This window comes from Pelophylax lessonae (genome assembly GCF_965119305.1).
Source record: "Pelophylax lessonae genome assembly, chromosome: 4".
Taxonomy (NCBI): Eukaryota; Metazoa; Chordata; class Amphibia; order Anura; family Ranidae; genus Pelophylax; species Pelophylax lessonae.
Window position 1 is genome coordinate 136,994,239 of NC_138771.1, and position 134,058 is coordinate 137,128,296.

General features: G+C 44.0%; 1 protein-coding gene across 1 annotated transcript; it reads right to left on the reverse strand.

Annotated features, from left to right (window-relative positions):
• Nucleotides 1-26,058: 26,058 nt before the first annotated feature.
• CA12 (carbonic anhydrase 12) lies at nt 26,059-90,618 on the reverse strand. The gene is made up of 10 exons (XM_082255978.1): nt 90,538-90,618; nt 90,191-90,208; nt 38,023-38,202; nt 37,788-37,930; nt 36,227-36,319; nt 34,210-34,273; nt 33,584-33,741; nt 33,223-33,349; nt 33,051-33,138; nt 26,059-26,231 (listed from the first exon to the last, which is right to left on the reverse strand). The coding sequence occupies exons 1-10, from the start codon at nt 90,593-90,595 to the stop codon at nt 26,162-26,164; spliced, it is 999 nt and encodes a 332-aa protein (XP_082112104.1). The 5' UTR covers nt 90,596-90,618; the 3' UTR covers nt 26,059-26,161.
• Between the last annotated feature and the right edge of the window lie 43,440 nt (nt 90,619-134,058).

The following is a 134,058-nucleotide window of genomic DNA, read 5'->3' on the forward strand; positions in this document are numbered from 1 at the left end:
GAGGTGAGGGGGAAGGGAGCGCGCCCAGTGACAGGTTTACGGGAGGGGGAGAGAGTGTGTGTCTGCGGGGAGCCGGACCGGTGTTGTGCAGTAGGATGGAGAGTGTGCGGGCAGCGGACCGGTATGTGTGACCGTGGGCGGTGTATCGGGCTCTGTAACCCCCTTCTCACTCCCTGTCACTGTCTCCCTCTCACCCCCTTCTCACTCTGTTAGCCCCTTCTCACTCCCTGTCACTGTCTCCCTGTGGTATGTGTAAGGAAGGGAGAAGTGATTGGCGTTGCCAGTGGAAGGTGTATGTAAGATATGTGTACAATGGGGTACTATAAATAGGTCTCAATGTCTGATAAAAATATGAAGACTAAACTCACCGTGATGTGAGTCAAAGTGACTAGTGCAATATATGAATAAATAAATATCGTGTCACTACTGATTGGACCTAATCAATAATAAAACCTTATAAATTAAATTTGTCTCCCTGTCACCCCCTTCTCACTCCCTGTCACCCCCTTCTCACCCCGTCACCCCCTTCTCACTCCCTGTCACCCCTTCTCACCCCGTCACCCCCTTCTCACCCCATCACCCCCTTCTCACCCCGTCACCCCCTTCTCACTCCCTGTCACTGTCTCCCTGTCACCCCCTTCTCACTCCCTGTCACCCCCTTCTCACCCCGTCACCCCCTTCTCACTCCCTGTCACCCCCTTCTCACCCCGTCACCCCCTTCTCACCCCGTCACCCCCTTCTCACTCCCTGTCACTGTCTCCCTGTCACCCCCTTCTCACTCCCTGTCACACCTTCTCACTCCCTGTCACTGTCTCCCTGTCACCCCCTTCTCACTCCCTGTCACCCCCTTCTCACTCCCTGTCACCCCTTCTCACTCCCTGTCACTGTCTCCCTGTCACCCCCTTGTCACCCCCTTCTCACTCCCTGTCACCCCCTTCTCACCCCGTCACCCCCTTCTCACTCCCTGTCACCCCCTTCTCACCCCATCACCCCCTTCTCACCCCGTCACCCCCTTCTCACTCCCTGTCCCTGTCTCCCTGTCACCCCCTTCTCACTCCCTGTCACACCTTCTCACTCCCTGTCACTGTCTCCCTGTCACCCCCTTCTCACTCCCTGTCACCCCCTTCTCACTCCCTGTCACCCCTTCTCACTCCCTGTCACTGTCTCCCTGTCACCCCCTTGTCACCCCCTTCTCACTCCCTGTCACCCCCTTCTCACTCCCTCTCACTGTCTCCCTGTCACCCCCTTCTCACTCCCTGTCACCCCCTTCTCACTCCCTGTCACCCCTTCTCACTCCCTGTCACTGTCTCCCTGTCACCCCCTTCTCACCCCCTTCTCACTCCCTGTCACCCCCTTCTCACTCCCTGTCACTGTCTCCCTGTCACCCCCTTCTCACCCCCTTCTCACTCCCTGTCACCCCTTCTCACTCCCTGTCACTGTCTCCCTGTCAACCCCTTCTCACTCCCTGTCACTGTCTCCCTTCTCACTCCCTGTCACCTCTTCTCACTCCCTGTCACTGTCTCCCTGTCACCCCCTTCTCACTCCCTGTCACCCCTTCTCACTCCCTGTCACTGTCTCCCTGTCACCCCCTTCTCACTCCCTGTCACCCCTTCTCACTCCCTGTCTCCCTGTCACCCCCTTCTCACCCCCTTCTCACTCCCTGTCACCCCTTCTCACTCCCTGTCACTGTCTCCCTGTCACCCCCTTCTCACTCCCTGTCACCCCCTTCTCACCCCCTTCTCACTCCCTGTCACTGTCTCCCTGTCACCCCCTTCTCACTCCCTGCCATCCCCTTCTCATTCCCTGCCATCCCCTTCTCACTCCCTGTCACCCCTTCTCACTCCCTGTCACCCCCTTCTCACTCCCTGTCACCTGCCCTTTCTCTCCTTGTCACCCCCTCTCTATCTCTCTCCCTGTCTCCTGCCCTCTCTCTCTCCCCCTGTCACCCCCCCTCTCTCTCTCTCTTCCCGTCACCCCCCTCTCTCTTTCTCTGTCATCCCCCCTCTCTCTGTCACCCCCCCCTCTCTCTCTGTCACCCCCCCTCTCTCTCTCTGTCACCCCCCCTCTCTCTCTCTCTCTGTCACCCCCCCTCTCTCTCTCTCTCTGTCATGCCTTCTCTCTGTCACCTCTGTTACCCCCTCTCTCTGTACCCCCCCATCTCTCTCTGTCAAACTCTCTCCACGGGGAGGGGGTTGCCGATACAGTCCCTCGCCAAGGGCGCTGGAGACCCTAGCTTCCCCCTTTGACGTCACGTTCTGAGAGCAGAGCAGACCCATGATGCACAGCTCCTCGTCGGCTTGTCCTCCTCTACGCACCTAGAAGACTGGCTCCGCCTCCATCCAACGTCTCCCTTCATGTGCAGCCGTTGTGAAAGGTAAGGCAGCCAGCCCAGCTATCAGGCTGCTTGATTTTCTTTTTTTTTTTTTTTTCACTCTCTCTCTCCATCCACACAAGAGACAACTAGTACCTGGAGGATATACCTTACCATATATTGGTCCCTGTAATATGTATATAGTAAGGTATATATCCTTCAGGTAGTAGTTGTACTCTCTTGTAGTATATATAGTGTTCCCTGTAATGTGTATATAGACTATATACATATTACAGGGACCGATATATACTACAAGAGAGTACAACTACTACCTGGAGTATATACCTTACTATATACATATTACAGGGACCAATATATACTACAAGAGTCTCTTGTAGTATATCCTCCAGGTAGTTAGTTGTACTCTCTTGTAGTATATAGTGTTCCCTGTAATATGTATATAGTAAGGTATATACTCCAGGTAGTTGTGCTCTCTTGCCATGATGAATGCATGTCCTCGCTCACCTCCTCCGGACTCCTCTCCGCCTCGCCATTTTTATTCTCGTGGGTGATTGTGTAGGCAGGGGGCCCCAGTGCACTGCATTGCCCAGGGGCCTATAAGGCTCTTAAGATGGCACTGGACTCTCCCATCATCAATACAAGATCTTGGTGAAAAATCACGGACAAAAATAAATCTTGTGACATTACAGAAGCTTATCGAAACAATGCCACAGCAAATGTGTGCCGTAATCAAAGCAAAAGGCGATCCAACTAATTATTAGAGTGTGTGACCTTTTTTTTGGCCAGGCCGTGTATATATATATATATATATATATATATATATATAATCTCACAAAAGTGAGTACACCCCTCACATTTTTGTAAATATTTTATATCCTTTATGTGACAACACTGAAGAAATGACACTTTCCTACAATGTAAAGTAGTGAGTGTACAGCTTGTATAACAGTGTAAATTTGCTGTCCCCTCAAAATAACTCAACAAACAGCCAATAATGTCTAAACTGCTGGCAACAAAAGTGAGTACACCCCTAAATGAAAATGTCCAAATTGGGCCCAATTAGCCATTTTCCCTCCCCGATGTCATGTGACTCATTAGTGTTACAAGGTCTCAGGTGTGAATAGGGAGTAGGTGTGGTAAATTTGGTGTTTTGTCGCTCTCACTCTCTCATACTGGTCACTGGAAGTTCAACATGGCACCTCATGGCAAAGAACTCTCTGAGGATCTGCAAAAAGAATTGTTGCTCTACATAAAGAAAGATGGCCTAGGCTATAAGAAGATTGCCAAGACCCTGAAACTTAGCTGCAGCATGGCGGCAAAGACCATAAAGCGGTTTCCACTCAGAACAGTCCATGCCATGGTCAACCAAAGAAGTTGAGTGCACGTGCTCAGCGTCATATCCAGAGGTTGTCTTTGAGTAATAGACATATAAGTGCTGCCAGCATTGCTGCAGAGGTTGAAGGGGTGGGGGGTCAGCCTGTCGGTGCTCAGACCATCCGCCACACACTGCATCAAATTGGTCTGCATGGCTGTCGTAACAGAAGGAAGCCTCTTCTAAAGATGATGGACAAGAAAGCCCGCAAACAGTTTGCTGAAGACAAGCAGACTAAGGACATGGATTACTGGAACCATGTCCTGTGATTTGATGAGACCAAGATAAACCTATTTGGTTCAGATGGTGTCAAGCGAGTGTGATAGCAACCAGGTGAGGAGTACAAAGACAAATGTGTCTTGCCTACAGTCAAGCATGGTGGTGGGAGTGTCATGGTCTGCTGCTGGTATTGGGGAGCTACAGTTCATGGAGGGAACCACGAATGCCAACATGTACTGTGACATACAGAAGCAGAGTATGATCCACTCCATTCGGAGACTGGGCTGCAGGGCAGTATTCCAACATGATAACGACCCCAAACACACCTCCAAGACAACCACTGCCTTGCTAAAGAAGCTAAGGATAGAAGTTATGGACTGGCCAATCATGTCTCCAGACCTAAATCCTATTGAGCATCTGTGGGGCATCCTTAAACAGAAGGTGGAGGAGCGCAAGGTCTCTCACATCCACCAGCTCCGTGATGTCGTCATGGAGGAGTGGAAGAGGACTCCAGTGTCAACCTGTGAAGCTTTAGTGAATGCCATGCTCAAGGGGGTTAAGACAGTGCTGGAAAATATTGACACTTTGGGCCCAATTTTAATTTTTTTTGCTAGGGGTGTACTCACTTTTGTTGCCAGCGATTTAGACATTAATGGCTGTATGTTGAGTTATTTTAAGGGGACAGCAAATTTACACTGTTATACAAGCTGTACACTCACTACCTTACATTGTAGCAAAGTGTCATTTCTTCAGTGTTGTCACATGAAAACGTATAATAAAATATTTACAAAAATGTGAAGGCGTACTCACTTTTGTGAGATACTGTATATATATTTAATTGGATTTGAAAAGTAGTTCAGCCATGTTGAAGTCATCTATACGTCTTCCATTTTATGTAGAATTGTCTGTGTTTACCTATGCTGATGTTGCACTGTCCCCGTAGGTCTTGCTGTGTGATGACTTCTTGGGCCTCCTCTGATTACCTGCACACACTTAGGGACAGTTCACTCATCCATCTTTACTCCCAGTTGTACGTTATTCAATAAACAGTCCAGGGGTTTTGGTTTTATATTTATTGTGGAACTTGGATGGGAGAAGGTGGTATGACAGCTTCTACAGAGGAGGGGCAGCTGCCCCCTCTCTCTGGGACCCCGCTCTCCAGCTGAGGGACCCCGAGCACATGTGCCCTTGGCATTTATACAGTATCCCAGCATGCACTCAGGCACTTTCCTCTGCCAACCACCAGAGCTGGTGACCAGTGTGAAACACTTCAGACAAACTGAGCTGCACCTGAGCACCACGAAGCAGACCTCACTAGCAGATCCTGCTCTCTGGTAGGCAGAGAACAATATAAATTAGGGATGCACCGAAATGAAAATTTTGGGCCGAAACCGAAAATGCAGGATGCCATTGGCCGAAAACCGAAGCCGAAAATGACTTTTTCCTCCCGAAAAATTTAAAATAGATGGAACAGGGGCATACACCAAAAAACAGGCAGCAACGTACACCTGTCGCTGCCACCCTGTCACAGTATATGTACTGTGATTGGTTGGCAATAGGTTAATTTAATTACCAATGGTATTTGTATTATGCAGCATGAGGGGGTTAATGTATTGTCACTGCTGGTCACTGATGCATTAGTGACCGACCAGTGGCAGTTAATTAACCCCTTTGTGCTGCATTAGTGCAACCAGTATCAGTGTTAATTAACACTGGTTGCACTAATGCAGCACAAAGGGGTTAATTAACTACCACTGGTCGGTCACTAATGCAGCAGTGACAATACATTTTTTTTTTGAAAATTTGTTTTTATTGAAATTTTGCACACATAAACAGACAATACACTGCCACGCAGGGCAACATTTACAACCAAGGACAACAGGTCAACCCCCCCCATCCCACCCCCCCCCCCCTCCAGGCTCCACCCAGCGCGTCCATCACAAAAACAAAGCTTCTAGCAGCAATAAAGATACCCCCCAAGTCTGCACCATCTACCAAGGAGCAAGGTCATCAAACACAGACATTAGCACAGTACAGTACCCGCATTCAGTAACCCCATGCCGTATTCAAAAACCTGAGAGACTTCAACACATGCAGCTAGCACCCAGCGAGTTGGAGAACATCATCAACTGGCACGACCCCCCCCCCCCCTAGATAACCCCGAACAGGATCCCATAAAACCTCAAAGCTGAGCCACGGAGGTCGAGGCTGGGGAGTCTATCCATATTTTCCACACTTTACCAAACTTGCGAGGACATCCCCTACTGAGATACGTAGCCTTGTAGAGCGGAGTCACTTTATTAACTAAGCCCTTCCAAAAGAGGATCGTGGGAGCCAAGGGACTTTTCCAGTGTAAGAGCAGAGCCTTGCGAGCATAGAAAAGAAGTAGACTGATCAGAGTACGAACTGCCCTCGCGGGGGCCACGCCATCCACCAACCCCAAAAGACAGACCTCCACGGAGCAGGGGACCGGAATCTTAACCACCTCCACGATGCAATCCAAGACGGCTGCCCAATAGTCCTTGACCACCGGGCACCCCCAGAAGATGTGGCTGAAGTCCGCCGGAGAATGCGAACAACGCCAGCACTCCGCCGAGGCCGTCTGATAAATACGTGCCAACCTCGCCGGCGTGTAATAGATCCGATGTAGAAATTTAAAGTGAATAAGGCGGTCCCTTGCAGAGACCAGGTAAGCGAAGGGCGAACTCCACATATCATCCCAGTCATCACCATCCAGGTCAGGCACCTCCCCCACCCAGCGTTCCCGACACCTACGCACCGCCGGCGGAGTGGTGGCGAACAATTCCCTGTACAACTCCGAGAGGGGCTTCCGCATATCCGTCGCCTGTAACGCCACTTCAAGAGCTGAAGTTTTAAGCACAACCCGGGGGGACCCAAACTGTGCCACAAATGCATGGCGGAGTTGAAGATAACGAAAAAAATATTTATTGGGTAGATCGTAACGCACCTTCAAGGCATCGAAGGTGCACAACTCCCCACCAGAGACAATGTCCCCCAACAACTTAACCCCCTTGACGGCCCAGATGGCGGGATCAGGGATTGAAGCAAAATGAGGAAACTTGGGGTTCCACCACAATGGGGAGGCCGGGGATACACTAGTAACCCCCGGCTCCACCAGCATCAGCATATGGTCCCAGGCCTTGATGGTAGAGCGCATAGTCCCTGTCAGCTGAAATTTAGCCCTGGACCCCTGATGCAGCAAAAGCCGAAGACTCTCGTAGGAGCCCAAAACAGCCGCCTCCAGCACCGTGGCGGAATCCCCATCGCCCCCCATAAGCCAGCGCCGCGCCACCACTCCCTGCCCGGCCAGGAAATATTTATAAAGATCAGGCAAAGCCAATCCCCCCTGACCCCAGGGCTCCTGTAACACTTGCATGCCAATTCTAGGAGGGGAGTTACCCCAAATAAAAGAACCTATCAGGCCATGAACGCGACGGAAGAACGACCGTGGAACCCACACCGGCGAGTTCCTAAGGAAATACAGAAAGACAGGGAGGAGTTTCATCTTTACCAAATTAATGCGCCCCAGAACCGACAAAGGTAAGTCGCGCCACACCTCCGCCCTGCGTTTAAAGACCTCCAGCAATGGGAGAAGATTCAGACTGAGATAGTCAGCCACTCTCGCCGACACCCTGACTCCCAGGTATGTGAACTCAGTCACCCATTTCAAAGGCAACGCCCCATCCGCTGCAGCAATAGCACCAGGATCACTGGGGAGCATGGTGGATTTATCCCAATTAACCCGTAGGCCAGAAAACTTAGCAAAAGTGTCAAGGATATGGAAGACCGCCCGCAGGGAAACAGGATCTTTCAAAAACAAAAGCATATCATCCGCATAGAGCGCCAGGCACTCCTTAATGGAGCCCACTTCCAGCGCCCCCACCTCTGGAGATGCTCGCAACGCAATAGCCAGGGGTTCGATCATCAGGGAGAACAGAAAGGGCGAAAGAGGGCAGCCCTGTCTAGTCCCCCTACCCACCCCAAAAAAGGGAGATAGGGTGGAACCGATCTTCAACGCCATACGCGGGGAAGAATACAGGAGGGAAATCCACTTACAAAATTTAGGACCAAATCCCATCCTCCGCAGCACCACCCCCATGTAGACCCAATCCACCGTGTCGAAGGCCTTGGCAATGTCCAGCGACACCACCACTCTAGTGCCAACAGAGGCATGCGACACCTGCAAATGTGTAAACAGGCGTCTAAGGTTGGTGTCCGTGGACTTGCCCGGCATGAATCCGGTCTGATCAATGTCCACCAGGGAGGGCAGGACCACAGCCAGCCTAGTAGCCAAGACCTTCGTGAGTATCTTGAGATCCACATTGAGCAGGGCAATGGGGCGATAGGAGGAACACAGGGTGTGGTCCTTACCCGGCTTGGGCAGAAGAACAACATATGCCTCGAGCATAGAGTCCGGCAGGGCCCCCTGATCGAAACACGCAGCATACAGAGCCTGGAGCCTGGGAGCCAAGGAGTCCGAATACTGCCGATACCACTCCGCCGGGAATCCATCAGGGCCCGGCGACTTATTGGGGGGGAAGGACGAGATGGCTTTTTCAATTTCCTTCAACGTTATGTCATTATCCAACCATGCACTGTCCTCGCCCTCCAAGACCGGAATCGGCAACCCAGATAAAAGGCGCTCCAACTCCCCCAGGTCGTATGCAGGCAGAGGCAAATAGGTGTCAGAGTAGTAATCCATAAAGACCCGGGAGATCTCCCCCGGGTCCCTAACCATTTCCCCCGAACCAGACCTGATACATGGAACACTTACCGAAGCCCTCTGGTCTGCCACCAAAAAAGCCAACAGCTTACCATTTTTGTCCCCCTTCTCAAAAAGTGACTCCGCTCTATGTTTAAGATTGGCATGCGCAAAATCAGTATCCAATAAAGCCAAACGCCTTCTGGCCTCCTCCAGGGCCGCATAGGCCGCCGGTCCCGGAGAAGCCGAGTATTCCTCCTCCAACCTACGGACCTCCAGCAGAACAGCCTCTCTATCAGCGTTAGCCTCCCTACGGGACGTCTTAATCGCAGAGATGTAATGACCCCGCATGACCGCCTTGAAAGCATCCCACAGGACCACCCCAGCCGTGGACGAGGCATGATCCTCCCAATATGCAGGCATTTGGGGCTCCACCTGCTGCATCACCTTTTCAGTCTGCAGCCACCCCGGAGATAGGCGCCAAGCACCCCTGGTCCCACCTGCCCCCACCCGCAGAGTCAGTAGCAGTGGGTTGTGATCTGAGAGACCCCCCGCCAAATAGGTGGCATCCTGGACCAAGGGAAGACAAGACTCATTAGCAAAAGCCAGATCTATTCTGGACGCCGTTCTGTGCACCCCAGACCAGCAGGAGTAGCCACGCACCCCAGGATTTTTCCAGCGCCACAGCTCCGTAAGCTGAGCTGCGGAAGACCATGACACAAGTTCAGGGGATGACAGTCTACCCGGGTTAGAGGAGTCCAGTCCGCCGTCCAGAACAGCATTGAAATCCCCGGCCATGATAAGAGGAAGGTGCATATAAGGGGCCAGGGTCACCAGGAGATCCACCAGAACTTGGGAGTGGAACGGGGGAGGTAAGTATACACTCACCAGAACCACCTGCCGGTGAAATAACTCGAGGAGAACAATAACATATCGTCCGCCAGGATCCGTAATCACCTTTTGAATCGAGCAGGGTGCATTCCTACCAAGCAAAATGGATACCCCACGGGCATACGTGGAGTACGTGGCGTTGAAGATCCTCTGAATCCAAGGCCTCTTCAAGGCAAGCACCCTGCTGCCATCCAAATGTGTCTCCTGGAGGAGGATAACATGGGGTTGTACAATTTTAATATACCGAAATATAGCCGTGCGTTTCACCTTGTCATTGAGACCTCGCACATTCCATGACATAATCTTAAGCAGCTCAGCCATAGAACAGCAGAGGGGCATATAGCAGGAGGAAGCCAGAGGACCAAGCACAGCCCGAGGACCAACCCGATCCTCCAGCTCCATCCAGACATGCAGCAATACATATACATAAGAAAAATAGACAATGACCACCGGATGGAGCCTGGAGCCTAAAACAACAACATCCCTGCTGTGATACCCAAACCTGAAACAAAAAAAAGTGCAACAGGGTATCCAGCCTATTCCCAAAACCCAGCAAAAAATTTAAAGGCATGGCTGCAACATAGAACCGCAGCCGGCGTTACTCGAGTCCGCCAGAGGTAGCCCCAAAAAAGGGAGCTGGCAGATCGTCAGTCCCAAAAAAGGGAAAAGAAAAAAGCAAAAACAAAAATTGTAAAAAGCAAGAAAATAAGCTGAAAAAAGAAAAGTCAAGTTCAACGACGTGTAGTACACAGAGCTCCAATAAACTGTAGCCCACTCCACAACCCCAGGGACAGAAGCAAGGATCCAACCCAGGGCAATCCAGGAAGCTTCATTACAGGATCATCAATGCAGGTACTGTAGATGCCCCCCCATTAGCCATGGAGGAGCCAGAGTGTGTGAAGACAGGATCCTCAAAAAAGGGGGGCACAGAGAAGCAGGGCCCCAAAAATCTCATACCATCCTGGAGAGCGGGTGCACAATAGGAGAGTAAATAGATTCCAACCAGTCTGCAGCCTCTCCAGCCGAATTGAAGAACAGGACAGTTCCCTTGTAATCCACACGCAGGCGGCTCGGGTACATCATGCCATACTTCAGGCCCTTGTTCCTCAGGATTTTGCGCACTTCAGTAAACGATCTGCGCTTTTTCTGCGTTTCCACAGAGAAATCAGGAAATAGCATTATCTTACTGTTCTCAAACAGCAACTCCTCCTGTCTCCTGGCTTCAGAGAGAATGCGGTCCCTGTCACGGAAGTTCAAAAAACGGACCAAAAAGGGGCGCGGGGGGGCCCCAGGCGGCCTGGGCCCTGTGGGAACCCTATGGGCCCTTTCCACCACGTAGGTCGGGGGAGGGGGAGGCAACTTGAGTAGATCACAAAAGAATTTCTCAGCAAACAGTGTAGAATTAGATCCCTCAGCCTTCTCCGGCAAGCCAACCACCCTGATATTGTTGCGACGCTGCCGATTCTCAGCATCCTCCATTTTGTCTGCCATAGCATTCACCTGGGCCTGCAAAGCAATGAGTTGTGCCGAATGGGAAGCGGTGACATCCTCCACCTCAGATACACGGCCTTCAGCCTCTGTCAGGCGCCCCCTGAATTTATCCAAATCATGGCGGATCAGGGTGCATTCAGAGGCCAGGTGATCAATCCGGAGCATTAGAGCAGTTTTAGAAGCGTCTATAGCCGCCAGGATGGGAGCGGTGATATCCCCCCCTCCAGGTGACCCCCCAGCCTGTCCAGCGGTCCCCCGCGATGACCCCTCAGTACCTGCGTCCAGCGGATGTTCCAGAAGAGGGTTCCCAGCCCCCGCAGACATCGTCCCCGACTGTGAGGAGGCTCGGGTGCCTGTGGCTGCAGATGGAGAAGAAGAGGCCTGCACTTTCAAGATGGCGGCGGCCGCTTTCACGCCTCGCGGCGGGACCGATCGTTGAGGCCGCGGGGTCGGTGTAGAAACCCCGGATTTTCTCCCCGGCATTCGTGCCCCACCTGTGCCCGATGTGGAGTAGGGCAAAACCGCCGTGATCCGAGGCACAGGGGCCGTGGATGGAGCCGGATAAGGTCAGGATGGTGAGGAGCTCTGAGAAGACACGTCCGGCGCCGTCTACATCCCGGCCACGCCCCCGCAGTGACAATACATTAACCCCCTCATGCTGCATAATTAATACAAATACCAATGGTAAGCTGCCTCAGCTATCACCCCCCCTCCCCCCCTTAGCTTAGACTCAGCGTCCCTCTCCTACTCACTCCTCCAGTCACTGTGTCCATTATTCAAAAGTCCCGCCTCTGGCCGGCCGCCCGCCTCCCGGTGATGTCACTTCTACTACGATCTGTCCATGAATGAACTGACACACCGGGCGGGCGAGCGGCTGCTAATAGCTGTCAGTATGTGAGCTTCACTTCTCTTCAATTCCCTGACAGTCCGGGCAGGAGGGCGGGGTGAGCATACATAGTACTATGTGATCCTTCCTGTCAGCTCAGCGGGACTGTGACTGTGTTGAATGAGATCTGATCTGACCTGACACCGGGCGGGGGGAGCGGCCGCTATTAGCTGTAACTATGTGAGCCTTTCACTTCCTTGACAGGCATGTATCTCCGCTGACAAGGAAGTGAAAGGCTCACATAGTTACAACTATTAGCGGCCGCTCCAACCCGCCCCCCCGCCCGGTGTCAGCTCAGATCAGATCTCATTCACACACAGTCACAGTCCCGCTGAGCTGACAGGAGGGATCACATAGTTCTATGTATTAGCGGCCGCTCGCCCCGCCCTCCCGCCTGGTATGTCCATTCATAGTGCACAGATCGTAGTAGGGACGTCATTGAGAGGCGGGCGGCCGGCCAGAGGCGGGACTTTTAAAACCTGCCCTGCGCTGCGCCCTCCTCCTTCCTCACGGCGGCCATATTCATTTCGGCACTGTTAACCCATTATCGGCCGAAATTAATTAATAATTTCGGTGGCTGAAATTTTGGTGCATCCCTAATATAAATGTACCTGGAAATCTCTCTGGTAAGCAGAAAGATCCAAAAACGATATTCTCTCTTCTAGCAACTACCTAGGAAGGTGCTATATCGATAAGTCAGCATGTCCACAATTAAGTTAGAAGGCCTTTCTGGCCACAGAAGTGTGCAGGCAAGTACTCTGTAAATATTTTTTTATCAATCATTTTTTACAATGAAAAGTCATTTTGTAATGAAAAAGCTGCTCTCAGCTATTATATTCTCCGGAATGGAGTTTGCCTCTTTGGCTGGGACTTCCTCCACCTAAGCGTGTGGAGGTTCCAGGTTAAAGGTGATAGCAGGTATAGTTAGTGATCAAAATATCAAAAGAGTGGGAATTGTAAAGGAAATTTGTACATCCTGTCAGGGCCGGTGCAAGACTATTTTACGCCCTAGGCAAGATCAGCTACTTGCGCCCCCCCCCCCAAAAAAAAGGAAAGGGGTTAAAAACTCCTCTATGTCATACCCAGTGACCCTGATCTGATGGTTCCTCCATGTTATGCTTTTATACCCAGTGACCCCCAATATTCCTCCATGTCACACCCGGGGACCCTAATGTCCCTCCTTGTCACACCCAGGGACTTTGATGTTTTTCCATGTCACACCCTTGGACCCCCATATTCCTCCATGTCATGCTGACATACCCACTGACCCTGATGTTCCTCCATGTCACACCCAGGGACCCCCGTGTTCCTCCATGTCATGCTGTCATACTCAGTGACCCCAATGTTCCTCTACGTCAGACCCTGATGTTTTTCCATATCACAGTTGGGGACCCTGATGTTCCTCCGTGTCACACCTGGGGACCCTGATGTTCCTCCGTGTCACACCTGGGGACCCTGATGTTCCTCCGTGTCACACTTGGGGACCCCAATCCCCCATGGCACACCCAGGGACCCCAATTCCTCATGGCACACCCGGTGACCCCTATTCTCCATGTCACACCTAGTGACTCTGATTCCCTTTCATACCAGGGATGCTCCATGTAACACCCAGGGCCCCCGATCCCCTGTTCTGGGGACACTAACTGGGCGGTATGAAGAGAGTGGCCCCCACTCTGCCCTCCTTCACAGTGATCCTGCTGATTCCTTCTCCCAGGACACTTCTCTGCTGGACCACAGTGCTCACCACAGCTCCAACCGGCTCCTGGTGGAGGGAGAAGCAGCAGTCGGAGAGCTCCACACCTCCTTCATCACCAACATCCTCAGACTATTCTGGTGCCTCGTCGCTTCTGCCCCAGTAAAGGTTCCGCCCTCCAGTGCCGAGCTCCGGCTCATGTTCAGCTCTCCTCCGCTCCCTGCTTAATACCAACCCAGGGAAATGAACAGCTGTCTACCAGCTCAGTGCAGAGAGTCACTTCCTGCTTGGGGTTTAGGCCGTTCAGCTCCAGCTGAAGAGAATCATCATGCAGGCAGCACTCCGGTGGGCTCCATTCCTGCCTCTTGGGGCCCCTCCAACAGTGGTGGAAAGCCAGGGCCTGATAGTTCCACCATTGCCCAAGACACCTGGCATCTTTCTCTGTCCCTTCTTCCTCCCCTACTGCCACCTCTCCCCTCAGCTCACAATAATCATTCATAATGGAGAGAGAGTGCCGACTCCTGGCTGCGCCCCTAGGTGGCAATGCGCCCTAGGCGGCTGCCTAGTTTGCCTAGTGGAAGCACCAGCCCTGCATCCTGTATATTATTGTATTCTATTTGGTATGTATTGCACACGGCACTAATACGTTTTTCCTTACATTAGCCTGCCTATGTTACGCCCCTTGTTACCATAAAAGTACAATTGTAGTATTAATGTGATACCTACATAATCATATGTATAAAAGCCTTTTATTAAACCAAAACAGTTATTTTGGAAAGTTCTGGAGTGTATCTTTTGTGTCTGTTCCCTACTGCAGTAGTTATTAATTTGGAACCACTAATCAATATGAGGATAGGAATTGCCTATCTAAAAAATGTCAAGAATAGTTTCCCATGGTCTCACTATATGTAGGAACATAACCACCTTCTCTCGCTCCTGAAATGGACTAGGACCTATGAACTATGGGATTTGTAGTATGCATAGAGCAATCCATGTGACCACAACTAATGTGATTTGCTCATTCCCAACAAATAAAAGGGAGGGGGAAAAAGACATTCGGGAGCTCATGGAGGGCATTTCAAGATGACAGAAAAACACAGTAAGATATAATTTCAATAAAAATAGATTACAGGGCCATTACATTGTGGATGTGTATGGGTTATTTTAAACAATAAGGATATTGTTAAGTATCACTTTAATCTCCTGTGCTTTATACAGATGGTAAAACTGGCATACAGTATAGCAACTGAAGTAAAGCAAGTGGCTGTAAACCCTCACATATACCCACTGATGTGACTATCCTCAGGTGATACACAGAGATGAAACAAATCATCCTACATATGTTGTACCTGTTTATCTGTAGACATATTTCCTTGACATTCTTCTAAAACAGGTACCAGTGAGGAACGACCACATAGAACTCATAAAAAACTATTTTTATTACAAAATATATAAAAAAAAGCATCAAATCAGAACTTAACTATTTTCATCTGGCGCCTGTTAAACTGCTTTATGCATTCCCTGTTATACTATATATATTGTCCCCATCTCCAGGCTATATTGCTTAAACACAAACACTGAGAAACACTGACTGTATATTATTATGTATATGTATTATTATGTATTATGTATATATATTCCATGTTATTTACTGTGCCTTCTTTTTTGGCTAGACCCCTTTGCTATCTTTGAAACCAAGATTATGAGGCCCTGAGGAAGCTGTGTGATCAAGATCATGAATCCCTGAGGAAAGTAATAGGCAAAACGCGTTGGCCTCTTACAACGCCTCCGGAAAGTTCAATGGTTTGATTAGTATGACCTCTTTGGTGTACTTCCAATATGATGGTGGCTTAGTAATAGGCCAATTGCACAAGACATGGGAGCTTATGTTTTTATCTAAGTAAAGTCCAAATTCTTTCGGGTTCTTTATAGTATATTGAAATAGGTGCAAAGAGGTTGCAACGGCGCTACCTATAAAGTGATTAAGTGCTATGTAAGTAATGTGCCAACATAAATGGTGGTGTCAAAGCACTATAAAAAAGATTATATTTGGGTCCAAAGTAAAGTGCACTAGTGACTTGTGATGTGACAAGAATAACCAATTGTTTATCCTGGACCCAAAGGAAAGGTGCAAAAATAAATAAAGTGCTAGTTGCTCTGCAAAATATGCTAAAATAATGGAGAAGCAGTGAATTTTATTTTGAAGAATAAATGTGTTTAAACAGTGTAACTTATTAGTGGTAAAATATGCTTGCTAAGAACCATATAAATAAAAATGAATGAATAAATAAATAAATTCCTTCTTGTAATAAAAGTGCTGTGTGTAATCAGGTAGTAATGCCACTTAGTGAAGGGTTAAGTGGAAACGATATTATAAACGAAAAAAAGAGAGAAAAATGGGGTTGAAGTCACCAGTGTGACCACTAGGTCTCACCCCTTGTATACGACCTGTTACCCAAGCGATGAGATTATTCGGGCGTTCTCCGGTGGAATAAGCGTTTTGACCAGCTTTAAATTCCTCAAATGGAAAGAGAGAACCCCATGATGCCGTATACAATGTATTTAGGAGTGGAAACAAAGTAGTGACTCACGGGTTAGGCTGTCCGAGATCAGTTGGTGCGGCCGGGAAGCTTCCGCATTCCACAGCCCAGGCTCCGAAAACCGGAATTGACGTAATGACGTTTTGACTCCACCCTACACGTTTCGTCAGAGGACGTCTGCTGGAGCGGCGTCAACGTAGGGAGCCTCTGGCCATTAAATAGCTTGTCCATCTCCTAGCAACCATACGGCCTCCCCCGCCGCCATATTGGTGCTCACAAACTGAAGCCGGTCAGAGGACATGTTTTGCCTCTTTGCAGTGCCTGTTCAGTTGCGAGGAACGGAGGGACAGCTATCATTTCAGGACAGCCTTTTTCGATCCCAAATAAAAATAAAACACAAAAACTTTATTGAAAATGTTAAAAAATAACGATATTAAAAAGATTCCTTCTTAGGGGTTTATCAAATTGTTCATTCAATCCAAAAAAATGGAATCTTCACTCACGAAAAAAGGATGATATAAAAACATTATTGTATGAAATAAAATAATGAAAAATATATGTATAAAATAATTTTTTGTATATATAAAAATTCTGTGGAGGTTAGGGACATAAGTTAGGGACATGCTGCAGTAACAATTTCAGAAGAATGTATATAAAATGTATATATGAAGGAGAGATAAAACATAAAAAGGTTATACAAAGGTTGTGGAGAATAAAAAATATAAAATTTTTTTTAAAAAATTAAAATATAAAAAAGTTTAAAAAAGGGAAAAAATAATAAGATAAAATAAGAATAAAAATAAAAAGTAACCCCTTTTTATTGTTAGATTTTTCATCATGTACTATATATCCGCATGATGATGTTGGACAAGAAGGTTCACAAAGGGACTTGCTCTATCTATATTTTTTGAAAAATATTTTGTGAAAAATACTCTTTGAAAAATATTTTAAACATTATATTAATTTATTGCCTTTAGGGAAGTGCGGAAAATTACTTAGAGATGTTATTTCCAAAAAATTCCTGGGAACGTTAGAAAAAGGGTAATGGTAGTTTTAAACTTTGAATCAAAAAGAATAAAAAAAACAATAAAAAACAACCAAAAAGTCCTTTTAGAAGGATTATTCAAATTACTTCAAGGGAGGATCTTCCTTATTGCATAGGTTAAAAATTATAGTATATTGTCATAATGGATGTAGTACCATCACAAACAGCCTAATAATCTTTCTGGTTGTTACGTCCTTCTAAAACATACAGATCAAAGGCTATTTCTCAGCTCTAGAAGGCAGGAATGTGATGTCACATAATGCACATCATAGAGCACAGAGCTAAGTGTAATCCGAGATGAGAAGGAGGGAGGGACACCCACCAGAGGGACACCCACCCTATACACAGTCTCAGAGAAACCTGCATAGCTCAGGCAGTCACAGATGTCGGGTTCATCTGTCAGAAGTGACCAATGCAGATAAAAGGAAGAGAGATTAGACAGAAATCACACTTGATACTTTCGACTGAGGCAAGCTCACACTATAGAAGACTATGCTCTGTTCAGTTTTCATTTCAGAGATTTTCAACCACTTTAACAACAAAGTCTCAGTTTTCATATCCTAACCTACTAGGGAAAAGTGTTGGGTGGTAGCAAATGGTAACCTCCATTTATTATTATTATTATACAGTATTTATATATATATATATATATCCATTGTTCCTATCTGTCAATACTTTTTTCTTCCCTTTTAAAAATTATGCCCAATGTATTTTTGTATGGAGAGGAAAAAGACAAAGTAGAATATCAAGGTGAGGTAAACATCACAGCGTACCCATTATGACTAACCAGTAAAACATGTTGGGTCATGCTCCAACTCCCAGGACACGGCTTAGGCCAGTTGATTTTGCCACTAGCTCACCGCTTTCCTTTTAATGCCTATTGTTTTCAAGCTTGTGTTCCTTTTATGCAAGATTCTTTATATTTCCTCTTTTACTATCTTATAAATGCTGTGTAACTATATCACTAACCCCTAACCGCGTTTTAAAAACCTGAATTTGTCCAGACTTCCTAAATACAAGGTAGGGTAAAAAGTCTTCAGAAGTGCAGAGAAAGGACTAGGAAGGGTCTGAGGTTTTCTCCAGGAGGTTGGGTGGGTCAGTCACGTCTCACCTGCTGTCAGTCTGTCTGCGGGACTATTCTTAGTTGACTCAGCTGAGCTCCTGGTGATTTCAGTTCTGTATTTATCCATAATTCTAGCTGTCCATTTTCTATAATAAGCATTAGTGATGAAGTGTGGTAGTTTGCCCAGGACTGGAAATTTATGATCCGGTCTGTTCCACAGACAAACATTGGATTGGCCTCAGGAAATAATAGTTTTCTTCTGTAGAGATGTGGGAATTAGGACACAGAAATAAAATCAGGGTGGTAACAGGATGAACAAAATTAATACATTGGTGATACTTTTACCATTGGCCTGTCTCTGCTAGCAATCACTTGTTGATATAAAAGTTTTGTTCTTTGTTTTTAAAGCGGAGTTCCGGCCTCAGGGGTCAATTTGAGCTAAAAATACCCCCGGGACAGTCAAGGCTAGTACATTCCATAATGGATAGCCTCTGAACTGTCCTGGGTCGCACTTACCTGTAAGAAGAAATACTTACCTTGAAAATTTCTTCTCCAGCGCTGCCATCTCAGGTGTGGGCAGCTGAAGCCGCAGCGTCCCTCTTCGTGTCCTCTTCCTGACGTCGGAGTCCCACAATGCACTGCACCGGCCCCGCTCGTCACTTCCGGTGCAGGCACGGCATCCCCGCACAGCTTCTGGGCATGGCCAGAAGCTGTTTAGCAGTGAATGCCATGCCTGCACCGGAAGTGACGAGCAGGGCCGGTGCAGGCGCATTGATGCCTGGGAGTGATGACGTTCAGCTCCCAGGAATCATCGCAAACCGGAAGTGACGGCAAGGGCCGCGGCCGCAGAGGGGGGAAGTGGAAGGAAGGTGAGTATATTTTCTTCTATAATAAGGTAAGTGACCAAAAAAAAAACGCCAGTATCCATTTCTTTTTCAGATTCCCCTTAGCAAGCGGATGGCCCAAAATCAATTTTATTGATTTTGAGGCCGGAACTCCGCTTTAAGAATAAAAAAAATGGGCTACCTCCATCTTTGTGTAGTGTCTTAGCAGTCAGCCATAAACACAAGCAGGGTGACCTATTGTTATGCAGTATTTGATCCAAGAAGTTGAATAAAAGAACCCCCCCAAAAATAAAATAAAAATAATGTCAGAAGCACAAGCGATTTACCCCACTGTGTGTGTGTGTGTGTGTGTGTGGGCAGTTTATTAAAAATGTTAGAACTCACAGTATACATCTTGCCAAATTCAAAGTCTTCATATGTGTCCTGGTCCTGCCAATGATAGCAAATCATGGCCTCTGGAAGTGCTCACAGGGCCGGAGAAGATGTAGAGGCAGTCCACCTCCAAGCTGACATCACTTCCGTTCCCATACCCACAGGGTCCTGGAAATTCTCCTCCAGCCCTCTGAGCACCACCAGAGACCATGATTTGCTATCATTGGCGGGACCAGGACAATTATGAAGATTTTGCATTTGGCCAGATATGTACTGTGAGTTTAAACATTTTTAATAAACTGCCCACTATATGGCGCTTTCCCCTTTGATACAATAATTTTTATTGTAAAAAGTATAACATCTTGACAAACGTTCACCCACCTAGGGGTATAGTTCAGTAAGCATAACAATTAAGTGACTTTTATAGGTACTAGCTGTCTACTGGGCGACCTAATGGGATAACCCAAAGGTTCATATAAATATCCAAGGCTCAAGGGCAAACTAACAAGGGACCAAGATTCAGGTGCACTGGTTTACAGTGGAAGGTATTAAGTGTACTGGTCTATTGAATACCCCCGCCACAGGTCGGGGTGAACAATCGGTAGAGAGATACAGAAAAATGTGGGAACAAGCCACAGTGGCTGCTTGTTGACAAGAGGTAGTCCTCCCAGATCTCACCTGTCCTGCAGTGGCTTCTCCAGATATTGCCAGTGTGTATCTGGTGCCAGGAGGGGAAGCTTTGCTTTGTGTCTATGGGCAAAGCAACCATACACCTGACACTTCAGGACTCAGTTAGTGGTGGCCAATGATGCATATAAACTGCCCCCTCCAACAGGAGACTACATCCCCATGAGTAAGCTCCAGTGGGCGCAGTGAAACACGTTAGGGGCATGGCCTGGTGGGGGTCCAGGCTGAGACTGCCACTTATCTACACACAGCAGGTCTTGTTCTGATGTGCGGCTCCCAGGATCTTCTGCTCTTATCTGTCATTGTCTAGAGAGTGGGTGGGCTCCTTCCCAGCCAGCGCTCACAGCAGCAGGCACAGGACTACATGTCCCATCAGCCTGAGCAGCTCACATACATACATACCATGACTACACAGTAAATTACCGGGTGTCAGGGCACTTTCAGGGCAGCCTCGTACACTTGATTAGGTCACATTCGGTGGGCTCTACAGCCGCCAAAAGAGACAGGGTATAAAGCCTGCCAGACAGGAAGCATAGCATTGCGACATATGCACACTCCTGGCCACTGCCTCTGCCGCAAAAGTAGGCACTGAGCTTTAATTCAGGGTCCCCTGGTTCTCCCCCCCCCCCCACTCTTGATTTTAACAAATCAATCCCCCGAATCTGCTTAGTTTGTCTTCAGTCAGTCTTGTTTTCACCTCTTTTGCTGACATCATCTCTTACAATGCAGGTTCAGCACCCACATTTCTGTAGTGAATAGAACAGATTTGGACTGCATGGGTCAAGGGAAGTATTACTCCACATCTTTTCCCCTAAACAAAATGAGCAATTGATCCTTTTTCAGCTAGGTTGTGGAAAATACAACCTTCATTTTGGAACTGCATGGAGTTTAGCTTTAAAGCCACATAATTAGCATGGCAGCCAGGAGAGTAGCATTCTTTAAAAGGATTCACAGATGGCAGATTCCATTAATGCTATTTTAGCCTCTCTATGATCTGCAGTTTCTATATAGTGCTGCACATGTGATCAGTTAGGATACCAGCCATTTGATAATATGACAGTTAAATTGAGCGCACACGCAACTGTGACAGTTATCATTCATGGAAAGCCTTATATGTAACAGTTTTCAGAACAAGGTAAAAATCTATGGAATTAGTTCTGCTTTAGGAATGTATAAAAGACAGTGGCACAGTAACAAGTATATTAGTACAGCCAGGTGTTTGGCTAGGAGTGGAGAGTGAGAGAAGCGCTGGCTGCAGCTGCCCTCTGTGCCTGCTACCCTTCAGTGCTGACTGTATCAGTTAGAGGAGGGAGCTGCTGAGCAGGAAGAGTTCCGAGTCAGGCAGCACTGCACTGTGGAAACTGTAGTCCAGAGAAGAGCGAGTCTGCTGTAATCAAGAGATTTTGAACTGCATTTCCCAGAGAGATTTCCAGGAAGGAAAAGAGACTGCATTGTACAGGACAAAGGGCCCTCTGGCTGTGAGGGAGACCAGAGCATGCACATCACTGTCCAGTGTGCACCACCACTGCTTCAGATTAGTGGCCCAAGCAAGATGCAGAAAGGGGAGTTTGATCATGCCAACAGCCAGAGTCACCTAGGTGCAGAGCAGAGTGGATTAAAAGCTGTGTTTGGCCAGATGGTGAGCTGTAATATCACTGGAACTGGTGAGCTGCTGCTGTGGGAATTTACTGTCTGCTACTAGAAACACAGAGCCCTTTAAGAACCAACCATGCAGCCATCTGGTAGCCTTATTGCTGGCTGCAGGCTAGACTAAGACTATTCTCATGAGTACCAATGGTACAATTGGGCCCCAACACTAGCCAGTTAAAGAGTTAGGACTAAAGACTGTCCCCTTACCGCTGCTACACAGAGACCATTACCCTATTGTTTATGTTAAGAGGTACCTCTTAGGGGGCATTGCACCATATCCTAGCTTCACTATAGACTAGTTATAGTCTTAATATTCACATTGCAGGTAAAGCTTACATGCATGATTTATTGCTGACTTATGTGTTGATTCCAGTTTAGTGATACAGAACTCTGTTGTAAGTTACCTTGGTATAGTAATTCTACTGTCTAAGGGACTGTGTCTGAACCTACTTTCTGTATGCTCATCATAGGTGTGCATAGCCTATTGCATTAGGGTGTGCACCTTCAAAGCTCAAAACGTGTGTGTGTGTGTGTGTGTGTGTGTGTATTTTATACTGGCTGAGTCAGAGTAGTGGACGGTGTAGGTCAGTGGATGGGGTCAATATTTTTTACAATTTTATTTTTTTATTCGTTTTTTTACAAACGTTTTAGGAGCCCCATTATGGGCTTTGGTGAAATATCAGGGGTTTAAACAGGGGGAATCTGCACCACATAGGATAAGGGTGTGCCCAGACACATTCTGTGCCCACGCCTATGATGCTCATTTATGCTCAAACCACCATTTACCCTAATCCAGAGTCTAAAGCTGGATACACACTATACAACTTTTGTGGTCTGATTTCCTTTAGATTTACCTTCATTGATGTAGTGCAAGTGCCTGCCTAATTGTATACAAATTAAAAGTGTTTAGATTTGACCTCATATTATATGGTTTTGGTAAATCTGAAGGAAAAGATGTAAAGACAATTGTATAGTGTGTACGGCCCATTAGTCTCCATGCAAACTGAGCTTAAAACGACCGTTCCCTTGGCAGAAACAAAATGCTCGTATAGAATGTTTTTTGTACAAGGTTTAGACGAGTTTAGTAGATTTTTGTGTTTTTTTCTGGCAGAAAGCTCTAATCAGAAACACAAACCAGAAGGGCTTTTTTTTTTTCCCTGCCCGTAAACGTGGAGCCTAAAATATGCCTCTAATCGTCCTAATGTGCATGGACACATGGGATAACATTGAGTTGCTTCTACAGGAAAAACAAAAAAAATCCTGTAGTAGCAATGATTTTATGCCAGTGTGCATGGAACCTTACCCATACCAATAAATTTGAGTTACCATACCGTTTACTGGTAAATTATCTTCTTCCCAATACTAATTCGCAGTCAGGCTAAAAGGTATTCACACTTGTGTTGCTATAACTGTGTGTGCAAACTTTCACTCAACGAGGTGTGCCAGGAGGGGCTGAGGTTTTTATTCGAGTTGGGGCGCAGAACAGAAAACCTATATTACCAAGCGGTTCCTTTGGGGGTAGCACTACAGTAGATAATCACAATCATTCATAATGTAAGTGACCAAAGTCCTTAGGTTTTATAAGAACATGTTTTATTTTAGTCATTAAAATACAAATCAATAAAATATGTATAATCTCATTTGATTTTATTGAAAACACTGATAGGCAAACCATAATATACATTAAAAAAAAAATCAAGATTACTGAAACTGAGGTTTTACCATGCAAAGCTGCTCTGTATGGCAAGTTATTGTTCTATAGAGAACTGGAAAAATCCAGGACTCTTGTGTGGCTCAATAATATGCAAATATTAGGACACTTGTGGTTCACAAATAGAAGGCGTATTGAGAAATGTAACAGTGTGAAGCAGTGTGCCACATAAAACGTTCCCTTTTTCACGTAGGCTGAGCCTTCCTTACAGCTGAAAAGTGGAAAATACTTGAAGGCTATGTGCTTTGCAGTTTGTAGTGTGACAAGTAACGTGCCATCACACCGCAGCGTAATATAAAATTATTTATCTAAAACAGAAGAAAGAAATGTTTTGCCACGTCTAAAAATAGTATGGGACACGTAGTGCAGTTAAGTGGAAATCTCATTGGACCTGAAGGCAGTATACAGGGCATAATCCAATATAATTCTGGGTTCTGCATACACTATTTTCTAAAACTGGGAAGCTGTTGGAAAAGGTCTACTTAGTGCTGCATTTGCTACATTTGTGGCTGAGATCTAGCTAACAAATGTAACTAGAGGCTGGAGGTAGTGTGTAAATAAATATTTAAAGTTGAGGTCTAGACTAAAACCTATCTTCGCCTAAACCTTCTCCCACCTCCATCCTAAGCCCTATATAAACTAGCCTGTAAAGGAAAGAAGTGGACACTAACCTATTCTCAGGGAGCTCAAATACCTGGTCATGTGATTGTCTCCGAGTGCCATCTTCAGGGACGAGGAGGGACAGCCAGCAACGTATGCCCCATAGTAAGCCTATGGGTGATTTCACGGCCCAGGCACAGCAGTTGCTGCTCTCTCCCTGAAGCAGGCACTGGAGGGGATCACATGACCACACCGGAGCGCCCTTTGATTAGATAAATATAGACATCTTTCATTACAAGATAGTTAGTATAGAGCTTAGAATGGGGTAGAGAGCAGGTTTAAGCTTAGGTAGGTTAAGACCGGACTTCTACTTTAGGATGTACTATTTAATAGCACTAATAGGGGTATGTTTAAAACAGAAGGCATTGTTAGTATTTAAACCCCAATAATAAAAAGGAAGATTTTAAGATCACTATCTAATACGAATACTGATTACTTGAGCAAATAATCTTTCATAAAAATCGGCACCTCATTCTGGAAGGGGGAAGATCTGTTATACATAATAAACAGCATCTATATTTTAAGAGGAAGAAGTAATTATATTGCTATTTTAGTTAACTAGTAAACATGGTCAGTTATATCTAGGTATGCATTTACGCAGTGCCTAATAATGGGTCTCGTTTATGGAAAAAGTCTGGATGTAAAGTGGGTGTTACATATAGCAAGCTGTACAACTCTTTCAATTTCTGAACCTGCACTGGGTAATGCCAGCTAGAAAGTGACTGGTTGTTCTGGGTAACATCCATACTTTGCATGATGATATCTTGGATCCAGCTTTTGTTAAAAGTTTTAACTTTAAAGGAAACCTGATTTCGGCTGAACAAAATAAATCTTTAGGTATGACCACCTTAAGTCAATGACTCAAGGTACTGAAGCCAGAGAATCAGCATAGCAGCCAGGTAAAGTATTTACAAAGAATAAATGCAAAAACTGGACTCCCTCTGCTCATTGCTCAATTAAAGGTTTATTGTTCAAAAAGATGCACAGTGCAGACAGATATCCGGATCACATACTGGGTACTTAAGCCTAGTACACGCGGGCCCGAATGTCGGGTGGCATCAGCGATTCAAGAAACCAGCCAACATTCAGCCCGTGTATACTGCAGTCGGTCCGACAGAACCTGACCATTTGACCGGCTTCTGTTAAAGGGGCATTACAGAAAAATGGCTCCCAATAATCGCTCTCAGCCAAGGGCTGAGAGTGCTGACCAGAGTGTTCTGGTGGGGAGGGGGGGTCCCCCTGTCAGAACATAGTAAAACCTACTAGTGTGCACAGGGCTTTAAAGCAGTAGTAAACTCAGCCACCCAATTTGTAAAAAGCATTATAGCCAACACAAAATTGTTTTTGGCATCATTCTGCCTTATTAATTAGTATTAGCTGAGCCTATTTAGTTTCTTCTCTGCTTGTCCCGTGATTGGATGAAGTCTCGCAACACCGTTGAGATTGGATGACGCGGGCACGGCACACTATGGAAAGGACAAACGGCACACAGAGCATGCCATGAATCGTGGTAACAAAGCGCACGCGCCGGAGACGTCATTGGATTAAAGATTGCTTTTTCAACAGAATAGCACAGGTTGGAAATGTATTTTTAAAAACACTGTACATTGATTTTTAATGATTTTAAAAGTGGAATGTACTACCACTTTAATGGTAAGGTCAACCTTTGTGCGCAACGTGTCAAAGCTCCTTATCCCAATTGTCTGTTTGCACTGTGCATCTCTCTGAGCAAAAAAACTTTCATTTCATTCATATTGAACTTCATTTGCATTTTGCTTTACAAAGGAAGTGTTGCGAGAGAAATCATTCCCCGAATTACAACACGAGATGCAGTATATGAGTATTTAAACAGTCTTCTTCCGTGACTAGGGGCTTCCAGGATTCACAAGTGTTCAGTAGACAAGTGGAGTTAGACTTCTAATGGGCTTCCTCTTTCTTTGGACAGTCTCATAAAAAAGGAAATGTGATAAGATTACATATGTCATACTTTAGATGTGTTTTCCTCCAAAGGAACAGCAGCCGTGTACACAACATTCTTGGTTTTCTTGCTCCTGCAAAAAAGTAGAAATTTCAACACCATTGTAAAGAACTTTACAAACAACCACCCAATGCCCATGTGTATACTTTAGAAGCTCAGGTGCAGCACCTCTTTAAAAGAAAAAAAAAAATTGTCAGTATTTTTTAAGTATACAGTACATGCAAGTGATCAGTAAATCTAACTTGTTATAATATTTGCTTATATACAGTAAGGATGGGTGGTCTTAGACACCCTTTAGAATTTTGTCGGCTGCTGCACCAGGACCATCAGTGCTTGCGGCTGATTATTGTGTAAATAAAATGGTCAGTCCTTGGCACTGAGGTTGGGAGTGTTCATACTGGACACTTCTTCAGTGCGCCCCTCCCTTCCTGGCCACTGCACCTTTCTTACGGACTAAAAGTAAAACTACATTTAGATTGTCAAAAGTATTGGGACACACGTGAACTTTAATGGCATCCCAGTCTTAGTCCATAGGGTTCAATACTGAGTTGGCCCACCCTTTGCAGCTATAAACAGCTTCATCTATTCTGGGAAGGCTGCCCACAAGGTTTAGGAGTGTGTCTATGGGAAGGTTTGACCATTCTTCCAGAAACGCATTTGTAAGGTCAGGCATGTTGGACAAGAAGTTCTATCAGGTTGAGGTCAAGGCAGTCAAGTTCCTCCACCCCAAACTTGCTCACCCATGTCTTAAAGGATCTTCGCTTTGTGCACTGGTCCAAATAATTTTCGGGAGGATTATGGTGTGGGGTTGTTTTTCAGGGGTTGGGCTTGGCCTCTTATTCCAGTGAAGGGAACTCTTAATGCATCAGCATATCAAGACATTTTGGACAAAACATGCTCCCAACTTTGTGGGAATAGTTTGGGAATGGCCCCTTCCTGTTCCAACATGACTGCACACCAGTGCACAAAGCAAGGTCCATATGGATAAGAGAGTTTGGGGTGGAGGAACTTGACTGGCCTGCACGGAGTCCTAACCTCAAACCAACAGAACACATTTGGGATGAATTTGAGGAGAGACTGTGAGCTAGGCCTTCTTGTCCAACATCATAGCCTAACCTCACAATTGGGCTTCTGGAAGAATGGTCAAATATTTCTATAGACCAGTGGTTCTCAACTCCGGACCTCAGGACCCACTAACAGGCCGGGTTTGCAAGATAACTGAAATACATCACAGGTGATATATTTTGTTGCTCAGTCATTGCAGTATTCTAGTCTGCATCCCCCCAAGGTGATACTTAAAATCTGGCCTGTTAGTGGGTCCTGAGGATCAGAGTTAAAAAACCTCTGCTATAGCCACACTCCTAAACCTTGTAGACAGCCTTCCCAGAAGAGTTGAAGCTGTTAAAGCTGCAAAGGGTGGGCCAACTCAATATTGAACTCTAAGGACTAATACTGGGATGCCATAAACATTCATGTGCATGTAAAGGCAGGCATCACAATACTTTTTGACAATATAGTGTATATAGAAATAAAAGGCAATTTTTTTTTAGATTTGCATAATGTGGAGGGGTTAGAACCACTGTGTGGCCCCATTAGGGACAATCTTTCTCTTGAACTGTCCTATCACTAATGTCATAGGGATTAAATGGGAGCATAAATCCTGAATTTTGAGCTGCCATAGCACAGGAATAGAGGGGAAATCTTCCAATGGGGACTGTTGATAACTGTATTAGCGAGCCCAAACATTGCCCATTTGTGTGTTAGGCAAACAACAAATTTATGGGGCACTCGGCAGGATGTTCGCCGCTGAGCACCCCACAATGCACGGTAGCCTGCACAGTGCATTCTCGGACTCTTAATTGGATGAAGCAATGCACCTGACCACTGGTCAGGTGCAAGGCTTTGCCCATTTAGAGGAGAAAACACTGTCAGAGCCCCAATTGGACAAACTCATGATGACTCTGCCAAATCATGGTTCAGTGCTCATAGTCTCACCCCACACTATAAAAGGTTCCTTCCCACAGGAACCTTTTGTAGTGCATTGCTGGAGTGGAGATAGATAGAGCAGGGCTCAGTTAGCTACTAGCTAGTGTGTTTTTGTGACTCAGTGTAGAGTGAGAGTGTAGTGTCAGTGTAGCGAGAGTATAGTGTGAGTGTTCATTGTAGTGCGAGTATAGTGTAGTGTCAGTGCAGTGTGTCAGTATAGTGTCAGTGTAGGGAAAGTATAGTGTCAGTGTAGTGTGAATATAGTATAGGGTGAGTATAGTGTGTCAGTGTAGTGTTAATGTAGCATGAGTATAGTGTGTCAGTGTAGTGCGAGTATAGTTTGAGTATAGTGTAGTGTGTCAGTGTAGTGTGTGAGTATAGTGTGCCAGCGTAGTGTGTCAATGTAGTGTAGGGTCAGTGTAGTGTGAGTATAGCTTAAGGTCAGTATATTGGGAATATAGCGTGGTGTGAGTGTAGTGCAGTGTTTTAACAGCATTACATTACATTTTGTGCTTTATACACTTTTTTTTGGTCCCCTGCCTGCACCTCATTTTAAAATTGTCAGCCGCAGTTTCTTACTGCGACACTGGTGTTTCCCCTTTTTATTTTTTTATAGTTTTCCAATTTCTGTCAGCAGCAGTCCTCAATTTAAAGTGCACCAGACACAACTTTTCCATCAATAAAGTACATCCAATTAAAGTAATAAGCCCCCCCATCATGTCTGGGAGGACAACAAGGAGAGGCAGACGTTCCCATGCCACTATGAGGGGGCCAGCAGCATCTGTGTCCACAGGCAAAGGTGGACGTGGTCCGTCCTCAGTCAGGGAACGTTTGTCTCAGTTTAGTTATTTTGCTTGTGCTACCCAGCCACAGCATGCAGAGGAGGTGGTGGACTGGCTTACTAAACCATCCTCATCCTCTATCAGCCAAGCTGAACACTAGTTCTACGGAGTCAACCACAGCTGCCAGAGCAGCCTAATCTGCCTCCTTGTTCACAGCTACTCCTGCTATAGCCACAGCTGAATTATTTGACCACAGTATCAGCCACTTGCTTCTTGAGAATGTGCAGGCATTACTTGATTCTGAAAAATTTGTAAGTCACGTTCCCCCAGCTGCAGTGTATTGCTTAGTTGGCTCCAGTAATGAGGATGGAGGGGGTGATGTTTAGCTCACGGACTCATCTTGGGTGGCAGATAGAGCAGAAGAGGAAAGTGGGGGGAAAGGCACAACCTCAATGAGGAAGGATGTCCTCCAGAGGCCGCCATCATGGTACAGTAGGGAGCAGATCAGATCCATCAGATTTTAGAGCTCTGATCTCCCAGCCCACTTCCCACAGCTCAGCTGTGTGGGCCATTTTTAGCACATTTGCAGCCGATCGCACTGTTGCAATTTGCAATATCTGCCGAAAGCAGATTAAGCATGACAAAATCACCAGCCATTTGGGTACCACATGCTTGCAACAGTATTTAACCTCCCACCACCCAGCCTGTTGGCAAAGGCATCTGAAAGCTACAGAAAAGGGACACACTTCTTCTCCTTACTATCCCCGCTATATCTCATGATGCCCACTCAGCAGCCTCCACTGACCGGCATGATGGTGTAACAAAGGGTGTCACAGGTCCTTGCACACCACCAGCTGTATAACAGGCATATTTCCTTGCCCCAGATGCTGCAGCGAAAAAAAAAAATATTATTATACATACACCCACATGCTCAGCATCTGAATTTCAGCTTGACCAAATTGCTGGTTTTACAACTCCTTCCTTTCTGTTTGGTGGATTCTGCCCCCTTCCGTGAATTTGCAGAATGTGCTGTACCACAATGGCAGGTTCTCAGTCGCCATTTCCATGTACATAAGGCGATTCCAGCTCCATCATGTGGAAGGCAATGTTTTGGCATCGTTGGGCAAGGCAGTCAGCAGCAAGGTCCACCTTACTGCTGACACCTGATCCAGCAAGCATGGTCAGGGATGATATATTTAGTTCACAGTACACTGGGCATCTCTGCTTGCAACTTGGAAGAATGTAGGACAGGGCTTAGTGCTGGAGCTTGTTTTGCCACCAGGTCTCAATACAGCTGGTGGTGATGATGCGAGATCTGTCAGCTCCACCACCTCTTCAATGCCCTCTTCAGCTGAACTGTCCTATGAACCACCAGTGCCCCCTAAGCGTTCAAGAGGCTATTCAATGAGTCAGGCTAAAAGATGCCATGCAGTGTTTCAGCTGGTCTGTCTAGGGGGCAGGAGACACAATGGAGCAGAGATTCTTTCAGCGTTGCATTGGCAGGCCCAGAAGTGGTTAACGCTAGGACAGCTTGAGCCATTGGTGGGGCCTTGCGATAATGGCACTTACCTTCTGTCCACCCTTCGACAGGGAAAGTTGACACATGTACCATGCCTGATCCTCAACTTGGTGGTGCGGCATTTCTTAAACAGGTACCCAGGGTGTCAAGATCTTCTAAGGCTGGCCAGAAGTCTGTAGCCATTTCAGGCGGTCATACACAGCCAGTGTTCTGCTGACTGAAATTCAGCGGGAATTCCACCTGCCCATAAACTGCCTGATTTGTGACATGCCCATCAGGTGGAACTCAAATTTGGCAATGCTGCATCAGCTGCACCTGCAGCAGAGGGCCATCAACGAGCACCTGTGCGAGTATGGCACAAGGACAGGCTCAGGGGAGCTCATCATTTTTCTTTCCCCCACGCCAATGACTGCTGATAAAGGATGCATGCACTGTACTGTCACCATTTGAGGAAGCAACAAGGATGGTGAGCCGTGACAAGGCATACATCAGTGACACTATCCCTCTTGCGTTTCTGCTGGAGCATACTCTGAATGACATTTTGGATAGGGCACTCGAAGCAGAGCAGTAGGAGGAAAAGGCCCGCTTTATGCTGACACCATTCTTACGATGCCACAGAACACACAAGAGGAGAGGGAGAAGGATTCTGGCAGTTTTGGAGGCATTGAAGCGGAGGATGACATATGTCAATCTTTAAGAGATGGTTTTCAGTCCTCAGAAACCTTGGGAGTAGTATGTAGCGGAGAGGAGGCAATTCCAGATACTGTCATCCTTAGTGACCTCGGGGACTCGGCTTCTTATGCTTCCGCAAACTTGCGGTGCATGGGCTCCCTTATTCTTCAAAGCCTGTTTTAAGGACCCGAGAATTCGTGGCATCAAGGAGAAGGATCATTATTGGTTGGCAACCCTCCATGACCACTGTTACAAGGGGAAAGTCTTGCAACTCATCCTGCCCTCGCAGAGGGAGCACAGCATGAAATATCTTGAGGACACCTTAAAGAGGAGTTTATGGAACACCTTTCCAGACTTTGGTCGGTTACAGTTTAATGGAAAAAGGTATTTTTGAGGCTTCTGTTGATTCAAAGAGTAGTGGTGGAGAAGGGGGTCACCAAAGTGATGCATTGAAAACTTTTTTTAGTCCTTTGCGCTTAGAGCTGTCAGCTTCAACATCACATCAGCAGCATCTGCATCATATTGTGGAAGATTATCTAGGGGTAAAAACAGACTTGGAGAGCTTTCTAGTAGACGATCCACTGGGTCATGAGAATAGACGACTGGCCAGAACGTACCCAGTATGCAAATGAGCTGCTGGGCTGCTCTGCGTCAAGCATGCTTTCTGAAGAGGCATTCAGTGCTGCCAGAGGTTTTGTGACAGATAAAAGAGTGCGTCTGTCCACGGACTCCGTTTACCGACTCACACTTATCAAAATGAATCAGTCCTAGAATAGCAGTAGCCATCAAGCCCCTGATGCTGATGTTGCTGATTACATTTTTTGGGATCTGGAATCTCTGCAAGACTGTCAAGGCTGCCTAGCTTTGTGGGTGTCGGGAGGTAATTTTTTTGGTATAGGTTTCATGGGCACAATTAACACCCAAGGGCCAATTTTTCCGCACCTGTTTGACAGGTGGGTAGAATTTTAAAATTTGAAATTTTTTTTCAGCAAGGCTAAATCTTGCTTTCATCAAGAGTACCTCTATAGGGTTACGGTGTGAAGGCACCACCAACACCCAAAGCACAATTTTTCTGCACCTGTTACTTCTATCCAAAGTCTGCCAAAGACACCAGAATTTATCCAAAAAATCTCTAATCTTGTTCCGCGTTTACTAAAAGGTGGCCTCATCATACAGACTGGCTCCCCAAACGGTTTACAAAATAAAGAAAGCTAGCACTGAACAAAAAATGTAAATGTCTTTTTTTTTTCTTTATACATGTCAGTTTTGCTGTAGCAGGTTCTATACATGGTACAAATGTGGCACTTTACAGGCAGACCAAGGGGACCCCCCCCAGGCACTATATTTAAATTAATTTTTCATTTTTATGGTTTCACTTTAAGCATCATTTAAACCACTGCGCCTCTTAAGACTATCTTTTTTGAAAAACATTTTTGCACGAATACATGTCCCCCTGGGCAGTACCCGGGCCCCCCATACCCTTTTTATTGGTAAATAACTTGCATATAAGCCTTCAAAGTGGGGACTTGATTTTTTAAGCTCGGGTCCCATAGACTTTAACAGGGTCTGCGGTTCGGGTCCGAACTTTTTCCCATGTTCGGGAGTTCTGGTGCGCACCGAACCAGGGGGTGTTCGGCTCAATACTAAACTGTATAAGAGGGGATTTCTGTCACACTGGAAAAATATCACTCTACTTCTTGTTAAGTCTACAGAACTAGACTTTACATCTAGTTCTATAGACTTAACAAGAATGTGAAACAGATTGATATAGATAGAATTTTTTTTTTCCTCTTTCTATCAGCAGTTGTAACCCCTCTACTCTATCCAGAAAAATACTATACTCTATATTCTAGCTAATTGCTTGTGAAATCTATAGATTTTAGGCCATGCACCAACAACATTCTATGTGAATAGACCAAAAAGAGCTTCCTACCGTTTTTTCCTGTGAAACAACCAGCAGGTGATTGAGATGATGACTAAAACACCAAGCATACAGGCTAAAACAACGGAAAGGACAACACCTGTGTACAGAGAGAGAAAGAACATCAAGTTTCTCAGATTACAATTCCAGCAGAGTGACCAACTTCATCCAGTGGTGGACTTACCTTCCCTAAAAGAGACAGAAACCAGCCTTTCACCTTCTCGCTGCAGCCGCCTATAATTATTGGTCATCTCTATGGGTGCTGAAGTGTTCCTCTCTGTGCAGTATAGTGCCGTCTCCAAAATGGACAGCTGCAACATTAGAATGACATTTACCAAAAATTGCACCCGTTTATTATTTTTAACTAACAATATTAATGAGGTTTTAGATAAAACAAAGCCCCATACTGGGTGTTCATTTCACCTGCCCGTCCCTCCCTGAACTTTTCTTCCTCCCTTACCAAACCAGTCATTGTCTGGAATGTGCATTATATGTATATCAATGAAAGAATGAGATACTAGAGGACATTGAAGACACCACATTACCTGCTCTTCCGAAATGAACACAGGATGGTGAAAAACAGACCATAAGACACTGGGGTTGCAGGGTGGAGTAGTAAGGGAACCCTCATACCGATAATATTCATCCAGGCTCTTGGGCACAAGATCTTGTACATTAAACCCTGGAATTTGGACTGTTTGCCCTGTACGACAGTGAAAAGTTTAAAAACATCTGTTCAAGAAACATGCAAAGCCTTGCAAACAAATCCAAAAAAGGTTTCAAAATGAGAAGAACAAAATATCATAGATCAAGTTAGAACTACAGAAAAAAAAACAAGATATTACAGGGATGCTGTAAATAGGTAGTTGCAAGTACTGGTTTGTATTCTGTGCTGTTTTACTGAATTGGTGATGCTCAGCTTGGACTATTGTAAAGTCTCTTAGAGACTTTACCCACATTGAGTCACAGAAGCATTGCTCCATGTTTGTTTCCATGTTTGAGTCCATGTTTGTGCAGCATTCATAGTCTGTTTGTATTGTTCTGCAGTGTATGCATGTTCTTTTTTATTCTAAACCTGTTTTTTTATTATGGATTTTAAGTAAACTTAGTTACTCAGTTTGCTCCGATAGATTTACTAGCAATGTAACAAAATCGCCAATCAAACACTCACCTTTGTATTTGACATTTGTCAGCTGACTAAAGATTTTATCATATGCAGAGTTAAAAGAACCAATCTAAAAAAAAAAAATAAAATATATAAATAAATATTTAACCAATTTCAAAGATTTCTGAATGGAAAATAGGTGTACATATACACTACTGCAATACAGTGAGCAAATAATAATAGTTTCTGCAACATGCTGGATCCACAAAGTAATTTATGTTCTTTTCAGCATTTGCAACATGAATATGACCTTACCCCACAATCATTTCTTGCAATATAAATAAAAACATTTCCTAAAGGACACATATGGCCTCAAGACAGCGAACTTGAATAGCTAAACCACAAGCTCCTATTTTAGGCAAACCCACCAACAGGCAATCATTTGGTACCAATGCTTTAGAGCGCCAAAATACAAGCCTATAACTTCCCCGCTGACCATAAAAATGGTCCTCTTTAAGCCAACAATCTCTTACAGAGTCTCTAAATCATATTGGTGTTAACTGGAGGTGTCTTTGGAAAGCTATAGTTGGAGAAACTTGGAGGAAAATCCAGCTAACATTATACACCAAGCATACCGGGCATTGTATATCACACTCATATCACCTCTTCATAATGGGTTACTTTCTTGCCCAAAACGTAAGCTACTATACAATATCCCAATCTCACTCACCTTGTTTGAGCTTTCCCCTTACATAGAAACTTCTTGGAAATGTTGTCTTTATGCATAAAATGAGTATTGAGATGCCCCTTCATCCCATGGCCTATTTTATAACCCAGATGCAGCAAGTCTACAAAAACCAGCACCAATCTTAAATTGACTCATTTAAGATAGATAATGCTGTTGGACAAAAAATTGGACACAGCTCATCATAAGCCAATTCAGACGAAGAAACTTTTTGGTCCTTGGTCCAGCTTTCTTACCCAAGCACACCAGGCTAACCAACTGAGAGCTCATGCAAATCGTTTAACATATAATCTGGTATCACACCACAAATTACAGAGAACACTAGGCAAACTCACTAGGCAAACTATTCTGTAATAAGTATCAGCATAAAAGTTTCAGAATCACCAAGTTGTTCTTATATCCTTTCACACCATCTTGCTATATTACCAGTACCCTACCACTTGCTATATTACAGTACCCTACCACTTCTTGCAAAGCATTGTTAAAGGATTCTGCAAAGGCTACTATATCTCGAAGGGTGGGGATGTTAAGTCTTTTAAAGTTGAACCAGTCTAATATTGTTGGTCCAGAAGAAGGCAAAAACAAACCCTGGTTAGACAGACAACCATGATGATGAATGAAAAAATCCAATTCCTTAGGGATGGCAGCTTTGAAAATGCTCCCTGGGAGATCCCCTTGGACACTTCATTTGGGGAGGTGTCTACCTGAACTAGTTGCAGTGAGTTTATTAAAACTGGAGAAGCTATGCATTGCAACCAATCAGCTTCTATCTTCAACTTGTTCAGTTAAAGCAGAACTATACTCTACTCCAGTCCAGCAATGCAATATCCACAAGCACTCTTGGTGTCCACTGACATCTCGGTCTCTCTTTGGCACTTAAGATCCTGCCTGTACACAAAAATTCAGTTAAGTTCCACTTTAGGCTTTTAAAATAAAAGTAGTGAATTGGCTGCCATGCACAGCTGCTCCAGTTCTGATTAAATCGCTCTCTCAGTGTGCCTGGAATTCTATGCTTGCCAGCTCACCCTGCTTCCCCTGTGAGCCCCCTTTAGGATAAGCAGTGGAAATTAATAAGAACAGTTATATTTGCAAGACCGCCACACCTCGTCTGAGAAAAAAAAAAAACACACACACAACTGAGAGGTCTGAATCAGGATGTCAGGCCAACATCATATCACACATTTGCTCCAATTCTTTATATTTAGAGAATAACAAGGACCTAATATAGGCGATACAAAGTGCCTTAGAAGCTCCATGTTAGAATACATCAAAATATCTGGAGAGAACATTAACAAAATTTAATTCACACACATACAACAAATATGCTCTGTGTCTCACCTCAATGAGAATTCCCAGCACGGCCAGACCGTCTCCCGCCTCCATTGCGGTGGCCATGTCTGCATACTTGGTGTTATAATGCACAATATGCAGCTGCATAAAAAAAGATTAAATGTACTTATTCAAGGTTAAGATGGAAATTGCATTGCTATCTTGCAATTTGGGCAATTAAATTGAGAGAAAGAATTATGTTGTAATAAAAATCAGAAGTATGTAGGGAGAAATAGCAGAACGGAAAATAAAGTATTTAAAGTGTAAAGCATGAGAGGGGTTGTTTTACAAAACCTAATTGCAGTGCACAACATGCAAGTTTAATGTGCCGATCTAACCTACCCTCCCTCCCCTCTACTGTATACTCTCACAGTTCTAGCACCAAGTCTACCAATGTTCTTCTACCACATTTTCCTGTGGCTGGTGATTTTCAACTTCCCACTGCCTGCGCATCTGCCAGTTCTATAGACTTCTATGGGGCTAGGAGACTAATCAGTTTCCCAGGTTTACTGGTTCTATTGAGCATGCATAGGAAGCTGGATGAGGACCCAGCATTTAGTGGCAGTGCTCCTGATCTCTTCTAACCTCCAAAGATCCCCACACATACCAGCAATCAGCTCCCAGCACAGAAGTCTCCCATCACCAATAACTCTACTGCAGTGCTCTACTGTAGATCTTGTGACATGTAGGGACCACAAATAATGGGAGGTGTTTCATGTTGCACCAATACCTAATGCCTACAGAGTTGTGGAAGAAAGGTAATATTGTGTCGCTACTACACATACACAGTAGCATCCACGATTAAAGCACAATTCCAGGAATTAGGAAGAATCTATGCTTGCAGTGGGCCCACTGCAAGGGTTTTTTATGGTGTGCCTATGTTGAGCACCCAACAAGAAGCACATCCAGAGTGATCCCTGCAGCAGATAAATCTGTGTTTTAATGAGAATTTTTTTTCTAAATTTATGGCTTCCCCTATCCCTCGACTTCCCCTGTGGCACAGTGATCTCCATCCTAACACCCTGCCCAAATTCTGCTGCCTGCTGGTCAGGAGAACTGTATCTGAAGTTACAGCTGATAGCTCCTCACAGAGGCTCTATTCACCATAGCCCCCGCAACCCCCGTCCCCCTCACTCACTCCGCCACCATTGTGCAAGCACCAAATCAATCCTCCACCCCTGCAGGCTCCTCTGCACTGCTAGACTGGTCCTGGCAGCTTCTTCTCCACTGCCCTTCAACAGTCTACAGCCCACTGATGCCATCAAGACCCACGGAGGGCCAATAGCCCTGAAGGAGTCTGGGGGACTGGAGGATAGGGTAGGTACAAGTGCTTTTCTCATCACCTAGACAGAAACAAACACATAATCCTTGCAGTTCCGGCGCAAAACCACTGCAAAGGGGGGTTTTTTTTTTTACATTTTCCCAGAGTTGGGCTTAAAAATGTAATCACCTTATCCTATTAAGCCCAGTCCTTTCAAATGCATTCTTTTCAAGTTGGAGGTACCAAAAAGGTTGTTTTGTTGGTCCCACTATGCCCTCAGCTGCTTTATGCTTTATCTAGGCATATTACCTCGGCTGAAAACCGTTTGCCTTCAATACAGTGCTCTGAACCTTTAGGACTGTCTAGGGTGCCCCAATGAAAGTGAAGCTGTGCTGCAATATATCGAAAGGGGGGGATTTCCATATACATATTTGAAAGCAGATTCATAAACACTGTTTGGAAAAAAAAATAAAAATTGTATTTAGTTTCTCATATTCAACGACTCGAACTGGAAACAAAGAATTACATAAATATTGCACTATACCTGTATGTCCGTTGTTTGATATAGTGAAGGATTCTGTACTGGAAACATTATATCCATACAGACGTATAGGTTCTAGTCTAGAATCATACTGTAAGATGCTACGATGGAAATCAAGAGGTGACTGATAGACACCACCACAAAAACTGTAATGCACTGGCCAGTTGTCCTCTCCGTCATTACCTAGATGAATTAAAAAAGCAAGAATTAAATTTTTAGAAAAATTACACACAGCGGGAAAAAATAAATATTTGATCCCCTGCAGATTTTGTAACTTTGCCCACTTACAAACAAAATGAAGAGTCTATAATTGTCATCATAGGTGTATTTGAAATGATAGAGACAGAATATCAACCAAAAATCAAATAGAAAAGATAAAAATATTATATTTTGAATCACAGTTCAGTGAGTAATAGAAGTGTTTGATCCCCTACCAAACAACAATAATTCTGTCTCCCACAGACTGGCTACAGTATATGCTCATATGGTACACAGATTAGTCCTGTCATATTAAGAAGGTGCTCCGAATGACAACTTAGGTGTATAAGACACACCAAAGTATCTCTTCCATCCAAACCTCACCATCATGGGCAAGACCAAAGAGCTGTCAAAGGATGTCAGGGACATGATTGTACACTTGTACAAGACTGAAATGGGTTACAAGACTATCAGCAGGGAGCTTTGTGAAAAAAAGACAACTGTTGGAGCGAATATTCACAAATGGAAGAAATACAAAATAACCATGAATCATCCACGGTTTGGAACTCCATGCAAGATTTCGCCTCATGGGATAAGGATGGTCATTAGAAAAGTGAGGTATCATCGCAGAACTACACAGGAAGAGCTTGTGAGTCATCTCAAGGCAGTTGGGACCACAGTCACCACACAAACCATTGGTAACCCAATACCCCACCATTGATTGAAATCCTGCAGCACCCACGAGGTCCAGCCCCTTAAGAAGGCACATGTACAGCCCCGTCTGAAGTTTGCCAATGAGCATCAAAATGATTTTGAGAAGGATCGGGAGAAAGTGCTGTGGTCAGTTGGGACCAAAATTGAGCTCTTTGGCATTAAACTCAACTCGCCGTGTTTGGAGGCAGAAAATTGCTGACTATGACCCTAAAAACACCATCCCTACAGTCAAGCACAGAGGTGAAATCATTATGCTTTGGGGCTGTTTCTCTGCTAAAAGTAAAGGCTAACTTTGTTGCATTGAGGGGCCAATGGATGGGGCCCATGTATTGTAAAATCTTGGATGAGAACCTTCTTTCCTCAGCCAGAGCACTGAAGATGAGATATGGATGGGTCTTCCAGCATGACAATGACCCAAAACATACTGCCAAGACAACAAAAGATTGGCTAAGGAAGCAGCACATTAAGGTCATGGAGTGGCCTAGCCAGTCTTCAGACCTTAAAGTGGAGTTCCAGCCTCGGAAAAGTTTTTTAGAAAAAAAATACCCCCAGGACAGTAAGGGCTAGTGCATTCCACAATGGATAGCCTCTGAACTGTCCCAGGTCGCACTTACCTTTTAGAAGAAATACTTACCTTGAAAATTTCTTGTCCAGCGCTGCCATCTCAGGTGTGGGCAGCTGAAGCCAGGGCGTCCTCTTCGGTGTCCTCTTCCTTCCAGAATGCCCTGCACGTCACTTCTGGGGTAGGCGCGTCATCCCCGCACAGCTTCTGGGCATGCCCAGAAGCTGTTTAGCAGGGAATGATGTGCCTGCGGCGGAACTGACGAGCGGGGGCCGGTGCAGGCGCATTGACTCCTGGGAGCGATGACGTTCAGCTCCCAGGAGTCATCGCAAGCAGGAAGTGATGGCGCGGGCCTCGGCCACAGAGGGAGGAAGTAGAAGGAAGGCAAGTATACTTTCTTCAAAAACAAGGTAAGTAAACAAAAAAAAAAAAAAAAAAAATCAGGACTATCCATTTATTTTTCAGGTTAATGTCAGCAAGCGGATGGCCCAAAGTCATTTTTGGAGGCCGGAACTCCGCTTAAATCCTATTGATAATTTATGGAGGGAGCTAAAACTTTGAGTTGCCAAGCGACAGCCAAGAAACCTTAAGGATTTAGAGAAGATCTGTGAAGAGTGGACCAAAATCCCTCCTAAAATGTCTATAAACTTGGTAACCAACTACAAGAAACGCCTTGCCTCTGTGCTTGCCAATAAGGGTTTTTCCACCAAGTACTAAGTCAGGTTTTGCTTGGGGCATCTAATACATTTTACTCACTGAACTGCAACTCCATTTTTTAAATTTGTACGATATGATTTTTCTGGATTTTTGGTAGATATTTTGTCTCTATCATTTAAAATACAACCATGCTAAAAAAAATTATAGACCCTTCATTTCTTTGTAAGTGAGCAAACTTACAAAATCTGCAGGGGATCAAAATTATTTTCCCACTGTATGGCAATTGTAATGTCAATTCTTCAAATACAAAGCCTTTCTGATCATATAGTTTCTTCTCCCCTCCCTGTAATAACTAAAAAACAAAAAAAAAAACAAAAAAAACAAACAATGTATCCGTTAGATGTAAGGTTTCTTCAATATGCAGTACAACCACCTGTGTGAAGAAAAAGGCAGTTTTCTTAGGAGGCAATTTACAGGTGCATTTATTATAAACCGATACAAGTGAAGAGCTTTGTGCTGCCAGTGACAAAGGCTCCAGTGTCTTGTTAACAAGGATTGTCAGATTGTCAGTAACCACAAAAACTCCATAAGGACTTCCGCTTTGTAAATGTAACTTCAGACCTGAGCTGAATGGGAAGATCGAATGCTTGTTTATCACATTCTGAGGATACTTTTCCATTTTCATTACCAAACCTGGCCCAGTAATTTTTAATACCACCAATACCAAAATGGATCCCATATGCAGTATGGTTTTCATGCACAGACTGTTTCTGCAATCTCATTTAAAAATGATCTAACCACCAAATATCAGTCATAGATTAGTCTCACACATGTAAAGGTCTTCAGCAGATATTGCAGCTTGTGCATTCGTTGTATCCCTGAAGAGGATTTACTCTATTTTTTTATATTTGTATTTAACTCCCAAGAAGACCAAGAGCTTATAGTACTTGGTCTTTTTCCAATTGGTGGCCCTGTTGTCCCCTAAACAGTGCTATATGTTCGGCCTGGGCAATCTTGGTTTTGTGTTTTTCTCTGGCCTGCGACGGGCAGGGTACTAGGTCCTTTTGTTTTTGGGTCAGGGTGGGTACAAAAAATATGTAATTTGTAAATAAAAAAAAAAAAATATGATGAATGCATACACTGTAATCGAGAAGTAAAAAAAAAAAAATTTTTTTTTAAAGAATAAAAACATATTGAAATAAAAAAGGTCTGTGTCGGGACTGTCCAAGGTACGGCTCCCTGTTGTGTGGAAAGTGTATCTGTGTGTTGTCTCCGAGCCGGTGTTTTACAGTTGGAGGCTGGGCTAGAGTGAGCAGCAGCTATTTCTGGAAACCCGTCTGAGGTATGGCTCCCTGGTGATAGGACGTGTATCTGAGTGTCGTCTCCGAGTCGTTGGACTTGCGGCTGGAGGCCTAATCAGGTGATACGCAGTTAATTTCTTTCTCGTTATGTTTAACAGAAACTTGTGGTTGTTTGTTATTTTACACTGTGTGTTAAGTGTGGCGGGGGCACAAGGTCCTTTTAGGTTATGGTGGGTAAAAAGGTATGTTGTAGGGACCCGTCCGAGGTACGGCTCCCTGTTGTTGGGATGTGTATGTCGTGTTTGTCTCCGAGTCGGTGGTCTTGCGGCTGGAGGCCTGATTAAGTGATACGCAGCTACTTTCTTTTCTTGTGAGGCCTAACAGGACCTTGGGGCTCCATGGTATAAAATGCTAATTTATATTTTGGTTAATAAAAGGCTGCTACAGGCCATTTACCTCCAAATTGTGGTGGTGTCATTATTATTATTGTTATTATTAACATAAGTAAAGAATGTGATGGGGTTATGGTCTGAGCAGAATAGACAAGCAGGGGAGGGCTGGCAGCCTTAGGCCTAGGGGGCAAGTCCAGTCAAGTGGCCCATTGAACCATCGAATCAGCTCACCATTCATGCCCACCTGGTTTTATAATGGATATTGATGTTATGAAGCAAGACAAACATACAATGTTGCAATGTGGTAACATAATTAAATGTTAATAGCAACAAAGGAGGTTTACCAAAAAATATATGACATTACGCCAGGGCCTAGGAAGCTCCTGTCAGGCAGAGATCACTATGCCTGACAGGGAAGTGACTGTGTTAGTATTGTGCCGACTGGGTGCAGTAGCGTACTCTGCACACTCATACCGCTCTGCTGCAGCTCTGCAAATATAACATTGTGTAGCGGTGACCAGCAGCTGTACTCAGTGTTTGGCAAGGGGAGAGAGAGACCCAAAGTGCCAATCTAAGTGTAGCAGTTTAAAACCTTTAATGTAGGATAAAAGCAATATAACCCACAAGAGTGAATTGGTAACAGGCATCAAGTTATATGTGGAGGTCCTGGGCATTTCACATCCAGGGGGTCCCTTGGAGTCCTTAGCGGAGCCGGTCCTGGTGCATGGGAGCGGCGGTCTCATGTGGGGGACAGTAGACAGTCCTGGTCCGTAGCTGCAGTGGGCTGCTGTTCCGCGTGTAGATGGGCCTGAAAATGGAGCACATGCTCCGCAATGCGGCGCCGATTGTCCTAGGCTTTGCACACCAGGAAGTGATGTCACGGCCCCTCCACACGCGGAACAGCAGCCCACTGCAGCTACGGACCAGGACTGTCTACTGTCCCTCACAGGAGACAGCCGCTCCCCTGCACCAGGACCGGCTCCGCTAAGGACTCCAAGGGACCCCCTGGATGTGAAATGCCCAGGACCTCCACATATAACTTGATGCCTGTTACCCCTTCACTCTTGTGAGTTATATTGCTTTTATCCTACATTAAAGGTTTTAAACTGCTACACTTAGATCAGCGCTTTGGGTCTCTCTCTCTCTCCCCTTGTATTTCATACAGAGTTGCTTCTCTCTTCAACCGCCAGCCGCCATCCAAGTGGACCAGAACCTTTTGGACTCTCACTGGAATTATAAAAACCCCCCTTCCCCTCCTCCTCCCAGCCCAGCATAGACTGCCCTAGGATCACTGGCATTCTGCTTGTGCCAAATATCCCCCTTTTTTGCTATTTCTTACTCAGTGTCTGGCCCCTACATTAATCCAGCCCTTAGTGCGGCCCTTTTACCCTGAATCAGAGCGGCCCGGGGGGCAATTGCCACCCTGCCCCCCTTCCCAGTCCTCCCCTGTAGACAAGCCATATTTAATACCCTAGTCAAGTACTAAAAGTATGTTAACTGTGGTAAATAGTGGACAATTTCAGGTTCTGAAGTTATCCCTAATACAGGTCTGTAGCATTTAGTCAAAGTTTGAAACAAACACAATTCAACGTGAAATGGTTTGAGGAATAGTATTATTGAAAAAAAAAGATCAGAGTCAAAGCCTACTAAACTGCAATATATTACATTATATTTCTTAGGTTTAGATATCCCTAAACTATAACAACATTTTTTTGGCGTACACGGATATACGCTTAAGGGTGTGCATAAATACACCTATCTTTTCAGTGGACGCATATGCAACCCCTTTGTTCCTTTCCCCCCCACCTTTTTTCCTTTTTCTCTTTTATTTTCCCTTTTTGTATCCCATTTTTTCATCATCACTCCCATTTTCACTCTTTTTCTTATGTCTGTTACTATTTTTATTCTTATTTATATATTTCTCTCCTCCTCTTATTTTTTTATTTCTATTTTTTTTCTTATTTACACATTTTTTTTTTGTTCCTGTTTATACACACGAATATGGCCCTTCAATAGTATTATCCTGGATTTCTGCCGATTTCTGTGATGTGGTTGATGCTGATTCAGCACGTTATAGATATTCCATCTAATGCAATCTCATATGGAACCATCATTGCGATCATTACTATTATCTTCTAGAATTCTTTACCACTTATTTTATCTTTATTATACACTTTCTAATTCATAATTCTAGATCTAGATCTGCACACATAATATGGAGCATCTTCCTTCTGCTCCTTTTCACTTTTTAGCCTGCTGGTTTCTTTAAGGGTTAATCGTCAGCAGCTCTTCAGCTCTGGAAGGTTTACCCCCCTTCATGACCAGGCCATTTTTTGCAATACGGCACTGCGTTGCTTTAATTGACAATTGTGCGGTTGCGTGACACTGTTCTCAAATAAAATTGATGTCCCTTTGTCCCCCATAAATGGAGCTTTTTCTTTTGTTGGTATTTGTTCACCTCTGCAGTTTTTAATTTTTTACACTATAAACAAAAATAATACTGGCAATTTTGAAAAAAACAAAAAAAATAAAAAACAATATTTTTTACTTTCTGCTATAAAACATATCCAATTAAAAAAAAAAAAAATGTAAAAAAACAAAAAGAAACTAACTTCATCAAATTTAGGCCAATTTGTATTCTGCTATATATATTTTGGGAAAAAAAAAAAACACACACACACCAAAAAAAAAAAAAAGTGTATATTGATTGGTTTACACAAAAGTTATAGCGTCTACAAACTACGGGATAGATTTATGGACTTTTTATCTTATTTTTTTTTTTACTTGTAATGGCGGCGATCACCGATTTTTAGCGGGACTGTGACATTGCAGTGGACCAGTGACAATAATACAGTGGTAAAAAAAAAAAAATGCACAGTCACTGTATAAATGACACTGGCAGGGAAGGGGTTATCAGGGGCAATCAAAAGGTTAACTGTGTTCCCTGGGTGTGCTCTCTTACTGCGTGGGGGATGGACTGACTGGAGGAAGGAAAAGACATCGGTGTTCCCGATTAGCAGGAACACAAGATCTCTCTCTCCCTTTGTGACAGAGCAGCCGCCTGCCTTGTTTACATAGGCCTCCAAAACCCGTTCTGATTGGCTTTTCCATACCGTGGGTTGACAGGTGTTCATCGGCCTGTGACAGCTCATTTTCCAGCATCCTTTCTCATCCATCCACCAGAGCCGCCCCTGCCAGGAGGACTGACTTGCCGTGTGGGATCACCTCTGGAACTCACCCGGGCCCAGATCTACACACTTGATACCCTGGAAATGGAACTTGTCATTGATATTTAAATTGTCCTTAATAAACTGTGCTACACCATTGGTGGCCTGGAACCTCTCTCTCCTTCCCCTTTTCTGTTTCAGTGAAGGTTCCAAGACCCTAGGACAGGTAGGCTCCCCTCCATTGGAGACCACAGCCAGTTTCATCCTTATTGATTTGATTTGGACAGATATACAATACAGTACATCTCTTTTGGACATTTATTACGCTGGGAATATTTTCTTTATTTATCCTTAATAAAGGCTTTGACTTGAACGTTAACCACTTTCTGAGTGACGTACTGTATATATATATATATATAAATAAAAAAAGACTTGGCCAACAAATAATTTTTTTTCAGCCAGCGATTGATCACTTTGATCCTGATCACTTTTACAGCAGTGTGAAGGGCCACCTCTCCTGACCCTTCCTGTGATTTCCTATTCCTCCAGAAAGCCCAGAAGGAGATGGAGGAAAATCCAGACCCCATCTCCTCTGTGACAATTTAACCCAGAAGCAATGGTTTCAGCACTCCAATTTCAGAGTTGTCATTCGCTGGCTGTTACAAACAAGGAAGCAGCCAACAATGTGTGATCTGTACTTGGTAAGCTTCTATGGAGGGAAAAGAAGATGGACTAATAGTCCCCTGGTGTTTTCATAAAGTGTCGTTTGGGCTGCCCAAAGCCATCACAAAAAGGCTGATTAACCCCTTGTGTAAACAGTGATTGTACCACCCATGTGAGGTATTGCTGCGAACATTAGAGTGGGAGCAATATATTTTATCATAAATCGCAATTAACTCTAAACTGATAACCTGTAGAGATTTTAAAAAGTCACCTACGGACAATTTCAGGCAGTTTATCATCATGCCACAGGCGTGCGCAATTTTAAATCTTGACGTGTTTGGGATCTATTTGCGATGTTCTTGATGCAACATCATTGCTAATATTTTACCAAACAATTGGGTATTATATTGGATTTGTGTGCACTAAAATGTATTTTTGTGTATGGTACCGGTGGATTGATTTTTCGAATTTAACTAAACATCAGCTGTATTTGTGAGGTCTTTCAATATAAAAATTTTGCTATATCGTCTTCTATAGTCCTCAGGCAGACACCCTCTCTCCCTGCCCTGTTGCTCCCAGCTCCTTCTCTCCCCCCCCCCCCCCCAAGTGGATTACTCAATCCTTTGACCTTTTCTGAGTCTTCTTCCGAGCTCTACCACATCTTGGCACCCCCAATTCTCTTTCTTATGAGCTCTACCATATCTTGGCATCCCCCAATTCTCTTTCTTATGAGCTCTACCACATCTTGGCACCCCCAATTCTCTTTCTTATGAGCTCTACCATATCTTGGCATCCCCCAATTCTCTTCACAATTTTTTTTTTTTTTTATCCATTGGAAGCACAAAAGACTCCATACAAGTAACTTGGTGTCAAATTAAGTACATGTATGCATTGAAGAAATACAACCATGTCAGTATTAATGAAATGCAGATAAAATTCACAGTTTCATTTCCTAAGTAATCTCAACAGCGCAAAACACAGATCTACCAATGTACTGTGCCATGAAAATTTTACAATGTCCTGTTGTATCTTTTTTGGTGTCTTTTGTATAGGATAATTCGATGTACGCTCTGAAACTTGTCAAACCCCCCAAAAAAAAAAAAATGTATATTTTCTTGAAAATTTTCATTTGATAAATGGCTGCACAAGCCAGGTAACATAAGTTGCAAGAGCCACTATATTATTCTCCAGGGTCTCTGCTTTTATTAATTGCGGTTGGGGGTTCCAAATAATTTTCTAGCAAAAAAAAAAATTGCCTCAGGCAGCAAGTGAGTAACATGAAAGTGTACCAATTCATTTAGGTTACCTGCATTGCACAGGTTTATGTGGCTATTTGCTTCAACCAGCATGCACCCCTTTAGTTTTTAAAAAAAAAAAAAAAAGGAAAAGCTATGTTTTGGGTCAAAAAGTATTGTATACTCTCATGTTATAGGGCAGTGATGGCGAACCTATGGCATGCGTGCCACGGCTGGCACATAGAGCCCTCTCTGTGGGCACACAAGCTAAGTTGTCAGATCACTACCGCCCCCCCAGCTGAACCTCTGTATCTCTGCACATCAATGTGTGTTCCTCCTTATGTATCAGTGTGTAATATCACACGATTTTCTCCTACACAGGGCTGTGGTTATTTTGCCTTTGCTTGGCTGGTTACCTGGGGATCAGGGAGTGTCTCTGCTGTGGAGCCATGTATCCACCTTGCGCACGGGGGGGGGGGCATGATTGGCTTGTGTGGGGCCCATCGGATGGCATCATTGGTGCCGGATAGAGCCTCCCTTCTGGGGAGTTCTGCTCGTGGACTGGTGGAGCCACGCGCGTGTGCCAGTGGACTTTGAGCGCATGGAGAGGCGCCATGCACTCTAGGCTCGGTTGGTTCCAGAGCTGCCTCCCCGCATGCGTGGTATTACCCTGAGCCGGACACGTGCATGGGCATTCAGCACCATATTTAGGTCCCCAGGCCGGCTGTATCCACAGTGCTTTGCCCTGGAGGACACCATTGGGACATCAGTAGAATTTTACCAACAGGTAATTACCATCTCCATCTTGGATGTAGGGTCCCATGATGGGACACATACATGGTACAATGATTGCGTGATTCATGAAACGCACCAGCACTCCTGATGAAGAACCCCATTACTGTCAATGGCCCCACCCACATTTGAGTGTTCCGTCGTTTTAAAAAGCACAAAAAGATTTTTTTTTTTTTTTTTTTTAGGCAGAATCATACGTTTTTGGTTCCTTGGGGCTCATTCAGAGGGGTGAACAGTCCCATCCTCTGTACAGAGCTGCTGGCAGATTTAATTCAGTGTTGACACTTTAAAAAAAATACGTTGGTTTTGTGTTGCAGTTTGGGCACTCAGGCTCAAAAAGGTTCGCCATCACTGTTATAGGGGTTTACACTGGTGGTTGAGATCAGGTTTTCTTCAATTTGTATGCAATCAATGTTTTACAAAATAATCCCGCTGATATTTTATACGGAGTCCTTTAAAAAAAAATATCAGTCCCTGCTCAGACTCCTCAAGTTCTGTGAATAAGATACACCACAGTCTGTCCATCACTTTTCAACAGGTTTTTCAGTGGTGAAAGAAGCCTAGACCATCACTTGCTGGCTGAATAACGTACTACATAATATTCACATGCAATTGGTCATATTTGGGCGTACCCTGTTCAGTGGCATATTTAATTGGCAGTCTGCCACATTAAAATAGTTGTGGGTTACATAGTTCAAACTGTGATGTGTGTGTGTGTGTGTGTGATTTGTGTGTGTGTGTATATGTGCTGTTAACCGTACATTGCATACCCCTGAATGTTGCAGTCAGGTGCCCTTCTAAAAGTATTTTGAAACGGTCGATGCTCCCTGCTGATAACACTGCTTGTGGAAGAGAATTCCACATCCTTACCACTCTGACAGTAAAGAACCCCTAACGCAATTTAAGGTTAAACTGTTTTTCTTTTTCTAGTTTGTTCCCTATGCTAAGGTCACCAGTACGGTATTTGTACATTGATATCATATCCCCTCTCAAGTGTCTCTTCTCCAGAGAGTTCAATGCTTGTAGTCTTTCCTCATAGCCGATGTCCTCCATTCCCCTAATTATTTTTGTTGCCCTTCTCTGGACTTTCTCCAGTTCTAGCACATCCTTCCTGAGGACCGGTGCCCAGAACTGGACAGCATACTCCAGATGTGGCCGGACCAGAGTCTTGTAAAGTGGGAGAAGAATCGCCAGCCACTGGTGTTTATTTGGTGTTTTATTTTTGTAACTTAAGAATCATGTTTTGCCTCATGAGTAAATCCCTTTCCCTTTGGATAGTAAGCTCTCAAGAACAGCCCCCCTAACTTTGTTTTGAATTGTATTCCAACTGTACGGTTGATCTCCCTTTATTTTGTAAAGCACTGCACAAACTATGGGCCCTCTATAAATCCTGTATAAAAAATAATTTTCTGACTTTGGTTGGTAATTTATTTTATCATTACCTGCAAAACATTCATAAAAATACGGTAACTTTTATTTTACTGTGTGAATAGGGTTGGTTTGGCAGTCAGGCAATTTAAGTATTTGTCTGAAAGTCCAGTGATCATAGTGTGCTTCATGACCTATTAGTTGAGTATTGTTATATGGTACTTCTGCAATTCTCTAGACTTGGGTCTGTATTAGATATATCTTATGTAGCACTGCCCTCTAGAGAGCCGCTGAGAATTACACTTCTTGGGTTACCCCTAGCAACTGAAAGCAGATGAACATCAAATACAGTCCTTAATTCAGTTAATGATCAGTCAGGGGATGTGGTTTTTGTGTTTTATTTAGAACCGGGATGGGAGAAGGGATGAGTGGGATACTCCCAACGTTCACTATGCATAAATCCTGGGAACAACTGGCTGTAGAATGCGGCAAGGCCGCTGCTTCACCTTGCCACTGAAGTGAAGATTGATTAACTGTTTCCGCATTAACATACTCTTCAGGGTTAATAACTTGGTACACCCTTTACTCTCACTGCCTGTGTGCTGACTCCCGTCCGCTGACTCTAGCCACTGGAGTGGTCCCCTTACTCGGCAGACCCTTCGGCAACCTCCCCTGTACTCACGGACACTGTTTTTCCCAGAGTTGCTCTGCCTTCACCTCCTCAGTCAGCTTCACTGGACCTCTGAGTTCAGCCACACTTTGTTGGTCCACTAGCCCGACTCCCTGTGACCACCTTCAGAAGAGGAGACAGCTGTCACCCTCCTTCTGGGACTTGGCTTCCCACACAAAGACCCCCTGCCTCATGTGCCCCTGGCTTTTATATCCTATCCCAGGATGCACCTCTCTCTGTGCAAACCCACTGAGACAGTACAAAAGCCTGTGCATCATTGGCCAGGTTTCCTCCACTGTCCAACGAGCCTCCTCATTGGATACAGTGGGGACACTCCCTCAGCCCACATGAATCACACAGCGATCACACCAAGCAGGCCTAACTACTGATCAGGCTCTCCTGATAAGCAGATAGAGCAATTATGTTTTACCTGCCTAGCACCTACCTAGGAGGGTGCTACACTTCTAGCCAGTTCTTCTTACACCCCTGGCCATAGTTATCAGTTTGCTCTTATGAAAAGTAACAAAAAACAGCCAATTTTTTTGCACTGTACTTTTTGTAGCAATGCAAGTGTTACAGGATACACGTTAAAAAGAAAAGAAAAAGTCAATTTGAAACATTAAATACCCGTAGGGTGTAAAGAGTTCAAAAATAACGGGCTGCCTTGCATAGAATAAGGACAGATTTCAAGATAAAGCCAGATGGAACAGGCTCTACCTATACAGTAAACCAAGGAATGCAGACTGGGCCACTATGCTTTATAGAATCGACAGTTCTTGTGATCTTCTTAAACCTTTGCACGAGTTTCGAAAAATAGTTCTGTGACCTTCAGGCTTTGGTGTACAAACCTTGCAGTCACAAATGATCCAACCTCTGCCCTTTTTTATAGAGTCGGCTGGCTGCTTTATTACATATCATGTTTTCCTGGGGAAGATGTGGGTTTTTTTTATTGGGATGTAATACATTTTATATTTCCCACTCTACAGGAAACTATGCAACTCGACTTTGTAACTCACTCATTAACCTTGGTTGCAAGTAATTTTTTTTTTTTTTTTTTTTTTTAGTTATACACTTTTCAAAAGTATACATAGGCAAGCCAATTCACACAAAAAAGCCATTCTTCTGCCCCTGCTGGGGACGACCTGGCTGGGCGATTTCACCACAGCGAGTAACATTTTTATGTCTGTACAAAGCTATTGGAAGACTTTTTGTGCATATATATTTGTTGAGTGCCAACGTTTAATGGGGATGTAAAAACACTCATGGATAATATTGCGTAGTACATGAATTTTACCTTAAAAAAAAAAAATTAACCTGGGTATCAGGGCCGTCTTTAACACAGGGAAAAATGGGCAGCTGCCCTGGGCCCGGTCATTGTTATGGGGCCCTAGGCAGCTTCCCCTTGAGCCCGCACTGCTCGCAAATAGTTGATAAGTGGATTCGGGAGGGCCCAAGAAAATGTTTGCCCAGGGTGCAATCATTATTAAAGACGGCCCTGCTGGGTATACATTAGAACAATTTTTTTTCAAAACTTTTCACTTTGAAAAGTGAAAGAAAGTTTGTTCAATTTTCTCATGGGGATAATGGCATCAAATCTTCATTTGTTTTCTACTGCAGGGATGAGAAAATTTGAAGGATCAGGATGGAAAATTGTTCTCAAATGAACAAATGTCTAACAGTGTACATGGTTTTTATTTGGTAAAATCAATTACTTCCAAAATCAAATGTTAGAATGCAAATTAAACAACTTTCGTCATCCAATGGATGGTGTTTGTGTTTGTGTGTGTGTGTGTGTGTGTGTGTGTGTGTGTGAAGGGGGGGGGGGGGGGTGGAGTGTTCAAGGCTTAAAGTGTAACTCCACTTTTGTTGAGAAAAAAAAAAAAAAAAAAAACACAACATTCCTCTCTGGGTGATCTATGTACATGACAAGAATTTTAACAAACTTTGTTGCAGATTCCTACCTTTTGTTATTCTGAAGATCCAGGTTTGTTCCTCTGTGCTGAGTGGGTGAAATGGGAGTGGTTTCATAATTATCTATCAGCTGTGGCAGCTGCAGGGCTCTAATGAGGAAATCTGCTGGGCCTGCATCCCTGTAGACATGTTTATTGGGAGTATCTCACCAAAAATTAAATTTTTGTTGCAGGGGATGCCAGAAATCTGACTTGTATCTTAGGCAGACTTCTAGGAAAATTGGTGAGCCAAATCACACAAGCAGGAAATGTTTCTGGGGTGTGGTCAATACACATTCTGTGTACAGAACAGCTCCAGGTAGCCATATTGCATTGCATTTTCAGAAAATTACAACAACTGCAGATTGAAAAGGAAAGGTCATTTTTAACAACATTCAAATACAATATGATTTGTGTCCCAACTGTATACGTTATATTGTTTTTTATTTGCGATTTGTTCCCCCCACAAAAGTAGAGTTACCCTTTAAGTCTGGGAGCACCTGCACCTATTCTCTGAGAAAAAGAACCTTGACTGTCACCACATACTAGCGGATCTACTCCAAGTGGCACTAGAATTCAAATTGTCATTCAAATGTCCTCTTGTGGAATGAGACTTTTGTGGACCGATGTTGCAAGGCTTGGTGTCAGCCCTGCCCAGTTGTTAGTGCAATTGAAATATATCAGAAGCAATCTCTAATATGTGGGATAGTTCGGAGATGGGAAAGGAGTATTGAGCCCAAAAGCAAACCTTTTATTATCTTTCAACTTACCAGTTCTTAGGATGTGATGGCTGAATGGCTGCATTTGTTTTCTTTTTTAGGCTTTCTTCTATTCTCACCTGGTGATCGAGCCAGTACATCTGTTTTTATGAAGAACAAGCTCTCCAGCAGAATGTATCAGTTCCAGAGATGAAATAAACCATTTACCACTGGGGTGCTTACAACAATCAGCTTTTATTTTTGTAAAATCTTTATCCCAAAAGGAAAAAAAACTATTTGCTGTAACTGCTTATAAGGCCTCATGCACACTTCACATTTCTGCTAGACACCTTTGCTTATGCAGCAGCGGTTTGGTTGAAAAAAATGCTTGACAATTGTAAGCCCTCATGCACACGGGCCGTCAGAAAAAACGAGCTGCAGAGCCACTTACAGCCGCTGTAAAAACGTGCTTTTAGTAGCTTTTTTTCCATTTGCGTTAATGCACATTTGGCTATGTTGCTTTTAGCAGCGTTTTTTCTGCCTCCATTCAAAATCAATGGTTCCCTATGGGAGCCTATTGATTTGAATGAAAGGCGCACCGCAAGTCGGATCAGGATGAACTCCACGCCAAAATGGGAAAAAAAAACGGCGTGGGTTCCCCCCAGGTTCCAAGCCAAGCCCTTCGGGTCTGGTATGGAATTTGAGGGTAGCCCCACTCCTAAAAAACAGCTCTGTACTTTTTGTAGCAATGCAAGCATTACAGGATACACGTAGAAAGAAAAGAAAAGTCAATTTGAAACATTACAGTAAATACCCGTAGGGTGTAAAGAGTTCAAAATCATAAGGGGCTGCCTTGCATAGAATTAGGACAGATTTGAAAGTAAAGCCAGATGGAACAGGCTCTACCTATACAGTAAACCAAGGAATGCAGACTGGGCCACTATGCTTTAAAGAATTGTTTTGGAGAGACAGTTCTTGTGATCTTCTTAAACCTTTGCACAAGTTTAGAAAAATAGTTCTGTGACCTTCAGGCTTTGGTGTACAATCCTTGCAGTCACAAATTATCCAACCTCTGCCCGACGACGACGGTGACATAAAAGGGCGTGGCCTCCCGGTGACATCACCGGGAGGCCACGCCCCTAATGGCTATATAATAAGCTGCAGAGACCGGAGACCGGCATAATCACCGGGGACAGCGTCGGAGGAGGACCGGAGGAAGAAGAAGAAGGACGACCAGAGGAGGCAAAAGAGCAGAGGGCAGAAGAGCGGAGAGGAGAAGACCAGAAGAGCGGAGGGGAGAAGACCAGAAGAGCGGAGAGGAGAAGACCAGAAGAGCGGAGAGGAGAAGACCAGAGCGGAGAAGACCGGATGAAGATTTTTAATAAACTTTTCAAAACGTCTCCTGTCATTATTTACATACACTGCCTTTTATGGGGTGAATGGGTAGGGGTACATTCACATAGGGAGGGGGTCCGGGATCTCGGGGGGGCCCCTTGTTAAAGGGAGCTTCCAGATTCTGATGAGCCCCCTGCCCGCAGACCCCCACAACCACCGGCCAGGGTTGTCGGGAAGAGGCCCTTGTCCTCATCAACATAGGGGCAAGGTGCTTTGGGGTGGGGGCGGGTGCAGAGCCCCCCCTGCCCCAAAGCACCCACACCCCCATGTTGAGGGCGTGTGGCCTGGTATGGTCCAGAGGGGGTGGGGCCGCTCGCTCGTCCCCTCCCCTTTCCTGGGCTGCATGCTCAGATAAGGGTTTGGTATGGATTTTGGGGGGGGGGGGGCCCGCGCCATTTTTTCGGCATGGGGCTACCCTCAAATTCCATACCAGACCTGAAGGGCCTGGTTTGGAACCTGGGGGGGGGGGAACCCCACGTCATTTATTTCCCCATTTTGGCGTGGAGTTCCCCCTCAAGATTCTCACAGCTCAAGTCGCACCGCAAGTCGGATCATCCTGATCCGACTTGCGGTGCGTCTTCCATTCAAATCAATAGGCTCCCATAGGGAACCATTGATTTTGAATGGAAGAAAAAAAAAAACGTATAAAACGTGGCTTAACGCACGTCAAGCAACGTTATTCAGCCTTTAGCAGCGTCAGACGTTTTTACAGCTTGACGCTGCAGCTCCAGAGCGCATTGGTCCTGGGGGTTTTTTTGCAGCTATTAAACGCCTATGCCACTTGGAGCTCCTAAAAGCTCCATGTGTGCATGAGGCCATAGAATAACATGGATGGGCGTTCTGCAGCTGCAAAAAAAAAAAGTCTGATGCTGCTAACAGCAGCTGCAAAAACGTCCTGCGTGCATGGGGCCTAATAGCGTGTAAAGCAATCAGCAATATTAAGCACTTGAGCCTTAACTTGTTTAATTGACTACACTAATATTTTTTTCTGGCCACAGAAATGAATGCTCAAGCGCTAAATGTGCCTAGAATTAACATGCATTTACACGCATTTAGGTGCGTCAAGAGGTTAATTATGCGGAAAAACACTGCTGTTCCTGGACGAGCTGGCAGTAGCGTTTTTTTTCTTCCTCTAAACGTAAATGTCTGCATGGACATATTGGCTCACAGGCAGGGGTGTGTTAAGAGGCAGAAAACATTTTAAAAAATGGCAAACAGCAGCACTAAAACGTCCAGTGTGCATCTTCTACATCTAATAATCCCCTTTCCCCAGACTGACAAATGCTGCTGTCTGCTGTGCCCCCTGTATTTCTTCATCCAGAGTAGGGGCACTCTAAATACAGAAGGTGTGGACTGGATGAAAAAAGGCAGTGGACCCTTGTTAAGAGGTCTAGGCTGCTACCTTAAGATACCGCCTATTGGTAGTTTCCGGTGGTAGTCGGTTAAAGGATGCTGAACTTTGGGCGCTCCTTTAACCGACTACCCCTGCTTACTTTCATTGGCTTTCTTGGGGTCCGGCCTCCTGTCCTGTGAAATATAAAGAGGAGAGGTTCGGGTCCCAAGAGAGTGCGGGGTAGGGGGCTAAAGAACATGAACCTTGCAGGACTTGTTGAGACTTGCAGTTCATCTATGGAGTACCGATCTCTCGGAATACACCCAAGCAATGGACATCTCCAGTTGAGTCGTGCCAGTCATGGACTTCTCCCATAAGGCCTTTACCTATGCAGGTACGCTGGGGCAGCCGCTGCTAAAGTTAGTTAGGGAAAGGACATTTTACTTTGTTTTGTTATGTATGCCATGCTGAACTTTCAGTAAAAGTTGTTTAACCCTACAAAGCCTGGTCAGAAGTTATTCAAGGGGTGCATGTGGGGTCCTGGCGCTTCTTAAGAGGTCTCAGTCTACAATAGCACACTAGGGATCTTGCATTATTACAACAAAAAGGTACGGTGTGGTACCGTACCTGGTTAGGCGACAGGTCCTCCGGTAGCGAGCAGGTCTGGTGTTACCGCTCCCTCCCTAGCGGTCTGTCTCCATCAGTCACCAGGAGCAGATTGGCATTAGGGAGATCTATAGCCTGATCACTAGGTATTAAGAGGCAAGAGTTAGGTTAAGCATGTATGAGGTCTGCGCTATGTGCTCAGTGGGACCCCATTCTGTTACTGGGAGTGAGGTAACAGAGGTACGCTGATTGGTGGAGTGGGCATAGGCTTTGTATGTCCCTCCTAATGCAACACATACACCTCTACAAGTGTGTAAGACATGGGACGACATAGTACGGAAAAAAAAACTCTTCACATTACACTACACACAAGTGACTCTTCTCTGAGTTGGGAGGACTGCCTTAATCCCTGCTTTCGCATGACCTTGGCCCCTCCTTGGTCCCAGGCATTGGTGAGCAAGCTTTCGGGCAAGGTGTAACTCCTGTGCTAAAAGGAGTGACCCTGGTCATAGCCTGGCAAAGTCCAGAAGAACCCACCCCGTGGTAGGCCTCCTATGTGACCCACACTTGGCACCCAACAAGTGAACCACTTGCAATTTTATTGCTAAAGGGCGGCAGCTGTGTACTGGATCATGTATATATACACACACATTATCCGGGTATTCCGGGTGGGGGACACACCGGTGCGTCGGCTCGCTCCCACTGCGATTATGCACAGTGGGAGCCGATCAGTGGGCACCATGGACTCAATGTTCACCGGCACCCACTGATCATTCGTTACAGAAGCAGAACGGCAGTCTGCCTATGTAAACAAGGCAGATTGCTATTCTGTCACTAAGGAAGGCATGGATCCTGTATCTGTGCAAAGCAGGGGCACCGATCCATGCCTTCCCCCCAGTACAAGCAACTTCCCCACAGTAAGAAAACACTAGATAGGCACACAGTTAACTTTTTGATTATCCCTGATGTTAGCCCCTTCCCTGCCAGTGTCATTAGTACAGTGACAGTGCATATTTTTTTTAGCACTGATCACAGGTCCCCAATCTGTTTGCCGCAATATCGCAGTCCCACTATAAGTCGCTGATCTCCGCCATTACTAGTATATAAAAACACACACACACACACACACACACACACACACACACACACACTATATATACATACATATACACAATATATATACACATATTATATATATATATATATATATATATATATATATATATATATATATATATACATATATACATACATATACACACACACACACACACACACAAAAAAAACACACACACACACACACACACACATACATACATACATACATACATATACATTTTTTTAAAAAATCCCATAGTTTGTAGATGTTTAATAGTCAATATATTTTTTTGTTACCAAATATATGTAGCAAAAAATTAACCATTCATCAATAAATATCACAAATAAATACTTGATAGCAATACACTAATAAGGTAACCCAATCAATAAAAGCAGTTAAGTATCTCAAAAATTCAAAAAGTGGTGACTCTTAAAACAATTGGTGTGAACACTAGGTGGCAGTGTTGATCAAAATTAAGTAGAGATGTCTGAGTGACTAGAAAGTGCCAGGTGCTATAATTAAGTCAAAAATCTAAGTGAAGTGCAAAAAATGGGTATCTAAGCAAAATCAAATAAATATAGAAACAAGCCAAGTAGTATAAAAATGCATAAGATGTGCCAAGTGGATGATAAAAAACAAATAAATAGGTGAATTTCTGGTGGTTAAATAAATATGAATATAAATAATAATAAATTAGTCCATATTAAAAGTGAGAAAAAAAGTCCAAAGCAAAATATATGCTCGATATAATAGTCCAAAAACGTGCAATATGGTGATAGGACGTGCCAAAGAAAATCGCATGGATAGAGGGGGTGTCTCCTGGTGTGGATCAGGATGTGGGTGCTGGGTGAGGGAATTCCGTGCTCCCCTTCCTAAAAAGCCCGCACTCACCAGAGAGCGGCACCCCTACAGGGGTAACCAGCGTTGGATAATTGGGGTAAAAACCCGGATGAACCTCGGTATTGTTGGTATTTGATCACCTGTGCGATTTTTTGATCACGCGCAGAGCAGCAAGTTTGAAGCAATCCAACGTGCTGATCCCGGCTGCTGCGGGTGGAGCCGATGATGTTTCAGCTGTAGGTGGAGTTGCCCAGTACAGCTCAGAGGTAGGTGAGATAATCCAGTGGTGACCCCGGGGATAGTCCTGTCGCAGTGTTATTAGTGGGGTGACCCCGGTGCAGTGTTCGGTGGGGCTGCCCACCTGCCAGGAAGAGAATTCCATCATTCCTCGCATTCCTGCTGCGGCGCTGAGCGAGCAACTTTACCGGGGTCACCCCCCACCGAACACTGCACCGGGGTCACCCCACTAATAACACTGCGACAGGACTATCCCCGGGGTCACCACTGGATTATCTCACCTACCTCTGAGCTGTACTGGGCAACTCCACCTACAGCTGAAACATCATCGGCTCCACCCGCAGCAGCCGGGATCAGCACGTTGGATTGCTTCAAACTTGCTGCTCTGCGCGTGATCAAAAAATCGCACAGGTGATCATATACCAACAATACCGAGGTTCATCCGGGTTTTTACCCCAATTATCCAACGCTGGTTACCCCTGTAGGGGTGCCGCTCTCTGGTGAGTGCGGGCTTTTTAGGAAGGGGAGCACGGAATTCCCTCACCCAGCACCCACATCCTGATCCACACCAGGAGACACCCCCTCTATCCATGCGATTTTCTTTGGCACGTCCTATCACCATATTGCACGTTTTTGGACTATTATATCGAGCATATATTTTGCTTTGGACTTTTTTTCTCACTTTTAATATGGACTAATTTATTATTATTTATATTCATATTTATTTAACCACCAGAAATTCACCTATTTATTTGTTTTTTATCATCCACTTGGCACATCTTATGCATTTTTATACTACTTGGCTTGTTTCTATATTTATTTGATTTTGCTTAGATACCCATTTTTTGCACTTCACTTAGATTTTTGACTTAATTATAGCACCTGGCACTTTCTAGTCACTCAGACATCTCTACTTAATTTTGATCAACACTGCCACCTAGTGTTCACACCAATTGTTTTAAGAGTCACCACTTTTTGAATTTTTGAGATACTTAACTGCTTTTATTGATTGGGTTACCTTATTAGTGTATTGCTATCAAGTATTTATTTGTGATATTTATTGATGAATGGTTAATTTTTTATTATTAATTTATTGACATCTTTAAATATTTATTGTGACTTACCATCAAGACCATTAGTTACATTATAGGGACCACCACCCACAGTAATAACTTTTTCGGAACATTTTAATGTACCTACATCTATGAGACACACTTTTACATTTTAATTTAGCATTTGGCAGCGCCAGTTACCCTAATATCTTCTCCATTTTCAGATATAGTTTTACTATATTTTTGGGGTAGGCTGCAGCCAACCACACAATTAGATCCATTAGCGCGGAATTCTTTCTTCAATATGTAGCAAAATACATATTGGCCTAAATTGATGAAGAAATTCGATTTTTTTTTTTTTTTATTGGATGCGTTTTATAGCCGAAAGTAAAAAAATATATATATATTTTTTTCCCAAAACGGTCAGTTTTTTTGTTTATAGCGCAAAAAATTAAAACCACAGATGTGATCAAATACCACCAAAAGAAAGCTCTATTTGTGGGAAAAAAAAGCACATAAATTGTTTGGGTACAGCATTGCATGACCGCGCAATTGTCAGTTAAAGTTACGCAAAGCCATATTCCAAAAATGGCCTGGTCATGAGGGGGGGGGGGGGTAAATCTTCCAGAGGGCAAGTGGTTTAATTAGAAGCATGGAGGAACAGTCACCCCCATCTGCCCTTACACATCTTCAAGAGCCGAGAATGTATGCTCTCTAACTTATTAAATCAAACTTCATCAAAATGACTTTTAACAAATTGGTAGAGATACAGGGAGACACAAATTTTGTCCTCCCTTACAAATACACTGTGAACATTTTCTGCCATATCATCTGCCATTACATGCCGGGTAGGCTGAATCTAGCAGACCAGAGAGACCTAACACTCTGGCTAGAACAAATATAGAAATACAAATATAGAAAAGGGCTACTGTCATACTTGGCTGAAAAAAAGTTCAGTTGAGTTTTGGGATGTGTCATTTACACTTTCATAGAGTGGGCAAAGCATGCAATCCAAAAAACAAATACTATACTATAATTTACCAGTCCCGCTATTAAACGTTATATTTTATAGATGTTTTACTTGGCCAACCAATAAAGCACCGTCTGTTGTGGAAAAATGTTTGGCCGGGAACTCAGCAAGGCAGACATTTTTTTTTTTTCTGCCAGAATGCATGTTTTAGATATTCACACCAAATACAGGTGTGCAGTGTAAACTGAATCAGGACACTGATAGACCAGGTTATGCACATTTATACAGTATATAACCAAAGTACCCTTGTAGGACAAGTTCCTTTATGAGGAAAAAAAAAAAAAAAAAGAAGGGGGGGAAGACCTTAAAACTTAGCTCTAGGAATTTTTTATTTTTATTTAACTTCATAGCTCACATCCAGAGGGCCACTGGGGATGCAGAATATAACTGTAGTAGTCTGTTGTACAGTCAGGCCTGGTCTCTTTTGGGTGCAGTTTGAGTGACTTGCTTGCTGTATGTTGAACACAAGGGGTTGCCATTTTAGCGCTGCCGACATTTAGAGAATTTATTTTTAATTGAAAACAAAAATGGGTCTGTGAATGGATGAGGTCATCTGCTTCTCCTCTCCACCTTGTCCAATAAACATCTTGTATTCACTGAAAAAATACAAGACAATATTTGAATGGTGGAGGTGCCAAGTGTGCAACCCTCTGTATTCAATATATAGAAGGCCAGCAGCTGCACAGTGAATTACAACCGTAAGGCCAGTTGCACAGTGAATTACAACCATAAACGTTTGCATCACCAGTGGTCCTAGGATCATTCTTGAGGTTCAGCTTTATTCTTCGTAAAAGCTACTGGCATTGAAGGATGTCTGTCATGAGAGAAATAAGGAGCTGTTATTGCTGACCTTCACCTAAAATATCTATCTATACTGAACAAAATTATAAATGCAACACTTGCTTTTGCCCCCATTTTTCATGAGCTGAACTCAAAAGATCTAAGAAAACCGGGATTCACCTGTGAAGAGAACATCTCTCCAAAGTGCCAAACGACATTGAATGTCAGCATTTGCCCACTCAAGTCGGTTACGATGACAAACTGCAGTCAGGTCTACGAGCATGCAGATGAGCTTCCCCGAGACGGTTTCTGACAGTTTGTGCAGAAATTCTTTGGTTATGCAAACCGATTGTTGCAGCAGCTGTCCTGGTGGCTGGTCTCAGACGATCTTGGGAGGTGAAGATGCTGGATGTGGAGGTCCTGGGCTGGTGTGGTTACACGTGGTCTGCGGTTGTAAGGCAGGTTGGATGTACTGCCAAATTCTCTGAAACGCCTTTGGAGACGGCTTATGATAGAGAAATGAACATTCAATTCACAAGCAACAGCTCTGGTGGACATTCCTGCAGTCAGCATGGCAATTGCACGCTCCCTCAAAATTTGCGACACCTGTGGCATTGTGCTGTGTGATAAAATTGCACAGCCTAAGGCACACCTGTGCAATAATCATGCTGTCTAATCAGCATCTTGATCTGCTACACCTTTGAGGTGGATGGATTATCTCGGCAAAGGAGAAGTGCTCACTAACACCGATTTGTGAACAATATTTGAGAGAAATAGGCCTTTTGTGTACATAGAAAAAAAGTCTTAGATTTTGAGTTCAGCTCATGAAAATGGGGGCAAAAAAAAAAGTGTTGCGTTTATAATTTTTTTTATATTATATAAAAAAAAAAAAAAATAAACACACACACACACACACACACACACACACACAGCATCAAATATTTTATTATATCTTTTCATGTGACAACACTGAAGAAATTACACATTGCTACAATGTAAAGTAGTGAGTGTACAGCCTGTATAACAGTGTGAATTTGCGGTCCCCTCAAAATAACTCAACTCACAGCCATTAATGTCTAAACCAATGGCAACAAAATTGGGTACACCCCTAAGTGAAAATGTCCAAATTGGGCCCAATTAGCCATTTTCCCTCCCCGGTGTCATGTGACTCGTTAGTGTTACAAGGTCTCAGGTGTGAATGGGGGAGCAGGTGTGTTAGAATTTTGTGTTATCACTCTCACTCTCTCATACTGGTCACTGGAAGTTCAACATGACACCTCATGGCAAAGAACTCTGAAAAAAAAAAAAGAAGAATTGTTGCTCTACATAAACATGGTCTAGGCTATAAAAAGATTGCCAAGACCCTGAAACTGAGCTGCAGCACAGTGGCCAAGACCATGCAGTGGTTTAACAGGACAGGTTCCACTCAGAACAGGCCTTGCCATGGTCGACCAAAGAGGTTGAGTGCACTTGCTCAGCATCATATCCTGAGGTTGTCTTTGGGGAATAGACGTACGAATGCTGCCAGCATTGCTGCAGAGGTTAAAGGGGTGGGGGGGGGGTATTGGGGGTGAGCCTGTCAGTGCTCAGACCATACACCGCACACTGCATCAAATTGGTCTGCATGACTGTCATGCCAGAAGGAAGCCTCTTCTAAAGATGATGCACAAGAAAGCCCACAAAACCATCTGCTGAAGACAAGTAAGGTCTGCAGGTAATAAGGTCTGCAGGTATCGACAGCAGGGTTTGCTTTTGGATACGGAACTGGCTAAAAGGGCGTGTCCAATGGGTGGTAACAGCGCATACTCAGACTGGTCTGAGGTAGTAAGCGGGGTCCACCAAGGCTCAGTCCTGGGACCAACCTTGTTCAATTTATTCATAAACAGCATTGAGGTCGGGGTCAGTAGTTCAATATCAGTTTTTGCAGATGACACAAAATTGGGCAGGGCAATAACTGCACAGCATGAAGCAGATATCCTACAGGATGACCTGGACAAAATAACGGAGTGGGCAATGACTTGGCAAATGAGGTTTAACGTAGAGAAGTGTAAGGTTTTGCACTTGGGGACTAGAAACATAAAAGCACAATACACATTAGGAGGGGAACCCTTGGGGGAATCAAAAATGGAGAAGGATCTGGGAGTCTTGGTTGATGATAGATTAGGCAACAGCATGCATTGTCAAGCGGCAGCTGCCAAAGCTAGCAGAATATTAGCATGCATAAAGAAAGGGATGTATTCCAGAGATAAGACTATAATCCTTCCACTTTATAAAACTCTGGTCCGACCGCATCTGGAGTATTCTGTCCAGTTCTGGTCGCCAGTCCTCAGAAGGGATGTGTTGGAGCTGGAGAAAGTCCAGAGAAGGGCAACTAAACTAATTAGGGGATTGGAGGACCTTGATTATGAACAGCGTCTGCAATCGCTTAAGTTATTCTCCCTGGAGAAGAGACGCCTGAGGGGGGACATGATAGCAATTTTTAAATATCTCAATGGGGATCTCAGCTTAGAAAAAAAGCTGTTCAGTCGAAGGGATTGCATGAGGACTCGGGGGCATACAATGCGATTAGAGGAGAAGCGTTTTAACCTCAGGCAACGTGGGGGGTTCTTTACTGTTAGAGCTACAAGATTGTGGAATTCTCTACCACAAGAGGTGGTTTCTGTGGGTAGTATGGTGGCTTTCAAAAGACTATTGGACGTGCATCTCAAGGATCAGAACATTCAGGGGTATGTGAGATGATTACAGCCACACACACCTACACAGGTTGAACTGGATGGACTATTGTCTTTATTCAACCTCACCTACTATTTAACTATGTAGACTAAGGACATGGATTACTGAAACCATGTCCTGTGGTCTGATGAGACCAAGATAAACTTATTTGGTTCAGATGGTGTCAAGCGAGTGTGGCGGCAACCAGGTGAGGAGTACAAAGACAAGTGCGTCTTGCCTACAGTCAAGCATGGTGATGGGAGAGTCATGGTCTGGGGCTGCATGAGTGCTGCAAGCACTGAGGAGATACAGTTCATTGAGGGAACCATGAATGCCAACATGTACTGTGACATACCAAAGCAGAGCATGATCTCCTCCCTTCCGAGACTGGGCCACAGGGCAGTATTCCAACACAACGACCCCAAACACACCTCCAAGATGACCACTGCCTTGCTAAAGAAGCTGAGGGTAAAGGTGATGGACTGGCCAAGCATGTCTCCACACCTAAACCCTATTGAGCATTTGTGGGGCATCCTCAAACAGAAGGTGGAGGAGCGCAAGGTCTCTAACTTCCACCAGCTCCATGATGTCATCATGGAGGAGTGGAAGAGGACTCCAGTGGCAACCTGTGAAGCTCTGGTGAACTCCATGCCCAAGAGGGTTAAGGCAGTGCTGGAAAATAATGGTGGCCTCACAAAATATTGACACTTTGGGCCCAATTTGGAAATTTTTACATGGGGTGTACTCACTTTTGTTGCCAGCGGTTTAGACATTAATGGCTGTGTGTTGAGTTACTTTGAGGAGACAGAAAATTGACACTGTTATACAAGCTGTACACTCGCTACTTTAAAATGTAGCAAAGTGTAATTTCTTCATGAAAAGATAAAATAAAATATTTACATATATGTGAGAGGTGTTCTCACTTTTGTGAGATATTGTGTTATATATATATTACACATACACACACACACACTGCCTTGCGAAAGTAGTCGGCCCCCTTGAACTTTGCGAACCTTTTGCCACATTTCAGGCTTCAAAAAGCTAAAGATATACAACTGTAATTTTTTGTGAAGAATCAACAACAAGTGGGCACAATCATGAAGTGGAATGAAATTTATTGGATATTTCAAACTTTAACAAATAAAAACTGAAAAATTGGGCATACAAAATTATTCAGCCCCTTTACTTTCAGTGCAGCAAACTCTCTCCAGAAGTTCAGTGAGGATCTCTGAATGATCCAATGTTGACCTAAATGACTAATGATAAATAGAATCCACCTGTGTGTAATCAAGTCTCTGTATAAATGCACCTGCACTGTGATAGTCTCAGAGCTCCGCTTAAAGCTCAGAGAGCATCATGAAGGACAAGGAACACACCAGGCAGGTCCGAGATACTGTTGTGGAGAAGTTTAAAGCTGGATTTGGAGACCGGGGGGTGTGGCAAGAGGATGAAGCCGTGAGGAGGCTCACAATAGAGGTCCGACACCCGTAAGCAGGCATCCGCCCATAGCAGCGAGCAGCAGCATCCTCCCCCCTCAGACGCCGGAAGCGAGTGCACGAGGCGGTAACAGACTCCTCCGAGGGCGGCAGTCTTCTGAGACCGGCGTGGACTCCAGAGCGGAGCCCAAACTTCACTATACAGGGACCCGGACCCGGGGAGGACAGAGCAACGCCAGGACTCCCGCATATTGGGTCATAGACCCGGGGAGAACAGAGGGTCGCTGAGGTGCCCAACATAGGTACCGAGACCCGGAGAGGACAGAACCACGCTGAGACTACGGAAATACAGGGGTCCAGATCGGTCCCAAGAAATAGACTGAGTCAAACAGGACGGATATCAGCGTACCCATACTAATGCGGAGGCAGGTGGGAATCAGCTAAACCGACAGTGCGGGAGTACAAGGATTGAACCTGAGCATAGAGAAAGTGCAGCAACGGCCCTGGTGAGTGCAAAATCTGTATAAACTGTGGTGACACTCAGGGGGGGGCTGTGTACTATGTTATACTGGGGGGATAGAGACTGAAGGGCAGAATCACGGATATATCTAATTAGCGGCTGGTGGATTAGCGGTGAAGAAGTCTCAATGTCAACTAACAGCTAAGTTCCCATCCCCCATATCCTCCATGCAGAGAAATGAACCCCAGAATATAAGAAGATCTGGCAGGAGGGCGGACATCTCTGTTTACTTTCTTAGGGGTGCACAAAGTGGGAGAGTGGAGGAACCGTCCAGAATGGCACCAACAAGACCAGGGGCTTCTGGAAATACAGGAGTTAAGAAGGACAGTAAAAGCAGTAATAATAGTAAAGAGACACAAGCCCAGCAAATGGAGGACAAACTGGAGCAGATTGTCTCTCTAAGTGATGAGCATCTAACCCCACAAGAATCCCCCCAGCAAAGTATGCCCGCACAGACCTTGGAATGGAAGGAGTTATTTGCCAGCATGCCAACAAAACAAGATCTGTCAACTATTGCAGCCTCCATAGTAAGTTCACTCACCACTGAAATTAACTCCTTGAAGGGCCAAATGCAGACAATGGACACTAGAATAGATGGAGTTGAAAAAGAGCATACCCAGATTATAGAGAAAGTTGAAAGTATAGAGGTGCAGCAGAAATTATTATCCAAACAGCTAAGTGTGATCCAGCTGCAGCAAGACGACGGCGAGAATAGAAATCGACGCAATAATATACGTCTTAGGGGGTTACCTGAGACGATAAAAGGGCCGGAACTGTCAGACAAGATAACAGGCATTTTCAATGGACTTCTGGATAGATCTCAATTGGAGCCAATTGAGATAGACAGGGTCCATAGAGTAAGGGCCCCGCGGAGTATGGGGGAAGGCTACCCACGAGACGTCTTAGCTAGGATCCATTTCTTCGCACTAAAAGAAAAAATAATGAAGAAAGCATGGGATAGGGGCCCCTTTGAATATGAAGGCTCTATGATTCGTCTTCTACCAGATCTATCCAGGAACACTCTCAGAATGCGTGCAGTAGTCAAACCTTTACTGGAAGAAATTCAGAAAGCGGGGGCTACCTATCACTGGGGTCACCCTTTTCATCTCAAGGTTACGAAAGGGGAACTGCTTTTTACACTACGATGGCCTGACCAACTGCCGGGACTGTTTGCTTTTTTGGGGTCACAGCCGGTGCAAGTTCCTGATTGGCTTGACCCCCAAGTGATTAAGAGAGGCCCAGGAATCACTTTACAGGAATAGTGACATGATTACAGTTGGATGATGCTAAGCAGTAAATGTTCTTATCTTCTGTGGTTCTTTTTTTTTCTTTTTTTTTTTTTTTTTTGGTTGTTTAGATCTTGGACTTTTTATACCAGCGGGGCGGTGATCAGTGAGGGTGAGGGAAGATACTGATCCTAGGAGTAAGGGAGGAATCCTGACTTCTTCTTTTTGATATTATTATGTGAGCAGTACAAGGGCTTCTAATGGAGAAGTCATAAGGATTTCCTTTTGATACAAGTACGGAGTGAGCCTAGCCCTGGTTGAAAAGGAAAGGGTTTAGAGTGTAAAGAACCAACAGGAGAGAGACAAATAGTGATAGCAAGTTGAGTAGGGGGTTTAGAATAGGAGATGAAGGGAATACAGGTGGTCAGCGAGTGATAGGAGGGAGGGATAATGGTAGGAGGATGGTTAGATACCAAGTACCGGGAGGGTTTTGGGGGGTAAGATAAGGATAGCCTCTTAAACAATGAGCAAGTTCAGGGACACTGATAGATTGAAGCATGTATGGAGGCAGATCGGTAGGGAATAATATATGGGGACCCCCAAGGCATCTCTGGTGTAGGGCGGATGCCCCGGGTGCACGGACCCGCTGAGATTGATGTGTTTTACTTTTTGTGTCTTTATTTGTGGATTTTTCTACCATTTTTTTTTTTTTCTCTTTTTTTTTTTTTTTTTTTTTTGTTTTTTGTTGTTAGTGTGTAAACACATGAAGAGAAACAGCTATTTTTGACAACTGATTTGGTCCTCCTCACGGTGCGAATCCTTGGATCGCACACCCAAATAGGAAGCGTCCTGGTACGCATGGTCAAAAGTTGACCACATAGGATCCCGACTTGCTGGCATATCCGCGGAGAGGGGGGGTAGGGAAAGTAAATTGGTGCTTGGGGGGGGGGGGGAGGGGTTTTTTTTTTTTTTTTTTTTTTTTCTCCGAAGGAGCGTTCATGGACTCACGGCACCTCTTTTAGTGTGAGGGGGACGACGACAGCGGGAGGGAGGGGGGGACGGGAGTACGTATAACCAAGGGAATAAGATTCGTAGACAGTACGTGGGGATAAAAATGCAGAAAATTAAAATCACTTCATTGAATGTCAGGGGACTGTCTACACCTGAAAAACGAGTACGTTTACTGGCAGATATGAGACGGAACCGGACACAAATACTTTTCTGCCAGGAAACGTATTTTAAAAAGGAAGCAACCCCAAAATTACAGAATAAAGATTTCCCTTGGTCGTATCACGCCCCCACCCCCATCCCTAAGTCGAAGGGCGTGAGCATTATTGTAGCCAAAGAGATACCATGGACATTTCTGGAAACACGTGTCGACCCACAGGGAAGATACCTGATGGTCAAGGGTAAGATAGGGGAAAAAACAATTACCCTGATAAATGTGTATTTCCCTAATCATAATCAAATTTCATTCTTAATGCTTATTACACCAATCCTATTAGAGTTCCAAGAAGGGATGGTAATTATGGGTGGAGATTTTAATTACGCCCCAGAGCCAATCATAGACACCTCCCAAGGAACATCACATCTCTCATACGCTAGACTAAAAAAACTTAGCAGGGAAATTACACTCCTCAATCTTGTAGACCCATGGCGTATTATGCATCCTAGTGAAAGGAACTATACATACTTTTCTATGGTGCATAATAGATATTCTAGAATAGACCGTATTTTAATATCTCGGGGAGACTTACACAAAGTGGTAACTACACAAATTGGTTCTTTCTCCATGTCGGATCACTCTCCAATTGATATTACAATTGACTTTGAAGAAGGACCTACAAAACTTCCGTCATGGAGACTGAACGAATCATTATTACAAGGATTAGAAACAAAAACAGAGATAGAGGCAGAACTGAGGAGGTATTTCCTAGAAAATCAAACACCACAAGTGACACCATCAAGCATATGGGAGGCACATAAATGTGTAATAAGGGGAGTGTTGATCAAAATGGGAGCAAAACGGAAACGAGAAAAGGAAGAGAAGATTGTTGAGCTGCTGACACAGATAGAGGTTTTGAGCGCCAGTCATAAAAAATCAGTGGCGAGGGAACAGCTGATGCTTCTCACCGCGGCCAGGGAAAAATTGAACGAGTTACTTTTTGAGAAGGCTATTCGAACAATAGTGTCACAAAAAAGACATTATTACGAATACTCTGACAAACCGGGCACTATGTTGGCTAGAGCATTAAGGGGACCTCAGAAAAGGACGGTAATAGCACAAATACAAACAAGAGGGGGACAGATGAAACATGGACCATCAGAAATAGCGGAAGAATTTAGCAGATTCTATCAAGAGTTATATGACATTGCCTCATCGGAGACAGCTGGAGGGGGGGAGGCTGGCTTCGATGAGGCGATCAAATATATCAGAGCTACGAATATGCCCACCCTGAAGGAAGAGCAAATCTTAGCATTAGAGGGGAAAATAACTGAGGAAGAATTAAAAGTGGCAATATCACAAGTAAAGCCACATAAAGCACCAGGACCAGACGGTTTGACGTTGATATATTACCAGAAATTTTATGAAAGCCTAAAGACCCCCTTATTAGAACATTTGAACTATATTGGGGAGGGAGGGAGAGTGCCACTGGATTCGTTGCGAGCATACATCACATTGATCCATAAGGAGGGGAAGGACCCAGCGGCGTGTGGGAGTTACCGCCCAATATCGTTATTGAATTTAGACACTAAACTGTTTTCCAAAATACTGGCCAATCGAATTCTACCTTACATTCCACAACTAATCCATTACGATCAGGTCGGTTTTGTTCCCACGAGAGAGGCAAGAGATAACTCGACTCGAACAATCGATGTGATAGCTGGCATGCGAACACGGAGGATCCCGATGATGATCCTTTCAGTTGATGCTGAAAAAGCATTTGACAGGGTGGCATGGAATTACATCCGTGCCACCCTGTCACATCTTGGCCTGGGAATATGGATGAGGACAGCAATTCTGTCAATGTATTCTAATCCCATGGCGGCGGTGAGAGTAAATGGCTGGTGTTCTAATTTCTTTCATATAAAAAACGGGACCAGACAAGGTTGTCCGCTATCGCCACTGATTTTTATATTAGCTCTAGAACCCTTTTTATGTAAGATCCGCCAAAATGCTGAAATAGAAGGAGCACAAATGGGTGGGGGACAGCATAAAGTAGCGGCCTATGCAGATGATCTTTTGTTCTATATAACAAATCCTGACAGAACACTCCCACTGATACTAGGGGCGATTCGAGAGTATGGTGAGGTCTCGTATTTTAAAATGAATATGTCTAAATCGGAAGCATTGAACGTGACAATACCAGGGAATAAGTGGAATCAAATGAGAGCCTCTTTTCCATTTCAGTGGAAGAATAAAGCAATAGAATATTTAGGGATCCATATCACAGCAGATCCTAGAGATTTATTTGAGACAAACTTTATCCCATTGACAAAATCCATTAAAGCTGATCTACAAAAATGGCAGACTCTAGTGTTGTCTTGGTTTGGGAGGTGTAGCGTAGTAAAAATGAACATCTTACCAAGACTATTATATATGATACAGGCCATCCCGATAGCAATTCCAATGACGTTTTTTACACAGATCAGGGCAGCTTTAGGGACATTTGTATGGGCTAGAAAATCCCCACGAATTGGTATACAGATTTTAACATTACCAAAGGTGAGAGGAGGGGTGGGCCTACCAGACCTAATACGCTATTATAAAGCTGCACATTTAATGCGAGTGTTGGACTGGCATTGCAACGGGGAACATAAGCAGTGGGTGCAAGTAGAAAAGGAGATCATGTGCTCTACAACTATCTTAGCAGCATGGACGCCTATACAAAAAGATGACAAGATACATTTACATCCGACGATCGGAGCGACATTAAGTGAAATGAATAAGGTACAGAAACACAGCTTAGTGGCACCAGCAATATCACCGATGACACCCCTGGCAGGTAACACCAACTTTCCCCCAGGGAATTCCAACGCTAAAATTATAGGACTAATCAAGAGGGGCAAGGTCAGATTATGTGATTTTTGGACCCAGAGAGATCCCCCGACGATAACAGAAATGTTATCTTGGCCAGAAGGAAACTTAGACATGTTCAGTGCTTACCAGATCAGACATTACTTAAAACAAATACAGAGAATGGGATTTACTCCACGCCCCCTAACTCCATTTGAGACCCTATGCAGGGAAGGGATCAGAATACCACATGCTCTATCCTATCTGTACGAGCTTTTGGGGACATCACAGGAGGGAAGATCACTTAAATTTATACAAAAATGGGAAAGAGAGTTGGAGATACCTCTAAATCAGAAACAGGTAAATAAGATTCTAAGACAGACACATAAAACATCGATATCAAGCAGATACCAAGAGATTAACTACAAAATTTTGACCAGATGGTACCGTGTACCAGCTAAATTACATAAAATTGATAGAAAACATCAAGACAGATGTTGGAGATGTGGAGAGGAAGGCGGAACGATGCTGCATATTTTCTGGACGTGTGCATCGATGGGGGGTTTCTGGGACGAGGTTGCTCGCTTTACCGAGAAGTTAACGCTGACTAAGATACGAGAGGATCCCGTGCTATGCTTATTACATGGCACGAGGAGCTCGGTCAAGAAATACAGGAACTCCCTATTGATGCACCTTCTGAACGCAGCAAAAGCTTGCATACCGGCTCTATGGAAGCAAACATACCCACCTACAGTACAGTTATGGTTTACCAAAATTAGGGAAATATACAGGATGGAAAAGTTAACTGCAGCTCGTCTATGTATGGAGGAGCGATTTAGGGTAAGATGGCAGCCATGGTCCCAATTTACATGTTCGGAGGATTATCTTAGACTGATAAGTTAGAGGGGATGTTGTGAGGAAGGGATGCTCGAGGAGATGGGGAAAGACATAAAGTTAAGGAGGAAGGGGGGAGGGCAGGGGGGGGGGTTTTTTTTTTTATTTTTTTTTTTTTTTTTTTCCCCCTTTAATGGGTGCTGGTACCTTTCCCGGACACCCCTCGCCGCGGGGAGCCAGTAGAGGGATCTTTAGGAGGCCTGACGAGTAACGTCAGGAGGGATTGTATTGTATGTAATGTACATAAGATGTATATAATGTAATAAGATGTCTGTATGTTTTGAAGGAAGCAAAGTATTGGTGTTGTGATATGAAATATGGTTCCTCCCCCCAATGTTAAAGGTAAAGGGGGGGTGGGAGGGGGGTTTCACGGGGGCATAATTTCCCCCCTTTTTTTTTTTTTTTTTTTCTCTTCTCCCTTCTCTAAATGAGAAGAAGGGTCATACACCGCTCACTTATTCTTCCTGATGAGGAAGTCTTATAGGAATTGTTTTTTTTTTTTTTTTTTTTATTTAATCACCTAGAGTATGATCACGAGGTGTGACAAGTTTGGCACGGTTTGGGGCATGAGATTACAGGGAACACTATTATGTTTTTGTTGTGATATGTGTGGAGGAATTTATATATTGTGGGTGGGATGTGAGTCTGTTTTTTTTTTTTTTTTTTTTTTTTTCCCGCACCTTGAGTACGGACACGGTGGTTGATAAGTATATGTATGTCACGGATGAGGGTAATATACGAACATGTTTTTCTGTTTTTTAGGTTTCCTCTGAGTTTTGCCTGGAGGAATTCCGCTCACTTATTCTTCCTGATGAGGAAGTCTTACAGAATTTTTTTTTTTTTTTTTTTTTTTTTTTTGCAACAGGAGGGATAACGGGGGGGAGGGGCCAGGAGAATGCTTTGGATTATGATTGTATATATGTAAGTAATAATATGTAATGTATTGAAAACAATAAAAACTCGTGAATTAAAAAAAAAGCTGGATTTGGATACAAAAAGATTTCCCAAGCTTTAAACATCCCAAGGAGCACTGTGCAAGCGATAATATTGAAATGGAAGGAGTATCAGACCACTGCAAATCTACGAAGACCTGGCCGTCCCTCTAAACTTTCAGCTCATACAAGGAGAAGACTGATCAGAGATGCAGCCAAGAGGCCCATGATCATTCTGGATGAACCGCAGAGATCTACAGCTGAGGTGGGAGACTCTGTCCATAGGACAACAATCAGTCGTATACTGCACAAATCTGGCCTTTATGGAAGAGTGGCAAGAAGAAAGCCATTTCTTAAAGATATCCATAAAAAGTGTTGTTTAAAGTTTGCCACAAGCCACCTGGGAGACACACCAAACATGTGGAAGAAGGTGCTCTGGTCAGATGAAACCAAAATCGAACTTTTTGGCAACAATGCAAAACGTTATGTTTGGTGTAAAAGCAACACAGCTCATCACCCTGAACACACCATCCCCACTGTCAAACATGGTGGTGGCAGCATCATGGTTTGGGCTTGGGAAGGGACAGGGAAGATGGGTAAAATTGATGGGAAGATGGATGGAGCCAAATACAGGACCATTCTGGAAGAAAACCTGATGGAGTCTGCAGAAGACCTGAGACTGGGACGGGGATTTGTCTTCCAACAAGACAATGATCCAAAACATAAAGCAAAATCTACAATGGAATGGTTCACAAATAAACATATCCAGGTGTTAGAATGGCCAAGTCAAAGTCCAGACCTGAATCCAATCGAGAATCTGTGGAAAGAACTGAAAACTGCTGTTCACAAACGCTCTCCATCCAACCTCACTGAGCTCGAGCTGTTTTGCAAGGAGGAATGGGCAAAAATTTCAGTCTCTCGATGTGCAAAACTGATAGAGACATACCCCAAGCGACTTACAGGTGTAATCGCAGCAAAAGGTGGCGCTACAAAGTATTAACTTAAGGGGGGGGCTGAATAATTTTGCACGCCCAATTTTTCAGTTTTTTTATTTGTTAAAATGTCCAATAAATTTCGTTCCACTTCATGATTGTGTCCCACTTGTTGTTGATTCTTCACAAAAAATCAAAAAAATTATAGTTTTATATCTTTATGTTTGTAGCCTGAAATGTGGCAAAAGGTCGCAAAGTTCAAGGGGGCTGAATACTTTCGCAAGGCACTGTGTAATATATACATATATATATATATATATATATATATATATATATATACACACACATACACACACACACACACACACACACACACACACACACACACACACACATACATACACACATATATACACGCAACGTTAAGCAGAAAATATTGTAGATAACTGATTAGCATGACAGACGGCATTCTACATTTGTTTTCTCCTAAACTTAGACAAAACAAAGAAAAAAACTCCAACACATGCGGCAATGAAGATCAATTGGTAAATGACATACCTGCACGTATGAAGGGTTTAACCGTAGTAAACTGCCTTCCTACATATATAGCTCCCATAAACAGTAGCAAAGATCAGACATCCTGCATAAAGCAGTTGTGCTAGTTCATTGCAGGTTTGAAGATAGAATGTTTAAGAACAAAAAAAAAAAAAAAAAAAAACTACCTGATAAAAGGACTTTACACAAGTGACATTCTGGTACACCCTTGAAAATTGAACCTAAAGCTTGTGTCCAGCAGATTAAGAGCCCCTGAATAGATACACTGCTCTGAATGTAGAGATCAAACCGCTTTTCTGCCTCTTTGCAATTTCACAGTTTCACTTTGCAAACCCATTTTATTTGGCCAATGTCATGCAATATTGTATTGAAATACCTAGGCGTTGAAGAATCCTAATTGCTGCATCCTGTGCAGGTGAGCCATCTTCCAATGGAATGGATGGTTTCAGCGTCCTGGTTTTTAAATCAGGAGGGCAAAACATTAAAGTGGAACGCCTGTTGAACCTGGATATAGTGTGGCTCAACCCAAAATGCAGACAGTGCAACCGCTGTGTCCCAATTGACACGAATGGGACTGCCTGCATTGAACACTTATAGGCGTGCGCAGGGGGTGTGCAAGGTGTGCCTGGGCACACCCTAATCACTATGTGTGAGGCAGATTCCCCCCTACTGCCTAGGTTTCCCATCTCTCCACCCGCTGCTGCGGGGGGATGGCTCAGGATAAAAAACAGGGGAAGGGGCTAGTAAATAGGATTTCTGTACTTACCGTAAAATCCATTTCTCTGAGTTCATTGACCGACAAAGTGCTCCATATTCAGAACCATAGGGTTATATTGCCACCTACAGGACTAGGACACTAGGCAGAAAAAGAGACTTGGCTACAACTATGGGTAGTCCTAGCTGGTATACACCCCCCTCTCTGCTATAGGCCTTCAGTTTAGTAACAAGCAGTGTCAGAAGTATTAAAACTCCATAGAGGGGTGGGTGCTATGTCCATCAATGAAAATCACCATAAAATCCATTTCTCTAAGTACAAAAATCCTATTTTCTCTCGTTGATTACCAGACACAGCACTCCATATTCAGAAACATAGGGATGTCCCCAAGCAGTATCAAATATGAGGGGTGGGACAACAAAAAATCCCAAGGTTGAAACACAGGAGCCAACCATGAACTCAACAATAAAAACAACTGGGGCCCAACCTGAAAAATACACTCTCAAAGAGGGAACAGACCCTCTAAACCTTGCAGCCAAATGGAGGCATCTGCAAATGCCAACACTTCCACTTTATAGAACTTGGTCATTAGTGCACACTTTCACTAAATGGCCTTCTTGCAAACCTGCGCCACTGATGCCTGATGATGTGAAGGCCCAAGAAGCACCAAGCGCCAGTGTAGAGTGCGCCGTTGCAGGGAAAGGAGGAACCTGACCCTTGATAGAATAGGTCCGAGTTACAATCTGTCTGATCCATCTGGAAATGGTTGCAGAAGAAGCGGATAGCTCCTTTCTTGGAATCCGAAAAGTCTCCATGGCTGCCAGATACACCTGAATCACTTGAACAACCTCGAAAGGCACGCAACGCAAATTCCTTGGAATGAGTGGGCCTGGTACACAAGGCAGGCAACAAGAGGTCTTCATTCCAATGGAAGTCAGAGACCACCTTAGGTAGGAACGATGGGCATGGACAAAGAACCACCTCATCTCTGTGGACCACCAGAAAGGGGGTATGACCAGATAACGCCGCCAGTTCCATCACCCTGGCAGCAGAGGGCAAACCTTTATCCTTCAGCACCTGGCTTTCAACAGCCAGGCCGTCAATGATAGCAACTGTAAAAGCAGGATAGAAGATCGGCCCTTGGGACAGCAGGTCCTTCCTGGAGAGGCAGTCGCCAAGGAATATCCACGACCAAATTGCACCAGGTCGACATACCAAGACCATGCCAGTCCGGAGCCACCAGAATGATCGGAGTCCCTTCTGCCTCGATCCTTCGCAGAAGTATGCAGAAGAAGCCACACAGGGCTTCCAGAGCATCTGTGGCGTCCGCCAGAGGATCTTGTGACCTTGCCACAAACCTCAGTACCCTTCTGTTGAGCAGAGACGCCAACAGATCCACCTAGGAGGTGACCCACAGCAAACATAGCAGATGAAACACATCCGGATGAAGGGACCACTCCCCCTGCTGACTGAGATAGTCCGCCTGCATGTTTTCCACTCATGAAATGTGTACAACAGAGGGCTAAAACTAAGCGTTCTGCCCACCGGAGAATGTCCAGAGCTGCCAACACACCTTTTGTTCTGCCCTGGTGATTGGCATAAGCCACCGCTGTGGCATTGTCCGACTGGCTCCAGGGGCTCCCAGTATGGATTCAATCCATCCAGTGATCCAGGCGTAGCCTGATCACCCAAAGTTCTAAGGGATTGACCGGTAGTCTGGATTCCTCCAGCGTTCAACAACTGTGAGCGGAGCTCAGTCCCAGGACACCTCCCCAGTTGGACAAATTGGCATCTGTTGTGACCACTGTCCAATACAAGGCGAGAAAAAAATTTGCCCTGCTGAAGAGCTGGAAAGTGAAGCCACCAGACCAGGGAACCCCTGGTTTTGCAGCTCAGTCGAATCCGATTGTCCAGAGACTTTGGACACTCGTCCCATTTTACCAGGATCTCCCTTTGGGGAGGATCTCGTACAGAACTGTGCAAACATAACCGCCTCAAAATGGTAGACACCATTAGGCCCAGCACCCGCATGCAAGTCTGGAGGTAGGACCACCTGGACAGCAATAGATGAACCAGAGCATGCAACCTCTGGAGTTTGTCGAGAGAAAGGAGCACTCCAGCTAGAGCTGAATCCAGAGTCAGACCCAGATAATTTAATTTCCTGGATGGAATCAGAGCAGACTTCTGGAAGTGTAGAAGCCAACAAACTCCTTCAGGGTCTGTATAGTGATCTCCACATTGTCCATCAAGGCAGAAGAGGACTCTGCTCCCAAGTACCAAAATGCCCCGCTGACGTAGCAATGCTAGAACCAGGGCCAAACACTTTTGTGAAGACCTGAGGAGCCAAGGCGAGACCAAAGGGTAACCCCACAAACTGATAGTGTTCCTCTACCACAGAAAATTGGAGGAAAACGCTGACGTCGGGCACATACTGGAATGTGCAAGTAAACATCCTTGATGTTGATAGAGGCTAGAAACCGTGCGAATGGACTCCATTCTGAATTTCTGTACCCGCACAAAGCAATTCAGGGCCTTGAGGTCCAGAATTGGATGGAGCTTGCCCTCCTTCTTTGGGACTGTAAACAGGTTTAAATAAAAACCTTGAAACCGTTCCGAGACGGAAACCATCACTCCCTGAAGCAACAGGTCCTGCACTGCCCCGAAGAGAGATTGCAAGCGGTCTGGGAGACAGGCATACATTGGAAGAGAAGAAGCTGTCTGGAGGGCAAGAACGAAATTCTATCTAGTAACCAGACAGAATCACTTAATGTACCCATTTGTCGTTTACCAAGGAAGTCCACGGGCCCGGAAACCGACAAAGACATCCCCCCCACCCCAGACACGGGTGAGGGCATACCCTCATGCTGAAGGAGCCTTGTCTGCGTGTCTAGAGAATCCCGCTCCGAGGAGGACCTGAAAGGTTTTGAAACCTTGATAGTGGACCCTTAGGGACGAAAAAACTGTACGCCGAGAAAGAAGAGCGGCGTCTGTGACAAGGTTCTTTCCCCCTTTCCAGACTGCGGAAGAGAAACATACTCATCCCCCCCCCCGTGAGAATCTTAGATGTCATCCAGGGTAGCCCCAAACAGGCGATCGCCTTAAAAGGGTAAATCAGTCAGAGCTTTTTTAGAAGTCTGGTCCGCAGGCCAACACTTAAGCCACGAAACAAGCCTAAGCACCACTGCCGAAACAGATAAAAATCAAGGGAGCCGCGTCCAAAGAGGCATCACAGACAAACTGCAGCCCCTGGATATATTGGTCCGCCAACTCAGCAAAGGCAGGACGAATCTGCTCACCCCCCAGATCAGGGCGCAAACGTTTTGTCCACTCAGTTAGTGTTTGTGACACCAGGGTAATGGCCAGGACGGGCCTCAGCACCGAACCAGCAATAGTGAACATATTGCAGGCCCCAGACTCCACCTTTCTGTCAGCCGGATCCCTAAAGGCTGGAGATTCTACCACAATCATGGTTGCCTTGTTCAACCTAAAGACAGGGGGGTCCACCACTGGTGGGACAGTCCACTTCTTGAGGAGCGACTCTTAAAAAGGGGTACCTCACCGCAAAGCGTTTAGGAACATTTTGGACACTCCCAATCCTTATAGAGAAATCTGTCAAAATAGGATGGATAAGGGAACACCTTTGCTGCGCGAGATGGCTTGTGGGTGCCAAAGGAGATGGCCACCCCTGCAGCAGCTTCAAAGTTTCCAGCACGGATGTAATCAGTGCGTCAACCAGGGCCCTCTGGTGTGCAGCGACAGGAGTGGAGGAATCATCCTCACTATCTGATAGATCAGGAGGCGTGGCTACAGGTCCTGCAGGGTGGTCCACGTCCACGCCAGCCAAGCCAGATTCAGTATCTGACAAGACAGGTAAGGCAGAGGAGGGTGGGGTGCTTTTTGCTAACCCACTGCCCAAAGGCCACCTCCACTTGCGAAACAAAGGACTCCAAGACTGCCATCAGTGCATCAATAGAGGTCTGGGACACAGAGGGACCTGCTGCCTCCAAAAGGAGGTCAGGTGGGAAAACATGCTCCTAAGACTCCATGAGGTAAAGGGGGAACCCACCAGCAAAAAGTGTCTAGCACTGCTAGGGGACTCACCCACCTAAGGCACAGCACCTGTATCACACAAGGGCTCCCCAAAGGAGAGCATCCCACAACCTGCAGCAGAGGGAGGGAGGGACCCCACCAGAACTCCCCATCCAAGTAGCACCGGTAGAGATAGCCTGTATCCACAAGCGGCATCCAGGGGAAAAGGAAACCCAGGAGTCAGCACCAGGAGAGAAAGGCCATACTCGCTACCCAGAGGCTCCACTGTCATGGTGGCCGCTCCTAATGCACGCCGGGCCTCCAGACTACACAAACATGGCCGCTGGCCATTAAGAAGCACACAGGCCCTCCTACAATGTCGCCATCTGCAAGGTTTCCAGGGACCAACGAGGGACCCCTGGAGCCCAGGCCATATCCAAAAAGGAGAGGAAAGGGATCTGGGTACAGGACCACCATAACAGCCAGCGCCCACGCCAGCCCGGAAGACTGTTTCACCGGCGGCATGCCCACGGCCCCCCCCCCCAGGTAGATAGCAGTACACCAGTCCCACACACCTGCCAGCCCACCGCGCTACCCCGGAGGGAGGGGGGGCAAGATGGCCCACTTAGAGACCACCAACATAAAGGGGGACTGGAAAGGAGGGGAACCCGCAGGTCCGACCGTCCAAGGAGGGGGGTGTCTGCGTCTGCCCCAAACCACATCCAGGGGGACATGTACTCACCATACCAGGAACCAGGCAGGCACCACTCCGGACAGAATCTCCTCACCCCCGAAATGGGGGGCTGTCAGCCAGGAGGAATGCTGTGACTCAGGCGAAGACCCACTCATATGCAACCTCGTAAGGCGTTTTACTCGCAGGCCAGCCCCCGTCCAGTGGGGCTATGTTGTGGCCAACCCAGCGTGGAGCTCTGGCCTGCGTGTGCTCGCTGGCTGGCCAGACTGGGGGTGGGGGACCACCGGATCTAGATATCAAGCCCATCGCCCAGTCCGGCAGTTGATTATACATCTCACAGGAAAAAGCCAGGAGAAAAAAAAAATCTATTTAAAAAAAGGAAAAAAATTGCCAGGAGCAAAGATCCAGGCAGAGAACTAGGTCTTTACTCCTGAATGGCAGAAAAAAAAACTAAAAAAAAAACTAAAGGCCTATAGGAGAGGGGATGTATACCAGCTAGGACTGCCCATAGGCATAGCCAAGTCTTTTTTTCTGCATAGTGTCCTACTCCTGTAGGGGGCAATATAACCCTATGGTTCTGAATATGTTGTGTTGTGTCCATCAATGAACGAAAAATGTAATTTACTGGCCCATTCTTTTTCTAAATGGGCCCAGTGAACACACTTGCTCACTGTGTCCATTCATAACTGAATCATAGTGAACTTTGTGTTGTGACAGTCAATCAGGGTCGCTGGCAGTGGCGCCTGGTGCTTAAAAATTTTTTGGGGGGGGCGCAAACAGAAAAATGTAGCAGGCATTGCTTTGCGGCAAAAAACGCGGTAAAAAAATTGCGTGACTTTGAGGTCACAAAAGTGTGAAAGGGGCCTTCAGTAATCAAGGTATAGTGTGCCCCCTTTCAATGCAGAGAGACCAGCGTGCCCCCTTCAATGCAGAGTGACTTACCTGCAGCGACGGCTTCTCCTCAGTTCCCCGCGTCTCCTCGAGACATCCCGCCTCCTCCTCGGTCAGTGGTATACGTTCGCCTTTCGGCCAATCAGGAGGCGGGTCTCAGACCCGCTTCCTGGATTGGCCAGGGGGGAGGATCCATGTGACAATAGCTAATTTTCATTCGCTATTGTCACACAATGGGTGGGCTCGGGGCGCACTGCTCTACGCCCTGGGTCCACCCTTTTCTGAAGCCTATTAGAGTCTCTGGCTCTAATCAGGTGATAAAAAAAAAAAAACCCCATTGAACTCCATGCGTTCAGCGCCCCGCATGTAGATTAGGGGGCCGGCGCCCCTAACGCAGTAGCCCACTGGGCTGGCTATAGCAAGAAACACTGATTGATGTATTCTGATGGCGGGGAAGGCTCCCTGCTGTCAGAACACAATAGCATAGTGAGAGGGATTCCCTCATCCACCTCAAATGTGTGGATGGGGGGGGGGGGGGTGTTGAGAGAGATAGATATACACACACACACACACACACACACACACACACACACACACAATCTCACAATAGTGAGTACACCCCTCACATTTTTGTAAAAGTTTTATCATATCTTTTCATGTGACACTGAAGAAATGACACTTTGCTACAATGTAAAGTAGTGAGTGTACAGCTTGTATAACAGTGTAAATTTTCTGCCCCTCAAAATAACTCAACACACAGCCATTAATGTCTAAACCGCTGGCAACAAAAGTAAGTACACCCCTAAGTGAAAATGTCCAAATTGGGCCCAAAGTGTCAATATTTATTTTTTGTGTGGCCACAATTTTTTAATCCTCATGGGTATTGAGTTCACCAGAGCTTCACAGGTTGCCACTGGATTCCTCTTTCACTCCTCCATGACGACATCGCGGAGCTGGTGAATATTAGAGACTTTGCGCTCCTCCACCTTCCATTTGAGGATGCTCAATAGGGTTTAGGTCTGGAGACATGCTTGGCCAGTCCATCACCTGTACCCTCAGCTTCTTTAGCAAGGCAGTGGTTTCAACTAGAAGTTGAAAGAGGATGTTACATAAAGCAGCAATGAAGCCCCATATATGTCACGCACTACCAACCCCTGCATTGATGGTCGGATGGCATCTTTCACTCATCCATCAGGGAGGTTAACTAGCAGAACAGTTGCACTTCTTTTATATTGCTGGGGAAAAAAAATAAAGCTCCATTGGCCATTTCACACTGATGCACTTTAGTGCAGCTTAATGAGTTTGGCTCGAGAGCAATGTTTTTCCATTTTTGCACACATGTAAAAATCTTAATTTTTTGGCAATAAAATTATTCAAACCCCTAGAACTAATTATATATATATATATATATATATATATATATATATATATATCAGTGTTAATTTCGTCGACTAAAACCGACTAAAACGTTTTCGTCGACTAACACAATTCAGATGACTAAAATACGACTAAAACTAAAATGGCATTTTAGTCTTAAGACTAAAATACGACTAAAACTAAAATGGCATTTTAGTCAAAAGACTATAACTAAAACTAAATCGAAATTTGCTGCCAAAAATTAGCACTGGTGCATGCTCAAAGCATAAATAATATACATATTAGATTTTTCACTCCAGGACCAACAGTAGTATATAATGAGTTTGGAAATTGTAGAGAAATGCTTAAATAATGCATTACAAATTACAATTGAACTACACCCATTTGATTATAGATGACTAAAATGAGTTTTAGTCGACTAAAATGTAGGGCGTTTTAGTCGACTAAAATATACTGGAGTTTTAGTCGACTAAATACGACTAAAACTAAAACACTTGCAGAAGACTAAAATAGGACTAAAACTAAAATGCCATTTTAGTCCTAAGACTAAGACTAAAACTAAATTGAAATTTGCTGCCAAAATTAACACACATATATATATATATATATATATATATATATATATATATATATATATATATATATATATATATATATATATATATATATATATATATATATATATATATATATATATATATATTGATCTGAAGAAGGGCGCTACCGATATCAGTCAAGCCCAAAACTGTAACATGTTCTGACAGACTTTTGTACTATTGTCTGTTTTATTGGATTTTTCCAATAAAACGTTTATGTGCAGCAATCCCCTTTGACTTTTTTCTTTATATATGGCCTATGGGACGACCTGATTGCTAGGCACTAATCAACAGCTGAGTGCTGTTCACCCTCATTGATTGCATTATATCTATCTATCTATCTGAAAGCAGAGGCACTGTAGAATAAAAAGATAGTAACAAACAAATTTTTATGCCACTTGATATTTGCACAACTGTTTAATAAAACGCAAATAAAATCTATTTTAGTGCAACATGACAAGGCTTACAATTGCACGTGCCAGTGATATCACAAAAAACTACTGTGCCCAAAAAAGGGTGACGCTTTAAAGCAGTGGTTCTCAACTCCTGTCCTCAGGACCCACTAACAGGCCGGGTTTGCAAGATAACTGAAATACATCACGGGTGATATAATTTGCTGCTCAGTGATTGCAGTATTCCAATCTGCACCTCCACAAGGTAATACTTAAAATCTGGCCTGTTAGTGGGTCCAGATAGAGGACAGGAGTTGAGAACCACTGCTTTAAAAAGGCACACGTGGGTTACATACTCATGCTCACCCTGGGTGTGTGTTTGTGCATGTGTGCAAGGCCATGGGGGTTACAGCTATTTTTTTGAAAATATTTTATGCATATTATTTTTTTTAACTTTTTCTTTTATTTAATTTTTACTCGATTGCTATGACAAGGAGTTAAGAAAACCTCCATGTGAGAACACTGGGTAACTGACAGGTACTCCTTTTGGAGACATTAGGGGTCTAATAGACCCCAATGTCTCCCTTGCCCTTCACACCATCTAACCAAGCACAGATCAGTGTAGTTAGATGTGTCCCCTGGCCAAGAAATGTCATACTTTCTTCTAGTTTTATTGTTTACATGTGAGATCAAGGCATAGCTTTGCCTCTGTCTTACATTGCTCTCCCCCCTTAAGCTTGAGGTTGTGGTCCTGGGTGGAGAGGGGGCATGGGCAGGGGAAGAGGTGATAGGCACCCCACCAGCTCTGTGAAAGTGATCGGCTGCTAGGGAGCTTTCAATGGCTGTATACTCTAAACACTACACTACAGCACTGACCGCCGATTAATAAAGGAAATGGTTTAGCCTAGCCTGGCCCAAATGAGATATTCAAAGTCCTAGTATTTCTGAAGCTAGGGCTTTAGTCCTTATGCACAAGGGGTGTTAGAAAAAAAACGAGCTGCAAAGCCACTACCAACAGTAGGAAAAAGCAGCTGTAAAAAAAACACGCTTTTAGTAGCTTTTTCATTGGCGTTAATGCGCGTTTAGCTTTTAACAGCGTTTCTCTGCCATTATTGAAAATCAAAAACTGCGTGCCCCCCCCCCCTAAAACCCATACCAGACCCTTATCCGAGCATGCAGCCTGGCAGGTCAGAAAAAGGGAGTGGATAAGCGAGCAGCCCCCCCCCCTCCTCGACCATACCAGGCCACACACCCTCACTCTAAAGCACTTTGTCCCCAAGTTAATGGGGACAAGAGCCTCCTTCCGACAATCCTGGGTGGTGGTTGTGGGGGTCTGCGGGCGTATCTAAATCTGGAAGCCCCCTTTAACAAGAGGCCCCAAAATCCCACCGTCCCTATGTGATTGAGTATGGGGTACATTGTACCCCTACCCATTCACCCCAAAAAAGGCAGTGCAGTGTAAATAAAGACGAGAGACCGTTTTGAGTAGTCCTTTATCGAAAATCTTCCTCCGATCTTCTCCATTCAGTCTTCTGCCTCCGGTCTTCTCTGCCGCCGACCCGATCCTCCTCCGCCGCTGTCTCCTGATTATGCCACGTCTGCTCTCTGACACTTCTTATATAGCCATGGGGCATGGCCACCCGGTGAGACCCTGCCCCTTGTGCAGTCACGTGATATCACCGGGTGGCCACGCTCCATTGCTATTTAAGAAGCGGCGGAGAGCGGATGTGGCAGGAGGATAGGGTCGGTGGCGGAGAAGATAGCAGCAGTGGAGAAGACCAGAGGGAGAACACCGGAGGGAGAAGATTGGAGGAAGATTTTTAATGAAGGACTTCTCAAAACTGTCTCTTGCCCCATTGTTAAAGGGGGCTACCAGATTCCAATAAGCCCCCTGACCACAGACCCCCACGGAAGAGGCCCTTGTCCCCATCAACATGAGGACAAGGTGCTTTGTGGTGGGAGGTGCAGAATCCCCCCTGCCCCAAAGCACCCATCCCCTCCCCCATGTTGAGGGCATGTGACCTGGCTGGTATGGTCGGGGGGGGGGGGGTGCTTGCTCATACCCCCCCTCCCATTTTCTGACTCCTGGTCTGCATGCTCAGATGAGGGTCTGATATGGATTTTTTTTGGCGTGGGAGTTCCCCTTAAAATCCATACCAGACCGAAGAACTTGGTATGGATCTTAAGGGTGAGACCCTGCATCGGTTTTTTTTTGACGTGAGGTTCTTCTTCAAGATCCTTAACGCACAAGTCGCAGCACAAGTCAGATCATCATTATCCGACTTGGATGCGACTTAGATTCAAATCAATGGGCTCTCATAGGGAACCATTGATTTTGACATGTCAAAAAAAAAAAAAAACACGTGTCCAGCGTTAAGCCACGTTTAGCAGCATCAGACGTTTTTACAGCTGTAACACCGGTCTGTAGAATGAGCTGGCCCTGGTTTTTTTTTGCAGATTGAAAACGCTTATGCTACTTACAGCTCCTAAAACGCCTGTATGTGCATGAGGCCATAAAATAAACACGGAGGGGTGCTTTTAATCTGCAAAAACCAAACACACCTAATGCTCCTGAAAACGGCTGTAAAAACGCCCTGTGTGCATCAGGACTAAAAAGGTAAAAGCAAATGGAACATGCAAACATCTCCAGCAGGACATACCTTTTTTTCACTCCCCCTATAAATAAATTTAGTGCCACGAGCTAAAGAAATGACCTGGGAATTCCAAGGATGAGCAGCACAAGACAGCACTGGGCCAATCAGAACCCAGCATTGGCAGATATTTCCCCCATCCTCATGCAAGTCTTTAAAGTGCTGGGACCTCCTTTATTTTCATCCATTAGTCACATTGGTTTACACGCATGATTCAGAGGCTAGTCTACTAAATGATTTGAGAATGTTCACACATACCGACACACAAAAATACATTGAGGTTGATTTACCAAAGGCAAATAGACTGTGCACTTTGCAAGTGCAGTTGGTCCAGAGCTTAGTAAATGAGGTAAAGCTTCACTTTCCAAAGAATACCCAATCACTGGCAAGGGGAAAAAAAACCCCCCACAGCATTTTGGCCCACACATAATTGGATGATGGAAATCAGCAGAGCTTCTACTCATTTTCTATGCACTGGAGCAACTGCACATTGCAAAGTGCACAGTCTATTTGCCTTTAGTAAATCGACCCCAATGTGTGAATATTCACTTCAATTATCCAATCACATGCAGATAAAATAAGAAATCAGGGATTTTCTTTTCACATTACTGAATAATTAAAGTGAATCTTCTCACAATTTATGGTGTGAATATTCTAAAATCCTTTAGTAGATCAGCCTCACTACGTTCCTTCTCTCTTCTACAAGACGGAAGATTGGGTTCACTTACATTACAGGAAGAATCTCCAACAAGCTGCAATAATGAGTGCCACATTTTTCAAGTACTTATCACTCCCCAGGAGGTCAGAAATGGACTGATCATCAAAAGCAATGCTCACAATCAGGACTATCACTTGCAATTATTAACCCGGTTACTGACGCTTTTAGGAGTCTATTTTTCACACACAAGATTCATTTGAAAACATTGAACTGGAAAGTCAGTTAAAGTGGAGTTCCACCCTAATTTAATACTTACCTCCATCTTCTCGCTCCGGGTCACCTGAAAAAGAAATGGATAATCGCATATTTTTTTTTTTTTTTTACTTACCTCGTAGCGAAGAAAAAATACTTACCTTACTTCCTTCTTCCTCCTTCCTCGGCCGCGGCCCGTCGTCACTTCCTGGCTCTGCAATGATTCCTGGGAGCTGAACGTCATCGCTCCCAGGAATCATTGCGCCTGCACCGGCCCCGAAGTCAGTTCCGGGTCGCGCGCGTCATCCCCTTCTAAACAGCTTCTGGGCATGCCCAGAAGCTGTAGAGGGATGACGCGCGCGACCCGGAAGTGACGTCGGGGCCGACGCAGAGCATCGTGGGACCAAAGAAGGCGGAAGAAGACGCCGAAGGGGATCTCGCTGGCTTCAAGCTGCCCACATCTGAGATGGCAGCGCTGGACAAGACGTTTTCAAGGTAAGTATTTGTCCTAACAGGTAAGTGCAACCCGGGACAGATCAGAGGCTAGCCATTGTGGAATGTACTAGCCCTGACTGTCCTGGGGGTATTAAAAAAAAAAAAAAAAAAAAATCCAGGGTGGAACTCCGCTTTAATCTTGGGTGAAAGTACTTCTAAATCAGACCCCTTTATATTTAAAGCAGTATTAAACCCAAACATTTACAGTAAAATGTTGTAGCTTACAAATCATTTGCGGTGGCTGCATTTTGTCTTTTTTTAGGCTTTTCCCCCTCTGTTTTTTACCTGGGGATCTGGCTAGTAATATATCTCCTGTATTAGAGTGCCTCCACTCTGGATGAAGGAGCAACAGAGCTTTCACCTAGTGATCTGGCTAGTAACATACCTCCCAACTTTTGAAGATGGGAATGAGGAACACCTGTTAGCAAGAGTATGTAGGCATAGGACACACCCCCTGCCAGACCCTCTTACCACTTCCCTACCACAGTGCATCATAGGACATCCTGGGCTTTGAGCTGGGATATCTGAATGATGCCTGCAGTTACAGGTATCATTCAGATATTTTTTTTTAGCCAGCAATTCCCTTAACCATAATAACAATCATAGCGTCTGTTCAGCTGCTTGATTGTTCTTACAGGCAGCAGGAGAAGGCACCCTCCCTCCTGCGGTGGCTTGCCCGTGTGATCGGCAAGCCAGAGAAAGAATCCGCTGGTGGTGGAAGTTCACCATAGAGAATACTGAGGACCAGATGGTCCCCGGCAGTCTATGACTCTAGGAGGCCCTGGCGCAACTTTATGTAGCCTGTAGGAGAGATCTTATTGACCCAGGATCTCTCCATAAAGAGGACCTGTCATGCACTATTACAAGGGATGTTTACATTCCTTCGAATAGGAATAAAAGTGATAAAGAAAAAAAAAAAAAAAAAAAAAAAAAAAAAGGGAAAATGTAAAAATAAAACAAAAAAAAACAAACAAAAAAACCCACTTAAAAGTGCCCCTGTCCCCGGGTGCTTGCAGACAGAAGTGAACGCATACGTACCTCGTGCCCACATATGTAAACAGCGTTCAATCCACACATATGAGGTATCACCGCGAACGTTAGCGCAAGAGCAACAATTCTAGCCCAAGACCTCTACTGTAACTCTAAACAGATAACCTATAAACATTTTGAAGCGTTGCCTATGGAGATTTTTAAGTACTGAAGTTTGGCGCCATTCGACGAGTGTGCGCAATTTTAAAGCGTGACATGTTGTTAGGGATCTATTTAAAATTGGGCCAACTGTGCAAATTCCGTGTGACATACAAACTTGCAACAAACCCCATTTTATTCCCTAGGGTCTCTGCTAAAAAAACATGTATAATGTTCTGTGTAATTTTCTAGCAAAAAAAATTATGATTTTTACACGTGGGAGCTGAGTGACAGAATTGGCCCGGTATGGAAGTGGTTTTAAAGGAGATTTAAACAAAAAGGATTATCAAGTAAACCCACAAGTGCTTTGTTTAACCACTACTGTTCCTTCATACTAGATTTTGAAATTTACAAATGCAGCAATTTAGAAATCAGAGCACTGGGAAACACTTTTTGAAAGATAAATAGTTCATTTTATATACAACTTTATACTGTAGATCAAACCAAAAGGAGGGACAAATGAGGAGAACAGAGGGACTTTGCTTTGTTCCAAATCAGGGACAGTCCCTCAAAATCAGGGACAGTTGGGAGCTATGCAGTAATGTATCTCCCTTATTAGAGTATTGGGCAGCAGCAGCCTTGTTAATCTAGGGGGAGGGGGAGGGTTAGATGAACTAGCAGATTTAGATACTACACTAAGCAGCAAACTCCAGCTAACATGCTAATTCATTAAAGTTCTGCTTTAAACAGTTATAGCACACAGTTTTTGTTCCTTTTGGGATAAAAACGGATTTACATAAATAAATAGAATTAAAAACTGGGCATTGTACGCATCACTGTCGGTATTAAAGCGGTAGTATACCGATTTTTGTGACTTTTACCTACAGGTAAGACTATAATAAGGCTTACCTGTAGGTACAATTAATATCTCCTAAACCTGCACAGTTTAGGAGATATTTGCACTGCATGCAGCTGCTGACGCTAGTGGCGCATGCGCTCTGAAGGTCCGGCGGACCTTCAGAGTTCCTTGCCGGGAAGTTGCTGGAAAGTTAATAGCCCGCGCGCATGCGCGGGATCGACGTCATCGCGGCTCCAGCCACTCACAGCGCCGGAGCCGCCGAACCCGGAAGAGACGCCAAGGGATCATGTCTGCTCCCACAGCGATGTCTGGGGGGTCCGTGTCGGGGGCTTCGTTTTATGGTAATTTTTTCATAATGAGCTAGTATGCGATGCATACTAGCTCATTATGCCTTTGTCTTGCAGGGTTTTTTTTTTTTTGAGTATACTACCGCTTTAAGGCTGTGTGCACACTAGCTGCGGCTCGCAGCAGGGGATCCCTGTTCTCGTTTCAGGTGCAAATCAGGTCCGAATGCCTGAATTCGCACCTGAAATGGAGCCAAAGTTGCACAGGACCGCCGAATCCCCAGGGCTGTGTGAACCGGCACAATTGAGAGCTGGTCTACTGTCATCCAATTTGCATAAGTGTGAACCCAGCCTAAAAGTTTTTTCTCAACGCTCTAACTACTAAATCTGCTGGACAGTTTGTTCTGTTGAAAAAACAGACTTACTGACTGGATCACCCGGTGGAAATAAAAAAAAAAAACTAATAGAAAAAAGGAAAAAAAAAAAAAGGGAAAACTAACTAATCACATCTAAGAATTGGTAAACTGCAAATAATAATACTTTAGGCAATAACTGAATCAGCCGGGGATCTATATTATGAACCATAAACACCAAAATCTTTTTCTATTGCTTAATTGGAAGATATCTAGCTCGGTTCACATGACTTTGCTTGTGACTTCCTTCTGACTTTGGTCGATTTAGGAGCCCGTCTATGGGTTGAAATCACACCCAAGTCGGACCAAAGTAGAGCAGGAACTTTTTCTAAAGTTGGAGCAACTTGTGTATTATCAGTTAAGTCGGCTCTCATAGGGAAACATTGGATTTGACAAATCATGCGACTTGTGGGGTCTTACAAGTCAGATCCAATGTCGCAGCAGGATGAGCCGAGGCGAATAGTGCAATGTCACTACACACAGCCTTAAAATTTAACAATTCCATGGAGGAGATCATCTAAAAGCTTGTAGGATAAATTTGCTCTGGATTCTACATCATCACCTGCCTATATATATTAAAAAAAAAAGTGCAAATCTTTCATAAAGCCTCGGTTTACAACCAAAATCACATTTAATGAGACCCCCCCCCCCCCACCCCACCCTTTTCAAAGGTGAGATTTCTGCAAAATTCAGCTTAACATTAATAAAATCTGATTAAAAAATAACATTAAAAAAAATGGTCTAAGCCTATGAATAGCATTTCTCATCACTTACCGGTATATGCCCAGTGTCCTGCAAATGAAGGAGAAGAGAATCATTATCACAGATCATCATCAGGTATCAGAGAAGCTCAGATCCTAGCTGAATCCATTGATCATTATGGTCAGCATTACCAGATCTAGTTATTGCTGGAGAAGAATTTGTAGCAGATATAGAATAAAAAAAACAGTAAGGACTTTGAGGTTCAGGAAATCTGTACTAAGCATCTTTAACTTTCATAGGGCTCCATAGAAGTCTAACACTTCCAAGCATATTTCATTCAAACAAATGTGTCTTTGAACAAGGACAAGGGAAATTAGGAATTATGCTGAAATTTGGCATATAAATGGAAAATGTCTTACCATGAGAGGCTGCCTGTGCAGCAGATAGGGTCAGCAAGCAGAGGATCAGTCTGTACATCAGTGAGAGATTCAGTAACAGGACAGGAGCTCTGATTCACCTCTGTTCCTCTACCCCTCTCCTTTACTCACAGCCCATACACAAGCAGCTCTCAGTTACATACAACTGTCTACTCAGGCTCAGCCCAAACTTCTTCCGTCACCAATAACCTGTAACCTGGCTCACACTCCAACCCCTCCTCTACCTGCTCTATATCCCAAAGAATGATTACACCTGAGACCTGAGCTGTTGAGAGCTATGCAGGCTCAATAAAGACAGGTTTCTATTTAACTTAACGGGTAGAAACCATACTGTCATTAATGGATTGTCACTGTAAACACAAAGCTAATTGTTGTACACATACCAAACAATGGTAAAGAGTGTAAACAACATGTATATGGAAGTCATATGACAACTGGATCTGCCTATGTATGTGGTCACCTTGGGATTTTTCCTTGTTCCAGCAATGCAGAAATTCAGCATCATTTGGATTTTACTTTAGATGTGTAACTAAATCTGTCAACAATCATATATTCTATACATGGATTGCCAGCTATACACTAGTTATATGAGAACTATCTGACACTAAAGGCCCGTACACACGATGAGATTATCGGACGAATGATTGTCTGTTTTTTTTTTTTCATGCTAGTCTCATATCCAAAATGAAGAGTTTACTAAAGTAAAAAATTCTCATAGGACAGAATAATATTCGGAAGTGATGTAACGTTTCGTAATGTATTTGTATTGTACGACAACTGTACGGATTAAGAGCCGGTTCACACTGAGGCGACACGACTCCTTACTACTTCGGGGGCGACTTGTGCATTACCATGCACCTCGACTTCGGAGCGACTTGCAGGGACTTCACATAATGGAAGTCTATGCAAGTCGCTCCAAGGTCGCCCCGAAGTAGTACAGGACCCTTTTTCTAAGTCGGAGCGACTTGTGTCGCTCCTATTAGAACGGGTCCTGTAGCGTTCAATGGACCGCGAGGGAGCGTGACTTGTCAGGCTGACAAGTCGCCTGACAAGTCGCGCTAGTGTGAACCGACTCTAAAAGGATTGTAAGAGAAGAAGGTTTTTTCTTTTTAATGCATTCTATGCATTAAGATAAAAAAAAACCTTCTGTGTGCAGCAGCCCCCCTAAGGCCCCTTTCACACAGGGAGTCCATCAGGCGGACTCCGTTTATCTCAGCGGTGATCGATCTGCCGATCCCCCGCTGAGCAGGCGGATGGCAGCTCTGTCTCCGTGCTGTGGGCAGAGACAGAGCTGTCAAGTCCCCGCTGTCCTCTATGGGGGAATCGGGTGGGAACGAACCATCTGTCCATTCTCATCCAATCCGATCCGCTGGACAGATGGAAAATAGGGTTTCCATCCGTCCAGATTTGACGGACCGGATCGGATCAGATGTCAGCGGACATGTCTCCACTGACATCCGATGTCCCATAGAGATGCATGGGGCATCCATTCAGATCCGCCTGAAAAACTGACAGGCGGATCTGAACGGTCCGCTAGTGTGAAAGGGGCCTAATACTTACCTGAGCCCATCTTTATTCAGCGATGTTGCAGGAGTGTCTAAGTTAACTGGGACTCCCCTATTCATTGGCTGAAACAGCAGTGTGGTGCGATTGGCTCCCGCTGCTGTTAATCAAAATCATTCAGCCAATCAGGGAAGAGAGGAATGGACACAGGGAGCTGTGACTTGGCTTGGGGTGCCCCCATGGCAAGCTGCTTGCTGTGGGGGCAATCAAAGGAGGGAGAGGCCAGGAGCACAGAAGAGAGACCCAAGAAGAGGAAGATCCAGGCCACTTTGTGCCAGGGCTTTTTTTCTCAGAAAATAGGTGCAGGAACCCAAGCACGACCCCCCCCCCCCACCCTTTCCACACACACACACACACACACACACACACGCCCTCCAAACTGCACCAAATAGTGGGTGTGGTCAAATTTCACTAACAGCCAATGGGTCTTCAAGGGGCATTAAATGGCAGGAATGCATTACATACAGAGGGCAGCGTTTAGGAGTTCCCTGCACACAGAGTGCAGAATTTAGGGGTGCCCTGCACACAGAGTGCAGAGTTTAGGGGTGCCCTGCACACAGAGTGCAGAGTTTAGGGGTGCCCTGCACACAGAGTGCAGAGTTCAGGGGTGCCCTGCACACAGAGTGCAGAGTTTAGAGGTGTCCTGCACACAGAGTGCAGAGTTTAGGGATGCCCTGCACACAGAGTGCAGAGTTTAGAAGTGCCCTGCACACAGAGTGCAGAGTTTATGTGTGCCCTGCACACAGAGTGCAGAGTTCAGGGGTGCCCTGCACACAGAGTGCAGAGTTTAGGGGTGTCCTGCACACAGAGTGCAGGATTTAGGGGCGCCCTGCACACAGAGTGAAGAGTTCAGGGGTGCCCTACACACAGAGGGCAGAGTTTAGGGGTGTCCTGCACACAGAGTGAAGAGTTCAGGGGTGCCCTGCACACAGAGTGCAGAGTTTAGGGGTGTCCTGCACACAGAGTGCAGAATTTAGGGGCGCCCTGCACACAGAGTGAAGAGTTCAGGGGTGCCCTACACACAGAGTGCAGAGTTTAGGGGTGTCCTGCACACAGAGTGAAGAGTTCAGGGGTGCCCTGCACACAGAGTGCAGAGTTTAGGGGTGTCCTGCACACAGAGTGAAGAGTTCAGGGGTGCCCTGCACACAGAGTGCAGAGTTTAGGGGTGTCCTGCACACAGAGTGCAGAATTTAGGGGTGCCCTGCACACAGAGTGAAGAGTTCAGGGGTGCCCTGCACACAGAGTGCAGAGTTTAGGGGTGTCCTGCACACAGAGTGAAGAGTTCAGGGGTGCCCTGCACACAGAGTGCAGAGTTCAGGGGTGTGCTGCACACAGATTGCGGAGTTTAGGGGTGCGCTACACACCTTCAGCCTTTTTCCACAGCTGCCTACCTCTGCATCCCCACCCACATGTCACTTTTACCCCTCTTCAGGTCTGACCTCTGCCTGCAACCTCCCCTTCATTGCCCCATCTCCCCCCAAATCCCTTTAGTAGCTTCATATAATTTTCCACGTCTTACTTTTTTTGCTGTATTAAACTGAAACACCCAGTCGGCTCTAGTACCTCCTTGCACACTGTAGGTGGCTCTGTCTCTCTCTCACTTGCAGGGAGTTCATCCAATTGGGATGCTGGCATCCACATTCCACCCTGGACTCCTGCGCCTCCCATGTTGCCATCCTGATCTCAGTGGGAGCCACTCAGGAGATCAGACCTGTGGGAGCTGTTGGGAGACAATCCATCACTTGTAAATACTGTACAGAAGCTGGACTTCTGTGTTTACAAGTGATACTGGTGAGCATATAGAAGAGGACCTGAGCCAGAGTTAGTGGAACTGAATTCCACCAAGTTCCAGCTAAAAAAACGCCCTGCTCTGTGCAAATCTACTGCATTAGAGCAGATAAGTATAACATATTTGTTATTATTATTTTTTTTTTAAACAAGACTTTACAATCACTTTAAACAAAAAACATACGATCTGGTATCGTACGAGAAAAATTCAGATCAAAAAAAGATCAGATTATCGTACGATTGCTTCAAAAGTGATATTTTTCTATGATTTTCGAATCGTGTGTGTGGGGCTTCAAAGGGAACCTAATGTCCTACATATTTTTTTTCACCCTAAATACATGCATGATAAGTATTGCAGTATATTAAAACACAAGTATTTATTATCTCTTAAAGTATTACTAAACCCACAACAGTAAAATCCTTTGCAGTAAAGCATGTTTGTTATACTCACTATGGAACCTAAGGGGTTAATCCACAACATTGTGTATAAAGGCTGTGTGATCCTGTCTTCTCTAATCCTCCTCTTCTTCCACTGACTCCAGATCATTTCCTGATAGAGCAGAGCCTTAGGGACAGGCTGCACATGCTCAGTTTGGTGCGTATTACTAGAGAGTTTTTTTTTTTCTTGGGAGAATGCATGTGATCAGCACAGGGCCAATCAGCACTGTCCAGACAGGAGGCTAAGAGAAAATGAAAACTCCTCCTACAAGCTTTAGCCAGACAGTGATACAAGTCACAGAACTGCTATATACTGCTGATGAGAAAAGGTATTTAGCGGTTTATATTTACTAAAATAATTGCATTTCCAAGTTCTGTGTGCTGTGGGAGACCAGATATAGTGAATGTAGGGTCCTGGGTTTAGTAACATTTTAAAGAAAACTTAAAAGAAATAACAATACCTGTTTCTTCTTTCCCCTTTAAAAGGCCCGAGCCACTGTGCTGATTGAAAAAACTGATTTCCCCATTCACACAATTCGGGTGGATTGGGGAATTCTCCCAGCTGTGTCATTGTATTTTGGCAGCGAGACTCCCATGTTGTCAGAATACACAGATCAGTGCTGAAGTTGATTGGCTGCAGTGCTGATTAAACCAAAGTTTTCCAATAATCCCTTAAAGTATTACTAAACCCACAACAGTAAAAATCGTTTGCAATAAAGCATACTTGTTATACTTACTATAGAACCTAAGGGATTAATCCTCAGTATTGTGTAAAAAGGCTGTGTGATACTGTCTTCTCTGATCCTCCTCTTCTTCCACTGACTCCAGACCATTTCCCGATAAAGCAGAGCCTTAGGGACAGGCTGCACATGCTCAGTTCGGTGCATATTACTACCGTGTTTCCCCGAAAATAAGACCGGGTCTTATATTAATTTTGGCTACAAAAAACACACTAGGGCTTATTTTCAGGGGATGTCTTATTTATTTATGGTATGTAAAAAGACAAACTTAAAGGGATTGTAACCCTAAAATAAATAAATATCCTGATCCTTTAAAGCATGGTAGACAGCACAGTGCTTGTGCTGTGTCATTTAGTCCTCTTTATGTTCCAAAAAACCTGAAATAAAATAATAAAATGTTAAAAGAAGTTCTCTCCCTGTCAGCTCAGGAGTCAGCATTATGACATTCTGTGATCCCAAAAATAAACCTTGGATAAAGTCATTGTAAAAATATGTAATGGATTTTGTAAAAAGATTATGTAATGTGCAGTGTGTCTCCTTTTGTAACTTTATTGTGGAAAATACCATATTTACAGCGCAGCTGGGCACTCACGTGACCCTCCGGAGCTCTAATTTCCCTCTCCGAATACTGCAGAAGGAGGGGCTGAGATCAAGGATTTTACTAGGGCTTATTTTTGGGGTATGGCTTATATTGCAGCCATCCCTAAAAATCATGCTAGGTCTTATTTTCGGGGTAGGGCTTATTTTCAGGGAAACAGGGTAGAGAGTTTAGATCCACTGCTCTTGAATGGGAATGGCCATAGATGGTTTGAAATGTATCTGGTCCCTGCTGAACCAGCTGCATTTGAATCCATCTACTGTATGACCAGTTTAGGATACAAACCTTGAAATGATTCAAACATTTTAAATCCCATTGCCTATAAAAGCCTTTGGGTTTATGCACATGGATTGGATATCCTTCAAACGCATCTCTAGCTGAACTCCAAACTCAGGCACTTTTTTTATTTCAGTGATCCGCAGGCCAGGTCGTTCCTTTTGATCAGGTAAACAAAGATGCCAGCAAACAAAGAGCGCAAGTTTAGAGTTCAGCTAAAGAAGAGTTCATAGAACACCTGAGCTCATCTCTAATGCATATGGGCATAGAATACTCACTCGGATCCGTCATTTATTTGGATCTGGAGGCAGAAATATTGTAATCTATGTTTATGACATTATTTGGTCAATGATGTCACCCCGGATTCCCACGTGGTTTGTTGACAGCAGCTGGCTAGGAATCTATAATTTGCAACAAAAGATCATCGGGTGCAGAAGGTCATCATGTTGGCGATTCAGAATCATTGGATTTGACTCTGACGTGGATCTATATCGCAGGGCGACATGATTAACGTTGGATTTACATTAGGAAACATTGTTTTTTTCTAATACAGGATTTTAGTCATGTTGTAGATGTTTTTAGGTAATATTTAAATTTTTTTGTGACTTCGTAACAAGGGGTACTATCTATCCCATATCCATTCACATGGGAATGGGGACAGATATCTGGGAGCCCCTTTATTTCAAAGAGGGCTTCAAGATTCTGATAAGCCCCCACCCCTACAGACCCCATGTCCTTTCTGCCCCCCCCCCCCCCCCCCAACATGTCCCTAACATGGGCCTTGCAAGGAAAGAAGGCTTTGCTGCAAGGTATGCTCCCAGTGTTGAAGAAAAGAGGCCTGATATGGTTCAGGAGGGGGGGGGGTGCATGTTCATTGCCCCCCTTTCCTGGCCACTTAACCACTTAAGCCCCAGGCCTATTTTGGACCCTTTTTGTTTACAAGTTAAAATCAGTATTTTTTCCTAGAAAACGACTTAGAACCCCCAAACATTATATATATTTTTTTAGCAAAGACTCTCGAGAATAAAATGGCGGTCATTGCAATATTTTTTGTCACGCGGTATTTGTGCAGCGGTCTTTAAAACGCAATTTGTTTGGAAAAATTCAGAAAAATCACATTTCACTGCATTTAAAAAAACTAAACAGTAAAGTTAGCCCATTTTTTTTTGTACATTGTGAAAGATGTTGTCACGCTGAGTAAATAGATACCCAACATGTTTTGGTTTAAAATTGTGCACACCCGTGGGATGGCGACAAACTACTGTCAATAGAAATCTCAATAGGTGACGCTTTAAATTTTTTTAATGGTTGCCATTTTAGAGTTAGAGTGTAGCTCTTTTTTTAATTTTTCCTATTTGTTTTATTTTTCTTTTATCTTGATCACAGGTTTAAAAAAAAAAAAATCTGATCACTTTTATTGCTGTCACAAGCAATGTAAACATCCCTTGTGACAGCAATATGCAGTGACAGGTACTCTTTATGGAGGGATCGAGGGTCTAAAAGACCCTAGACCCCTCCACTACACTTCCATGTATTCAAAATGCCGCAAACGGCATTTTTGAATACATTAGTTTTTTAAATTTTCCGCCTTTAGCAGAAGAGTAACCCGGACGTGACGTCATGGACGCCGCCTCCGGGTTATGTCTTCGGAGACCCAATCGAAGCCGCTTTCGGCTTTGATCGAGACTCCATCCAGCCGGCGGACGTGCCTTCTGGGTGCTCGGGTCTCCCGGTGGGAAGGGAGACCCGGGCAAAGCCGCGGAAGGCGGCGGGAGGGGGGCGTCCCTCCCGCTCGCCAGGGTAAAGACCGAGCGGCTCTCGAGCCGCATCGGTCATTACCACCGGAAATCTGAACGCCGGCTCTAAAGAACGGTACCGGGGTGATGTCTCTAGCTAGAGGCATCAGCCCGGTATAACACCGCAAAGTTTGCCGATGTAGCCCTACGTCACTTTGCGGTAAGTGGTTAATCTGCATGCCTGGATAACAGTCTCTTATTAATTTTTATTTGGACCCTACCTCACATTTTTTTTTGCAAACAAAGTCTTCATGTCAACATCCTGTTCCCTAAAAGCGATGTAAACATCTGTGAGGGGGACTCACTGGATTTTCGAAGCCCCCTTAGAATAAGAGGGCACCCAGATATTTGCCCCCTAGGTAAATGAGTAATGGGTACAAAGTTCCCCTTGTTTCTCTTTCACAAAAAAATGTAAATGGTAAATAAATCCCCCCAACAGTTAAAAAAATACATTTATTAAAAAAAAAATAATAATAATCCAACATAAATCTTGTCACCCAGCAATGAATGTAAATAGAGGGACCAGGGACCAGAGGCACCTGACAGTGGTCAAGACTACTGTCAGAGATGTATAGTAACTAAGTAGAACTACTTCACTACTGTACTTAAGTACCGAAAGGCGGTATCTGTACTTTCCTAGAGTAGAATTTTTTTCTCCTACTTCCACTTTTACTTCACTACATTTTTTCGATGATTTCAATACTTCTACTCCGATATTTTTTTTTTTTGTGCTGCATAGTTACTCAAAACATGTGTATTATCAGCGCATACGAAAATAAATGCTACTGTATGCATAAATAAAAGCTGCATTTGAAATAATAAAAAACAATATGATGTTCAAACTTTTGACTTCTTTCTTTAATAACTACATAACACAGTACTTGTACTTTTACTTTCAGTACTTGAGTAGCAATTTTTTTTCAAAACTACTGGTACTTTTACTTTCAGTACTTGAGTAGCAAAATTAAAAAAAAAAACTACTTGCAATACTTAAGTACAAAAAATGTTGAATACTTTAGTACTTCTACTCAAGTCACTTTTTGATCGAGCACTTCCACTTCTACTAAAGTCACTTTTTGATCGAGCACTTGTACTTTTACTCAAGTATGGGTTTCGAGTACTTTATACAACTCTGACTACTGTATATTGAGTCAATGTCATCACCCAGGATCTTCGGCCCGTATGTTCACAAACAAACTGGAAGGAATCTTATATTTTGCTTTGGTAGTGCTACCTTCCCCAAAATGACAGATCTGCTTGTTTTTTGACAAACATTAAGGCCTGGTTCACACCTATGCAGGTTGCAGTTGATGCATATTCCAGGTGTATTTTGCGTTTTTCAATACACATTTTTGATCGATTGATGTCTATGGAACCAAAAACACAACCTGCTGGTCCCTGGCCCTTTCCATAAAAAGCACAGATGTGAACATGACCTATAGGAAACTGTGTAAATAGACTGTAGTGTGTTTCTGCAAAACTGAAACCGCATACAAAATGCATAGGTGTGAACCAGGCCTTAGTGGCTGGGGATCTGTCGTTCAGTGGCGTTTCAGCTAAAGACAGATCTCTCACTGCTGTTTGTAAGAAAAAAAAAAAAAAAGAATATCACTTTTATAGGCGTACATAATACTGCTGCTCAACTTCACATGCAGGTTTCAGGTTTCCCCAAAGCATGTTATTTAAAGGATTTATGCATTTTTAATGTCACTCTTTAAAGGAAAAGTTTGAGATTTAAAAAAAATAAAATTATATTTGATCTGATGCTGCATCTGTCCCCCGCCGACTCTGCAATGGGAGCTGAGTGATCAAACACAACACAGCTGATCGCTCAGTTTTCCCCCTCCGTTCTGAGCAGCGAGCCGTGACTGTCAGTCACTGGCTCTCTGCTCTGCCCTCCAGTGCTCACTGGGGGCTGGCTCAAAAATAAGATTTGGCTCTGCATTAAATTCTGGTTTAGTGTTTTTTTTTTTTGTGTTCGCAAAACCTCCTGTTAACCCGAACTTTGCCCAGCTCGCTCATCCCTAACCAACAGTTTTCACTAACTGAGGGTCCTGATCTGATCTGTCTGAAAGGTGCAGCATCTCCGCCATCAGCCCAATATATCATATTTGTACTGGCCTGGAGGGTAAATGCCCCCTTGTCTGCCAGTCCAGTTGTCTCCTAGTGTACATATGTTTTCCTATATATATATATATATATATATAATTATACCTTGTTAGCTGGCAAAAAAACAGTATTACACTAGTACAAAAGTGCACTGATTTCTAGAGGAGGGAGTCTGTTTTATTTAGAGTTTACACAGGGCTAATAGCCTATACACACTGTGCCTAGCGATTCAGCACTCTGTCATCAATCAATTGTAAGAATGAGTGAAGGAGGGAGATTGTTTTATCAAGAAAATCTATTCCTTTACCCCGCAACTTACAGGCATTAAGGGACATTTGGCTGTTCATGCATGATCAGGCTGTTGACTGATAGTTCATATAAAAGGCTGCAGATTCCCATCTCTCATTTCACAAAGGGGTTGCCACTCTCCTTTAGAGTTTTAGATATTCAGACCTTCCAGAAGTGAATAATAGTTCCAATTTGTTAAAATTTAAAGCACGTAGCATTTTAGATGACCTTTGTAATTTCTGATTACTTTTCTATGAAAATGTCTGATTTGAAATGTGGCTAAGGAATCCAGTGGGGGCGAAAGCATGGTACCGATCCACATTCGGTCAAGCAAGTCCTGGTTAGAGATAAAATTCATAGTTCCATCCTTGCCTGCATCCAGGAAACGCCGTAGCTGTTTACTGTTCAGGCTGGCTGGAAAGTCTTGGTGCCATATCACTGGGTAGAGGGGCGAAGGAGCAGGAGAGATCTTCGAGACCAGAAAGGTCCTACGTACAAGGTTCTTTAACCTAGGCTGAAGTGAAACTGTGAAGTTTGAAGTGTGAGGTATATCATCATTAACTATAGTAGTGCTGTTTTTAATGACATTTGGATAATATTGTTGTTTAGTCAAATTCATTGTAAAAAATTGTTGACATTTTTTTAAAATATATCTTATTATTCTTTCTACCTATTGAATAAGGCTTTTCATGAAGAAATGTCTGTAGAATCCGCATAAAGTCTGATTCCATCTATGAAGGTGGAAGAATATGATAAATGTAACCTTACATGTATCTGATGACAGCACAATGATTCCTGAAACTGGGTCCAGACAGTGAGCTTAAAAAAGCAGAAGTGGAATAATGTACCTATATTTCTGCACCAATAGAACAGACCACAGACCCCCTATGGTCAACATGCCTGTTGTCGATGTCTTCTTCTTAAGCCTATGGAATACTGCTCCAAGGTGATTACAATGCCAACTGCTGGTCAACTCTGCTATGACCTGACTTTGACAAGGTACGGATGCGCAAAACATTCTTATCCTGGTGTGCTTTCCACTGACCAGTGGCTTTCTGGCTGGCTTCCAGGTGCATGTGATTGACGTCATCATTCGCATCCATACCTTGCGTCAATGTTCCTTTGTTGTGGTTTATTATTCTTTCTACCTATTTATTAAGGCTTTTCATGTAAGAAATGTCTGTAGAATCCGCAGAAAGTCTGATTCCATCTATGAAGGTGGAAGAATATGATAAATGTAACCTTACATGTATCTGATGACAGCACAATGATTCCTGAAACTGGGTCCAGACTATGGGCTTGAAAAAGCTGAAGTGGAATAATGTACCTAAATTCTACACCAATAGAAGAGACCACAGACCCCCTATGGTGGATATGCCTGTTATCGATGTCTTCTTCTTAAGCCTATGGAATACTGCTCCAAGGTGATTACAGGTGCCAGCTGCTGGTCAACTCTGCTATGACCTGACTTTGACAAGGCACGGATGCGCAAAACATTCTCATCCTGATGTGCTTTCCAATGACGAGTGGCTTTTCTGGCTGGCTTCCGGATGCATTTGATTGACGTCATCACTCGCGTCCCTAACTCACGCTGATGTTCCTTTGTTGTGGTTTATTATTCTTTCTACCTATTGAATAAGGCTTTTCATGTAAGAAATGTTTGTTGAATCCGCATAAAGTCTGATTCCATCTATGAAGGTGGAAGAAAATGATAAATGTAACATTAAATGTACCTATATTTCTACACCAATAGAATAGACCACAGACCCCCTATGGTCAACATGCCTGTTGTTGATGTCTTCTTCGTAAGTCTATGGAATACTGCTCCAAGGTGATTACAGGTGCCAACTGCTGATCAACTCTGCTATGGCATTGTCTGGACACAGGTCATGGGGTAGTATCCAGGATCACCCTTATTTATAAATAATTTTAAAACTATAAATAAATAAATGACACCACACCTTTCTTTGTTGGAATAAAATTTTTATAGGCCGCGACCATTTATTATTTGCATTAAAATATAAATAAATATTTAAAATATAACAATATATTAAACACTGTAAGCCACCCGATCACCACGATCCGGGTGCTATTAAATGACACATCGTCAAAAACTTTATCCACACCAAAGTTTGAAACATAGAAAACATATTGTCCCCCTTTGCATAAAACAAAGGTGACCCTCAAATAATAAATTTAGCCGCGACAGCCAGGGGAGGGGGGGGGGAGGGGAAAGCTGAGGTCTTCTTCTTTGTCTTCTTAGCGATGACTGAGGAAAACGGCGACAATGAGCCCCTTAAATAGCCCTGTCCAGAACCAGAACCGGCCGGCTTATGGCTCTTTGGGCGCCAATTTTGAGCGGGAAGGTGGAGAGGACCAAAAATCTCCCCAGATACAGGGAGAGCTTTGGGCGGGAAAACCCCGCAGTTTAAAATTCTCCCTAGCTATAGGCACAGAAATGAGCGGGAAAACAGGCTCAGGAGAACCAGGTCAAAAGTTCAAATGACCCCTGTGACCTAGGCCTACCTCAGCCAATACCTAACGCCTACCTACACTATCTTGCCCTGTTAACTACCCCATGGGGAAAATGGGGGCATAAAATATGCCCATTTTCCTTACATGGGGTAGTATCCAGGATCACCCTTATTTATAAATAATTTTAAAACTATAAATAAATAAATGACACCACACCTTTCTTTGTTGAAATAAAATTTTTATAGGCCGCGGCCATTTATTATTTGCATTAAAATATAAATAAATAAATATTTAAAATATAACAATATATTAAACACTGTAAGCCACCCGATCACCGGGTGCTATTAAATGACACATCGTCAAAAACTTTATCCAAAAGACAGGAGGGGGATCAACACCCTCCTGTCACCCCCCAAAACGGGGCCTGTTCAATACATGTACCCAAATTGGCATTGAAAATGTCTAATCCTATTCCTGAAAGGTGGGTGTCATCATACCTGTAAAAACTATTCACCCAACCCTCTAGCTCCATGTGTCTAAAAGAAAAGAAGACCAATTGAGGCAATCATTTTTCAACGGCCTTATTGATCCATTTTCTTATTTCCTCAAGGGGTTTCAGATGTCTGAACTTGTGCCAGGCTAACCTTGGGATAAATTCTGAAAAGACCACTAAAATGTTAGGGAAATGTAACTGTACGAGCTGCAAATCATCCCTAATCCTAAATATTAAGACAAGAGTCCTGTCCTTACCCATATCGTTGCCCCCAAGATGGACTATGAGCACATCCTGGGGGCAATTAAACTGCAGCAGCCAAAATTGCAAACCTAAACTCAGACCATTTCATTCCTCTTTGCTAAACCATAACACTTTAAATTTGCGGTGATCCAAACCCAGATTTTCCTTGTATGATCTGCTCTCAGCTCTCAATCTTGCCCACTGTATAAAGGAAAGCCCCAGGATCCAAATCAACCGCTGTTCACCTAAAAGGATTATGAAGAAGAATTAGGACGAATGTAAAATAATTAAGCATCTGATTTCCATCTTTCTATCCTCTTAAGCACTCCACCCTCTAAACCTAGTTGAACCGCCTCAGTGGCGGCCCCTATTCTAAAAGAATGGGATGACAACTTATTTTGTTCTAAACCTATCTGTTGCAAACATTTATTAAATACACTGTTGAACTGGTATCTGGACAACGGTATACCCGACTTGTGTATAAAAATTAACTTATTAACCACTGGCCTGACCATCTTATGATTGTTTAGCAGTAAAACAGGGCAAACCTTGGATCCTGAGAATCTGTTTAGAGCAACCCATTAATCCATACCCAATTGGTCCGTTTTAGAATAACGGATAAAAAGATGTACATTGCGGTCAGAAATACTCATATCAGAAGATAAAAGGCCCACATCTTTAAACCTACCATCCGGGATTAATTCTGAAATGCGGAGAGCCTCAAAAACATTAAACTAAATGCTGCTTGGCACAAATCTGACTCGAATGCCGAATAGCACACTGAATTGCAATGAAACAAATTTGCTCTAAAAGCTCAAAAGTAACTGGCTTCCTAAGGTCTTTGCATAGGTTACTTTTCCCGTGGCCCTTAAGCGCCTGCTTCACTGAAAAATAAGAAATGCAAGATGACGTGTTCCTAAGTTTACTAAAAATGAAACCCCTGCCAGTATTTTATTAACATGTGACCAAAACAACCTCTTCAAGAAAAGCGAGTTGAGAAATAATTGGTTTTCAAAAACTTTCAATAAATAAATATATAATTAAACATTTAAACACACTCAACAGCCTAGCCACCACGGCTCAGGCCGGATAACTTTCAATAATAAATATATAATTAAAAATTTAAATACACTCAACAGCCTAGCCACTACAGCACAGGCCGGATAAATAAAAATCACATATAAAGCATCAACTTCCACTCATAAACATCTAAAAATGACCACATAATATAACATAAAACTAAATTTTCAGAAAAATGAGTAGAAACCAAATTATGTGCATGCAGAAAAGATACCCACCTGACCCAAGCCGACTGATATTCAGCTAGGGTGGATGGAGCCAAAGACCTGTTAATATTAAAGTTAATTAGCTCTAGATCAGGTCCCATAAGCGTTGCGGGTAAGGAAAGCCCAACCGATCTGCCTCTGGGAATATGCGGAAAAAACGTCCCTATCTGCAAGCGAGACAGAGAATCTGCCATGGAGTTGTCCTTACCAGGCACGTATCTAGCTTTTATCCGAATACGCAATTGCAAGCATTTGGATACCAAAACCTTAACAATTTGATTACTGGTGAAGACTTAGCCGACAAACAATTAATGGCTAACATGACGCCTTTGTTGTCCGTGCTAATCAATAATCGCCTATTCCTGTAATGGTGACCCCAAATTTCAAGTGCCACCAGAATAGGAAAAATTCAATTAAGACGCTGTTCTTCGTATAACCAAGGGAAACCCACCTCTTGCACCAGTTATCCGCCCCACCAGTGGGAACGCCAAATGGCAGCAAATCCCACTGAACCCGCCGAGTCAGTATATAATCTGAAATCTCAAATTAGAAATCTGATCTCAAATTAAAACTTCTTGCCAGACCGATTTCCCGTTGAAGCCTATTAAAAATTGTGTCCAAATTAACATGTCATCACGTAATTCGTGAGACAATCTGAAGTGCGCTGAATGAGATGTTAGATCCAGAAATAGCTAGATATAATATTCTAGAAAAAGGTTACCCTATAGGAATAATCCTAGAAGCGAGTGCATCTCCTTCAAACAAACCTTGTGTTTGCGAATGACCGTAAGAAGCAATCTATTTAACTTTGTTTGACCTTTTCTTCTGGGAGACTAAATTCCATTAAAAGATAATCTATTGTGATTCCTAAAATTCTATGCGCATGGATGGCAAAGACGATTTTCGTGTGCCAAGGGGACCACAAAACTTCTGCATATTTCATGAAATGTACTTAGCATAAGCAGACAGTCCGCTGTCCCAAGCGTAGAAAAAGATCTGTACCTGACTGTTGAGTTACCACCCACTTTAAAAAGGAAGAAAAACACTCGAAATAAAAGCATGACAGTGAGCACCCCATTGGTAAACACCTGTCAAAATAAAATAAAATCTCAAAAGAAAAACCTAAAAAGTTGAAACATTTGGGGTGAACTGGCAAAAGCCCATAGGACAGGTGATGAATGAGCCTATAAGAATTAGGCTCCTTTTTCTGTACTATCCCCAGGGGGGAAAGCCGAAAGTCCGAAAGGGAGGGGAGACAATCCATAAATCTACCCAAATTAATTTCTTTCCTAATGTTTTCTAAGACTACTTCCTTTAAACTATTAACCGATTTCAAATTATTTACAAAAATACAATGAAGGGAGCGAAAAAACCCTCGCTGAAACCTTCAAATAGCAATTCAGCCTTCAGCCTGTCGGGTACTTCTGAAGCCATGGTAACATTCTTTTGAGTTTCACTGGGGATGAAGCTTTTGGGAATACTTCCAGCTATCTGAATCGCTGACGCGACCCTGAGCAAAAAACGCATTCATGCTTGTAACGGCATGAGCCGGGCTATCGACATTGCGACTCATTAAAATTAAAGCCCCCCTTTTTTTTTTAAAGCTGGAGGCCGACTGCTGAGACAGCAGAGTAATAAAAAATGCTTGAAGAAAAAATTTGATATCGCATCATGTTTTTTTTTTTTTTTTTTATGCGTGTCATCCTTGCGCAGGTGGCCATGCTAATCCTCTCTGTATTGATACCAATTTAAGCACATGACGGTGGCTGAAGCTGATGTCTCAGCCAGCACTTGTCAGAATTGGAGTAAAACTCTTTTCTGCCATATCTTTTCTTAAATGGCATCAGAATAGTGAAAAACAAAAGAAGAGACTTCACAGGTTAGTGATTCCTTCAAGGCCACCTCAGGCAAATTCTGCTCCCGAGCTAACCTAAAAGAGCTAACATTTTTTTTTTTGTTTTATTTAAATATGCCTCCCTTGGCTCCTCCACTAGCTCACCACTAGATGCAGGGGCAGACTGGCAACTTTCGGCCCAGGGGGCAAGTACAACCCAGAGGCCCATGATGCAGCAACTCAGCCCCCCTCCCTCTCTCCTAATTATTCTCCTGACCCCCCATTCCAAGCTGAAGCCCTGCTCCAGATACTCTCTACTCTAACAGGTTTCCGACCTGGCCAGCAGGGGGAGGTTGGGGGGAGCTGGGACAGCTCGGTTGGGGCTGGTCGGGGCAGAAGAGTCTCCAGTGGGGCATGGAACCGGCCTCTGCTCAGACACAGTTTACACCATCCATGTTGGGGGAGGGAGGCCTGCACTTTGTCCTTGTCTTCATCCCACACTCAGGAATCATTTAGGCATGTCTGTGGCAGAAGCAGTGCAGCCTTTTTATGGGTCATCAGAGCAGCCCAGGGGGCAATTGCCCCTCTGCCCCCTGGCCCAGTCCTCCCCTGACTAGATGGTAACCAACCCCACTTGCAGAATGGCTAGGGAAACTGACACCCTGCTCCATCAGTGATTTGAAATCAGAGAAAAATTTACCAAATAAAAGCATTGCATCAGCTCTATCTAGCCAGCTGCCATACTCACCATTTCTGAAACTGGAGTCCCTGACACTGTTAGGTCCTTGTTCCTGCTCCGCTCCACCTGTGGGAAGACAGCTCTGAAAATTTGCAAACAGATTAGCATTCCTCTCACCTGTCACCCTGGAGGGCTGACCCGAGGATGGCTGCCTTTCCTCTTCTTCAGCCGCGTGTGGACCCGCCGGCCTTCCTACTGCTCCTGCTGCTGCCGATGCTGCTGCTGCCGATGCCGCTGCTCCGATGCTCCTCTGACGACTCGGGGACCGCTGCGCCCTCTGCTGTCCGGCGTTCCTGTGGGGAGAAGAAGGGGGGGGAATCTTCGGCGGGGAATCTTCTTCCGCTTCCCGGGAGCCGCGTCACGACTGGAGGTGACGGAACTTCCGCGGCTGCGCATTGACGAATGCGACCGCTCCTCCTCATCCGGCTCCGGTGACGCCATCGTTCTTCCGCCGGACTCCGATGGACTCGGGATACTTCCTCCGACCGCCGCTGCTCCACCACCGATGGGTCAGTTCGCCCCGACACCTGGAAACGGGCCACCCGACTCCTCCAACGGCAGGTCCAAACACCAACGGATCTATTCCTCGCCTCCTTCGCCGCCGGCCCTCTCGATAAGACGTCCCCTCAGGCTCATCCTCTTGACACGGTGAGAATCTTCAGCCTTCTTTGCTTGACAGCCGCTTGCCTTCCCAGCTTGAAAGCCACTCACTCTTGACTGGAGACCCGCAGTCTTATCTTCTGAGCAGTTCGGTATCTTCAGGGAAAGCTGAGGTCTTCTTCTTTGTCTTCTTAGCGATGACTGAGGAAAACGGCGGCAATGAGCCCCTTAAATAGCCCTGTCCAGAACCAGAACCGGCCGGCTTATGGCTCTTTGGGCGCCAATTTTGAGCGGGAAGGTGGAGAGGACCAAAAATCTCCCCAGATACAGGGAGAGCTTTGGGCGGGAAAACCCCGCAGTTTAAAATTCTCCCTAGCTATAGGCACAGAAATGAGCGGGAAAACAGGCTCAGGAGAACCAGGTCAAAAGTTCAAATGACCCCTGTGACCTAGGCCTACCTCAGCCAATACCTAACGCCTACCTACACTATCTTGCCCTGTTAACTACCCCATGGGGAAAATGGGGGCATAAAATATGTCCATTTTCCTTACATTATACAAAATGGCTGCCCTCAAGATGTACCTTGTATGACATTGTTAGATTAATGTAGACACTTACAATCTTAGTGAAAACATTTAACCATTGACAGGAGCCTGTATAGTACAAATCTTTTGCTGCTAGATTATTTTTCAATGTCCTTCAAACACTTCCTGATTTTAAAGCCTTTTTATAACAGCTTAGTAACATATGTGCTGTAAAACCTCACATTACACATACCTTTGGACAAAGAAAAAAAAAAATGAACCTGTCGGAACGTAAATGTTCATCTTATTCCCACTGAAAATTGTTTGGATGCTAATTTTGTTCATTAGAACTTTCATGGACTGGACTGTTTAAAAATATTTTGTCTATCCAGGAATTATATTCTCGATACCCTTGTTGTTATTTTGATATCAAATTCCCATTTTGAATAGAGTTAAATTGAAATGACTTAAGATTGTTATATCTCTGTTTACTCTATGTGATACCAATTTTTGTCATATTATTGTACCAATTCTCTTTGTACCACCATCTTCTGTTTCCTTTCAATAAAAGTTTGTATACAAAAAAAATAAAAATATTTTGTCATACAATAAATGAACTATTAACTCATCCAATAACTCAATAGTCCTCTATAACAGACAACCACCTGCCATACCAGGAATCTATACTGGTGTTCCCAGGCCTGGGGACATTTGGCTCCTTGCCACCAAAATTTCAACCTGTTTAACCTTTTTTTTACTCAAGGAAGTTTCTTTAAAGAGAAGGTAATCTAGTTTTTTTATCTGCTAATAAATATTGTACACTAATTAAAAGGTTCTTTTAGGCCTCACACTAGTTTACACAACATAAGAAAGTATAACATAAAGTGTTAAATAACCTTATTAGAAGTAAATACACCCCTTTCTTGTTCATTACTTCATTAAAAGTTTAAAAGTAAACCAGGGAGGCATTTTGGTTCTTGGCAAGTGCTGGAGATTTGAAACACTTAAAGTGTCTGTTACACCAACATTTTATGTTCCTGATATGTGCCTGCTGTACCACGTACTTGTATGAGAAAATATCCTGTTCTCTATGTGTTAGTTCCTATGTGTGAAATCCCTGGTGTTCCTGCTAGTCCCCTTGCTTTCCAAATAAAAACTGACCACACTAAGCAGTAGAGCACACTGTGGTCAGTTCTCTAGCTATGCTGGGAACTTAGTGTACTCTCCTCCAATGATCACACTTGTCCTGATCCCCCCCCCCCACTTCACAGCCATTCACTGGCAAGCTTATTGTGCTGGTGCTTCTCCTCCCCCCAGCTCTTATGCGGCTGGGAACATAAGCGATCATTTATATAAAAGGGAAAAAAAGGTATTTACAATGTTTCTTAATATCTACGCAAACATTTTTTTCCTTTCAATTCTATTTTAGACTGACTGCGTTGTTTTACAAGGTGATCATCTACAATCACTTTAACATTTTTAAATATCTATGGGTGGGACCTCTACAATGAATCTGCATATGCTGTAGCTGCTGATTTCTTCTTTATTTATAATTTTATAATATATATTTATATATTATAGAAATAGAAGGACAAGTGAAAACACAATACAATGGATGTGATCACCCAAAACTTCAAGTTAGGACAGAATAGAACAGGAAACCAGGAGCCAGGAAAACTTTTTGATGCTGAAGTCCACAAGAGATATAAGACTTTAACTGATGACTTAGCCCGCTAGACTTCACTTGACACACAACTGAAATAATACATTTGTGTGGGCCGATGCCTTAAATTATATCCCCATACCTGCATTTGGGAGTTTAGCTCCAATAAGTCGGATTCTAACAGAACTGGACTGTTGGATTCTGAGAGAGTATGGTCATTTCGTTTTTTTAATCCTATTTTATTATGTTGGTTTATTCATTCAATAGGTATTATTGAGGTTACAAAGAAAACAATGCAACCATTATCCCCCATAAAATGAACCTGTTTGTTTCTAATATAGTTTATTTTTCGTTTGCAATAATTTTTATTGAGTTTTCAAATAAACAATAACCAAACAAATCATAAACAAATCATAAACATTACAAACAACAAAAGGTCTGTGGAAGAGAGAAAGCACATGAGGCAGATGTGATATAATGGGAGCACAATACATTATCTTTCCAACTGACCATTAAAAAAAAAAAAAACTGTTCCCAGCACAGATAGCAACCTTAAAGTCCAGTGCGCCTGGCGACTCTCACAAAGGCCACCGTCTGGGCGTCCCGGATGGGTGAACATCGTCCATCCCCACCCGACCTCAAACATCATAGGGTCCCAGGGCAAGAGGGCGGGTGACGCAACAATAGCTGCTGAGAAGTATAGCCTTGTCATGGCTAGACCACAAAGAAAAGGGCTAAAAAGTGATAGGGAAGAGAAGAGGTAGAGAGAGAAGAAGAAGAAGAAGAGCAGCAAAGGAAAGAAGTAAGACAGGTACAGGTCCAAGAGTGGGCAAGTTCAGTGCTAGTCGACTATGCTGAGGGGGCTCGGGTGACCTCAGACTACAAAGAGACCGATAGATATTGGATCCAGGGTTCCCATGTTTTGTCAAATTGAGGGCACTTATCCAGAAGGGTGGCCGAGAGGCATTCATTAAGCATGATCCAGGTTAACTTGTGTTTAACGAGATCAAATGGAACGGTTGGGACCTCCATGACCTGGCTACTGCCAATCTGGCTGCCGTAAAGATAAATAATGCCACCAATTTCCTGGCCCTGCGGGGCACCTGTACCGAGGAGTGTCCAAGCAGAGCCTGTTCAGGGGATTTGGTCAAGTTAACTTGCGTGAGTGAGTAGATAAAGTTATAAACCCAGATCCAGAATCTCTTTACCTTGGGGCAGGTCCACCATATATGTAGAACCGTACCCCGCAAACCACATCCACAAAAACATGTCGCCGGAGCCCCCTGAACATACACAGCTATTCTAATCGGCGCCATGTACCATCGCATTAAGACCTTAAAATTGGCCTCTATCAATTAAGTATTTATATATGACTTGGAGGCATTCTGGGCCATCTGGAACTTCTTCAAGTTCATAAGTGGAATGAAGGTCCTGTTCCCATTTCTGCATATAGGACAGTTTGATGGAGGAGGAGGTGAGAATACCATATATTTTTGAGATGTGCCCAGTGTGCTTATCATAGGACCTGCAAAGATATTCCATCGGAGTGGATGTAGTAAGATCAGAAATTGACTGTAGAGAATGTAAATAGTGTGTAAGCTGTACATAGCGGTAAAATTCAGAATTAGGGAGCTGATGTTTTTCCTGTAAGCAAGCCTTAGATATAATACCTTTATTATCACAACAATCTGCAATGCAGATAAGACCTTTATTGGTCCACCAGGCAAAGGCGTGGAATTGGAGACCAGGGGCGAAATCAGGATTGCCCGTTATCGGAGCCAGAGGGGTGTTGGGAGATTTGCATCCGTGGGATTTCAGTAACCTATCCCATAGGTCCAATGAAAAGGAGATAGTGGGACAAAGCATAGGTGGCCTATCCTTCTGTTTTAGCCACATCAGATGGCTAATGGGCTTGGAGGGGTGTTGTGCTGATTCAATATGCATCCAGCTAGACCAATGGGAGGAATGAAAATGAATCAAATGGGACAGTTGCGCTGCATGGAAATATTTCACCAAATCTGGCGCACCCAAGCCACCCCTAATCCTAGGTGCGAACAACGTGCACCTGTTCACCCGTGGTCTCCGTTTTCCCCATACAAAACGTAACAATGTGGCTTGAAAAGCCCGTAGATCGGACAACCTGACAGCTATAGGGAGGGTCCGAAACAAATAGAGCAATCTAGGCAACAAATTCATTTTTAGCATGTACAGTCTGCCTAACCATGAAGGAGGATTCTATTCCTATCGCTGGAGGTCCTGTTGCATTAATTTAAATAGGGGAGAATAGTTGGCCTGGTACAGTGCATCTATAGTGTGTGTCAAATGAATACCTAAATAAGGAAGAGCCTTACATTGCCATTTAAAGGGGAAGTTGCTCCATAATTGGCTTAAGGTGGCATCGTCCATATTCAGGTTTAGCACTTCCGATTTAGGGTGCTTGACCGAGAGGCCCAAAATAAGTGTAAATTGCTGTAAAATAGGGTAAAGACACAGCAAAGACGTAGCAGGGGAAGATATCAGCAGGAGTATGTCGTCAGCAAACATAGCACATTTATGTTCAACCCCTCCACAATGTATACCCTTAACGTCCGTGTGTAATCTAAGTTTGAAGGCCAGGGGCTCAAGAGCCAGTATAAACAATAAAGGGGAGAGGGGACATCCCTGCCTTGTGCCCTTCAGAATGTCCAGCCGGGAAGATTTATATCCTTTAATAACCACCCTAGCAGAGGGTGCCGCGTAGAGGGCCCTCAGGATCGTAAGGAAATGTGACCCAAAGCCGTATTTCTGTAGTATGAGAAACATATAGTCCCATGAAAGGGAGTCAAAGGCCTTACAGAGATCCAGTGACAATTACATGCCCTGACGGGGCCCGCCCCCATTCCAATCGGATTGGACTGCAGCTATAATGTCCATCAGACGTCGAGTTTGGTCAGGGGCCTGTCTTCCGGGTACAAAGCCCACCTGGTCCGGATGGATATACCGGGCCAGGAAGGAATGCAGTCTGTTAGCCAAGATCTTAGTTATCAGTTTGAGGTCCACATTAATAAGAAAATCGGGCGGTAATTGGAGCAATCACTGTGGTTTTTGCCCGGTTTGGGAAGGAAATTAATAAAAGCCTAATTTTCGCATGGCGACAGCGACCCCCCCCCCCCTCCCCTCAGGTCATTAAAGAAGGAGCATAGATGGGGAGCTAGCAGATCAGCATACTTCTTATAATAATGACCCGAGAACCCATCCGGGCCAGGAGCCGTGGAAGGGTTCAGGGATTTTATAGCCAGCTTCACTTTCCCTTCCGTTAATGGTGCCTCAAGGATTTCTACATGATCCTTATAAATTTGTGGGAGAGGGACATCTTTAAGAAAGTCCTCGACCTTCGAGGAAAGGAGTAGACCCGGAGATGCATAGAGTTTGGAATAAAACGCGTAGAATTCACACACTATCGGGTCTGGATTTTGGGATAATTTGCCCATTTGGAGGCGCAATCGGGGAAGTGCAGGGTTATAGGGGCGGGGGTTCCAATTGCGTGCTAAGAGCAGGGAGGGTTTGTCTCCCAGGGTGTAGAAGCGATGGCGGGACCAGCGGAGATATTTTTCTGCCTTAATGGTAAGGGTAAGGTTTAGGGCCAGCCGTGCAGTGTCTATTTTGTGCCTAAGGTCCCTGAGGGGATTCTGTTTTTGTTCCAGGTGAAGCACTCGCAGAGCCTCCTCCTGTTCCATAATCGTCTGCAAGTGGATGCGTTTGAATCTAGCTGCCAGCTGAATTAGTCTACCCCTTATTGTAGCCTTGTAGGCCGCCCAATTAACACTCGGATTAGTATCGCTGGGGACGTTGTCCTGAAAATATTGGCGAATAGCTGTCTCTACTTCTGAGAAGATAGAGGGATCATTTAGTAAGGAGGCATTGAGTCACCACGAGAACGTCCCCGGTTTAGTCCCAAACGCCTTGACGGACATTTAAACCGGAGAATGGTCAGACCACGATACCTCCAGTATCTGGGATTTAAGGATAAACGGCAGTTGCGACGAGAAAGTGAAAATATGATGAATACGGGAATAGGTCTTATGCACTGAGGGATAATGGGTGAAATCCTTCGTAGTGGGATGCATGTCCCTCCAAACATCAATTAGGTAGTTGGAGTTCAATTAGCAGGCCAATTTACAGCCCTGTTTAGGGATGTGATTCACCACTGGTTTAAGGGGGTTAGATCTGTCCACAGCTGGTTCAAGAGACACATTGCTATCCCCCCCAATGATCACCTGACCTTTAAGATGGGGAAGCAAAACAGAGAACATGGATTAAAAAAATGTAACTTGGCCTGAGTTGGGGGCATAATATGATATGAGAGAAATGGGGTTCCCCCTAATCGTGCCCACCACCATTAAATATCTACCATCCCTATCTTTGAGCACCATGTCCGGAACGAAAGGAACTCTCTTAGCTATACATATTGCCACCCCGCCCTTCTTCTCACGGGCACAGGACAGATAAAAGGTGGGATATTTGGCATGCATGTATTTAGGTGCGGAAGTGATAGAAAATCGTGTCTCCTGTAGAAGAACTATATAGGTTTTCCATCTGTGATATTGTTGGAAAGCCATTATGCGTTTGGTCTGGGAATTGAAGCCCTGGACATTGTTAGTTAAAACTGTCAGGGAGGAAGTATTATGAGCTAACATGGCAGTATGGCAGACTGTACTCGCCTGTCACCGACGATCCCTCCATCGGTCTTTACCATATTCCGCTGTTCCGAGCTCCCGAAGCCGAGAGGGGCCACACTCCTGGGGAAAGAGAGGATGTAGAGGAAAGAAAAGGTAGAATCTAGAAAAAGGAAAAAATGTGTAAGCTCAAAATACATAGACAAATAAAGCGCCCTGAGACCAAAATCGGTCATTGGGCACAGCACAGGGAAGTAAACATTCCCATCTCAATGTGTAAGGCTGCCCTCACCGTGGGTGGGGAGGCAAGCTCACAAGGAAGTGGCATTAGACCACGCCCCGGCGGCCCCAGCGGCCCCAGCGGCCCCAGCATTGTAATACAATAGCAGAGGCAGCAGGCAATTACCATGGCTGGATACCGCGCAGGCCATCGCCCCCCGCCCACGCATGGGCGAAATGGGCAAGAGGCCACCCGACACCCAGGCGGAGAACACCAATAAGTGCAAAATCACTGGTATTTCCGGCGGAATCATTAGTAAAATACTAAAACCAGTAAGATTTTCAAAAGGTTCAACCGTTCAGGGGAACACCCCCCAACTATTTCCAGTGGGATCCACTGGAACTGGGCAGCGTCCAAGAGGACAAATCCCTCAATCAGAGGAGAGAAAATAAAACTGGGGTGAAGAAACCCTGGAGGTCAGCTGGTAGCTCATCCATAATGTCCCTTGGACGTTTATGATTTCTTGTGAGAGGCCTGGGGTTGTTGAGAGTCTCTCTGTGTGGGGGGGCTCTGTGTGTGGGGGTCTCTGATGTAAGGGGAGCTCTGTGTGGGGGGGCTCTGGTGTAAGGGGGGCTCTGTGTGGGGGGACTCTGATGTAAGGGGGGCTTTGTGTAGGGGGGTCTCTGATGTGAGGGGGGCTCCGAGAGGGTCTCTGATGTAAGGGGGGCTCTGTGTGGGGGGGTCTCTGATATAAGGGGGCTCTGTGTTGGGGGTCTATAATTTAAGGGGGGCCTCTGTGAGGGTCTCTGATGTAAGGGGGGCTCTGTGGGGGGTCTCTGATGTAAGGGGGGCTCCGTGGGGGGTCTCTGATGTAAGGGAGTCTTTGATGTAAGGGGGATGCTCCATGGGGGGGTCTCTGATGTAAGGGGGGCTTCTGTGGGGGGTTTCTGATGTAAGGGGGGCTCCGTGGGGGGGTCTCTGATGTAAGGGGGGTCTCTAATGTAAGGGGGGCTAAGTTATTAGTGATCATAAAAAAGAAAAGTCAAATGAAGTGCAAGACCAAATAGGAGAGATGGGTCATCCCCGGTGCTTTGGGGAAGCTGGAGGGGGGGTGAAACGTCTCTGGAGATCAGTCCCAGGGTCAATAAAACATCTTCACCATCTTGAAAGTTGCTGAAGGAGTGTGACTTGCCTTTGTAGGTAAAAGACAAACGGAAAGGAAAAGACCAGCGGTATTTAATTTGGTGGTCAGCCAGGCGCAGCAGAAGAGGTTTCAGGGAGCGCCTTTTCTGTATGGTCAATGGCGAAATGTCCACAAATATTTGGATCTTATGATCCATCAGAGAGAGTTCATCTCTGTTCCTGGCCTCATACATTATCTTCTCCTTAATCTTGTAGAAATGTGCTTTTACTATCACATCGCGCGGCAGACCATCCTGCCTAGGGGCCTTTAGGGCCCTGTGCGTCCTGTCAATCTCCATGTGATGAGGAGATATGTCAGGGATCAGTTCCTGCATTAAAGTATGGACAGTGCTCTCCAGGTCCATGACCGACTCAGGGAGCCCCTGATGTGGAAGTTATACCTCCGTGACCTATTTTTCAAGTCTTCAATTTTAGCATTGGCCGCATCCAATTGATCCTGTAAAGAAGTGATCATGAAGGAGTTTTGATTAACTTTCTTGATAGTGGCATCCATTTTAGATTCTATAGTGTCCAATCATTTTCCAATGGCGTCAAAGTCTCCTTTCATCTCCTCAGTAATGATAGTGCAGGCTTTAGACAATTCCTGTTGTAGCAATGCAGAAAATCGGGCTAAAAAGGCCGCATCTCCCAGATAAGTTGTTGAGGAGGCAGGTGGCTGTGGATGTGGATCCGATACGAAGCTTGCCTGGCTTAATGTGGCCTCCGCCAAGACCGCCATTTGCCGGTCCATAGAGGAGGCCGGGGACCCTGCCTCATCAGGGCCATCCCCCCTGTATGTAGAGGCCAGGGAGAACTGTGGACGCCCGCCACCCTGTGCTGAGGGAAATTTGTCCTGGGACTGTGAGGAGAATGGGTCAGGGGGCTGACATGCTTGCGGCTTCATGGGGGATTGCTGGATTGTGGCCACCTTCTGAGATGATACCACGCTCTGTGACAAGGCCACTGCGTAGCTCTGGCCTTTCTGGCATGTCGCCATTTTGGAAGGTGAGGCCTAGTGCAGGGGTTGAGCCAGTTTGGCCGCTGTGCTCAATCGGGGAGGGTTCCTCTTGACCGGTACCCTCCGCTGCATGCTGTCGGCTCCCACCGAAGGAGCCGAGATCCGCTGCGATGATCGCTGATGTTATGCTGGGGAAAGCCGGCGGCGTTCGGAGCTCCGTCAGAACATATCTGCTCCGGTCACCGTGCTCATGCGCAATATATATAGTTTATTTTTAAAGTGTATCCAAACCCAGCTTGGTCTGTTAAATAAAATTGAAAAATAACAGACATACTGGCCTGATCAAATAAAAAAAATAAAGGAAAAAAGGCTTTAAAAAAGATGAATACAGCCACCAAATCTAGGAGTTTAAAGTGTTACTAAATCCACAACAGTAAAATTAGTCTGTATATGCAGTAAAGCATGCTTGTTATACTCACTGTAGAACCTAAAGGGGTTAATCCTCTGCTTTGTGTAAAAAGGCTGTTTGATCCTGTCTTCTCTGATCCTCCCCTTCTTTTACTGTACAGAAAACATGTCCGGATAAGACAGAGTTAGTAGAGTCAGTCTGCACATGCTCAGTTTGGTTTGTATTGCTAGTTTTTTTTTTTTTGGGAGGGTGCATGTGATCAGCACAGGGCCAATCAGCACTGTCCAGACAGAGGGTCAGGGGTCCTGCATTCAGATAGGGCAACCAATGCAATATGAAAACTCCTCCTACAAGCTTTAACCAGACACACATGCAAGTAACAAAGCTGCTATATACTGCTGATGAGAAAAGGTGTTTAGCAGTTTATATTTACTAAAATTATTGCATTTCCTTGTTCTGTGTACTGTGGGAGACCAGATATAGTGAATGCAGGGTCCTGGGTTTAGTAACACTTTAAGTTGCAATATACAAGAGGTAATGAGTGGAGTATGGGAGATTTCTGCCAACATCCCAAACAAAAAACCTTGTACACAACTGTGCAGAAAAGCACCCCTCTGGGACTTTAAAGGCAGAATAAAGGAAAGAGGTTAATTATTCCTTAAAGGCACAAATTTTTGAAGATATAGAGTAAAACAGACGGACGACAGTCCACTAAAATTGTTGTATATAGCAAACAATGTATATAGAAAACAAGGAGCAAAGCTGTCTTGCTCCTTGTTTTCTATATACATTGTTTGCTACATACAGCAATTTTATTGAACTGTTGTCCGTTTTAGGCCCCGTTCACATACAAGCGACGCTACTTCCCGGGGCGACCTCCGAGGTCGCGGTGCGAGCAGCGCGCCGCGACCTCGGAGCGGCCGGCACGGACTTCATAACATTGAAGTCTATGACGGTCGCTCCGGGTCGCCCCAAAGAAGCTCCGGACCCTTTTTCTAAGTCGGAGGGACTTGTGTCGCTCCTATTAGAACGGGTCCGCAGCTTCCCTATGGAAGGCGACCTACGGCGACCTGTGAGGCGACCAGGTCGCCTCACAGGTCGCCTTAGTGTGAACGGGGACTTACTCTATATCATCAAAAAAAAAAAAATGGCACTGTGCCATGATCTACTCACAGGTTTAAATACTTAAAATAATTTAAACCTGTGAGTAGATCATGGCACAGTGGCTCTGAGGAAGAGGCCTATGCCTCGAAATGCGTCAGCCGTCATCCTAATGAGACTATGGACATCTGTATGGACTTCTTCTGATACTCAAGTGCATGAGTTTAATGTGATTGATTTTCACCTACGTTTGTGAGTAGCCATTTTTTGTTTCAATTAATAAAGCCTATATTGAGGATAATGCGCTAGGTCGGTGCGCCCTTTTCTTGTCTTTTTGTTTGTGATAAATTGCTCTGATGCTTCACTCAGAATTTGGCCCAGTCAAGAAAGGTTTACATATCACTTCAGTAATAAAGAGCTGTTGACAGGCAGTTACAGAAACCCAATACTTTAAAAACAAATTTGGCTGAGACATTATTTTAATTGCTCACACATTATGGAAAGACTCAAGGACGCATAAAACATGTTCATGCCACTAGGAAAGTTTATACTGTAATATATTACAGGCTTGCTATGGACTTTGTAGATGAGAAGAGGACATTGTGGACTCAGTTCATTACAATTTCTGGTTGGAATGTTTATACACAAATCAGAAGGTTAAAGCAAATAAGTGTAGCGCTGTTCTTATTTCGCCTGGTTAAATTAACCCCATTGTACTGCTCTTTTTCACATTCTCTCCAGGCAAGCTCCCTATAATTTGGCACGACCTGTTATTAGAAGGATTGTGTCCTCGTTTTTACCCAAGTCAGAGCTCTCATCAGGTTCAAAGAAGTGAGCAGTGAACTCCAGGAGTTTGAATGTTCCTACCAGTAACCAGAGCCTGCCTATTCTGATCCCTAATTACACACTGATCATTATAATTACCATACTCAATTTTAAAGCCAAACATTTCATTTTAGGCCCAGGATGGTGATTAAATTAAATACTTCTGAAAAAAACATGCGTAGCATTTTGTTTTAATGCGCATAAGAAGTGACCGCAACTTGTAAGCATGTCGTTCTCTGTGAAGTAAAAGAGAGAAAAGACAATAAGAACAAATCTTTTTTATGTGGACTCATCATAAATACAGTGTGAGAAAACAAATCATTTACTCCTGAGCAGCCTTTCTCAAATGTTTACTCCAGAGGAACAATGGAAATCATTTTTTAGTCTCAGGGAACCCCCGCTAAAGCCTATTCATTGGTGTCAGTGGGAAAATTGCCCCTTACATTGGTGGCCAGTGGAAAGAATGCCCCTTAAAGTAGTGGCAAGAATGGCATCCTTACTGACAGCTAAACAGATCATTAGTATCCTGCAGCTGGTTCTGCCAAGTGATGTTGGCCTTGGAACTCTGCAAGTACCACCAAATGGCAAATTAACCAGTAACAGCTCAAGGAACCCTTAGCAACCTCTGGAGAACTGAATTAACCATTAACAGCTCAAGGAACCCTTAGCAAGCTCTGGATAACTTTTAGGGTCCCATGGAACCCTGGTTGAGAAAGGTTGCTCTAGAGCAGGGGTCTTCAAACTATGACCCTCCAGTTGTTCAGGAACCACAATTCCCATCATGCCTTGTCATGTCTATGAATGTCAGAGTTTTACAATGCCTCATGGGACATGTAGTTCTGCAACAGCTGGAGGGCCATAGTTTGAGGATCCTTGCTCTAGAGTATAAAACATGGTTTCTCAACTAGGGTTCCTCCAGAGGTTGCTGGGGGTTCTTTGAGCAAGGAATAATTGTTGTCTCTCAGATAAGTTCCTACTGACACCATTAATCTTTTTAGCTATCTGTAAGTGGGTAATTCTTCCCACAATGTCCACAAGTGTAAGGGGTTATCTTCCTACTGACCATCACACCATCATGAGTAATAGATATAGTCATTTTTAGCATTGGGGTTCCCTGAGCCTTGGAAGTGTTTTTAAGGGTTCCTCTGTGTTAAAATGGTTGAAAAAGGCTGGTTTACAGTATACATTAAAGTGACATTGTGTAGGATAATTCCATTTTCATTATGAATAAAGAGCTAAGGGACTTTTTAGGTTATCCATTGTACAAGAAAGGTGGATCCTGCTTCAGACAACCTATAAACTTAAAGTGTAAGTCCACCCTAAAACTAAAATCCCTGCATCTATAGATATTCACAATTTGACACTAACCTATCTAGCCCTGTAAAGAAGAAATCAGTATACATATATTTTTTGAAGCCATTCCGGTCTCAAGTGGCGAAAGCTCTGCAGAGAACATAGCCGACAACGGCTGTGAAATGAATGGGGAGTGACGTCACCCACAGTATAGAGTTACTATGGGGCTTCCATTTTCGGAAGTGTCCTCTACACCCGCCTCCACAGCGAAGCCGCGGCTGACAGCATAGCGCGAGGATCGAGTTGGATCGGCTTCAAAAAATGGTATGTATTCTAATTTCTTCTTTACAGGGCTAGATAGGTTAGTGTTAGATTGTTGATGTTTGTAGATGCAGAGATGTTAGTGTTAGGGTGGACTTCTACTTTAAACTGACGAGTCTCTACTTGCACATTGAAATGACAAGATAAAAGATGGAACAAACCTTGTTGCCTCATGTCTAATGAACGTCCCAGTCCTTTAGGTTCTCCTAATCTGTACGCTCCAAAACAGCCTTTTGGTGATTGGGTAGGGCTTACAGTTGAATGGAAGCAGGATGTATTTAGATGCTTGCCTGGAGTTCAGCTTAATCAGTTATAAACAATAATTACAGTAGGTAATCAATCCTGCCTATAGTGGCTAATCTACAAATAAATACATTTAATGCAATAACAAAAGTCACAAGCAAAATAAAGTTTTACTCTCTCTGTACAAATACTTAAACTATATATGGAATATAGCAAATAATAGAACATTCATCCTCTATGAATATCTTCCATATTGGGTCATTTACATTATCTGGCTGTCTTTTGACATGTAGAGTCTGCTTCACTTTATGCATTCAATTTACATACAAATAAAACTTAATGAAAAAAGGAAAGCAGAGAATGTATGTATATATGACCCAGTGGGGAAAATATTCACAGAGAATGCATGTTCTGTTACCAGCCATCTTCCATCTGCAGTATGGGTTTAATACCGGGACAATGGCCTTCATATGATGATCTACAAGCTGAAAAGTAAGAATTGTATCGATATCTGCAGCCAGTGCACTTAACCATTGTTATACCTTTTCCTGGGCTCTGTTTTTGGCAATGGTATAAAATGGTAAATTGGTAAAAAACAGAGCAGGATGCTCGGTGGCCCTTGGTGGGCGAACCCTTCTCTGCAGCACCTTTTACTCTTTTTTTTTTTTTTCAACCTCCTTCTTGCTACCCCTTTCTCTCCCCACTTTCCCTAGCTCTTTTCCCCCTTCCTCTAATATTCTACTTTTCCCCTAATGTTTTTCTCTACATCTTCCCTTTCAATCCTCTCTACCATAGTCCCTATACTGTTCTCCTATACCAGACCATTACCCTGTAGAATAATTCCTACAACCTCTTGCACTTTGTAGCGTACCTGCCCATCGGGAGTTTCCCATAAACCCCGACTAGTTTGACGACATTCCTCTTTGGTTTACATTATTGAACCAAAACAGTTTACTTTTTTTAGAATTTTTGAACTAATTATCAACTTTGACCCCGTCCATAGCAGGATACAATGTCTTAGAACTTTCTATTTTATCAACATGGGATGTGTTATGTTTTTTTTTTTCCAACAGTTCTTGCTGTTTTTCTTATAGGTCTACAACAGATGATTTGGTGTCATCCTATCCATACATGTTACTTGATTTTTACTTGATTGTGACCTTTTTTTTTTTTGCTGTAACCTTGTATTATGTTACTGCCATATATATTTCTATAAATAAAGGAATTCCTAAAAAAAAAAACAGAGCAGGACAGACAGAAATAACCCACTGAAGCAGAAAAAAATAGGAAAAATAAATATGTACGTCAGATTCTTATTCTGAGAATGTTCAGACTGTATCTTCTATATTTTAAAGTAGAATTTCAGCTTAAACTTAACTAGCCTAAAAAATGTCCCTTCTCCCCTTTTAACACCTTTTCTAAATTAACCTGTGTAAAAAGGATGTATTTTATATACCTATTTTCAGCCTGCTTCGGTCTGGTCATGTGATCCCCTGCGTCAGCCAGCAGGGGCTGCAGGGGAGAGGAGAGATTGCTAATCAACAGCTGGTAAACCCTGGAGTGGCGATGTCACCCGAAGGCTCCCATGTCCCAGCTATTGCTAACTCTCCCTCCTCACTGCTGCAGCAACCGCTGGCTGACACAGGGGAGCTGGATCAGATAACTGGACCGTTGTGGGCTGAAAATGGGTAAGTATATGAATTTTTTTTTTTTTTATGGAGTCAGCATAGATGTTAATGGGGAAGAATAGACTAGTTTTTTAAGACTAGATAGGCTTAGGCTGGAATTCTACATTAACTATATTTTTAGCACAAGTAATAAAATAAATTATCTGTATTTTGCTTTTTTTAAAATAAAATCAAATTTAACTGTACCCATTAATATTTTAACAAATTGTATCACCTTATTTCATAAAACTAACAAAAATCGCTATTCTCTAGTTTATTCTAAGAAGACAGATATGGTCATACATATAAACTGATTGTAGTTCTGCAATGTAAGGCAGGGCACAGTTTCACTACCTGAATAGCTGTTATTTTTCTTATCTTTTTTTCTGTCTTCCTCCATCTAACCTTAATTTGGTTCATGCAGCCTTGAAGCAAATTACACAGTGGCCAGTGTTCCAGATCTTGAACTGATGAGGGCTTTTAAGATCAAAGCAGGTATATGTGTTGTGTATTCAGTAAATATAAAGATAACCTTTTCACAATGTCTATATTTTGGCCCTTTATCCTTTAATGAGGACCACATTTTAAATTGATTATGATCTATTGTTGTTGTGAAAAATGCAGTAATCCACAGCATCCACCCAAATTTCACATTTTATCAGCTTAGAGCTTTTATACAGGTAAAAGAGGATTGCTACTTGGTTGCCGTGGGTTGCTAATTTGGTACATTGATTAAATAAGCCATATGGCTTTATTTAAATAGACAAGTATGGGTGTGGGGAGTGCAGTAACCTAGAGCAATTATTATTAACATACTGTTTTTAATTAATTTAAACTTGAAATCTGAATGACTGTAAATAGATTCCCTTCTGTATTCTTAAAAACAGAACAGAGGAGACCACATTGCATACAAAAAAGAAACAAAACAGAAAAATGAGCACAAGTACAAGCCCTAAATTACATAGAATCAACACATTCCATTATGTAGTACACAAAAGCTATGTAGCCGCTATACTAACAGAGCCTAAAATCTGGTTTTGTGTTATACATTAGGTGCCTGGGTTCAGTTGTAGCTTTTTGATCATAAAAAGTAAAGACATAATAACCAGTAACCTTTACAAGAACTACCAATTACACAAATTTTTATAAGATTAGATGAGATGACACAATAAAATACAATGGACCAGATAATTTTCAAAGTAACTCCAGTTTGTGCTATTAACATCTGTATTCCTCAACTATTAGGTACAGCAGTGGGACCCCTACAATATAAAGCATGCTGGGGAAGCTCCGCCTACAACATGGTTGGTGGCAGTTTTCAAAGAAAAAATGTGTCCCCTTCTTATATTTCATTAATAAAAATAACAATGCCAGTCCTGTTCTATTAACCACCATTGGTTTGATCACCAGGCTGTAGTGCATAATTACCACTTATCACCAGGCATGGTTATCATTGTTAAGAAATATAATTTCTGTACAGCATGTAGAATAAAACCAAACTGACAGATAAATAGTAAAACAACCAAATACAAATTGCAGCATGCAAACAAAGCAAACCTGAATTAGGGCAACCATTAGAAATTTAGCCCCTTTGTTTCCCAAAGCAAATGTCCAGTGAGGTGAATCTCCTGCAGCTGTGTGCCTATGTATGGAAACTTGTGTAGCAAGTGCTCATTTTCGAGTATGACACATGAACATAGGACATTAACAAGACATGCAAAGATGAGAATGCGCATGCGCATGCTCACACATGTGGCACAGGACAGGCGTGCACGCACAGATCCTGGTTCCCAGTGGCCTATTTAAACCTGAGAGCTGCCTATCCTCATTGCTGGATTGTCTTTATCTCTTATCCCTGTGTTCTGTGCTCCTGAAATCCTACTGATCTTGCTACTGACCCGTTTACCTCTGACATTTCTCTTCGGATATTTATTATCTGTTTTGTCTGTATCTTTGTCTGCATGTTACCAACCCTGGTGTGGACTTTTGAATAAGATTCTGCCTGCTTATCTTGTACCACACTGCCTGCACGTTGCCAACATTTGCCTATCTCTGAGCTGGATTCTGATCTTGATCCTGTACCTGGTGTCAGGGCTGAGCTTGCAGCAGCTCTCTTCTATGTGCTCAGGCTGCTCAGCTGTCAGTTAATTGTCAGCATTCATTGTTTCCTCAGTGGCTCACCTGGTTATCATTATCTGCTCGTCAGTCCCGCCTACAGCGAGCCCCTTCTGGCTATTTTAGTTGCCTTGTTCATTCCTTTCCTGCCCTTCCCTGGGCAACATATCTGGAGTTTCTCTGCTGTGTTCCTATGAAAGACTTTGCCCAGCTGACTTCCCCTCTTGTTCCTGATCCTGTTCCTCTTCCTCCGACTACGCTGATTTCTGGTTTCCTGATCACTGGCTTGTCTGACTTGCCGTTTTGGCTTCCAACACCCTAGCTTATGTTTTGACTACGTTTACTGATCTGTACCATTTTTTTTATCATTACATTAAACGTGTGATTTTACTGCATTTTCTGTTTCAGTCTGATTCATGGTTCCTGACAGTAGGCGAACGCCATGAATTTAGAAGATGCAGGCAATCCACCTAGTGGTAATATTTTTTTCAGATTGGATGAGCAGGACCGCTGCATGGATCAGTTTGCCATAGCGTTACAGACGCTCTTGATTTGTACTGCTCACCTGGATCCTCCCACTGTGGCTGTTCCGGTACAACCAGTGTTGCAGACCGTCCCTGCTGCTGCTCCATTCTCTGTGCAGGCACCGACCTTGAATATTACCTATGTAAGAGGTATGTCTAGTTCCACCCCACTTCCCCAGAGTTTTGTGGGTAATCTAGTAAAATGCAGAGGGTTTCTTAACCAGGTTGGGATATACTTTGAGATGCTGCCCCAGGTGTCCCCCACGGACAGAAGCAAAGCAGACTTCATTATTTCTTTGCTTTCTGATAGAGCCTTGGCCTGGGCAAACCCTCTATGGGAGATGCAAAAACCTATTGTCCAGTGTTACCCATCATATGTGGCTTCCTTTAAAAGGGTATTTGACGTTCCCGCTCTCTCCACTTCTGCTGCCAAGAGCCTCATGTCCATCAAACAGAGTATGAGAACTGTTGCTGATTACGCCATTGAATTCCATACCCTGGCAGTAGAGGTTGCTTGGAACAATGAGGCCCTCATGGCTGCTTTTTCTCATGGTCTCTCGGATAACATTAAAGATGAGATAGCAGCCCGAGACATACCTACAGATCTGAAGAAGTTAATCACTTTTGCCATTCTCATTGACTCCAGACTCTGAGAGAAATCTTCCTGTAAGGAGCGCAGGTGGAAGCCTCTTTTACTTGTGGCTCCGAGCATTGCATTCCCACCCTTGCCCCCCTCACCTTCCATGCCTCCTGGTACCGAGTCCCAAAGTGAAGTAGAACCCATGCAGTTGGGCTTCACACATCCCTTTGCGGAGGAGAGGGCCTTTAGGAGGAGGGAGAGATTGTGCCTTTATTATGGCCAGGCAGGTCACGTATTGAAGTCTTGTCCTACCCATCCTGGAAACGCTTGCACCTGAGGTCCTGTGGGGGACTGTAACGCTCCTGCGTTTTCTGAAACAAGATGGATTTGCAGCTGCAGAAAAACTCCACTCAGCAGTCATGTAGAGATACGTTGAAATACCAATTCCAACTCCCAAGACTCATCACTGTGGTCTGTCTGATTCAGCATACAAATATACACACTCAATAAGATGTTCCTGGAGTGATAGATGTATATAGCAGTATAGTGGTGATGAGCTGAAGAGACAGGTATGAACAGTGACAATAGGTGAACAGCACTTGAGAGAAATGTTCATGAGAGTATAGATGGTAACAGGTAGGATGCAGATAGGTTAGCAATCATGTATGGTAGTAGGTGGTAGGATAGCAGATGACATACAGGAGAGACTAACCCAGTGCTAGGATAGATGTTAGTAGGCTCAAGAGCTAGCAATCTAAATAATAGTGCAGATGATAGTAACAGTCCTTATTATGCAGAGCTAGATAGTGTAAGCTTAGTAGGAAGGTTATGGAGGATTCCCCTGCGGGGTACTTATCACTAATAGCAAACAGTAGTAGAGAGGTTCGGTATGAGCGAGTGATCCGGTAGCGGGATACAGGGATCAGTAGCGAGGTTCCGACAGCGAGGTACGCTTGTAAGCATATGAGCTTCAAGGCAGGTTGAACGAACATGTGAGTGAGAATGCCGGCGGTTGAAATAGCCGCTCTGCTGCGCTCAGTGATGACAGCATCGGTCTTAAAGGTGTATGCGCACCTACCAGAAGAGAATGGTGGGACGCATACACTGAATTGGAAAGTGGAATAAGGGTACCAGAGGTACCAGAACATTACAGGGACAGACCTTAGTTGGCGTTTTTACATCCCCAGTTATCCTGAAGGATAAGCCTCTAGTTCATTTTACCCTTTCTTGGTCCGAGTCGTCCATCGATACACAGGCTCTAATCGATTCTGGGGCTGCAGGACTATTTATAGGTAGTGCCTATGTGTCTATGCACTCAATTCCACTGCAGCTTCGTGCCACTCCACTTGCCATTGAGGCTATTGATGGTAGACCTTTACAGCCTTCCCATGTGACTCATGAGACTGGTCCATTGACCACGACCATAGGGGCTCTGCACCATGAGATGATCCAATTTCAAGTCATCTCCTCACCTCATTACCCGTGGTCATTGGTTATCCTTGGTTACAGACGCACAACCCCTCTTTTGATTGGCATCATGCTGAGGTTCTTTCCTGGTCGCCACAATGCAGTAAGACATGTTTTCATAAAGTGGGTAAGGTCTTGTGCACCTCTTCACTCTCCTCCTTGCCAGAGGAGTACCACGGATTTAGCAGTGTCTTTTACAAAGGTCAAGCTGGTAGTTTTCCTCCACACCGGTCGTATGATTGACCTTCAACCTGGTGCCATAACCCCTTGTGGCTGGGTCTACCCTTTGTCTGTCTCAAAGGATAAAACCATGGAGGACTATGTTGCTGATTCCCTTTCACGAGGGTTCATCCGCAAGTCCTCGTCTTCTGCCGGTGCTGGCTTATTCTTTGTGAAAAAGAAGAGTCGTGAGCTGAGACCTTGTATCAATTATTGTAGTCTCAATCGCATCACGATTAAGAAAGCTTATTGGATTCCATTCATTACGGAATTATTTGACCGCCTCAAGGGAGCCAAGGTTTTCACTAAGCTTGATTTGAGAGAGGCATACAATCTTGTGAGGATCAAGGAGGGCAACAAATGGTAACTGTGTTTAATACCAGGACTGGACATTACGAATACCTCATAATGCCGTTTGGTCTCTGCCATGCTCCAGCAGTTCTTCAAGAATTCATCAACGATGTCCTCTGAGATATGTTGCAGCAATGTGTGGTGGTTTATCTCGACTATATTCTCCTATATTCAAAATCCCTAGAGAGCCACCACACAGATGTCTCCTGTGTGCTACAGAGGTTGAGAGATAATAACCTGTATTGTAAGTTGGAGAAGTAAGAGCTCCATCGTGAACAGGTTATATTTCTGGGTTATGTCATTTCTACTGCCAGTCCGTGTTAGTTTCATTGACTAAAACATTTTCGTTGACTAAATTAATACTATTTTGGTCGACTAAAATACAACTAAAACTAAAAAAACTGAGATGACTACAATACGACTAAAGCTGGGTACACACTATACAACTTTTGTTGTTAGATTTCCTTTAGATTTACCTTCAACTATGTAGTGCAAGGGCCTGCCTGATTGCATACAAATTGAAAGTGTTTAGATTTGACCTCATATTATATGGTTTTTGGTGAGTCTCAAGGAAAAAATCTAAAGACAATTGTATAGTGTGTATGGCCCATAAAACTAACATGGCATTTTAGTCAAAAGACTGTCTAAAACTAAATTGAAATTTGACATCAAAATTAACACTGCACTACCACATAAGAATATGTAGGAGACATCTACTAAGCTTCTAAAATAAAATAAAATGAAGAAAAAGGCTTTTCTTATTTTTTTGTTAATATTTAATGTTGGTAACATATTTAGGTAATATGTGCAATGGCAATACAGTCAATAGAGTTTACAGTTTTTTAGGTTTTATATATTTTCAAGTTGTACTTCTGCTTGCCAAAAAGCAATATATTTGTCTATGAAACTTGTTTTTTTTTTTTTATAAAGATGTTATATATCACAACGGCTAAATCTGTGTCTGTAGTGCATGTTCAACCCTTAATACCAGAAATAATAACATGTCATTAGAGTTTTACTCCAGGAGTATATACTGTAATGAGTTTAGAATGTACTGGAGATTTTAGTCGACTAATATACGACTAAAACTAAAACAATTCAGGCGACTAAAATACGACTAAAACTAAAATGGCATTTTTGTTAAAAGACTAAAATACGACTAAAACTAAAATGGCATTTTAGTCAAAAGACTAAAATGCGACTAAAACTAAAATGGCATTTAAGTCAAAAGACTATGACTAAAACTAAATTGAAATTTGACGTCAAAATTAACACTGCACTACCACATAAGAATATATAGGGGGCATCTACTAAGCTGCTAAAATAAAATAAAATTAAGAAAAACTTATTAAAACCTTTGGTGTGCAATGGCTTCACCATCTTGGTACTACATCCCTACCTGGTTGAGAACCATGAGGAGTATGAGATACGGGAGTCAATCGATCATTGACTCCCGTAGGTACCGTGGGCGCATACATCACCTTGTTCATTGGAGAGGGTATGGTCTGGAGTAGCGCTCTTTAGTCTCATCCTCAGAAGTACATGCTCCTGTCCTCCTCCGTGCTTTCCATAGACATTTTGCCCTCAAACCTGGCATGGGGGTCGTTGAGGAGGGGGTAATGTCAGGGCTGGGCTCAGAATAGCTCTCTTCTCTGTGCTCAGGCTGCCCAGGTTAATTGTCAGCACTCATTGTTTCCTCAGTGGCTCACCTGGTTATCATTATCTGCTCGTCAGTCCTGCCTACAGCCAGCCTCTTCTGGCTATTTTAGCTGTCTTTATTCCTTTCCTGCCTTCACCTGGTCATCATGTCTGGAGCTTCTCTGCTGTGTTCCTGTGAAAGACTTTGCCCGGCTGATGTCCCTTCTGGTTCCTGAGCCTGTTCCTGTTTCCTTTGACTATGCTGAATTCTGATTTCCCGATCACTGGCTCCTCTGATTTCCAATTCTGGCTTCCAACCCCTTGCTTATGTTTTGATTACGTTTACTATTCTGTACCATTTTTTTTACCATTACATTAAAGGTGTGATTTTACTGCATTTTCTGTCTCAGTCTGGGTCATAGTTCCTAACATTTGGCTTGTGACCTGACTGCTTGCTTCTGTTCATCCAACCTCAGCATCTCCAAGTTCAAGTTTGCTGAACCAACCTCCTGGCACCTGCTCCCTTCCGCTTTCCCAGCAGCCCCTGTCTTCACCATGGAAGTGTGCAAGAGGCCACCCTCTCATCTTGGGCTCAACAGTCAGGTATGTGACAGTCTATTGGAGAGATTTCTCTTCATCTCCTGTGATGATCATCTCCATGGCATTGATGTGAGTTGAAATGCCTGTTTTTTCCTCAGTAATGTATACAGTGTTCTCTATATTCTTTTGGAGAACCAACTCAAGGTTGGTGATAGTGCTACTGGCTTCCTAACAGATTCAACCTAGTAGGACAAGCTGATATTTTTACTTCACTGAAATATACCATAGGCATTGGAGTGTTTTCACACATGCAGACATGATCTGACCCTCCTCAGGCACCATGACCTGCCAGTGGGGTCCTAATCAGAAGTGGCTTCCTCAAGTAACAGTTCCTACCTAAAGCGCATCTTCACTGCATCTGAGCACCAAAACACTAATTAATTAATTTTCAATATTTGAAGCAAATTGCCCCATCCTTCTATGTCTTTATGCTTTTTTTTTTTGTGAGAAATCACTTAAAACAAACAACCCCCTAGCATTTCTTGCCATGGTGATCTTGAGTAAGGGTGAATGATTCACGTAGCGGCATTTACTTCCTGAAATCCATCTGCCCTTAGCTCAGGCCTGCATGCAGGAGAGTGTGCTTAGCTGGGAAATCCCCTCCTTCTCTCCTCCCCTCCTGAAGACTCATGGGGTGACCTCATTTGACTAGGCAAGAAACCAGGAATGAAACTAATTAATTGTAAAAAAAGTTTATAACAAGAAAATATGATATACTTTCTTATCTATTTACTACTATTAGCAGCATGAGGAAGAACAATAATCAATGTTGATTGGGAGAGTGAGGTTCCACTTTGAGCTGGCCATTCACTAGTAGAATTTTTAGTTTGAAAATATTCGTTTTTATAAGATTCTTTTGATCTTCTAATGGTTAGTGGAGTCAAACTGATGATTGTTTATGACTGACCGTAGTGATGAGAAAATCTGCAGCAGGGTGTAAAATGTTTTATGTAATTAAACTAATTTCAAACAATGTATACTGTTTTTGTTCAGGAAATTGCAAGTATTCAAAAACCAAATGTTAAAAGCAAACTAAATTTTATGTGCAAATCTACTGGTGTACGGCCAGCTTTAGGCTATGAGAAGAGATGCCTGCTGCAGACACCTCTGGTCTAAATTTTTAGGGGGAAATAATAATAAGTACAATTATTTCCCCAAGAAGCTTCAGCTTGCTATATCTGCAGGATCTCCATAGACATTAGACTGCTGCCTAAGTCATAGCAAAATGGTTGAATTGGGCGACCATTACCTCATCTTTATTGATATTTGCAAAAAGTATGTAATATCTGGCTTTGGGTCATTCATAATTAGTGTCAGACCAGCCTTTGAACCTATACAATGACACTCTGTAAAATCAACAGGGCATTTGTCAAATTTGTGAAATGAAAAGAACACTGTTAACAGTCATAACTATAATGATCCTAGTGCCTATTATTTACATAAATTGGTAACTTATCTCGCTGTATGACCTGTTTACTCAAACGCTTCAAAATGTTACATAATGCTATGTAAAGTATGAAAAGACACATAGCTAACCTTGAGCTACACTAGTAACTGTAAAGTTATTTTGGCTACAAAGAACTTGTTTTTTCCCCAAACTTAGCCTGTTTTTGTTTCATAGAGGTCAGCACATATTCACTGATAAGAAGAGATATGAAATAAATGTAATCAGAGGTTATGTTTTGCCTACCCTTATTCAGTTTTTGTAAGAAATAAATAATATATTAAAAGTGTGATGAAGGTTACAGAATGCTCACACAAGCCAATAATGTTTGGGTGGAACTGGAGTTGAAGCCAACTGAAGGTCAAAAATTGACTGATGGTCCACTGCACGTTTTAAGCAAAAAGTGACCTTTAGAACTCTAAAATACAATGGGTTATCTCTTGGTTTATCCAGTGACTGCTTCTCTGACTCTTCCATTCCTTTGCCACAGCAAAGGGCATATTCTGTCTGTGACAAAAGCACTGATTGCCTGCCTGCTTGGTTGCAAATGTATTTTTTTCATGACAACAAGTGGAGGAGCAGCTTTTTACTTTCAAATGGAGTAGCAGCTTTTTACTTTAAAGCGGAGTTCCACGCTGGAAATTTTTTAATAAAAATACCCCCGGGACAGTCAGGGCTAGTACATTCCACAATGGCTAGCCTCTGATCTGTCCCAGATTGCACTTACCTTTTAGAAGAAATACTTACCTTGAAAATGTATTGTCCAGCGCTGCCATCTTAGGTGTGGGCAGCTTGAAGCCAGCGCGATCCTCTTCTGTGTCCTCTTCCGTCTTCTTCGGTCCCACGATGCACTGCACCGGCCCCGCCATCACTTCCGGTGCCGCAGCGTCATCCCTGCACAGCTTCTGGGCATGCCCAGAAGCTGTTCAGCAAGGTATGACGGCGCCTGCACCGGAACTGACGTCGGGGCCGGTGCAGGCGCATTGATTCCTGGGAGCGATGACGTTCAGCTCCCAGGAATCAATGCAAGCCAGGAAATGACGAATAGCCGTGGCCGCCGAGGGGAGGAAGAGGAAGTAAGGTAAGTATATTTTCTTCTAAACCAGGTAAGAAAAAAAAAAAAAAATTGAGATTATCCATTTGTTTTTCAGGTGACCTAGAGCGAGAAGATGGAGGTAAGTATAATTTTAGGGTGGAACTCCGCTTTAAAGTGAACCCATTTTGCCCATGCAGAGTAAATACAACAGGTTCACTTTAACCAGTTGCCAACCGTCCGCCACAGATAAACTGCAGCAAGCTGGCTCGGCTGCGCGAATCGCCGTACCTGTACGACAATCGCACGCGGGGCTAGGGGGGGGGGCACGCGGGTGTCCCTGCATTGTCTTGATTTGGTTCAGAACCGATCAGTCATCGGGTCCAGGCCAATGATTATTGGCCTGGACCTGTTGATCGGTTCTGACCAATGGCAGAACATCCTGTGCCTGTGAAATGTAAACACAGGCACAGGATATGATGTAATCTCCTCTCCTTGAGTCCTTTTCGGTTCCAGTATGAGAGGAAATAACAGCACCTGTGAGTACAGAAGCAGCACACTGACACCAGTACACATAGGCACACATTTAACCCCCTAATCACCCCCTTATTAACCCTTTCACTCCCTGTCACAGTGCACACAATATACAGTACAGATAAAATTTACTGATCACTGTATTAGTGTCACTTGTGACTTCAAATTGTGTGAGAGGCAGTTAGTGGTAGTCCCACATAGGTTTAAGGTCCCCGCCATATATCCCCCAATAAAGATTTAACCCCCTGATCACCCCCCCGTTAACCCTTTCACTCCCTGTCACAGTGTACACTATATGCAGTATACAGACAATTTACTGATCACTGTATTTGTGTCACTTGTGACTTCAGTTCGTTTGATAGGCAGTTAGTGGTTGTTAGAGGCAGTCCCAGATAGGTTTAGGGTACCCCCCATATATCCCCTAATAATAAAGATTTAACCCCCTGAACACCCCCAGTTAACCCCTTCATTGCCCAGTCACAGTGTCACTATTCTATAGTGTACAAATCTTTTTTCTGATCACTGTATTAGTGTCACAGGTGACATCAGTTAGTTAGCATCAATTCAGGACAGCCTTATTTAGTAATACATTTTAACCCTTTGATTTCCAGTAACACACACACATTAAACACTTTTATTACTAGTATAGTGCCTAAATGGATCAAAATCTT

Bases quoted from the DNA above. Each gene is read 5' to 3' on its own strand.
- CA12 (XM_082255978.1), bottom strand. From the start codon at position 90,595: ATGTACAGACTGATCCTCTGCTTGCTGACCCTATCTGCTGCACAGGCA. The intron at 33,742-34,209 runs GTGAGTGTTTGA...ACTGTCGTACAG, and splicing joins GACAAATGTCAAATACAAAG to GGCAAACAGTCCAAATTCCA. The intron at 33,139-33,222 runs GTAAGTCCACCA...CTCTGTACACAG, and splicing joins TTCTGTCTCTTTTAGGGAAG to GTGTTGTCCTTTCCGTTGTT.